This window comes from Capricornis sumatraensis, chromosome 6, assembly GCF_032405125.1.
Source record: "Capricornis sumatraensis isolate serow.1 chromosome 6, serow.2, whole genome shotgun sequence".
NCBI classification, from domain to species: Eukaryota; Metazoa; Chordata; class Mammalia; order Artiodactyla; family Bovidae; genus Capricornis; species Capricornis sumatraensis.
The window spans coordinates 102796330-102940508 of record NC_091074.1 but is presented as its reverse complement, the minus strand read 5'-3'; the positions used below and the strand labels follow the sequence as shown (position 1 = coordinate 102940508).

Sequence of the window (144179 nt, the reverse complement as noted above, 5' to 3'; positions counted from 1 at the left end):
AGGGGTCCTATGCCGATGCCCCAGCTCCCTTATATCTCCTGAGATCCTGCAAGACGCGGCTTCCTCTTGGAAGAGTGAGCTGGCGGAGGCAGCAGTTAAGGCCTGATTCTGCAATTCTCAGAGCCTCCCAGGCGCCTAGCACAGCCCAGCTGGTCCTCTCCCTGCCCGTCCAACAGGGCCCCTGCTCATTCCTTGCACCATCCCCGTCCCCCCGCCCGCCCCCCACTGAGCCACAAGAGAGAGTGTTAAGGCTCCAGTTTGTCTTCCTGGGAAGCCCCACACTCCACACCCCCATCAGGCCCTAGGCCTGGTCCTCCGGTGCCACTTGGGCTACTCAAAAGAGGGGAACATTTCCTGACAGAGGGGCGTGGACGAAGGAGCCAGCGCCCCATCACAGGGTGTGGGCAGCAGGGCTGAGTCAAAAGAAAGAGCGGGGCTCTGAGGCTGTTCCGGGGAAGGCTCCGGCAGCAGGTGGCCTCCTGGGAGAATTCCTGACACCTCGCAGCTGCTGGGAGGAAAGATTGCCCTGAGGATACTGTAACCCTGTGCTGAGCTGTTGGACTGCTCCGGCGTTTGACCTGCTAGAGCTAAGCCTGTAATGCAATCGCCGGTATCCTGGGGCTTGCCTAGGACTCCCAGCCAGTGCTGGTCTTTGCCGTGACCAGGTCGCAGATGTGCTTGCCTTTGATCTACACTGGGAGGAAGCCTTGTCCTTCTCTCTGCGGGGGGCCCACAGGACAGCTGCTCTCTCAGCGTGACGTGACTCTGGCCTTTGGGTCAGGGGAAGGGTGTGGGGAAACAGCTTTGCATGGTTTCCTGAGATGGGGCAGGCAAGCGTCGGAGGGAGAAGCCCCAGGTAATTGTAGTGGACTACGGCTATGTGCTACCTGTGTAACAACCGACTTGTATCTTGATAGAGCATTTTTATCTTAAAAAGGATTGTTGCAGGGCCCACCTGACTTTAGGACTTAGAAAATCTGAGAACGGAGCCGATAATGCACCACTGAGGCTGTGTGGGCACTTGGTACCCCGTGGTTAGATAGTTCATTTCTACAAAGGCACACGGGGGAATGGTTTTTCAGAAGCTATTAAAGCCTCTGCAGATGGTATGACCTTGCTCCGTGATTCCGTATTGTGAATGTCCCATTGGTGGTTGTCATACACTCCAAATGCTATCCTTACCCACAGCTGATAAGGCCACAGGGTATGACTGGTTTGTTTCAAATAGCAAGGCTATTTCCATCATAGCCTGGTCTCCCTACAGAGCTTTTCCTATTTGTGTCTCACTCAGAGCTTCCATGTCACTTGGTGTACACGTCCATACAGTGTTCCCAGTTGTTGATTCCTTTAGAATCTGAAGAAGCCTATGTGTCATTCTACCTCTTTCTTTGTACTGGGATGTGCAAGAGGCAATAATTTATCTTTTACTTGGCATGGAATGCCATAGAATGCCCGTGACCACTACAGTTTTACCAATGTGACCTATCCCTGAGTCCTTAGGGTTAATCTCTCATCCTCTGGAGCACAGGGTCTTAACAAGGCCTCTGACATGTTAGCCACTTCTCACTCTCACTAGCATGCACTCACTGATACAGATAGTGATTCAACATGGTATTTTGCAAGAAGTTAGACTAAACTCTAAATATATAAACTCTATATATATACTGCCTTACCGTTGTCTGAATTCAAACTATTTCTGATCCCCTATTCTGATAGTTATGGGAAAGAATACGTTTGATGAATCAATGGCTGTATTCTGTGTACCTGGGGCTGTTTTAATACACTCAAGATAAGATGTCACACATGGCATGGTGGCTGTAATTAGGACTATTCCTTGGTTGAGTTTGCCATAGTCTAATGCCATTTTCTAGAATCCATCTGGTTATCACAAGGGGCCGGGCTACTGAAGAAGGTGTAGAACTGACTGGAAATATTGACCCTGCCTTCTGTACATTGTTGAGTGGCATGAATTTCCATCAGTCCCAGGCATGTGGGCTTCCCTGGTGGCTCAGAGGTTAAAGCATCTGCTTGGAATGCTGGAGACCTGGGTTCGATCCCTGGGTTGGGAAGATCCCCTGGAGAAGGAAATGGCAACCCACTCCAGTACTCTTGCCTGGAGAATCCCATGGAGGAAGGAGCCTGGTAGGCTCCATGGGGTCGCAAAGAGTCAGACACGACTGAGCGACTTCACTCCCAGGCATGTGGTAGTATTTTTGATTTGCTGTGTTGGAAGGGAGTTTTACAGTATCAGAAACTTCGTACTTAGAATTCACACCAAAACACCTTTTTACCCTACACACCAAGCATCCTTTGTAGGTGTTGTAACGTTACCAAGGAAGTCTATCCTGACTACATTTGGGACAAGGAAAATGACCACTAGGTGGATCCATGTACCCAGTGAATCCTTTGAGTCAGTTTTCCTTTTTTTCCATTATTACCTGGCTTCCATATGCCCCCATGGTAACAGATCATGTTGACACTTTAGACTTCTAGGTACCAATTTAGTTCACACTCTTTACCCATCATTCCATAAAATATTTAACTATTTACCTTCCCCTAGGGTGAGTGAGTGAGTGAAGTCGCTCAGTTATGTCCGACTCTTTGCGACTCCATGGACTGTAGCCTACCAGGCTCCTTCCTCCATGGGATTCTCCAGGCAAGAGTACTGGAGTGGGTTGCCATTTCCTTCTCCAGGGGATCTTCTCGACCCCGGGATTGAACCCAGGTGTCCAGCATTCCAGGCAGATGCTTTATTTAACCTCTGAGCCACCAGGGAAGCCCTTTGACCCTAACATATAGTTTGGTCTTCTTTGTTAATCTGAAAATCTTTGTCTTTTGGTGTGGTTATACCAATTTTATTTAATGTAATTATTGATACATTTCCATTTTGGCTCATAATTTTATTGTTCTTTTCATCTTTCTGTTTCTTACCTGATTAATTGTGGATTATTTGAATATGTTTGAGTATTTTATTTTATCTATGTGAATGTTTAATTGTATGCCTTTATTTAAATTTTGTTAGTGACTACTGCAGGGATTACAATATATGCACCAAATTTTTCAGCTCTACTTAAAGTTAATATTTTAACCTCTTCAAGTGAAATGTAGAATCATTATGGCTACGTAGGTCTCTATCCTACTCCTTTATTTTGTAGTTGTCATATGCATTATACATGACAGGAAGTGTAGGGGGAGGAAATAGGACATGAACAAGAAAGTAATAAAATAAAGAAGAAAGACTAGGTAAAAAGGAACAATGAAAAAGTATCTAGCTTCTTAATATTGATTAGTTCTACTAACAGAAGTACTGATAAGTTCTACAATTCTTGGGGAGGGGGGAGATTCGAAACATACTGAGGTTTTAAATGAAATTAAAGCTCTTATTTTCATTCCACCTACCAAATGTACAATATCCACACTAAACATGCTCCTATTTCATTCATCAATATGCAGATTTTGTATTTTGGCCTGGGTTAAGAAAGGCTTGGAGGTTGACAAGTTGGGGTGGAGTGGGGTGCTCTAGAGAAGATAGGTACATTTAAAATCAGGAAAATCAATTGAAAACCCCATCAGACAATTTTATAGGCTTTGCTTTCCATAGTCATATATATTTTAAAGAACTAGAGAAGATATGTTTATTTTGTATATCTTATTTATTTACTGTTCTGTGTCTCTTTCTGAAGTTCCAAATTTCCTTCTGATACCATTCTTCTGCCTGTACAACTTCTTTCTTTTAGAAAAGGTCTTCTGGAGGCAAATTCTCTTTATTTCATCTTGTGTTCTAAGTCACTTCAGTTGTGTAGCTCACCAGGCTCCTCTGTCCATGGGCTTCTCCAGGCAAAGATACTGGAGTGGATTACCATGCCCTCCTCCAGGGGTCTTCCAGACCAGGGGATCAAACCTGTGTTTCCTGTGGCTTCTGCACTGCAGGTGGATTCTTTACCCCTGAGCCACTGGGGAAGCCCAAAGTGAAAGTGAAAGTTGCTCAGTCCTATCTGACTCATTGCGACACCGTGGACTATACAGTCCATGGAATTCTCCAGGCCAGCATACTGGAATGGTTGCCCTTCCCTTCTCCAGGGGATCCTCCCAACCCAGAGATTGAACCCATGTCTCCCACATTGCAGGCAGATTCTTTACCAGCTGAGCCACCAGGGGAGATGGCCTTATTTCTCATTTATTTCTGAAGGCTATTTTACTGGATAAAAATTCTGGGCAGATAACTTTCTCTTTGGAATTCCAAGTAATTTCCCCAATGTTTTACACCCCTCATGGTTTCTGGTGAGAAATCTAAGGTCATTTGAGTTGGCTTTTCCCTTTATGTAATATGTTGCTTTCCTCTGGCTGATTTTAAGATTTTTCTCCTCATTTTTATTTTTTAGTTGTTTGATTATGATGTATTGAGATGTAATTTTCTTTGCATTTATTCTAATTAGATGTCACCACATTTTTTTGTATCTGTTTAATTATATCTTTAACCACATTTTGGAAAGTTTAAGCCATTGTTTCTCTAAATTTTTTAATTGAAGGATAATTGCTTTACATAATTTTGTAGTTTTCTGTCATACATCAATGAGATTCAGCCATGGGTACACACATGTCCCTTCCCTCCCAGCCCTGCCTCCCAACTCCCTCCACTTCCCACCCTTCAGCCTGTCACAGCACCCATGTTTGAGTTTCCTGAGTCATACAGCAAATTCCCATTAGCTATCTGTTTTACATATGATATTGTAAATTTCTATGTTTCTCTCCCCAAACATCTCCCCTTCTCCCTCGTATCCTCCCTCTACGTCCATAGGTCTGTTCTCTATGTCTGTTTCTCCATTGTTGCCCTAAAAATAAATTTAAGCCATTGTTTCTTAAAATGTATTTTCTACATTGATTTCTTCCTTCTATTTTTCTGGCACTTCAATGACATATATATTAATTATCCAATTTGGAAAAAAGTTTCAGATTGGAAATTTTCAATTGTTCTATCTTCAGGTTAATTGATTTTTTTCCTTTGTCATATCCATTTTGAAAGTGAGTTACATTTGCTTTTTGTTAATTCCATTATGTATTATTCAGTTCTAAAATTGTCATTTATTTCCTTCTTTATAATTTCTACTTCTTTCTTGAGAACATCTATCTTCCCATTCAAGAACATTTTCCATTACTTCATGAGGCATGGTTATAATCTCTGCTTTATATTATTCGATAATTCCAATATCTGAGTCATCTCAGGGTTAGCATCTGTGAATTTTCTAGCATCTGTGATTTTTATTAAGATTTTACAGGTACTTGTATATCAATTATATACAGAACTTTTTGAATATTATGAGATTGTTAAATTCTTCAGAGAATGTTGTTGGCATTTTCTTTTAGCAGCAGTTGACCTCATTCGTTTCTGATGCAAGTCTTAACTTGTTTTTTGTGGGCTATAGTTTACAGGCCAATGTAGTTTTCAAAGTTTATACAGTGCTCTTTGTGCCAGTTTGGGAATTTATCAGTGGTTTAAGCCAGCAGTCCCCAATGTTTCTGGCACAGGGACTAGTTTCATTGAAGATGATTTTTCCATGGACAGGGAGTGTGGATGATGGTTTGGGAATAATTCAAGTGCATTATATTTATCGTGCATTTTATTTCTATTATTATTACATCAGCTTCACCTCAGATCCTTAGGCATTAGATCTTGGAGGTTGGGGACCCTGATTTAAACTATAGTGTGACAGCAAAAAAAGGAGGAAGTCAAGAGCTACCTGGAGTAACAGGCAAATTTGGCCTTGAAGTACAAACAAAGCAGGGCAAAGGATAATAGAGTTTTGTAAGAGAACACACTGGTCATAGCAAACACCCTCTTCCAATAACACAAGAGAAGCCTCTACACATGGACATCCCAGATGGTCAATACCAAAATCAGATTGATTATATTCTTTGTAGCCAAAGATGGAAAAGCTCTACACAATCAGCAAAAATAAGACTAGGAGCTGACTGGGGCTCAGATCATGAACTCTTTATTGCCAAATTCACACTTAGAGTGAAGAAAGTGGGGAAAACCACTAGACCATTCAGGTATGACCTAAATCAAATCCCTTATGATTATACAGTGGAAGCGACAAGTAGATTCAAGGGATTAGATCTGATAGAGTATCTGAAGAACTATGGATGGAGGTTTGTGACATTGTACAGGAAGCAGTATTCAAGACCATCCCCCCCCCCAAAAAAAAAATGCAAAAAGGCAAAATGGTTGTCTGAGGAGGCCTTACAAATAGCAAGAAAAGAAGAGAAGCGAAAGGCAAAGGAGAAAAGGAAAGATATATCCATTTGAATGCAGAGTTCCAAAGTACAGCAAGGAGAGATAAGAAAGCCTTCCTCAATGATCAATGCAAAGATAGAGGAAAACAACAGAATGGGAAAGACTAGAGATTTCTTCAAGAAAATCAGATATACCAAGGGAACATTTCATGCAAAGATGAGCACAATAAAGGAAAGAAATGGTGTGGACCTAACAGAAGCAGAAGATAATAAGAAGAGGTGGCAAGAAAACACAGAGGAACTATACAAGAAAGATCTTCATGACCCATGTAACTATGATAGTGTGATCACTCACCTAGAGCCAGACATCCTGGAATGTGAACTCAAGTGGGCCTTAGGAAGCATACTATGAAGCTAGTGGAGGTAATGGAATTCCAGTTGAACTATTTCAAATCCAAAAAGATGATGCTGTTAAAGTGCTCCATTCATTATGCCAGCTTATTTGGAAAACTCAGCAGTGGCCACAGGACTGGAAAAGGTCAGTTTTCATTCCAATCCCAAAGAAAGGCAATGCCAAAGAATGTTCAAATTACCACACTATTGCACTCATCTCACACAGTAGCAAATTAATGCTCAAAATTCTCCAAGCTAGGCTTCAACAGTATGTGAACCATGAACTTTCAGATGTTGAAGCTGCATTTAGAAAAGGCAGAAGAAGCAGAAATCAAATTGCCAACATCTGTTGGATCATCAAAACAGCAAGAGAATTCCCCCAAAACATCTACTTTTGCTTTATTGACTATGCCAAAGCCTTTGACTGTGTGGATCACAATAAACTGTGGAAAATTCTTCAAGAGTTGGGAATACCAGACCACCTAACCTGCCTCCTGAGAAATCTGTATGCAGGTCAAGAAGCAACAGTTAGAACTAAACATGGAACAGCCTGGTTTTAAATTGGGAAAGGAGTACATCAAGGCTGTATATTGTCACCCTGCTTATTTAACTTATATGCAGAGTACATCATGTAAAATGTCAGGCTGGATGAAGCACAAGCTGGAATCAAGATTGCTGAGAGAAATATCAATAACCTCAGATATGCAGATGACATCACCCTTACGACAGAAAGGGAAAAAGAACTAAAGAGCCTCTCGATGAAAGTGAAAGAGAAGAGTGAAAACGTTGGCTCAACATTCAGAAAACAAAGATCATGGCGTCTGGTCCCATTACTTCCTGGCAAATAGAAGGGGAAACAAAGGAAAGAGTGACAGACTTTATTCTTGGGCTCCAAAATCACTTCAGTTGGTGACTGCAGCCATGAAATTAAAATATGCTTGCTCCTTGGAAGAAAATCTATGAGCAACCTAGACAGCATATTAAAAAGCAAAGACATTACTTTACCATCAACGGTCCGTCTAGTCAAAGCTATGGTTTCTCCAGTAGTCATGTATGGATTAAGAACTGGACTTTAAAGAAAGATGAGCACTGAAGATTTGATGCTTTTGAACTATGGTGTTGGAGAAGACTCTTGAGAGTCCTTTGGACTGCAAGGAGATCCAAGCAGTCAATCTTAAAGGTAATCAGTCCTGAATATTCGTTGGAAGGACTGATGCTGAAGCTGAAACTCCAGCACTTAGGCTACCTGATGCAAAGAAGTGACTCATTTGAAAAGACCCTGATGCTGGGAAAGATTGAAGGCAGGAGAAGGGTATGACAGAGGATGAGATGGTTGGATGGCATCACCAACGCAATGGACATGAGTTTGAGTAGGCTCCAGGAGTTGGTGATGGACAAGGAGGCCCAGGGTGCTGCAGTCCATGGGGTTGCAAAGAGTCAGGCACAACTGAGTAACTGAACTGAACTGAACTGTGACAGCAAATCTCAGGTTAATACCATGCTTATGCAGTTCAGAGGATAAGCCTGTGGCTTTATACACAGGTTTAGGGATCTCTTGCAACAGATCCTTCCTCTCTGTGATTTCCCCCATACTCTTTGACTTCAAGAGGTCCTATTTGCTGACTCTCTGGCTATTGGGCTGAAGTTTTAGTGTCTTGTTTTCTCATAAACTCCTGGAGAAGGAAATGGCACCCCACTCCAATATCCTTGCCTGGAAAATCTCGTGGACACAGGAGCCTGGTGGGCTGCAGTCCATCGGGTTGCAAATAGTCAGGCACGACTGAGCAACTAACACTTACACTTTGTTATAAACTTCCTATTATTGAATATACCTCAGCATTAAAGTAGTGAGAGAAAAAAAAGAGAGCAATAGCCTGAATTTCCCCTGAAATCTTTGGACCAAAGGGACTTCAGAAAAAACAACACAGGTGACTCATGGCTGTATTAGTTATTCTTCATGTTTTGATTTCCTTCCTAAATCTACTTGCTATTATTATATACATTTGAAAGTTCTCAGTTAGTGCCTTGTTTACATATAAAAAGTTTGGGGGAAATGGGGTAGCTTGAGTTTGTGTGTGCGTGTGTGTGTGTGTGTGTGTGTGTGTGTGTATGCACATGTGTGCTCAGTCGTGTCTGACTGTGAATGCATGGACTGTAGCCAGCCAGTCTCCTCTGTCCATGGAATTTTCCAGGCAAGAATACTGGAGTGGGTTGCCATTTCCTTTTCCAGGGGATCTTTTCAACCCAGGGATCGAACCTGCATCTCTTACGTCTCCTGTGTTGTAGGCAGATTCTTTACCACTGGGCTACTTGGGGGTTTAGGCTATACTTACTCCATCTTAATTAAAATTCAAACCTCAAAAAATTGAAGCTTGAGATTTAGAAATAAATTAATGGGAACCTCACAAAAGAGCGACTAAGTCATTACTATTCTGATAAATTAGGGTCATGACATTTAAGAAACCCATAAACTCACTGTAAGGAAGATTCAATAGTTTTTTCTTATTAAATGCTTTTTACTTAGTTGGTTGGATTTTGAATTATCCTGTAGTTTCAGTTCTTCTCATGCATTAAATTATTTCACTACTCCTTGACATAATAAGGACTGGGTGTTTTGTTTGACAAATTATTCATTTGACCTAATTATGAATAAATGGAATTGTTTGACATTTCTACTACAAAGAGTAAAGATATTTTAATTTTTCTATATTATTTTTCTTCCTCAGTGAAATGACTTCTTAAATGTTAAGAATTTTAGTCACTTTTGAGAATAAATTGCTTTACAGCAAAAATGGTTTTAACATCTATATATTGTAATAAATTACATAATAGCATCTACTTGCACTAGGCACAACTTTAAAAATTTTAGATGCATTATAACAAGAAAGAACATTGACTGTAATACTATCCCTTTATGATGCACTAAATTCTAAATTGAATACTTTTCATAATAAAAAGGAACAGTTTAAAGTTTAACAATTGCCACACCTTCTATAATTCCTACCTTTTCAAATTCTCATAAATATTTTAATGTTGATAATGAAATTTATTATTATTTTTAAAAAGTTATCTGTATTCTACCTCTTACTAACAATCATTCAAAGCAAGTTACTCCATCTGTTGGTGCTGCAGCTTCTCTTCTATGCAATTGTAATAGCACCCATCATTTTACATGATTGTTACTAGGATTCCATGAGGGTACAATATCTGTGAAAAGGACAGGCATAGTAATTTCTAGTTACTAATGGTTATAATGTATTATTGCTTCTCCATACTACCACCATGGCTTCTCATTATCAAACTCATCCACTGTCAATAGATGACATTTGTGCTACTCTTGATGTTCCCAGCTATGCCAAACGTAAAGCCTCTGACCCCATCATGTAGGTGCTCTTAATAGAATCCTCATGCATTGTCCATTTAGAAGAATGTATTGGGTACACAACATTACTGTCAGTTTCTAGGTACCAGTTGTTTTTAGGAAATCTATGATGACAAGATTTATATTGATGACATTACAAAGCTAAAATGAGTCAAAGGGACAAGTGAGCTACTTTCAGGGGTACAAAGGAAATCATGCACTCAACATATATTTCCTGAGCTCCAGCTCTATAACAAGAACTGGGCTAAGATCTGGAAATTAAAATGTAAACAAAATGTGTCTACACACAGATTTGTGGAGAAATCAGAACTCTCTAAACTATAAATTCATTCAGATAAGGATCATCTTTCATTCATCTTAATGCTCTCAGCATTTAGCAGAACTTCTGACATATGATAAAGTAGTAAATTAAATTTTTGAGTTATATTTCATGGCTAATTTTTATTGCTAAATAGCATCATTTTTAAGACCTGGACTGGACATGACTGAGCAAATAAGCACAGTGATAAGGAGCACACAAGCCAATGCAGGAGACAATAAGAGACGTGAGTTTGATCCCTGGGTCAGGAAGATCCCCTAGAAGAGGGAATTGCAACCTGCTCCAGTATTCTTGCCTGGAGAATCCCATAGACAGAGGAGCCTGGCAGGCTACAGTCCATGGGGTCGCAAAGAGTTGGACATGACTGAAGCAACTTAGCATGCATGCAGGGTCACACCCTTTCTACAAAATATAACCCCAGTAGTAAAATCTGAAACTGTTTTGATAGACTCGGAACAAGATATCAAAGCCACTGGCTTCTCTCAACCTTGTGGCAGTATACCTAAGGGACCTAACTTGAAGACCATCCTTCTAAAGAAGTACCACCACTTATTACATCAGATGTGAAGGATGTCCTGTTGAATGGCATTTGTGTTTCTAGCTTTTCTTCAGTACCTCCCATTTTCTCTTACATAAAAATCTTGTCAGAACAATATATGATCATTACACTGAGCAAAAATCACAAATTCTATTCTTTGTTACTTTTTCATTAAAATAGTGAGAGTCAGAGGCCTGCCATACAACAAAGGAATTCATGATCCTGTGTGTCCTGAAAGCAAACCTATTCCTGGCAGCTCCCACCGAGTCTCATGGACTCCAGGGAAGGCACAGATCTGTGGGGGATTTGCTTAAGCCTCCCTCTTGATTATGGTTTCCCTCTGTATGTTTCAGTGAGATAGGGAAATCCCAGTCACATATTCTCTCTCCACATCTTCATTCTAATCCATATAGCTGGGATTTCTCATCTCAAAGTGTTCTATAGAAATAAATACAGAGAGAGGGAGCAGATTAAGCCCATTGTCTGAGAGAGTAGTGAGAAATAATTGAGTTTGAAATAAGAATGTGGATTAAAATATATTTCATATTCAAAGAATTTTAAACTGCCGAGTCGTGCTTCTACTCTGCCTAGGAAGGAAGCCTGGTCAGAGAGTCCAGGCAGTGAAGAGTCCATCTTGCAGTCATGCTCCCGCCCCACCATGGAACATGAACCCCGGCTCTACCCGACCCAGGAACTGGAACAGGCAGCCTTAGAGCCCAGTCTGTGGTGCTACTTCAAGTGAGTATTTTTTTCCAGTTCAGTTCAGTTCAGTTCAGTCGCTCAGTCGTGTCCGACTCTTTGCGACCCCGTGCATCGCAGCACGCCAGGCCTCCCTGTCCATCACCAACTCCCGGAGTTCACTCAGACTCACGTCCATCGAGTCAGTGATGCCATCCAGCCATCTAATCCTCGGTCGTCCCCTTCTCCTCCTGCCCCCAATCCCTCCCAGCATCAGAGTCTTTCCCAATGAGTCAACTCTTCGCATGAGGTGGCCAAAGTACTGGAGTTTCACCTTTAGCATCATTCAACTCATTTCTCTGTAGACACTTACCCAATGTCCCACAAATTTAACTTAATTCTGACGCTGTCTCCCTGCAGATAGCATGAGATTCCACAGGTTATGGAATCTTAGTCACAAGACTGACCACACTTCAGAGGCCAATTACAGGGTCAAGTCATTCATTACCAGTGCTTCTGATTGATTTGTTATAAATCAGAGGTTCCCAAACCCCTCCATGGGTTTGATTAATTTTCCAGAGCAGCTCACAGAACTCAGGAAACCAGTTTACTTACTAGATAACTGATTTATTACAAAAGATATTAAAAGATACAAATGAATAGCCAGATGAAGAGCTATATAAGGCCAGGTGTGGGGAAAAGGGGCACAGAGCTTATATTCATACTCATTCTGAGCTTGCCCAGCACCTTCACCTGCTCAACAGCCTGGATGGTCTTCCACATCCATCTGTCTGGGTTTCTATGGAGGCTTTGTTACATAGACATGACTGGTGACTGAACTCAGTCTTTAGCCTTTCTCCCTCCCCCAGAGAGGCTGTTCCAACACTCTCATCACAAGTTTGGTTCCCTTGGAACCAGTTCCCCATCCTTTGGTTGGTGTTCTTTCAGTCAGTTAAGTCTTGTCCAACTCTTTGCAGCCCCATGGGGTATAGCTCTTCTGTCCATGGGACTTTCAGGCAAGGATACTGGAGTCATTGCGATTTCATTCTCCAGGGGATCTTCCTGATACAGGGATGGAACCCAAGTCTCCTGCATTGGAAGGCAGATTCTTTACCCCTGAGCCACCTGGAAGCCCTTATCCTTAGGTTACCTCCTGCTGCTGCTGCTAAGTCACTTCAGTCGTGTCCGACTCTGTGTGACCCCATAGACAGCAGCCCACCAGGCTCCCATCCCTGGGATCCTCCAGGCAAGAACACTGGAGTGGGTTGTCATTTCCTTCTCCAATGAATGAAAGTGAAAAGTGAAAGTGAGGTCGCTCAGTCGTGTCCGGCTCCTAGCGACCCCATGGACTGCAGCCTATCAGACTCCTCTGTCCACAGGATTCGCTAGACAAGAGTACTGGAGTGAGTTGCCATTGCCTTCTCCTAGGTTACCTGAGTGAGTGAGTGAAGTCGCTCAGTCGTGTCCGACTCTTTGTGACCCCGTGGAGTGCAGCCCACCAGCTCCTCTGTCCATGGGATTTTCCAGGCAAGAATACTGGAGTGGGTCACCATTTCCTTCTCCAGGGGATCTTTCGGACCCAGGAATCGAACCCAGGTCTCTCACATTGCAGGCAGGCGCAGGCAGACACCTTAACCTCTGAGCCACCAGGGGCTTTCTAAAAGTCACCTCTTTGACATAACAAAAGACACCTTTAGCTTCTCATCACTTAGCTGAAAGGGGTTTAGGAGCTCTGTGCCAGAAATGGGGACAAAGACCAATACATATTTCCTATTATCAGTTCAATTCAGTTGCTCAGTTGTGTTCAACTCTTTGTGACCCCATGGAATGCAGCACACCAGACTTCCCTGTCCATCACCAACTCCCGGAGCTTACTCAAACCCACGTCCACTGAGTTGGTGATGCCATCCAACTATCTCATCCTCTGTCATCCCCTTCTCCTCCTGTCTTCAATCTTTCCCAGCATCAGGTTCTTTTCCAATGAGTCACTTCTTCGCATCAGGTGGCCACAGTAATGGTGCTTCAGCATCAGTTCTTCCAATGAGTATTCAGGACTGATTTCCTGTAGGACTGACTGGTTTGTTCTCCTTGCTGTCCAAGGGACTTTCAAGAGTCTTTTCCAATGTCACAGTTCAAATGCATCAATTCTTTGGTGCTCAGCTTTCTTTATGGTTTAACTCTCACATCCATACATGACAATTGGAAAAGCCATAGCTTTGACTAGACGGACTTTGTCAACAAAGTGATGTCTCTAATTTTTAATATGCTGTCTAGGTTTGTCATAGCTTTTCTTCCAAGAAACAAGATCTTTTAATTTCATGGCTGCAATCACCATCTGCAGTGATTTTGGAGCCCAAGAAAATAAAGTCTAACCCCGTTTCCATTGTTTCTGCTTCTATTTGCCGTGGAGTAATGGGACCAGATGCCCATGATCTTTATTTTTTGAATGTTTAGTTTTAAGCCAGCTTTTCCACTCTCCTCTTTCATTTTCATCAAGAGGCTCTTTAGTTGCAGGCAGATTCTTTACCAGCTGAGCTACCAGGGAAACCCAACATGATGACTAGAGTTAACAATATTGTGTATTTGAAAGCTGCTAAGAGAGCAGATGTTAAGTGTTCTCACTACACACACACACACATACAAACAACACAATTGATAATTATGTGAGATGATGGATGTGTTAACTAACCTTATTGTAATAACCATTTTGCAATATATACATATATCAAATCACCGGGGGAAGCCCAGTAGCTCAGCTGTAAAGAATCTGCCTGCAATGTAGGAGACATGAGTTCAATCCCTGAGTCACGAAAATCCCCTGAAGGAGGAAATGGCAACCTACTCCAGTATTCTAGCTGGGAAAATCCCATGGACAGAGGAGTCTGTGGTCTTAAAAAGACTTGGACACAACTGAGTGACTGAACACAACAATATCAAATCATCACGCATACACGTTAAACATTGTTAAACTGACAATGTTATATCTCAGTTAAAAGGTATTTTACTATTTTTATTATCTCTGTATTAGACTAGCAATTGGACCAGGGGAAACAATGTGAAGGCTTGTTGTTTGATCACTTCTGTAATTCATAATTCATTTCAGTACTTCCCTCCCTCTTTGCTCACCTGGACCCTAAACCCCCACTTTCTATAACCTTCTTCCACCATTGTCCACCCACTCACTCCCCAACCACTACTAGGATTGGTTTTCCCTTAGTTTTAATCCTTTGGCTTCCAAGGAAGCCAGAATACCTGGTTCAATTCAGTTGCTTGGTTGTCTCCGACTCTTTGTGACCCCACGAACAGCAGCACACCAGGCTTCCCTGTCCATTACCAACCCTCGGAGTCTACCCGAACCCATGCCCATCGAGTCAGTGATGCCATCAAACCATGTTACCCTCTCTCATCCCCATCTCCTCCTGCCCTCAATCTTTCCCAGCATCAGGGTCTTTTCAAATGAGTCAGCTCTTCACATCAAGTGGCTAAAGTATTGGAATTTCGGCTTCAACATCAGTCCTTCCAATGAACACTCAGGACTGATCGCCTTTAGGATGGATGGGTTGGATCTCCTTGCAGTCCAAAGGACTCTCAAGAGTCTTCTCCAACACCACAGTTCAAAAGCATCAATTCTTCGGCGTTCAGCCTTCTTCACAGTCCAACTCACATCCATACATGACCACTGGAAAAACCATAGCCTTGACTAGATGGACCTTTGCTGGCAAAGTAATGTCTCTGCTTTTCAATATGCTGTCTAGGTTGGTCATAACTTCCCTTCCAAGGAGTAAATGTCTTTTAATTTCATGGCTGGAGTCACCATCTGCAGTGATTATGGAGCCCCCCAAAATAGTCAACCACTGTTTCCACTGTTTTCCCATCTATTTGCTATGAACTGATGGGACCGGATACCATGATCTTAGTTTTCTGAATGTTGAGCTTTAAGCCAACTTTTTCACTCTCCTCTTTCACTTTCATCAAGAGACTCTTTAGTTCTTCTTCACTTTCTGCCATAAGGGTGGTGTCATCTGCATATCTTATGTTATTAATATTTCTCCCTGCAATCTTGATTCCAGCTTGTGCTTCCTCCAGCCCAGCATTTCTCATGATGCACTCTGAATGGAACTTAAATAAGCAGGGTGACAATATACAGCCTTGACGTACTCCTCTTCCTATTTGGAACCAATCTGTTGTTCCATGTCCAGTTCTAACTGTTGCTTCTTGACCTGCATACAGGTTTCTCAAGGGGCAGGTCAGGTGGTCTGGTATTCCCATATCTTTCAGAATTTTCCACAGTTTATTGTGATCCACACATTCAAAGGCTTAGGTGTAGTCAATAAAGCAGAAATAGATGTTTTTCTGGAACTCTCTTGCTTTTTCCACGATCCAACGATGTTAGCAATTTGATCTCTGGTTCCTCTGCCTTTTCTAAAACCAGCTTGAACCTCTGGAAGTTCATGGTTCACATATTGCTGAAGCCTGCCTTGGAGAATTTTGAGCATTACTTTACTAGCATGTGAGATGAGTGCAATAGTGTGGTAATTTGAACATTCTTTGGCATTGCCTTTCTTTGGGATTGGAATGACAACTGACCTTTTCCAGTCCTGTGGCCACTGGTGAGTTTTCCAAATAAGCTGGCATAATGAATGGAGCACTTTAACAGCATCATCTTTTTGGATTTGAAATAGTTCAACTGGAATTCCTTCACTTCCACTAGCTTTGTTCATAGTGATGCTTCCTAAGGCCTACTTGACTTCACATTCCAGGATGTCTGGCTCTAGATGATTGATCACACCATCGTGATTATCTTGGCCATGAAGATCTTTTTTTACAGTTCTTCTATGCATTCTTGCCACCTCTTCTTAATATCTTCTGCTTCTACAACATGCCTACCATTTCTGTCCTTTATTGAGCCCATCTTTGCATGAAATGTTCCCTTGGTATCTCTAATTTTCTTGAAGAGATCTCTAGTCTTTCCCATTCCATTTTTTCCTCTATTCCTTTGCACTGATCACTGAGGAAGGCTTTCTTATTTCTCCTTGCTATTCTTTGGAACTCTGCATTCAAATGGGTATATCTTTGCTTTTCTCCTTTGCTTTTCACTTCCCTTCTTTTCACAGCCAGTTTGCTTTCTTGCATTTCTTTTTCTTGGGGATGGTCTTGATTGCTGTCTCCTGTACAATGTCATGAACCTCTGTTCATAGTTCATCAGGCATCTGTGTATCAGATCTAGTCCCTTAAATCTATTTCTCATTTCCACTGTATAGTCATATGGGATTTGATTTAGGTCATACCTGAATGGTCTAGTGGTTTTCCCCACTTTCTTCAATTTCAGTCTGAATTTGGCAATAAGAAGTTCATGATCTGAGCCACAGTCAGTTCCCAGTGTTGTTTTTGCTGACTGTATGGAGCTTCTCCATCTTTGGCTGTAAAGAATATAATCCTGGTGATTTTGGTGTCAACCATTGGTGATGCCCATGTGTAGAATCTTCTCTTGTGTTGTTGGAAGAAGGTGTTTGCTATGACCAGTATGTTCTCTTGGCAGAACTCTATTAGCCTTTGCCCTGCTTCATTCTGTACTTCAAGGCCAAATTTGCCTGTTACTCCAGGTGTTTCTTGACTTTCTACTTTTGTATTCCAGTCCCCAAAAAGCCTCTTGATGAAAGTGAAAGTGGAGAGTGAAAAAGTTGGCTTAAAGCTCAACATTCAGAAAATGAAGATCATGGCATCCGGTCCCATCACTTCATGGGAAATAGATGGGGAAACAGTGTCAGACTTTATTTTGGGGGGCTCCAAAATCACTGCAGATGGTGACTGCAGCCATGAAATTAAAAGACGCTTACTCCTTGGAAGAAAAGTTATGACCAACCTAGATAGCATATTCAAAAGCAGAGACATAACTTTGCTGACTAAGGTCCGTCTAGTCAAGGCTACAGTTTTTCCTGGGGTCATGTATGGATGTGAGAGTTGGACTGTGAAGAAGGCTGAGCGCCGAAGAATTGATGCTTTTGAACTGTGGTGTTGGAGAAGACTCTTGAGAGTCCCTTGGACTGCAAGGAGATCCAACCAGTCCATTCTGAAGGAGATCAGCCCTGGGATTTCTTTGGAAGGAATGATGCTAAAGCTGAAACTCCAGTACTTTTGCCACCTCATGCAAAGAGTTGACTCAATGGAAAAGACTCTGATCTGGGAGGATTTGGGGGCAGGAGGAGAAGGGGACGACAGAGGATGAGATAGCTGGATGGCATCACTGACTCGATGGATGTGAATCTGAGTGAATTCCAGGAGTTGGTGATGGACAGGGAGGCCTGGCATGCTGCGATTCATGGGGTCACAAAGAGTCGGACATGACTGAGTGACTGAACTGAACTGATAGTGAAAAGGATATCTTCTTTGGGTGTTAGTTCTAGAAGGTCTTCTATGTCTTCATAGAACTGTTCAATTTCAGCTTCTTCAGCATTACTGGTCAGGGCATAGACTTGGATTACTGTGATATTGCATGGTTTGCCTGGTAAATGAACAGAGATCATTCTGTTGTTTTTGAGATAGCATCCAAGTACTGCATTTCAGACTCTCTTGTTGACTATGATGGCTACTCCATTTCTTCTAAGGGATTCCTGTCCACAGTAGTAGATATAATGGTCATCTGAGAAAATTCACCATTCCAGTCCATCTTAGTTTACTGATTCCTAGAATGTCGATGTTCACTCTTGTTATCTCCTGTTTGACCACTTCCAATTTGCCTTGATTCATGGACATAACATTCCAGGTTCCTATGCAATATTGCTCTTTACAGCATCGAACCTTGCTTCTACCAGTCCCATCCACAACTGGGTGTTGTTTTGCTTTGGCCCCATCCCTTCATTCTTTCTGGAGTTATTTCTCCACTGATTTCCAGTAGCATATTGGGCACCTACTAACCTGGGGAGTTCCTCTTTCAGTGTCCTATCTTTTTGCTTTTTCATACTGTTCATGGGGTTCTCAAGGCAAGAATACTGAAGTGATTTGCCATTCCCTTCTCCAGTGGACCACATTCTGTCAGACCTCTCCACCATGACCCCACAAGGCATGGCTCAGTTTCATTGAGTTAGACAAGCTGTGGTCCATGTGATCAGATTGGCCTATTGTCTATGATTGTGGTTTCAGTCTGTCTGCCCTCTGGTGCCCTCTCTCAGTGCCTACCATCTTATTTGGGTTTCTCTTACCTTGGATGTGGGGTATCTTTTTATGGCTGCTCCAGCAATGCACAGCCGCTGTTCCTTACCTTGGGCGTGGGGTAGCTCCTCTAGGCTGCGCCTGAATACCTAGTAGTTCAGTGATAAAGTCTATCATGCCTTAGACTCTGAGTCATGACCTTCTTTATTCAGTCTTCCCTCAGCCCAGTTCCTGGGACTGAGCTTTCCTTCTTTTTTGCTATTCATTCATGTTCTGCTTTCCTGAGAATGGAGTTCTATAAATGCACCTGCAAGTCGTGTGCCCAGAACTACCTCCCTTTCCAGTAATGTTTCCCCTCCTGAACAGGTTTCCAGAAGCTGACACAGTCCCCAGTGCTAGGTTGATGTGCTTACTCTGATTAAGCTATACTCTCATAACTTGTGTACCCTTCTTTACTATGTTATACTTAACAAGGTGTTTATTAATTTTTTATTAAAAATTTAAATGAAAAACAAGAGGGCTCTGTGCAAAACACCATGAATTTGGAGAATGTATTCCTATACCTTACAGGAAATAACATTTGGGAGGAGAATGTCTACATGGTTGATGGGGACTGATAAGAGATGCTCAGAAAAGTCGGATAAATTGTTCTGTTTATCATTGGAAGTGTGTGTGTGTGTGTGTATGTATGTATGTGTGTGTAGAAAGAAGACAAACAGCTAGAAAAGCCCTCAGAGATGTCTTGACTTTTAGTTAAACCCTGCAATGAATTTTATAAAATGCTACCCAGTACTTTTCTAATGATAAGTTTCCATATCACTCTTGTGACTCCAGAGGTTCTCTCATGTCTGGATTTCCCTTGTGTGCCCATACCCAACTAATTGGCATCTGCAGGTGACAGAATAAGGACTGTGCATGCCATCACCTTCTCAAAAATTAGCCTTTCAGGGTCAGTTTGTCTGGCCCACTTCCTGTGCCCTCCTGAACACCTATCTTGTATTGACCCCAATATGCCGAAACCAGCAGCCTTTTATAGCCATGTCAAGTGTTTTCACACACAATATAAATGTTTCTGCTCTCTGATGTTGAGGCAGGCCATAAAACATAGTTAGTATTGTTATTTAAAGTTCAATTTGACCTGAGTCCCTGGTAGCCTGGGGTGAGAAAATTCTGAGGATAAAAAGGTTACTAGTAGTTTTTATGGATCAGGAAAGCTCATTTAAGGGATAAATCTGGAGGACAAGAGTAAAAGTTGTCTATAGATAAGTTATATCATGACAAGAGGGTGCCCTGAATAACCCTAATCTGCATAAACTATATCACTGTGGAAAAAAATGTAATGGTTTTTCCTTTAAAGACACTTTGAGGTTATTATGAGCCATATTTCCTAAATATTGTGGGATTTCGCTTGTTTGTTTATGGGCTTATGCCCTAGTCACACAAAGAAGAGTACAGAATTTAAGCCAAGAAAAAGTGAAATCATATTATAGAAGCTACATTTTGAATTCATTTTATTTGAAACTAAATACAGGTGAACTACCTAAAATATTCATGGTGTCTTGCTTATCTTTGCCAAAAATGGACTTTGTCAGCACCAAATTCTTGTGACTACCAGTTCTGATCTTTAAAATGCAACACTGTTTGAACATTCTGATAAAAAACTGTTCTAAAACTGGTTAGAAGTTTGTTAAGCATTACAGTTACTCTCTTTAGTCTAAATCCATACTGAAGAAAATGGATTATTCACAAATTGTGTTAAGGTTCTAGGAAAGTATAGATAAACATATTCTTGAATTCAAGGAGTTAGTGATCTAATTTTGGAATTTAGACATATAAATACAGTTCAGACTCATAAGGGTTACACTAGAAGAATGTTCGTAATCCTGCTGCTGCTGCTAAGTCACTTCAGTCGTGTCCAACTCTGTGTGACCCCATAGACGGCAGCCCACCAGGCTCCCCTGTCCCTGGGATTCTCCAGGCAGGAGTACTGGAGTGGGTTGCCATTTCCTTCTCCAATGCATGAAAGTGAAAAGTGAAAGTGAAGTTGCTCAGTCTTGTCCGACCCTCAGCGACCCCATGGACTGCAGCCCGTCAGGCTCCTCCATCCATGGGATTTTCCAGGCAAGAGTACTAGAAGCATGAAAAAACCATGACAATGCAAGTAATGCCTATGTTGGGCTTTGAAGAATGAGAGCTGATCAGGAAGTAGGGATAGGTCATGAATGAATGTGTGTATCATGTTATAGCTGCAGAAAAGCACCTGGGAGTGAGACAGTCGGGTGGTGGAGATCAAACCTGCAGCAGAGAACACAGTTACAGTATCACATTGCAAGGCTATAGCAAAAATCTGTGTGTGTTCAGTCACTCAGTCATGTCTGACTCTTTGCAACCCCCTGGACTTGTAGCCCGCCAGGCTCCTCTGTCCATGGGATTCTCTAAGCAAGAATACTGGAGTGGGTTACCATTTCCTTCTCCAGGGGATCTTCCAATCCAGGGATCAACCATAAATCTAAGTAGTAAAATTTACTATCACGTTTAACATATTTTCAGTATTGGAAAGTTCCTTTTTTTAAAAAAAAATAAATGTATTTATTTTAATTGGAGGCTAATTACTTTACAATATTGCATTGTTTTTGCCATACATCAACATGAATCCACCACGGGTGTACATGTGTTCCCCATCCTGAATCCCCCTCCCTGAACCCTCCCCGTACCATCCCTCTGGGTCATCCCAGTTCACCAGCCCCAAGCATCCTGTATCATGCATCAAACCTGGACTGGTGATTCATTTCTTATATGATATTATACATGTTTCAATGCCATTCTCCCAAATCATCCCACCCTTTCCCTCTCCCACAGAGTCCAAAAGACTGTTCTATACATCTGTGTCTCTTTTGCTGTCTTGCATACAGGGTTATCGTTACCATCTTTCTAAATTCCACATATATGCGTTAGTAGACTGTATTGGTGTTTTTCTTTCTGGCTTACTTCATTCTGCATAATAGGCTCCAGTTTCATCCACCTCATTAGAACTGATTCAAATGTATTCTTTTTAATGGCTGAGTAATACTTCATTGTGTATATGTACCACAGCTTTCTTATCCATTCACCTGCTGATGGACATCTAGGTTGCTTCCATGTCCTGGCTATTATAAACAGTGTTGTGATGAACACTGGGGGTACACGTGTCTCTTTCTATTCTGGTTTCCTTGGTGTGTATGCCCAGTAGTGGGATTGCTGGGTCATAAGGCAGTTCTATTTCTAGTTTTTAAAGGAATCTCCACAAAGGAAGAATTAGAATGTTTGTAATTCGATTTATAAATGCTTTGAAAATTGTTCATTTAATAAACACTTATTAGATATGTGTCATGTAACAGCTTCTGGAGAAGGGAATGACAACCCTCTCCAGTATTCTTGTCTGGAGAATCCCATGGGCAGAGCAGCCTGGCAGGCTACAGTCCATGGGGTCGCAAAGAGTTGGACATGACTGAAGTGGTTTAGCACGTGTAACAGGTATTGAAAAACCAGAAATATATAAGGATGTGTGCAAAGATTTAGCTATAATGATATTCATCACAAGGGTACTTACAACAAAACTTGGAAACAATCAAAGACCCACAATTATTAGACTGGTTAAAAATAGCAGTTTTCCTGTTTTATACACACACAAATATTTACACACAACCTGTATGAAGAGCCAACTCATTGGAAAAGAACCTGATGCTGAGAAAGACTGAGGGCAGGAGAAGCGGGCAACAGAGGTTGAGATGGTTGGATGGCATAATCGAATCAACAGACATGAGTTTGAGCAAACTCCAGGATATAGTGGTGGACACAGCAGCCTGGCATGCTGCAGTCCATGGGGTTGCAAAGAGTTGGACACGACTGAGTGACTGAACGACAACAAGTATGTATATATACAACTTCTCTTTTAAAAGGCACATGTGTTTTGTACATTTTCTTCCATTTTACAAAATATTATGAACAATTTCCATAACTATTTGCTACTGAATATAAATGCATTCCATCATAGTTATAGCATGTATGTATACATATACATGTAATATAGATGTAAGTATTGCGAGGTCATATAAAAACATAGGTACTGTAATTATGATGAATGTATTAATATATGCTGTGCTGTGCTTAGTCCCTCAGTTGTGTCCAACTCTTTGCGACCCCATGGACTGCAGCCTGCCAGGCTCCTCTGTCCATGAGGATTCTCCAGGCAAGAACACTGGAGCGGGTTGCCATGCGCTTCTCCAGGGGATCTTCCCAATCCAGGGATTGAACCTAGGTCTCCCACATTGCAGGTGGATTCTTTACAGTCTGAGCCACCAGGGAAGCCCATTAAGTAATATACACAATTTATTTTATAGTAAAAGTACATGAAAACTTCTGCAAATTGTTCATATGTTTTTAAAGACAATGTAAAAATATGTACCTTTCTAAGAAAGAAAGGATATATTCCTTACTTACAGAAAGAAATACCAAAGGTGTATACATGACAGTGTGGATTGGTTACAACTGGGTAATACCACTGTGATTTTTATTGTCTTATATGTGTGTTCAATAGTGAACTACATATTTTCATAAAGAGAAAATTTTTGTTATACCAGATATAGTCAAAACTTTTCCACCTCTATATGAAGTTGCAAAGGCCAATAGAACTCACACAAACTCTTGTATGACCTGTGAATGCAAGGTGAAATCTGAATATATTTGCTTGTGTTTGAATGGGTGACTGTACCTGATGGTTATTTACAAACCTTTTGAACCTGAGAAACTGCTGACTATCGATATCTGAATTATACCTCTGTCCACATTATTTCTGCATTTCTGAATATTACCTTAGCAATAGACCAGAGTGGTTTATGTCAGGCTAGATCAATTCGTCTCCAAATTCTTGGCATAGAAATTTGATCCAAAATTCAGACTGCACTCTAAAGAGTATGCACTTAATGTTTAAATGCACACATAGAGTTAATCTGGCCTGTGGAGCTGACTTTTTCTTTACCAGTATGTCAGTAAATTGGGAGCTAAATGGTTTCTAATTTCATTTTAATAGTTCTAATAAAATTTAGAGCCACAATAAATTTAGAGTACCATAATTATAATAAACTATGATTATAAAGAAATTTTATTTTGCATGAAATACAGATTTGTGACCACTTAATAATGAGAATGTACACTTCTAGTGGAAATGTAGTAAGCATTATTGTGCTGTATACCTTCTTTATTTTATGGAACACAGCTGTGCTTTGTAAGCCTAACCTAATTGAATTCTTTTCAGGTAGTTTGTCAAACAATTTAAAAAAATCAGAAAGAAGGAAAACCATTTAAGTTAGGCACCACTGGAATACAAAATATGGTATCCAATATATATAATACTATATGAAATTTTAATTGCTTTCTCAAATGATTATCAATTTGACTGAACATAGAGTTCATCTATTACAACTTTTCCCCATGTAGATTCTATTCAAATATCTTTTCATATATAATATTGTGAAGAGATATCAAGGCTAGTCAGAGATTTTTCCTTCACCAATGAAATTCTTTATAAATAAAGTACATATGTTTATATATTACTTACATTTAAATTATATATTTGTGTATTACTTATAGACATAGTGTTTTACCTAGATGTTTTTCTCTTCATTAAGCATTAAACACTCAAGCTGTGGTACATGTACACAATGGAGTATTACTCAGCCGTTAAAAAGAATTCATTTGAATCAGTTCTGATGAGATGGGTGAAACTGGAGCCGATTATACAGAGTGAAGTAAGCCAGAAAGAAAAACACCAATACAGTATACTAACACATATATATGGAATTTAGAAAGATGGCAATGACGACCCTGTATGCAAGACAGGAAAAAAGACACAGCTGTGTATAACGGACTTTTGGACACAGAGGGAGAGGGAGAGGGTGGGATGATTTTGGAGAATGGCATTCTATCATGTATACTATCATGTAAGAATTGAATCGCCAGTCTATGTCTGACGCAGGATACAGCATGCTTGGGGCTGGTGCATGGGGATGACCCACAGAGATGTTATGGGAAGGGAGGTGGGAGGGGGGTTCATGTTTGGGAACACATGTAAGAATTAAAGATTTTAAAATTAAAAAAAAAAACACTCAGACCTTTTAAGCTCAAGCCTTTTTGTACTTCAGGAAAATATTCTTCCCTTACATCTATATTTTCTAGAAAACTTGTTTATAATTTCTTTAGGAAGAGTATTAGGTCCCTTTGGCTAAACTCTGTTAAGTTACTTTTCTCTTTATGCCCCTTTTTCCCCCCCAGTAACTAAAAGAGTATACTTGTTTTCTATAATATTGATCTGGCTTTTCAGAGTGACCTTAACAACTTTTAATATAAATTTTAATTTTGTTTTTTAGTATCATTAGATTTTTTAATCTCATACTTTCTTTTTATTTGTCTGCTTCTCATTACAATTTTATTCTAGTATATTTTAAAGTATATTTTCTCTACATTGTAAGTACTTTATTTATAGTTTATGTTGCAGAGTCATGCTATACACAATATACTGTTAAGTGATTTTTTTTGGGGGGGGTAGTTAATTTATTTAACTACTAGAAGTGTCTGACAGCTTAGTGCATAGACATATCTTTTGCCTAGTCACTCAGTTGTGTCTGACTCTTTGTGACCCATTGGACTGTAGCCCATGAAGCTCCTCAGTCCATGGGATTCTCCAGGCAAGAATACTGGAGTGGGGCTTAGACATACATACATATATGTATGTATGTATGTATTGGACTGTGAAGAAGGCTGAGTGCCAAAAAATGGATGCTTTTGAACTGTGGTGGTGGAGAAGACTCTTGAGAGTCCCTTCGACTGCAAGGAGATCCAACCAGTCCATTCTGAAGGAGATCAGCCCTGGGATTTCTTTGGAAGGAATGATGCTAAAGCTGAAATTCCAGTACTTTGGCCACCTCATGCGAAGAGTTGACTCATTGGAAAAGACTCTGATGTTGGGAGGGATTGGGGGCAGTGGGAGAAGGGGATGACAGAGGATGAGATGGCTGGATGGACTGATGGACTCGATGGACGTGAGTCTGAGTGAACTCCAGGAGTTGGTGATGGACAGGGAGGCCTGGCGTGCTGTGATTCATGGGGTCGAAAAGGGTCAGACACGACTGAGCAACTGAACTGAACTGAACTGAATATGCACTTTCACTGCTCTTAGAGTCTCATTTGCAGATGGATGGTTAATAAATTCATACAAATGTGTATGATCATCTCGGATCATTTCATGGCTGATTGTGAGATTGAGTCATGGATAGTTCAAGCAGGGAAATGACATATTGTTCACTAGTCTTCTTCTCAGCTGAATCAATTTTCTTTACATAATTTCCTTTGTGTTCCAGCATCCAGGTCAGATACAAACTATGGTTGTTTCTAGTCTTAACAATGTTATCCTCATTCTTTCTAAAACATGAAATATACTATAATCTATATACCTATCAATAATATGGATGAGTTAATTGAATATAAAAAACTCCTAAATACCACTATCCTCTGTGATTTTGTGTTTTGCACAATACCTTCCAAACCTTTTATGTATCTTTCAGAATTTTACACAGTAAGAAAAAAAGTACACATATGTAGTATTCTCCTAGACGCAATCACAAATAAGGAAAAATGCAAGCTTGTGTTTTGACCAAGAAAGCTTTTCCAAGAAGCTGGGACCTAGAGAGTGAGCTCCTCCCTCATGACATAATTTTCTTTCTTTCTACCCAGAGGGGAGGGAGGCAGGTTAGTGGACCATGGAAAAATTAATTCAGTATTGTCTAAACAGAGTTGAAAGTATACAGAAGCTATGCCATTTAGTATGCAAAGCAGCAGACAACTTGACACAAAACACTATCTTGAATTCTTTTGTAAGAATAATTGAGACACACTAATGTTCTATGTTTACAATAAGAATGACATAAAAGTATATCACCAATGAGAGAAGAATAAGTGTGAACGGATTAATATTATATCATTCAGTTTCTAGTCTTGTCTTAGAATAAAGTTGATTTGCCTTGTCTACTTGTGAGAAGTCCACTATACAACACGGATAGGGAGATTACAATATTTTATTGAGGATGCGAATACAAAGTAGAATGTATGACAGAATTTCTTCTCAAACCAATTAAATGGAAAGGTCACTTCCATATCACCTAAATAAAAAAGAAACCTGCTCTAATAAAACCTTGAAACTTTATGATACTGACACAAAGGAAAGGGAACTGCTAATATTCTTTAGGAAAGAAAGACTGAAACAGAAGTGGTCTAAAGGCATTATTCTAGAAATAGGAATGTGGGTGGAGAGGCAGAGGGCTAATTTTCTGTTTAATGTTTACACATAAAATATAAATGGAGTTCCTTCTCCCCTGCACATCCACTTTTATTATAATATAGAATAAATAAAAATAGTTACAATAAGTTTAATGATGTAATTTACAGTTTGAGGATGAGGGAATATCCAAATATAGTTCTAGAAGTCCAGCATTACTGTTAGTACTTTCTAATTCTGTTTCATATGCATGTACAATGGAAAAGATATAGGTGGTTTGGGGCATTTTTGCTTTCTTAGAAAATGGCAGAGAGCAGAAGTTGTTGTTTTTCAGTCACTAAGTCTGATTCTTTTTGACCCCATGGAATGAAGCATGACAGGCTTCCCTGTCCTTCATTATCTCCCAGAGTTTGCTCAAACTCATGTTCATCGAGTCAGTGATGCATCCAAACATCTCATCCTCTCCTGCTCTCTTCTCCTCTTGCCCTCAATATTTCCCAGCATCAGGGTCTTTTCCAGTGAGTCAGTTTTTCACATCAGGTGGCCAAAATATTGGAGCTTCAGCATCAGTCCTTCCAGTGAATATTCAGGGTTGGTTTCCATTAGGATTGACTGGTTTGATCTCCTTGCTGTCCAAGGAATTCTCGAGTCTTCTTCAGCACCACAGTTTGAAAGCATCAATTCTTCAGGGCTCAGCCTTCTTTATGGTCCATCTCTCACATCTGTACATGACAACTGGAGAAACCATAGCTTTAACTAGATGGACTTTTGTCAGCAAAGTGATGTCTCTGCTTTTTAATATGCTGTCTAGGTGTGTCATAGCTTTTCTTACAAGGAAAAAATGTCTTTTAATTTCATGGCTGTTGTCACTGTCTGCAATGATTTTAGAGCCAAGGAATATAAAACCTGTCATTGTTTCCACTTTTCACCCACATATTTCCCATGAAGTGATAGGACTGGATGCTATGATCTTAGTTTTCTGAATGTTGAATTTTAAGCCAGTTTTTTCACTGTCCTTTTTCACCTTCATCAAGAGACTCTTTAGTTCTTCTTTACTTTCTGCCTTAAGGGTGGTGTCATCTGCATATCTGAGGTTATTGATATTACTTCTGGCTATCTTGATTCCAGCTTCTGTTTCATCCAGTTCAGCATTTTGCATGATGGACTCTACATGTAGAGCCCACCAGGGCTCCCCTGGTGGCTCAGACGGTAAAGAATCTGTCTGCAATGCGAGAGACCTGGGTTCAGTCCTAGGTTGGGAAGATCCCTGGAGGAGGACATGGCAACCCACTCCAGTATTCTTGCCTGGAGAATCTCCATGGACAGAGGAGCCTGGTGGGCTACAGTCCATAGAGTCGCGATGAGTCAGACACGACTGAGTGACTAAGCACAGCACTCTACATATAATTTAAATAACCAGAGTGACAATATATAGCCTTCTTATACTCCTTTCCCAATTTGGAACCAGTTCCATGTCTGGTTCTGTTACTTCTTGACCTGCATACAGGTTTCTCAGGAGACAGGGAAGTTGGTCTGGTATTCCCATCTCTTGAGGAATTTTCCAGTTTGTTGTGATCCACAGTCATAGGCTTTAGAGTAGTCAATAAAACAGATGTAGATTTTTTTTTAACTCCCTTGTTTTTTCTGTGATCCAGTGGATAAACATTATATTCAACAGATAAGTTCTCCTGCCATATTTTCTAACAGAAGTGATCTATGAACTGATGCCACATTCTCTCCAAATTGCTGCCGATTCATTATTTTCTGAGTCATATCAACCAAAAAGAAGGTGTGGGTTTTAATAAGCTCATTTTGAAACCTTGTAACATTAAATAATACATACTTGCTATAAGAAAATACCAGGTGAAATTGAGTGTTTTCAGGTGCAAACAGGAGTTTGTATTAAGAGTGATAATTTGGGTGAGAAGCTAAAAACTAGAACTGAAAATCTCTGAGCGTGTGTTCTCAGGAAAGAAAATGTTAAAAACATGAAGATTGCTAATGGCAATTTTAGTGGAATCTGTCACAACCTGCACCAACCCGTTAATTTGTTATCACCTTGAAAGAGTCAGTGCTGAGAAATTCTTCCATTGTGGCCGTTGCTACATTTATAAACTTAATGTGCAACAAGCCTTTTTATCTGGATTATTTGATAATTTTCCCTGTGACATGTTGGAGAGCATCAATGATGTAAGGGATTCTGCAATTACTAGATTAGTTGGCATTATTCTCAAAAACTTTTGATGTTCTTTTAGAGAAAGAAAGCATGCATGAGTCAATTGCTTGTTAGCTTATTTGTACTTAAAAATATTCTAAAGGTCCAGATTTCCTTCCCAGACAAGCAGATGCAGATGATGCAAGGCTTGATGAAAGGCTTAGTGTGGGCTGCAGTTCTAGACACTGAGACTGAACCCGGGAGGGAAGTAGGAAAACGGCTTTGGGGGAAAAACTGTCCTGTAGAAATTCTGGCAAAGACCTACCTGCAAAAGCATGCCATTAAACATTAAAAGAAGGCCAGGCAAAAATGGAAGAATTAGTCAGCAAGACTTGAGCAGGTAGGGTCAGGAGGGAAAAAAGAGGAGAGTGCCTGAGGCAGGGAGAAAAGAAAAAAAGTGACTTGTCGATTTTGATGCCCTGTTACCCAGACTCTAAGGCCGAAGCACCTAATGTACGCCAAACCTTATTTCTGTCCCAGGTTACTGAGTTAAGCTTGTCATCATGTCTGTGGTTTAGACAGCAGAGGGGACCAAAAGTTACAGTGAGTTTTCATTAATGTGCCTGGAGTTAAAAAGGTAGTGAATTGACAGTTTTCACACCATGAATTTGAGTTTGAGTGTATCAAACTATAAACTATTTAGCTATAGATGGTGAATTTGTAATAAAAAGCAAATCAGAAAGCCCAGATGGCATTAGGTGTGGTTCCTTTTCCAACAATTTTGCCTAAAATGCAGGAACATTTTAATTATATCTCTGGTCATTGCTCTTGTTAGAATTGTGCTAAATTTCCTAATTTCTAAATGGGGCTGCAACACATTTGAATAATTTTTGTCTGTTTTCCTTATATATTTTAGGAGGAAGTTTCAGTTTTATTCTCTTGATATCTGATTAGATTTTCTAGCATCAGTTTTCCCTTCAATCCATTCAAATCAATTTGTTGAGGACAGCTGAAAGTCAGAATTTCCTCATTCCAGTCCTAGACCACCTTTCCAGCTTGTTTTTTAAAAATGAGGCAAAAGTTTCATCTTATACAACATATAACATCAGGTTCAGTTGTACAACATAATATTTGTACACATCGTAAAATGACCACCACAGTAAGCCTATTATAACATCATCATACAGTTACACAATTTTCTCTTATGTAACTTTTAAGATCTCTTATCAAATTTCAAATATATCAATATAATATGGTATTAACTATAATCACCATGCTGTATGTTACATCCCCATGATTTATTTTGTAACTGAAAGTTTGCACTTGTCAACCCTCTTCAGCCATTTTACCCATCCCCTACCTCTGGAAACCACCAATTTGTTCTCTTTGAGCATAGGTTTTCTGTTTTGTTTTAGATTCTACGTATAAGTGAGATCATATGGTATTTGTCTCTCTCTGACTTATTTCACTTAGTGTAAGGTCCTCAAAGTCCATCCGTATTGTTGGAAATGGCAAGATTTCCTTCTTTCTATGGCTGGATAATATTCCAGTGTATGTGTGTGATAGTTTCTTTATCCATTCATCCATCAACAGACACTTGTTTCCGTATCTTGTCTCCACATGCTAATGGGGATACAGTTTAACACTTTTCTTTTTTTCTGTACCTTGTATATTTTAAGAAAGGTCAAGCATGTACCATGTTCTAACTTTTCTATCCTAACAGTCTGGTATTATTAATTTCACATTATGAAAAAGGTGTAATAAATAGGTTATATTTGACATTTTTATAGGACTTTGAGAAATTAATTAGACCCCAAATAGCAAAGGTATTCTGGCTCACTTTCCTTAGTCCCAAAATAATGGGCAGGAAGGGTGTTCTGAAACTGTTACCATTCAAGTGGAAAAGCTTTATCCTACATAAAGTACGGTGGAACACAGGTGTGGATAGTAAAAAATGCTACTGTGAGAAGATCCTTGCCTTTGTCGGAGAATAATGATCATCTGTACAAATTATGCAGGTATATCTTTGATATACTAGATTGCAGTCTTTTTCAAACTGCAACTGCAAGATCTCTAGGGATACATTCTCAGGTCTGTAATGCTTTCTTGGTTAAGTGTTTGTGCTTTTATTTTGGTAAGTTTAAAAATAAGAACATATTTGGGGCTCATCTCAGCAACTTGCATCTTAAGCATTGCATGGTGATCTCACTTATATTGGGTGGCCCAGAAATTTCATTTGAATTTTTCCTTAACGGGTTTTCCTGTAACACGTTAGGGAAAAGCCCGAATGAACTTTTTGGCAACCCAATACTTCTATAATTCTCTTTAGCATGAACTGGAGGTATTTTAATAGGATATGAAATTAAAGTATTCTTAATATGGACACCTAGTAGGTGATGAGAAAATGACACTATAGCATGCTCTGTAATGTTTTATAGTGGTGAAGAGAGAGGAAAATGGTGAGAAAATGATTCATTACAAGATTTGTGTTAACATGCTGCTCTTCAGATAATATCAAAGTCTCACCCTAAGCAGTAACTATTTCACCTTTATCTGCATCAGTTCAGTTCAGTCGCTCAGTCGTGTCTGACTCTTTGCAACCCCATGAATAGTAGCATGCCGGGCCTCCCTGTCCATCACCAACTCCTGGAGTTCATTCAAACTCACGTCCATCGAGTCGGATATGCCACCCAGCCTCTCATCCTCTGTCAACTTCTCCTGCCCCCAATCCCTCCCAGCATCAGAGTCTTTTCCAATGAGTCAACTCTTCGCATGAGGTGGCCAAAGTACTGGAGTTTCAGCTTTAGCATTTTTCCTTCCAAAGAACACCCAGGGCTGATCTTTTTTTTCTATTGCAATTTTTAAATTTAATTGGAGGTTAATTACTTTACAATATTGTATTGGTTTTGCAGGATATAAAATCAACACACAGAAATCCCTTGCATTCCTGATCTCCTTTAGAATGGACTGCTTGGATCTCCTTGCAGTCCAAGGGACTCTCAAGAGTCTTCTCCAACACCACAGTTCAAAAGCATCAATTCTTTGGCACTCGGCTTTCTTCACAGTCCAACTCTCACATCCATACATGACCACTGGAAAAACCACAGCCTTGACTAGACGGACCTTTGTTGGCAAAGTAATGTCTCTGCTTTTCAATATGCTACCTAGGTTGGTCGTAACTATCCTTCCAAGGAGTAAGCGTCTTTTAATTTCATGGCTGGAGTCACCATCTGCAGTGATTTTGGAGCACCCAAAAATAAAGTCTGACACTGTTTCTACTGTTTCCCCATCTATTTCCCATGAAGTGATGGGACCAGATGCAATGATCTTTGTTTTCTGAATGTTGAGCTTTAAGCCAACTTTTTATTAGATGTTATTGAGCTAAACTTTGTTTCATGGTGTTTGTGCTTATTTTGTATTTTTTGTTATTTTACTGTTTTATGAAAATGGAGGGCAAACGGGGTTCATCTCAAAGTTATATTCATATTTAAGTCTTGTGTGGAAAGGGTTTTCTTTCAAATAATTTTATATTTTAAAATAATATTTTAGAAACAGTTGTGCAGTTGAAAGATCATGAACCTTGCAAGTAAAGACATTCTCAAATTCTGATTTTGTGGCACCATAATTGAGGTAAGTTAACTTCTGGAAATGGCAACCCACCTCCAGTGTACTTGCCTGGAGAATCCCAGGGATGGGGGAGCCTCATGGGCTGCCGTCTATGGGGTCGCACAGAGTCGGACATGACTGAGGCGACTTAGCAGCAGCAGCAGCCTCTCTTTGTGCCTGTTTTTATCATCTGAGAATGATCACAGGAACTTTCTTGTTAAAACAGGTAAGAGATGAAACCATGTGCAGTCAATATGCTTGTTTTCCTCCTTCCTTTTCTCTCTTTATTCTGAATCTACATTTCACCTTCTAACCTTTTCAATAGCAACCCACCAGGAAAGAGCATGGCCCATCGATTGGCAGCACAGTGCATTTTTGGTCCATTTAGCCCTAGTGGAAATTACTTGAGAGAGGGAGTGGAAGATATGGCTAATGCACTGGAATTATTTATAAAAGTAAATTACTCATGCTGTTTCTAGTCCCCAAAAGCACAGGTAATCAGGATGTACTTAACACCTGCCTCCTTAGGCTGAGCTGGAAGCAATCTAAGGATAAAAGTCTCTTTTAGACTTTTTTCTCAAATTACCATCTGCCTTGAATTTTTAATACTAAGTAATTACCAATAAAGCAAACTTCTATACCTGTTACTAACAGATTTGAAATTATCTTTTTGATTAAAGTTGGTATGAAATAAAAACCTTTCAACTTTGGAATACAATGGCTTAAACAATTTATATACTTTTCACACCTATAGAAACAGAATAGCAAGTAACAGATAATAAAAGGGCTGACACTATCAATTTTCTTTCCTTTCTTTGAAGGAAAAATCTCTAGCATGAAATTTTCAATTATAAAATTTTGCTGTGAGACTTCATTGTTACATGACAAAATCCTGCATGGTTACATGTAACATGACAAAAAGACTGCATGGTTACATGACAAAATGTAACAGTAACATTTCAGAGTGAATATGAGTTAATCTATCTCATTCTAGTTAGTTTGATAATCCATAAAGCATGGTAATGATTAATACCATGGTCTGGTCCATCTTTAACTTTTATGATTCCTTCAGTTCAGTTCAGTTCGGTTCAGTTCAGTCGCTCAGTCGTGTCCGACTCTTTGCAACCCCATGAACTGCAGCATGCCAGGCCTCCCTGTCCATCACCAACTCCCAGAGTTCACTCAAACTCACGTCCATTGAGTCAGTGATGCCATCCAGCCATCTCATCCTGTCGTCCCCTTCTCTTCCTGCTCCCAATCCCTCCCAGCATCAGAGTCTTTTCCAATGAGTCAACTCTTTGCATGAGGTGGCCAAAGTACTGGTTTCAGCTTTAGCATCATTCCGTCCAAAGAACACCAGGGTTGATCTCCTTTAGAATGGACTGGTTGGATCTCCTTGCAGTTGAAGGGACTCTCAAGAGTCTTCTCCAACACCACAGTTCAAAAGCATCAATTTTTCGGCGCTCAGCCTTCTTCACAGTCACTCATTTATTTGGAAGGAAAGTTATGACCAACCTAGATAGCATATTCAAAAGCAGGGACATTACTTTGTCAACAAAGGTCCGTCTAGTCAAGGCTATGGTTTTTCCAGTGGTCATGTATGGATGTGAGAGTTGGACTGTGAAGAAAGCTGAGTGCTGAAGAATTGATGCTTCTGAACTGTGGTGTTGGAGAAGACTCTTGAGAGTCCCTTGGACTGCAAGGAGATCCAACCAGTCAATTCTAAAGATCAGCCCTGGGTGTTCTTTGGAAGGAATGATGCTAAAGCTGAAACTCTAGTACTTTGGCCACCTCATGTGAAGAGTTGACTCATTGGAAAAGACTCTGATGCTGGGAGGGATTGGGGGCAGGAGGAGAAATTAACAACAGAGGATGAGATGGCTGAATGGCATCACTGACTCGATGGACGTTGAGTTTGAGTGAACTCTGGGAGTTGGTGATAGACAGGAGGCCTGGTGTGCTGCGATTCATGGGGTCTCAAAGAGTTGGACACGACTGAGTGACTGAACTTAACTGATACTATTTAGCAAATAATCTTTGTGATCAATGCATTAATAGGTTATGAGCTCTAAAGAGATGCACTTAGCTGTTTATAATCTACTAGAACTAAGACTTGTGTTCAATTACTACACTTTTGGATTTTTTTTTTTGGATGCCATTTGAGGGGAATGGGAATAGAGAATAACCCAGAGGTGGTGACTTTTGAGCAGAATCTTGAGGAATGGGTACACTGTTGGTAGGATGGTGTAGTGACTATTCCACACAGACGAGCATGAGCAAAACATGAAGAGGGCTGTGTTCAGGAGTGGCAACTGTTGCAGATTGGGTGGAGTAGAGATCCTTCATAAAAGTAGTTAGCTTAAGATAGGCTGTAACTCCTCTAAGTGGGTGATTAGAGAGCTTAGAATGCCAAAATGTTTACATAGGGTAGCAATGTGCACTAGAACCAATATGCAGAATGGAACAAGAGTGAACCTTGAAGTTTAAAAGAACTTTAGATGCTTAATGACCATCAACAAACTGAGCTCATCCTATAATCTGCATAAGAAAAGTTGTAAAGAATTGTGTTTTCTCTCAGGCCACTGAAGAAAATTCTGATCCTTAATTAACAAGAAAAGGGACAGCTTCTGCCTACCATTCTGTCATAGGTTTAGGGATTAGTAACCATAGTATTTCACTAGATCCTTAGACCTAATCGGCAATCTGTTCTCTACAATGGATTTAAATATATCACTCCTTGTTCTGACCCATGCATGACAAGTTTAAGAATCTTGGCAATGCAAAATAGTATGTTTTCTCAGCTCCAGGTACAAAGCATTAAGTATACCCAACTCATAGTTTGTTACATCATAATGGGATATGGCTCTTCAGCCACACAGTGTGAGTCTAAATTCTGCCTCCACCCCTTTTTAGTTGTATGACTTTGAACAAATTATTCAAATTTCCTGTCTAGAGTTGAGAATAAACAAGGAGTTGGGAACAGGAGGAATATTTGATAATGTGGATATTCTTTCTTGATACAAACAACAAAAAGTGACAGCTTCTTAAGCCAGTTGCAATGTGGAATCTGAAACCAAAAGTTCTACCTTGTAATATTAAAATCATCAGTCTTTCCTGTAATTAGAATGGCTATTTTACCCATCCATGATTTTTTAACGTGGACATATTGGTTACTGAAAAATACCATTCATTGAGTTACAAAGATCTTCAAAATGCTAATATATTTCATACTACAATATTTTTAAAAAAACCCATGTTAACTTTGCCACCAGTGTTATCAGAAAAGTCTTTAGAAATTGAACTGATATCAGGCTCACAATGAGGAATACAAGGTTGCCAATATTCTAATTTTCATTTCAAAGCTACAATTATTTGCAACATGTATGTTAGGTTCTTGTGACAGGCTCACTTTGTTCATTTTGAGAAATGTCTAACAAATACCAACAGTTAAAGTTATCTTTTCAAGTAAAAGTGGAATTCTATGAAAAAAGTGTCTTCACCCAACTGAAATAATTGAATTTCTGCAAAATAACCATCATGTTTTGATATGCAACATAGGTGCTTTATACATAATTCACATTTAATCACTGAGATTATTAGACATGTACTCAGGAAGCTGAGATATAAAATAACTCTTACAGCTTTATTAAATACACTCAAAATGTCATTTTAAAAAGTTCAAATGCATGGTAGTGAATGCAGTTGGTACTACTTATACCACGTGGCCTTGATTTAAACTAAAGTGACAGGAGTTTCACCTATCATTTTGCACCATTCATGCAAATACTGAACATGTGAATAACAAGTTTTCTTCATTTTGCATGTGATTCTGTTAACTGTACATTGCAAGGGCTTCCCTGGTAGCTCAGCTGGTAAAGAATCTGCCTGAAATGCAGGGAACACGGGTTTGATCCCTGGGTTGAAAAGATCCCTTGGAGGAAGGCATGGCAACCGACTCCAGTGATCTTGCCTGGAGAATCCCCATGGACAGAGGAGCCCAGCGGGCTATACAGTCCATGGGGTTGCAGAGTTGAACACCACTGAGCAACTAAGCACAGCACACTGCAAATTATTTCTCGGAATCTGTGGTTTTTGTTTTCCTGTCTTTTGAAGAGATTTTCAATGTAATGTTTCTTTTTTTTAATGCCTTGTTTTTTGTTCTAGGAAATCTTTGCCTAATCTGCGACCACTAAAAGTGTCTTCTAGAAGTGTTGTGACTATTACTTTTAGGTCCATGACTCATTTTTAGTTATTTTTCATGTATGTTGTAAAGGGTGAGTGCTTGTTTTCCATATATGTCAGCTCCATCTGTTGAAAAAATCTGAAAATGACTTATTTTATAGATGTTAGATTGTTTGCTAATATTTTCAGGATTTTTGTTCATGAGGACCATTGTCCTGTAATTTACTTGTTTTGTAATGTCTTGGTCTAGTTCTAATATCAGAACAAGGCTGACCTTATGAAATAAGTTGGAACTATTTCTTCCCCCTCCATTTTCTGAAAAATTTTGTGTAATGATGACTGGAAGAAATAACAAGAGAAACTATATGGGATTGGAGTTTTCTTTGTGGGAAGATAGTAACTTCAACTGTATTCATAGTATTTGAGGCTATTCAGATTTTGTCTCTTCTTGTGGCAGTTCCAGTGATTTTTATTTTCCTAATTTTCCCATTTTGTCCTAAGTTGTCAAACTTACTGATATAAAAATAGTCATAATTTGTATCCTTAATTAAGATCCATAGTGGCAACTCTTCTTTCATTCCTGGTATTAGTGATTGGTAGTTTCTCTGGTTTATTTGATTGGTCTAATTAGAGATCTACTGATTCTGTTGCTCTTTTGAGAAACAAATGTTGATTTCATCAATTTTTGTCGTATTTTTCTCTTATAAATTGAGTTTTTACCCTCTATTATTTCCATCTTTCTGTTTAATTTGGGTTTGCTTTATTCTTATTTATCTAGAATAAATATTAAGGTAGGTGATAAAGAATATCTACCAAAAGCCTGTAACTAACATTATATTCAGTGGTGAAAGACTGAAAAGCTTTCCTCCTAATTCTGAGAAAAAGGCAAATATGCCAGCTCGCATCACTCTTACATACAATGTGGAGCTGAAAGTTCAAGCCAGTGAAATAAGGCAGGAGAATAAAAAAGGTAACAGATTAAAAAAGAAGCAACTTCCTTAATTTGCAAATGACATGACTGTGTGTTAGCCTGTTAAATTACTCCACCATATAGTGTGGAAGAGGGATTCTCTCATCTTTGTTTTGGAATTTGCTGTTAGCATACCTGAAACCCCAATAACAAAAAAGCAAGGAATCCTTTCTTTGAATGTTTGAGGTTTTTCCCTAAGTTTCACATGGTATATATTAGTCATCCAGACATCTTGTAAATTTACTATGTATAACAAATGCAGATGTTCAAGCTATCAGAGAGGTAGAGTATAAATAGGTTCTGGAGACTAACAGTAAGATCTGTATTTTGGCTCTGCTAGTCACTAACTGTATTTACACAGTGGGCAAGTTTCTTAACCTCACGGCTCAATTGAGTTTTCTCAGTTATATAGTGCTAATGATAACAGTATATACCTCACTGGACTATTATGAGAATTAAGTGTGAAAACATGAATGAATACAGTGTCTGATGTATAGAAAAAGCTCAAATACTAGTTACTCATACTACTGTGAAAAAAATGTTCCCATTCCCCTTAATGTGTTCCCTCTAATTAAAGAATAATGACAACATTACTCACAAAAGTTTAATACATTAGAGGATTTCCATCAAAAAGCAAGATTATATACATAGACAAAAATTGGAAAAGCAAACAAATAGAAAATTTGTTGGCAGAGGAAAGAAAATTAGCACATATGGTAAAACAGTCAATCCTACAAATTACTTACAAAATTATAATTAATATAGAAATTAAATACCATTTTATAGCTAGTAAATTAGAATCATTATAATTAACAGCCACTGCTGACCAAGATGGAGTCAACAGGTATACTATATTGACAACAGTGTGAATTAATTCTTTTTGGCAAACAATTTTCAATACATTTGGAAAGAAATCTCAGTTGGACATGACTTAGTGACTAAACCACCACCACCATACTTACATCTACCGTATACAATACTGGGCCTTCCTGTAACTCAGCATTTATAGCTTTGTCTCCTCCAACAAAGGACAGAACTAATTCCATATTCAATCTTTCCAATGTGCCCCACAGTTACCTGGGTGTTACCTGACATCCTCAGCTATGTATGAGGATGAAGGATGAGAAATATTAAACCCAAGACCAGGAAGTATGAGCATATACTAGGAAAAGGATACCAAAAAGGAACAAAAACTCAAGTAGTAAGAAGAAATGTGGGGCCAAAATAACACACCTGAGGTCAAGTTAAATCACGTCAGAACTTTCAAGATTTGGAGTTTGGAAGACATGGTTCTAGGGATAAATTAGGAGATACTAAGATTCTTACCAATAGTATTCCTATGCTGTTTGTTAGCGCCATCTTTTGAAATCTTAAAAGGAAATTCATGGTTTTGAATTGTAAAACAGAGGACACTAAGAAATAGTCATGAAATTTTGAGTCCTTTTGGTAGAACAGATGAATCTATTTATTTACATATGTATCTGACTAAAAGAAAAAGATTAATTTGGTTTAGTCTGCTGGCTCCTATATTCTTACTCACCAACAGACTGTTATTGATTGGATTATGAAAAGGCTAACAACATCTCTGACCATATTAGGAGACTTCAGATAAACCTGCAGCAGAGAGCAGCATGCAGAGGATACCTTTCTCCCAAGCTCTTATTAAAATACTCATAAAGACCGAAAAAAAAAGACTGCACAGACCAATTACTAAGCATAATATGATATTCAAACACCATTAAAATAACAGGAATCTTAAAAATCTGCTTTCTATTTGAGTCTAAATCAGAGACCTGGCACTGTCCTCAAGGAACTAAGCAAAACAGCTCGGTGCATGGCTAACAGCTTTCTTTGTGTTCCCTCTGTTGGTCCAGCTACTTGCTATATGATTCTTCCTTACCTGAGTGACATTATTAGCAACAGAAAACACTAATATTAATTTAGGAATTAGCTATTAAAAGCTAATTATCAGCTATATTTATTTTGTAATATAATTTCATCTGCTTCTTGGTAATTTTGCTCTTACATACAAAATTTACCACCAACTATGTATCTCAGGCTCCCTAATATAGAAAAGACTTGTGTAAGAAAAAACACTTGGTGACATACATAAAATCACAATTACAGTAATTGGACCATAGTTAACACTGATTCAGAAAAGAGGAATTTATGCTCAGTTATAACTGATTATATAAGGAAGAGAAAATGGGTTAGGTAACAATATTAAATTTTTATATAAACAACATGAATCCCAAGTTCTTATAAAGTGTATATTTAAAAAACAGGTCAAGGTGAAGGAGTGAATCTTTACTTTTAACTTCACGTGTGATCATTTGGGTCTTTTTGACTTGGATTCGTTTTCCTTTGGAACTTTTCCATTTTGACACTGAGTAAATCTGGCTACTGTAGAAACACCATCCACAAACTTGGTTTTGAAAAGGACGTTTGCATTGTTGAACATACCTTCTTTTAGGGACACCACAATGAACTTAAGGGAAAAAGGAAAACATAAAAGAAAAATCTGTAGCATCCGTGAAGTTCACTCTCTTTATACTGTGGTTAAGAATCATTTGGAAAAAATTTGATTTGGCTATCTCTTTAAATGCTGGGCTCTAAGCAAATGCACATAATAAATAGTTATCATTAGGCACCTAAATGAATTCTTTCCATATGCAGTTTTAGGAGTCTCTTAATTCTACTGTGAGTGCTTCATTACCCAAGTTACTATTTCCTGCTGGTTGACTGCTTGTTGCTATCTTCTCCAGTTAGTATCAACTGTCTTATTGCTAGCTCTAAATGCCTGCCATAATAAATACACAATCTATGATAACTGTAAGAGAAGCCCCCCAGAGCTGTTCAATGCTTTATCTATTTGGTAGCCCTAGTTACTGCAGCAACAGTTCAATAAAAAACTGTTCTTAGCTTCAAGGGTTTTTCTCTGCATTTTAGGAGGAATGAAGAGTATATCCATCAAACGACACATGACTTTCTGATATATTTTCCAGACACATCTTTGAAACAAGTCTTGTTTTGATTGTGCATCTTCTGGCAGCTAGCTAGAGAAAATAATTAACCTAAATAATTCCAAGTGACAAAAAAAATAGACTCCTCTTCAGGCTATAACCTGCAATTATAATTCCAGGCTCTTTCTTTAATAAGAGATGAAAGCCTCTTTCCTTCTGGAACCATTTGAATAGAATTATATATTTAAAGAGATATACAACACCTTGGTATTCCTCAATCCTAAATTCCTTAGATATATTGACCACTACTAAAGAATAGTTTTAGAAAAACAAATCCTAGAACTATTCTGAGGCTCTCTTTGGTTCTTACCTGAGAATGTGTGAAATGAGTACGCAGCATATGGCCAATATTCTGAGTATGAGAAAGATCCAGGGCTGCATCGACCTCATCCAGGATGTAGATTGGGGCAGGTTTGAAAAGGAGCATGGACAGGATTAATGACAGAGCCACTAAAGACCTGAGGAAAGAAGGCCGACAGAAATACCATCAAAACTCGAGTTTACCACTTTTTACCAAAGCGCTGAAGCAAATCTGCTATCCTGTTATTATGAATAGTGCTGATTTAGCCGGAAGATAGTTAATACAAAAAAGAATCTTAAGTTTCAAACTTGAAAACTTTTGTTGTATTAAAGTGTTTCTTTTAGTTTAGCTTTCCATTCTTCCCTCTCTTCAATGAGTGTTATTTTGAATAGAACAGTTATATGTTCTTCTTTCTTGTCAGATAATTAGAATGTTAAATTTAGCATCTAATCTTAAGAGACATCATATTAGTGTTAATAGTTTTTCCTTTCCTTCCTCAAAACTCTTTTTCAGTTCTTTTATATCCCTTTTAATTGTAATGGATTTTGTTCTAATCTGGCATGAAGAAATACAATACTTCTCATAGTATTTTTTTCCTAAGCATTTCATTAAAAATCTTTATTTACTGTAATATAAAACATTTATAATTATTTAAAGAGAATTAAAGTTACAGTAACAGCTGTAACCCACTTAACTCTATAACTTCAAATATCTTCTAGCATGTGGCACTAAACAGTCTAATGCTTACTGTATTCCAATAGGGTACTTATTAAGAAACAAAAAAGACACAGATGTGTATAGCGGACTTTTGGACTCAGAGGGAGAGGGAGAGGGTGGGATGATTTGGAAGAATGGCATTGAAACATGTATACTATCATGTAAGAATCGAATCGCCAGTCTATGTCCGATGCAGGATACAGCATGCTTGGGGCTGGTGCATGGGGATGATCCAGAGAGATGTTATGGGGAGGGAGGTGGGAGGGAGGTTCATGTTTGGGAACACATGTACACCCGTGGTGGATTCATGTCAATGTATGGCAAAACCAATAGAGTATTGTAAAGTAAAATAAAGTAAGAATAAAAATAAAAATAAAAAAAAGAAACATGTAAGTGGGGGGAAAATGTGTGTAGAAGAAGAGGGGGTCTAGGAAAGTGAAACCAAATTTTCTAGCAAAGGAAAGGAATGAAACAGTACAATAAAAAGCAAACAAGCTGAACAGAGTAGCTGAGGTTAAAGTAAAACTACTTTTCAATGGCTTTCTCTGTGTCGAATATTTAAGGCATTGAGCTTTCAACTTATTCATTCAGGAGGAAAAAAAAAAGGCTCACCAAGAGTTAAACTACTATGCTAGACTGTGGTATATCTGAAAATAAGTTTATATTGTCTTAATTATGGAAATAATTTTTAGGTTCCAGTAAGAAAATAAGCAAATATTCTCTATTTTCCTCAGAAAGTTTTTCGAGGACTTTGGCAAAAACAATTAAAGATGTTGTGATCTATACTGTGGAATTCAATTTTGATTGACCAGGAAGCAGAAGCTGTCTTTTTTGACTCTTAGAACATTTAGGAATTTTATCAACAGTGAAAAATGAAGAGTGGACTGCTATTCTATTCATAAAAATGACAAAAGATCTCATAAGAGAAATGAACAGATCTTAGTATTTTCTATATCCAAAGGAGAAGAGTTCCATGACAGCAAAGAGCACATGAGAACAATCAAGGAGTACGGACTGTACATCCCGCAGGGGGAAAATACAAAATTAATACACATCTTCAATTATATGAATATTCACAATTTTCTCTCAGAGGTTTTTAATCATTTGGCTCTCTGCAGGTAAAGAGTGAGGCCTAATGATCTTTTAAAGTTTCTCTCAGTATGCTGTCTGAATCACTGTGTAAGGCTGCAGAAACTTTCCTGAAGTCTAGAACATATTTCCAGTACACTTCATTGTCATGTAGACCCAAGTTTCCATTTGTATTTTCCTTTCACCAGAGAACGTCCTTTAACTTATACAGCTCTTCCACCTTTTGTTTTTCTGAAAACAAATATTGCCTTCAATATGAAGACTATTTCTACATACAGAATTCTAGGTTATCACGTTTTTCTTTTAGCACTTTATAGATGTTGTTCCAGACTTCTGGCTTCCATAGTTTTTGACAAGAAGTCTAAAGTCATTCTTATCTTTGTTCCTTGGCATTTAATGTGCCTTTTTACCTCTGGCTGCTTTCAGGATTTTTTTTCTCCTAATCCTGGTTTTCAGCAACTATGTATGACATGCTTTGCTGTGTTATTGTTATGTGTAGGAAGAGAGTGCATACATTTATCCTACATGTGAAAGCGAAGTGTTAATTCCTCAGTGGTATCTGATTCTTTGCCACCCCCACAGACTGCAACCCACCAGGCTCCTCTGTCCATGGAATTCTCCAAGCAAGAATACTGGAGTGGGTAGCCATTCCTTTTCCAAGGGATTTTCCTGACCCAGTGATCCCAGCTCTCCTGCATTACAGGCAGATTCTTTAACATCTGGCCACCCCTTATCCTACCTGGGGTTCACAGAAATCAAGTATGTGGATTTACAGAACTCATCAAATCTGGAAAATCTGGGCTGTTATTTCTTCAAGTATCTTGTTTTACCTCTTCCTCTCTTTGAAATTCCAATAATATATATGTCAGAGTACTCAATATTGCCCCACAGGTCACTGAAGCTCTCTCTAAGTTTAACTTGAGTAGTTTATTGCTATGTTTTCAAATTCACTCAAGTTCCTTTTAATGTTGAATTTCTTATCAATCTCAGGCAGAGAACTTTTCCTTTCAGGTTTGTTTTTTAAAAAATCTCTAGAAGTTTCACTGGCATCTTCTTTAACAGTTTCCATTTCTCTTGCCTTGTAATCTTTGGACATGCTTAATGTAACTCTCTTTAACTTCCTGTCTGCTAGTTTTATCATCTGTCACTTCTGGGTCTGTTTCTCCTCTAAGTTTTAAATCACATTTTCTTGATTTCTGCCTAGTAGTGTTTATTAGATGCTGAACACTGTGATTATGTTGTTTACAGTCTCAACTTTGTGGTCTGTCTTTAAATAGCATTAGGCCTGCAATTAACCTTTGCTAAGGTGTGTCTAGAATAGCCTTCACTTTAGGGACGGTGCAAATGTAATGCCATGATGTATTTCCCTGGGACTTCCCCAAATTCGAATGTTTCCTTCATTTAGTAAGACTACTGGGCTTTGTGTGGGTTTCCCTCCCTGCATCTGTAGTCAAGAGTTACTCCTAGGGAGAAAGCTAGGGTAAACACTGGACTAAGCATTTTGTTTCTTTTCTCTCAGGATCGTACTCCTGGGTCATTCACTTTCCAGTATCTGAAAATGATTGTTTCTCATGTATTTGGTCTAGTTTCCTAGATGCTAATCCTTATTTCTACTTTGTTACCTATCATTTTAGTCAAGTGTTCTAATCAGAATTCATAGTCTCACAGATTAGGCTCCTTAAATTCCACATGCAAATACAGAAAAGCAAATCTGAAATAAAATTGGGAGGCAAAGAGTTGATGGATTATAATAAGAGGAATTATTTCAAAGGGAACACTCACTCACCTCTGACCACCACTAAGTTCAGTTAGGTTTTCTTTCCAAGTATTTCCTAAGGCAACCTTAAACTCCAGACCATCCAACACAGTCTGCCCTTCTGGTGGTGCAAGCATAGCATTAGCACCAGGCAAAAGAGTAGAAAAAATAGATCCAAAGTCCTTGTTTACCTGGATGAAAAAAAGATTTATATCATAGAAGGTTCTCCAAGAAAAATCAAATGACATGTGTATTTGCAAACCAGCAGGTGAATTTTGTTATCTGTTACTCTTGTTTTGAGGTTGGCAAATTATGGTCCATATGACAAATCTGGTCATGCCCATTCATTCATGCATTATCTGTAGCTGCTAGCAATACAACATCGCAACATTAGAGTCCAGTGGTTGCGACAAGAGTATATAAGGCTGTGATATATTTATGTGTCTCTTCACAGAAATCATTTACTGAGCTTTGCTCAAACTTTGAGGGGAAACTACAGGCTGTACCTCTAACACTAAGATGAAGTTTGATACAACAGGTGGCCATGGTTGCAGGAATCCTCAGAGACACACAATTGGATAATATAGGAGGTTGAATTTTCAGCTAGAGGAGAAAAACAAAAACTTTTTTTGGTATGATTTGTTTTCTGTTGACTGATATGGTAAGACAGGCCTATCATTATCAGCTACCTTTAAAAAGCTTAAGATCAGAGTGAAGTCTAGGAGAAAAAGAGGCATGAAATCAAAACACATCTGGTAAAGGTGTTTAATGGTTCTTTTCTATACTTTTCACAGATCGTCAAGGGACAGGAGCAGGACTGAGCCCCAAAAGAAAAGAGCCGAAGAAGCTATTTGGCCTATCCCCATAAAGCTTCAGCAGGAGATTACACAGAGATTTAGGACCAATATTCTAGGCTGTAACTGAGTAATTTCTGTGCATACACATTTGAGAATTCAGCCATCTGTCTTCAGACATGACTAATAATCTTAGAGGTTCACCAGACAAAATTGAGTGTATACATGCATGCACACCGCCCCCCACCAACAAAGATATATGACAGCCAAGTTCTCCAATCAAGTATAAAATTCAAATGCAAGTACATATTTTATGAATATCTGTAGTAATAAGGAAATCTCCTAGACTTAAACAGTCTCCTAAATATAAATTTGCTAAGGAACACATATTTTAAGAACAACTGCACACATGCTAATAGCCTACACAGAGAAAGTAGATTCTAGTTTTATCTAGGATAGACTTCCAGAGCTACACAAGGTTCATTACAATGGGGAGAGGTCTACTCTTTTTATGGGGGAAAGATGGAAGATAACATAGTGTCTATAAACACTTGAAATTTTTTGACCAGACAGACAGGAGAAAGACAGCTCAAAATTAAGACAGTGGAATGGTAATAAATCCAAAAGATGACCATGGGATCCCATGTGGATTATTCAAAAGGGAAAAAAGAATCTTATCAGTTAATAGGTAGAGAAGAATACAGCCCTATCATAGACAGGAAATAAGTCGAATATTGAAAATCCAATGAGGTTAAGAAGGAAACAAAAATACAACCAGTTTCTAAAATACTCTGGTGTTGTGAAGGAAGTACACTTAAAGCCATAAGGAAGTATGGAATGCTGATAATAATACCTATCTCATTAGGTTACTGTTGAGAATTAAATAGGAAAATTAATATAAGAATAGTGTCTGACATATATAATAAGCACTCAGTAGATTTACTTGGTTTGGGAGAACTTTGGAGACTGATGAAAAATCAGTTTAAAATATAAATTTGTACTCAAATTAAATCCAGGAATCATGGGGAAACCAAGAGACAGAATCTCAGATCTAGTGTTAAATCCAAATGTTGTACTGTGGCCAACTTTCTGCAAGCATTTTTTAAATGACAGAAATACTACAGGGAGATGGAACACTGCAAATAAGTTGTAGAGCAGGAAAAATAATCCAAATGAAAAAGATAACTATTCTGCCATTACAAAAAATAAAGTTCCTGTAAAATTAAAAAGAGAAAAAGTGGTAACGTGCCCAGTTAAATCCTAGAGGCCCAGGCTTGCTAACATGCCAAACAACACAGTGTCTATGAAAGCTTTTGACTAGCAGTCTTTTGTTATGGTAGGAAAACTTTACAGAAGAAGCTAAGGATTATGCTAAAGGAGACAAATCTATGCAGCCAGAGAACTAGAAATAACAGTAAGGAACCTTGAAATCTGCTGAAGTTGTCATAAAACAAAACCAAAATGGTTAATTGGGATTTTGTTGAATATGAATCCTGGAAATACTGACTTTCCAATTAACCAGTTCTAATTCCTAAAGAGTAACAAAGGTAATTTTAACTTAAGTTCTAATTTAGGAAAAGAGAATTTTCTAGTTTTCCTATCTTTTGACTATTACGATCTTAAGCTAATTTCAACTTTCTAAGCTTTAGTTTCTTCATTTATAAAATAGAGATAATAATTATCAAAACTATGGAATTATTTTAAGATAATTCATGTAAAATAAGAGCAAATGGTCTGTTAATAAGTTATAGTTACATAAAAATAATATTTTATAATTATAAATTTAATATTATAAAATGATTTGCTAAAAAACCTAAGAATATATAATACTTATGAATTCTGAAACAATTAATAATTTGTAAGTGGAATACAATTTTGCTATAGAAATATTCTTAGCACTAATATTTGACCTCTGTGGGTTATGGCAAGAGAAACTGAAGAGGTTACAACTGAAGGGGTCCTTTGGAGAGGTAGTCCAACAATTAGCACTTCTGCAACGGGAAACAAATAATGCTTCCAGTTTTAGGCAGAGGATGAGTAAGGATATGGCAGATATTTGGAAGAAACCTTAGAATACTGTCCAATATTAGAACCTATGATCTCATGAGAAAGAGGGCAAATACTGTCCCCTTTAAAGGTAACCCAGAATTAGCAAGTGATGGAGAGAAATCTACAGAGTTAACTTAATGTAGCTTAAAAACCAGACAAGCAGACGATGAGACCATAATGGCAGCAGCAGCAGTTAAGTCCAAAAGGACAAAATGCTTTAAAACGTCTGCAAGGTTTTAAGGTATGAGCATGTGCCCCATTCAAACACAAAGCTGTTGCTTCAAATTTATCTTAGAGTACAACGCTATTAACATGATGTCATCTTCCATCTTTGCCTCATACAGAATAAACGATAATATTTTGGGGTTCAAATACCTTTTGCCAAGCAATATTTATGGCTTGGTTTTTCTTCTGGTCAAGGTCTTCTATAGTTGCCAGGATTTTGGATTTGTCATTTTCTACAATTCTCTTCTTCTTCATCAAGTCATTATACTAGTAAGATAAAAAGCAGACTTAATCAAGAAAACCAAAAAATTTCTATTTTAGGCTTCGGTCAAGAATAAAGAGATTTTACTATTTTTATATGCAATACATACAACTCCTTACCAAAAAGATAACACTACATTGAGTTACAATGTAAGCCAAACTGAGGGAAGTAAACACATCTATATGTAAAATTCAATTACTATAGCTGAGAATTGATAGCACAAACTCTTGAAACACTCCACTTATATTCCCTTATCTACCCAGTAGCCAAGGCAAAAAAAGGAGTATTTGTCATGTAAACTCAAAAGTAGCCTTGCATGCAAGGTTAGTCTTAACAGTGACATAAAGGTTTAACTTTTTTAACTATTCACCGTGATGTATAAAGTCCCACATAATTTGGCTCCTATTTATCTCTGAACTTTTGGCGACACACTCCTCCCCAGGCTCCAGCCATATGGTCTCATTTTCAGTTTCCTGAGCATAAGCTCACTGTAGCCTTATGGCCCCTGCACTGTTCTTCCTCTTCTTCAGACATTAACTGGCGCCTCAGGTTTCCACTCCCACATCTCATTTTCAGAGTGGCCTTCTCTGGTTAATGAAGAAATTTACTGAAAAAAAAATTTGAGGGAGACTACAGAGGGATAATCAAATCATGAGGAGCAGCAGAACTTTCTAAAAACCCTTTTAACTTATTTCTCCTCACAGCCTCACATTTCAAGGTGGCTTCATCTTCTCCCTGCAAAACTACAGCCAGTCTTGCTAGTTCCCTTGCTGCCCCTTTCCTTTGTGAAGAAAAGGTTTTAGGAGCTTGGCCACATTTTTATCCTATTCCTTGCATAATCCCATATATTTTCTTACATGAGGTGACCCAAAATACAATAACAAAAAAACAAAAGGTGAACCACTGATCAACAATATAGGCCCTTCCTCTCTGATATGGAGATGGGAGTTGTAAAATTAAAAAACAAAACAAAACAAAACAAAAACAAAAAACCCCCAAAAACTAGCTCAAGTTATTATTATATAATAAAAGCAAACAAGTATAAGGAAACAAATTTCACAATGTTAAGCAGCTCAAATTCAGACAAAATATTTCCCTTTCCCACGAAGATGCCATATATTGCAAAGACTTAATGGAGAAATGAAAACCAGCAGGAATAACAGAAAGGTCACAGTATGTGCATTATTAATCTGTTTAGTTTCTGACATAATATAGATTCTTTGTAGATACTAATGTCAGTAACAGCTTTAAGAAACCCATTACCAAAAAATTTGTTTAAAGTGACTGAGCTCCTAGGTACTCACTTTTATAGCACTCTCATTAGCTGTTATACAAATTCAGTTTTACAGAATTAAAGAAGATACAGGGCAAAATATAAAATTACTCAGATTGCTATTTCCTATGGGGCCATAAAGAATAGGAACTGCTTTCCCCTTTGGGTTTTTCTAGTGACATGCAGACTGTAAAAGGTAAGGGAGATGAATAACACCATCAAGTAACTGAGAGCATTAAAACAGAGAAGATGCTGCTGGATTTACAGATTAGTAAAACAGTGTTAATGTATATTAACTGTTTTAGTCATTTACTTATGTAATGGTTCTTGCAATACACTGGAATCAAAGGAAGACACTGGTTAGAACAGACAGGTATTCTCTCACTTTTTCAAAGTTCACTTTATATCACTGCTTTTACAAGAAACGGTAAAAAGCACAAATAACGTTCAGCATGTGTGCTGCAGTGAGCCATTTCTTACAGAAGCAGCACACACCCTAAGCAGTGAGAGTGGCACCATCAAGCTCCTCATGGGAACAACACTGAGCATCTCAGCATCAAGCCTCATCCCAGAGCTTTGAACTGTGTCTGTGAGCATCTGTGCTTTATTTCAGTTTGCTCTGTGCATCTGTTAGCAAGACGGGCCCTACGGTAATTGCTTCTTTGCTTTATACCATTTCGGCATAGGAAGGGTTTCAAAGGAATGCCCTACTTTTTGGATAGTGGGGAAAATCTGTAGAGTCTTCTTCAAAGCCTTTCAAAAAGACAAGTGAAAGAAATGATAAAAATGTGAGGAGTTAACAAGATCAAAAGTGTTTTTATTTAAACCAAAAATAAGAGAGGGGTTGAACATGTTCACAGCAAAAGCAAAAGCCAGTGGAAAAGTCATTTAAGCACAACAGAACAGGTAACTGATGAAACAAAAAGAATGAAATAAGAAAAGAAATAACCGAAAAGGAAGAAAAGGAAAACACAAAACAAATTTTCAAAAGCATAAAGCAAAGATTTTAAATCTAAAATTTAAGCCTAAATTATTAGACTGACTCTTAATAATTGTCTCAAGGGTCATATCTGCTGGAGACACAAATGGCAACCCACTCCAGTATTCTTTCCTGGAGAATCCCGAGGACAGAGGAGCCTGGCGGGCTACAGTCCATGGGCCGCAGACTGAGCGCACACATGCCAGGGGTCATAAAATCCACCAAGGCTACTCATGTTTTGCAGCGGCCACAGGCAGAGCAAAGTGACTTACACGCTCTTCAGCTTCAGTCAGCACATTCATGGCTCTCATGTTGACATTTCTTCCCAGTTTCTCCTTCATTTCTTGCAACTTCTGAAGTCTCTCACCAGCTTCTTTTGGGTTGTTAGCTTTGAAATCATAGGTGCTATTGGGTTGCCCAAAGAGGTGTTTTTCTACAGTAATCCAGTCATAGTCTTTCAACATTTTGGATACCTAGCCAAAAGATGATAATAGAATGATATCATTGCTCATAAACCTATATTTAAAAATTAGTTTCTTAAATATTTACTAATTTTTACAAACATTTTTTAGAAAAATCCCACAATGACTCATTTGAAAAAAAAAATGAGACTCATTGTTGATTGTGAACCTATAATAAGTATGAATATTTTTATCTAGAGGATAGGCTAAAAAAAAATAGAAAAAGATATTACTTAAGCATCAAAATAAATGTGAACTCAGAGAAACAGTTAAGTGTATGTGGGTGTGTGTGTGTGTGTAAACATTGCCATTATAATGAGATGAGGCTCCAGATTTTACCAAATTCAATGTATTACTTCAAAAAAACAACTTGTGAAAGTTTAGTCTTATATGAATATTTAAGTCATAGTTACTGTAAAATCATGAAAGCCTAATCGTGATTGGTACCTAATAATTCTTGAAATTATAATCTAAGTAAAACATTATCTTAAATATTGACTCCATCCCCTTGCTACCCTCATTGCCAAGGCACAGTAAAATACTCATGTAATATAACCATTAAGGATTTTTAATTATAGTGCTTAAGAAGACTTTCTTCTACTATAACTGTTCAAAGATTGGTACTGACTGCTGAAAGCTAATCCTTGTCAATCATCCTTATTAATCCCATGAGTACAGTCACACCACCAGACTCCAAAGTAATATGGTCATTTGTAGTCTATCTTTTTTTCCTGCCCATCTGTGAGCGCCATGAACACATTCTGTGGCATGTTGCTCATTCTTGTATCTTTAGTGCCTGGTAAAGTGAAAGTGAAGTCGCTCAGTCATGTCTGACTCTTTGCGACCCCATGGACTGTAGCCTACCAGGCTCCTCTGTCCATGGGATTTTCCAGGCAAGAGTACTGGAGTGGGTTGCCATTTCCTTCTCCAGGGGATCTTCCCGACCCAGGGATCGAACCCAGGTCTCCTGCATTGTAGGCAGATACTTTACCATCTGCACCACCAGGGAAGTCAGTGCCTGGTACAAGTATACAATAAATATTTGATAAACCATGTATTTTAAAGAATACTTGACTTTTTAGCAGTTCTGCTTGCAAGTCGCTCTTTGTACCCTCTTCACTTAACTGTAAATAGAATCCCTTAGCAACCACCAATACTAGTATTGTCAATTATATTTTTAAAAAAACCTAATAACAGTAATATTAGCATTGGTACTAGTTCAGTGAATCCACTAATACTAGGCTACTAGGCAAATGGGAAATCAATACTAATAAAATATTAGGATATTATCATGTGGTCATTAAAAAAATGCTTTTTAAACAAAGTAATGAACCTGAACAGGCACTCATGGCTCTTGCAGAAAAGGGTGGAAGACTGTTTTGTATGTTCTCATCTTTTTGAAATTAAATCTCTTGTACTTTTATGATGCTAAAAAAGATTTAAAAGGCACCAAACTGTTACACACCAGTAAGAAAACATGATGAGTGAATTATTAAAACCACATAAATGAAGCCTCCTAACTAAGCAATGAATTCCTGCAAAACTATGTATTTTCTTTAAAGTACTTAGGTTACTGTGATACATGAAAGAAATTTTAATTAAGAGTGACCAAAAAACTGTGGGATAACTTCAAAGACACTGCCTGGCAAAATGTCAGATTTCAAATGAGACTTCGAACACTGACTATACTAATCCTCATAAGGATATCCTAAACCAACTAAGTCCTTACTTCAGAAGTTCCTTGTGTATACTTCTCTGTGAGTTCCCTAAATTCAATTTGCAATTAGGTAAAGAATATATATTACTACTATTAATACATTAGTAATTAGTTCTATGAACAACTGGGGATTAAAAAAACAGTCATTTCCATGGGAGGCCATTCAATATTTGGCTAAAAACATCTTGGAGATGGGAATAAAGCCCCTGAGATTAAATTTAAAAGTAAAACATTTTTGCCATTTGGTGACTGCTGAGAAGCAGTCATAGTTGTATGCCTCAAAATTGTTACACAGTAGTTCTGCCATTTACAGTTAAGTTCTTCACTGAGCACTTTACCAGAACATTTCAAAAACCCAGAGGCAAAAATGTGATTAAAAATAAAAGTGAACAATACAAACATGCCTTTGCAGCAGCATCTTCAGCTTCCCGTTTATGTTTGCTGATGTTATGGTCCAGTTCCTTAATTTTAAGCTGAGATTCATTGTTTTGCTCCTTGTGTTTTGCTACTTCCGCATATTTAGCTTTAATTATGTTGTCTTGGGCTGTTATCACTTCTTTTTGCTTGGTCACCTCTTCCTGAGCTTTGTTTACTAACTCCTGAAATGAATAATTACAAGATAACATACAGCAAGGTAAGATGGAGACATTTTTTGGTTTACTGAAAGATCATCTAACAGACTTCTAGACAAGATGGCAATGTGTCATCTAACCTTCTACATTTTATATCCCCATGAAAATGACTAACACATTTACAAATAAAACTGGTATTACCACTACGGAAAAAGGGATGTGATGCATTGTTCATGCTGGAAGCAACAAAGTTCCTGTGACACAGTGTAACTGGGATCACCTAGGTGGAGGAGGGGTTACTGGGATTTGCCCTGTACGGTCTCTCAAAAGAGTGGGATTCTGGTGGTGGTTACAAAATAATATGACAGACCCCCAAATGCCATTTATTATGAAGGCAAAGAATGGACGTGGAAGTAAGGTAAGCTGGCATTGGTTCCTTTCCCTTCTATAGCAGTAAGCCATAAGGCCTCTGACAGTGGCAACAAAAGGTCAGGGTGTTTGGTTCTAGCACAGGGGTTAAAACAGAGATATGGAAGAGGAAGAGAAACTTTTTTGAAGAAACATATCTGTGGCACAAAGAAAAACTTCTCACTCTTTTAGTATCATCAGTTTGTCTCTGAAGTGAAAATTACAACTGGGATTTAGTCTACCAACTCTCACCTCCTCCCCATGAAAGTTCTTTGCTAGATCTTAAAGGTCTTTCTGGTAAAGATATGGTCACAAACTCACACAAACATCTGAAAAAAAAGAACCTAGCTCAACTCAGATTTAGGTAGGGAAAAACAAAGAGTAGAACAACTTGCTAAAAGACTGAGGAAGAATAGATATCTTGAAGTGATGATAAGCGTCAGTAAAAATTTAGGAATTTTTTAAGGCATGCTCATTAGAAAACAAGATAATTTTGAGCGATAAACAATACCTGACATTATGGTTAAGTTATTGAACATGACATAAGTAATTTCTTTATAATGTTTATATCATAAAAGGTCCTTTGCAGGAGGAAGTTAAATCTCAGCATTCATCTAAAAAATCCAAAACAAAAGCGCATGACAAAAACATGTTTATGAAGAAGATTCTCTCACACCTAAAGACTGAAGATGGTGTCATAGGTATAACTGTTTCAATCTACAATGGTTAAGAGAAAAACAAGGATCTCTATCACTTCAGATTGAGCCAAAGTTTTTAGTTTTGTTTGAACATAATTAATTTGAAGGCAATTTATCTTCTTAGCTCCCTAAGAGGGCAAACAGAAACAATTTAGAATATAGAGACTAAAAGAACAACATTTACAAACTTAGAGATACATTTTATAGTTTTCCATAGAGAAATAGATATTCTCTTTATCGAAATATGTATATGCTTTTGATTTTATCATTATTTAGATCAAGGAAGAAGTGACTTATTTTACTTCCACATTTCTGTTTAAAAATATGACATCTAATTTAAAAAAAAATTCCACAACGTGATGTCCATGAAAGATGGTAAAAGATATGGAGGAATGAGACAAAAAGGCAAGTCAGAAGGCAGAAAAGAAACTGTAGAAAAGGTAATCAGCAAGACAAAACACAAAGCTGAAAAGCATTTTGAACCCTGATTCAAAAAGATAGTTAAAAAATTGTTCTGCTATTGATTTGATAATGTGTTAAAAAAAAAAAAAACCCTTGAGTTTAACCACAAACAGAAGAGAAAAGAACTACTTTCTAAAACAATGCATACTACAGCAATTAAAACAATCATCTCAAGGAAAAAATGTAACAGGAAATGTAAAAGTAGAGGACAAAAGACAAAAAAACCCACACTTTACTATATCCTAGGTAAATGGATGGAATGCCCCTGTTAGAAGCTGTTACATTTTAGTTAACATGACCTACAAAAAGTACATAACTGCAACAGAACAGAAAACTTAAAAAAAAAAAAAAAAAAGGTGTATCAAAAAACCAAAGGTGGTTATACTTTGTAGGGCATGGTGACAGTAGTTAATAATAACTACTACTATGTATTTCAAAGTTGCTAAGACAGCACATCTTAAAAAGTTCTCATCACAAGAAAAAAACCTGCTATGGTTACCAGACTTATTGGGGTGATCATTTCACAATATATTAAAATGTTGAACCATTATATTGTACACCTGAAACCAATATAAATGTTATGCCAATTATATCTGAGTTTTAAAAAGTATGAGTAGAAATAATGAAACAACAGAATTCAAGGTCAAAATCAAAGAAAGGGTCAAGAGGGTATCCAATATTCATGAGGGAACATTTCTAATATTTGCAGGAAATAGAAATATCTTCACAACATGAAACCATCGTACCCCAAATCCACCCTTCACTGCCTGCTTCTGAGATGGGAACTCTCCCTTGCCGAGTGTAACAACATGAAGCCTCATCAGTAAAGGATGCTTTAGGGACACTGGAGAAGGAAGGGGCTTCACTTCTTGGTTCTGATGTGCTTTTCTCAAAGGCAAGGTTGTCACTTACATGGCATACCCAGCAGCAGTCTTTGCAGCCTATTCACAGGCTGGGCACCTCCCTGTGGCCAGTCCCCCTGGTGTCCCAGAAAGCTGTTTTCCCAGCAGATGTCCTGTGCAGCACTTTGCTCAGCATGGTTTCCCTACTACACCAAACCCCACCACCAGAGGGCCACAATAATGTGTTTTCCAACTACATGTAGTTCTCAGCCTTGCAGGTAGAATGGGGCTCTTTTCCAGATTTGTTCCTTCTGGGGGTGCACTGCTTCAGCTTATAGGTAATGACTGCTCCTGTATCTGCTATTCATTCTTTAGAGTTCATTCATTCTTTAGAGTTTTCTCTACCCCTCAGCAATCCAATCGTACATCATTCCAAATTCCTGTTATAGTTAATAATTTTTATTTAAACTCGGCCTGGTCAAATTACTGGGTGTTTTCGTTTTCCAATAGACCTGGACTAAAACAATTAGTGATATTATTTCAGGACTCTTTCTGATTGGTAATCACCATTTTCCCTCTCATCATGACAGGGGTGAAGAGACTGAGACCTCTGAAGTCAAACATCTTTAAGCCACCATTTCAGAAGCAGACTGACATCTGTATTTCTCTAATGTGGTTAAATCACTCTCACCTCATTTTTAGCCACCTCAGAGGCCATTACTGCAATCTGACCCTCGTAGGATATGATAGCTTCCTTTACAGCTTCAAGCTGTTGTTCATAGGATGCATGCTCTCTCCTGAGCTCCTCCAGCTCCAGGGTGATAGCTTCAACTTCCTATAAAAAACACAGCATCTGGGCATTCAACAGTTACTAACTACTGTGGCTCAGACAGTAAAGCGTCTGCCTACAATGCGGGAGACCCGGGTTAGATCCCTGGGTCGGGAAGTTCCCCTGGAGAAAGAAATGGCAACCCACTCCAGTATTCTTGCCTGGAAAATCCCATGGACAGAGGAGCCCGGTAGGCTACAGTCCATTGGGTCACAATGAGTCGGACATGACTGAGCAACTTCACTTCAGCAAAACTAATAAAATACTCAAGCAAGTAAGGACCATAGCTTACTCAACTACTGAAAACATATAAGCTGCTTCCAAAGAAGAAAAAGGGAAAAGGAATTTATTTTTCTATATTAAAAAATGTACATACAATTTTTATGGGTTCAAAGAACTTTGCATAAACTATTTCATCCTTTTATTCCTATAGGGAAAAATAATACAGAATTCTATATAGCAGATAAATTAGGAGAGGTTAAAAACCTTTTTTAAACAATTATTTAATGACGAAAAAAAAATAGCTTCTCTTCTTTTCCATTATAGCCTTTAGTTCTTTACAAAATGCTTTGTGTAAAGCTAAATATTTAATAGTAGAATCATAAGGTGGGTTTAAAAAGAACTGTGAAGCAAAGTTAGATTTAAGTGAAATTGTATTCAATAGTGAAATTGTATAGAATAGTGATCGAGCATGTAGCCTTCTTTGTAAACAGAAAAACATAGGTTCAAATTCCAGCCTTGAAACTATCCAAAATAGTCTACAACTGAATAGCACTGCAAATATAACATGCTTTGTCATCATTATTCCTTCACAGTGTCTGTTCAAACAGATGATCACCAAACAGAAATGTCAACGGTGATTCTCTGCTAAGACACAGCTTGGCTTACATGATACGAGCTTTGGTCCACTCCTGAATGAAACATTATCAAAATCAAACCTTTATCAAGCAACTTTGTCTCTCACTTTTTGATTTGTGACAAATATCGATGAAGAAGGCCATGTCAACCAATGGTGCTCTACCACCCTTCAGTTCTACACTGATGTTAAAAGATTAATTCTATTAAAAAAAAAAATTACCTGTTGTTTTTCTTTCATTTTTTTGCTAGAAGCATCTGCTTTAGTTCTGGCACAATCTAGTTTTTTCTGTGCATCCTTCAGTTCTTTCTCTCTTTCAGCTTCAGCATTTTTCATTTTATTCTCCAACACCTCATATTTTTCTTCGGCTTTTTTCTGAATTTCTTTGGTGTTTTTTAAGGTCTCCTCACTTTCCTCTGCATTATAAAGCAGGCAAATACAACTAAATGAGATCTTCCAACTAGTAACAGTTACAGAAGAGGGCTTACAAATTCAACTTTTAAGAGAAGAAAAGGTATAGAAAGTTGGAGGCAAGAGTTTAAAAAAAATTAACTGTTCTAACTTTATTCTAGAAATAGTATGTTGAAAAAACAGGTCATACCTTAGAGCCATACTTGAATTATCTAAATTCTGTAAAGAAATTATTTCCAATCACATGAAATTGAGTAACATAAACTTTACCTACAATTTAACTTTTAAAAAGATCACAGACCATTTTATATACCATATGCTTTATAAAACCAGAACTGAGCACATAACTATAGTACTTTTATTTTAGTTATAAGAATACTTTTAATTAACCCCATAAAAAAGCTTAAATTAGTGTTCCTTGCTCACTTATTTTTATTCAAGGAAACTCTTATTAAAGTGGAGAAATATTGTGAGACTATACTTAGGATGAAGCATAGGAAACATATTACCTCTGAATTTACACATTAAAAAAATAAAGTAAGATAGAATGAGCATGTTATGGTCACAATCAACATACACTGTTAAGTGTTAGGACTAGGTACAAACATAACCTTGAAAGCCAAGATTATACAATTTCCTATACTAGTTTTCACTGTAGAATATCATTCTAGAAATCAAAAGAGAAATTTAAAAAATACCCAACACAAAGATAAACAGAAATACAACAAACCAAATGTACATTAGATGTAGCAAAATCAATTCTAGGAGTTAAGTTCATAGCAACAAATGCCGACCTAAAGAAATAAAGAAAAATCTCAAACAACTTTACACCAAAAATCTGTTGTGTTTCTATATACTAAACAGTCCCATTTAGAATTGCATCAAAAAGAAGAAAAAACAAAACCCAAAGTTAGTAGAAGGAAGAAAATAATAAAGATCAGTGTGGAAATAAATGAAATTGAGACTAAAAAGAAATAGAAAAAAGAATCCATGAAATTAAAAGCTGGCTCTTTAAAACCAACAACCTTCCAGCTAGACCTGAGGGGAAAAAAAGAGACTCAAAGTCAGAAATAAAAGATACTACAACTGATACCACAGAAATATAAGGAATCACAAAAGGTAACTATGAAAAATTTCACACCAACAAATCAGACAATCCATAAGAAATAAATCCCTAGAAAAAGACAACCTAACAAGATTAAATCATGATGACATAGAAAATGTGAAAAGACAGTAATATGGAAATTTAATAAGGAATCAAAAACCTCCCAACAAACAAAAGTCCAGTTGAATTAAATCAAACATTTAAAGAGTTAATACCAATCTTTCCTTTTCAAATTCTTCCAAAAATCAGACAAAAAGAAAATTCTTTCAAATGCATTTTGTGAAGCCATCATCATCCTGATATCAAAACCAGACAAGGACACCATAAGCAAAAAAAATCACAGGCTGTCATCCCTGATGAACATAAATGCAAAAATCCTCAACAAAACATCAGCAAACTGAATTCAAGAACACACTGAATCATACACCATGACTAGGTGGGATTTACTCCAGGGATACACTGATGTTTTCAGCTCAGTTCAGTCACTCAGTCGTGTCCGACTCTTTGCGACCCCATGAATCGCAGCACACCAGGCTTCCTTGTCCATCACCATCTCACGGGGTTCACTCAAACTCACGTCCATCGAGTCGGTGATGCCATCCAGCCATCTCATCCTCTGTCGTCCCTTCTCCTCCTGCCCCCAATCCCTCCCAGCATCAGAGTCTTTCCCAATGAGTCAACTCTTCACATGAGGTGGCAAAAGTACTGGAGTTTCAGCTTTAGCATCAATCCTTCCAAAAAAATCCCAGGGCTGGTCTCCTTCAGAATGGACTGGTTGGATCTCCTTGCAGTCCAAGGGACTCTCAAGAGTCTTCTCCAACACCACAGTTCAAAACCATCAATTCTTCGGCACTCAGCCTTCTTCACAGTTACACTCTCACATCCATTCATGACTACTGGAAAAACCATAGCCTTGACTAGACAGACCTTAGTCGGCAAAGTAATGTCTCTGCTTTTGAATATACTATCTAGGTTGGTCAAAACTTTTCTTCCAAGGAGTAAGCATCTTTTAATTTCATGGCTGCAGTCACCATCTGCTGGAGCTCAAAAAAATAAAGTCTGACACTTTCCACCCAATTAGTGAATATGATACACTATATTAACAAACTCAGGATAAAAGTCATGGTCATCTAAACAGCAGAAAAGGCACTTGAGAAAATCCAACATTTATGATAAAAACACAGTAAAGTGAGTATAGAGAGAATAAATAAGGCTATACACATGACAAGCTCACAGCTAACATCATGTTGCTTCCTGCTGCTGCTAAGTCGCTTCAGTCGTGTCCGACTCTGTGCGACCCCATAGATGCAGCCCATCAAGCTCCACCATTCCTGGAATTCTCCAGGTAAAAACACTGGAGTGGGTTTCCATTTTCTTCTCCAACGCATGAAAGTGAAAAGTGAAAGTGAAGTTGCTCAATCGTTTCCGACTCTTTGCGACCCCATGGCCTGCAGTCCATAAGGCTGCTCCATCCATGGGACTTTCCAGGCAAGAGTACTGGAGTGGGTTGCCATTGCCTTTTCCAAATAACATCATCAGTTCAGTTCAGTTGCTCAGCTGTGTCTGACTCTGCGACCCCATGAATCGCAGCACGCCAGGCCTCCCTGTCCATCACCAACTCCCGGAGTTCACTCAAACTCATGTCCATTGAGTCGGTGATGCCATCCAGCCATCTCATCCTCTGTCGTCCCCTTCTCCTCCTGCCCCCAGTCCCTCCCAGTATCAGTCTTTTCCAATGAGTCAACTCTTCGCATGAGGTGGCCAAAGTACTAGAGTTCAGCTTTAGCATCATTCCTTCCAAAGAAATCCCAGGGCTGATCTTCTTCAGAATGGACTGGTTGGATCTCCTTGCAGTCGAAGGGACTCTCAAGAGTCTTCTCTAACACCACAGTTCAAAAGCATCAATTCTTCGGCACTCAGCTTTCTTCACAGTCCAACTCTCACATTCATATATGACTACTGGAAAAACCATAGCCTTGACTAGATGGACCTTAGTCAACAAAGTAATGTCTCTGCTTTTCAATATGCTATCTAGGTTGGTCATAACGTTCCTTCCAAGGAGTAAGCGTCTTTTAATTTCATGGCTGCAATCACCATCTGCAGTGATTTTGGAGCCCCCAAAAATAAAGTCTGACACTGTTTCCACTGTTTCCCCATCTATTTCCCATGAAGTGATGGGGCTGGATGCCATGATCTTTGTTTTCTGAATGTTGAGCTTTAAGCCAACTTTTTCACTCTCCTCTTTCACTTTCATCAAGAGGCTCTTTAGTTCCTCTTCACTTTCTGCCATAAGGGTGGTGTCATCTGCATATCTGAGGTTATTGGTATTTCTCCCGGCAATCTTGATTCCAGCTTGTGCTTCTTCCAGCCCAGTGTTTCTGATACTCAATGGTAAAAAGCTGAAAGCATTTCCTCTAAGACTAAAAAAAAAGATAAGAATGCCACACCACTTTTATTTAACAAAGTGTTGGAAGTGCTACAGCAACAGGGAAAGGAAAAGAAGGGCATCCTAACAGGAAAGAATGAAGTAAAACTGTCATTGTTTGTAGATGACAAAACAGAAAACCCTATTATAAATAGAAAACTGTAAAGACTCCATCAAAAAGATGTTAGAAATAATAAGCAAGTCAACAAAGCTGCAGAATACAAAATCAATTACAAGTATCTGTTGTTTCTATACAGAAAACAATCCCATTCATGACTGTATCAAAAAGAAAATACCTAAGAATAAATTTAACCAAGGAGGTGAAAGATATGTACACTGAAAACTATGAAACACTGATGAAAGAAACTGAAGACAGAAATAAATGGTAAAATATTCTCTGTTCACAGATTGGAAGGATATTGTTAAAATGTCCATATTACCCAATGCAAGCTACAGATTCAAGTCAGATCCTATCAAACTTTCAATGTCCTATTTCATAGGAATAGAATGAACAATCTGAAAATCTGTATGGAACGACAAAAGACCCTGAACAGCCAAAGCAATCTTGAAAAAGAACAACAAAACTGGAGGCACTATATTCCCTGACTTCAAACTATATTACCAAGCTAGAGTAATTAAAGCAGTAGAGTAGTGGCATAAAAACAGACACAAGGATCAATGGAACTACTGAATAAAAGAACCCCAAAACAAAGCCCATGCACACATGATCAATTAATTTATGACAAAGGAGTCAAGAATATGTTATGGGAAAAGACAGTCTCTTCAGTAAATGTTGCAAGGAACCTGGACAGTCACTTACAAAAGAATGAAACCAGACCACTTTCTAACACCACATACAAAAGTTAAGTCAAAATGGATTAAAGACTTGAAGGTAAAACCTGAAATCATGAAACTCCTAGAAGAAAACAGGTGGTAAGCTCCATAACATAGGTGTTGATGATCTTTCGAATTTGACACCAAAAGCAGAAGTGAACAAGGGGGACTACATCCAACCAAAAAGCTCCTGCACAGCAAAGCAAATCATCAACAGAGCTAAAAGGCAACCTACTGAATAGGAGAAAACATTTGTAAATCATCTATCTGATAAGGGGTTAATATCAAAACCATATTAAGAACTCATATGATTCAACAGGAAAGAAAACTGATCAAATCAAAAAATAGAGGACCTGAATACACATTTTCCACAGAAGATGTACAAACGGCTGAGAGGTAAATGAAAAGATACTCAATATTAATCATAAGGGAAATTGAAATCAAAACCACAAAGAGCGATCACCTCAACTGTTACACTGGCTATCAAAAGACAGGTGGTGTTCACTGCTTCATTATTTACAACATGGAAACAACCTGAGTCCACTAATGGATGAATAGATAAAGAAACTGTGGCATAAACATACCACAGCATACTATTCAACCATAAAAAAAGAAGGAAATCCTACCATTTGCAATAACATGGATGGACTTTGAGGGCATTACATAAAGTGAAATAAGTCAAAGAAAGATAAATACCATATGATCTCACTTATATGTGGAATCTTAAATATCTTAGGTCACAGAGGGATGGGAGAGTGGGTGGGCTGCCATCTATGGGGTCGCATAGAGTCAGACACGAATGAAGTGACTTAGCAGTTAGCAGCAGCAGCAGCAAAGGCAGGGGGTGGGGAAGGTGAATGAAGTGAATACATTTTTAATTTTATAAAAGAGAAGAAAAGAATAAAAATATTAGTGGGGGAAAATAGGCCTGTGAATAGTCCTAAGGAATAAAAGAAATTTAAAACTGCCAAATACAATTAAATTCTGATTAAAGGTGTTAAGATAGGTTCTTAAAATTAGGGACAGAGATAGTTATACACATATAACAAAAATACTATAAACATAAACAAAACCAAAAGACAAGCATATAACACAAAAGGTATTTATAATGTGGCACATGAGAACAATAAAAACAAGCTATGAGCAATCCAACAAAAAAGCGCAAATTAACAGAAAATTATTACATATAATTAAAACATACAATAAACATGAGAGCTTCAAATACCTAAAGTATGGTTATCATTTGAAACAGATTAGCACAAAATGTTTTAACTTACCAATGATTTTTTTAAGAGCATCTAATTCTTCCTGTTGCTTGTGATACGAGCTTTGCTGAAGCTTGGTTTGTAATAAATCTACCTCCTCAGCTTTCATCTCCCACTGCTGTTTTAGGTGGCGATACCTTAAAGAAGATAAGTTTATAATAAATGACAATTTTTCTGATGTTTGAGACATGCATTTAAACAGCTCTTACCTAAAACAAACTCATACAACATAATGTAAGATGCCACTTTACAAGACTCATTTTGATGACTTCCACACTTCTGAAACATCAATTAAACTCAAGTTTGACTTGGTTACTGAAGGTATTCTAAATGACCAAGACCAACAGTAACTATCCACAGAAATATTCTTAATTTTAGAAAATACTAATAATCTTTGAATAAATAAGTTACCTTAAAAATAACCCTTCTCACTGATCCTTATCTAAAAGAAAAACTCCATAACAGCCTCCATCACAAAAATAGAATATAAAACAATTATATAAAATTTCAAAAGTTTGGTTAGCTTAGTCCCCAGTTTCAAATGTTTTAAAAAATAATAACACTGCCTCCATTTTGTAAGGAGACTGGTGGTTCAAAATGACATAGTACTAAACTTAAACATTCACCAAGCACGTATTTTTTGTAGATCCTTTAATTGTCCCCCAGTTCTGGCAGCTTCAAATTATGGCTTTGGAAGGTATTTTGCTAATTCAGCTGAAGTGAAATTTTAAATTATAGTAAATTCAGAGGTTGCTTGTAACTAGAAAATCACGAGGTTTGAGGGCAAAAAACAAGCAACTTATAAATACTCCGTTGAGTATTCTTGTCTGAGATTGCTTGACAGCAATTAAAAAGCCATAATTTTAACTCAGAGTCATTTTTCAACTCATTTAAAAATGTAAAGAAAGTTTTTAAAAAAGGCAAGCTATTTTCCTGATATGGTCTATGAAAGAATGGCTTTAGGTGACCCTTCCACTTTCATTTTTCAAAATCTTTTCTTCCTGGACCTCAGGGCCACAATTAGTCTACAAAACAACTCTGTAGAATAAACAACCTAGTACTGCTCAACAAACAGTTCCAAGCCAAATGTGACTACAATTGAGTTTGTAATTCATTCCCTTGACAGAGCTTCCACATTTCAGAAACATCTTTTTATCTCTTTCTCACAGAAAGTTCTTTCATTTTATGATTAATGTCATACGTCCATGAAGGTAAAAGGTAGGCTTTACATGTATATGTTTGAAAGTGGGCATTTATGATACAATTTACATCTGGGAATGGCCACTTTGACTTACTGTAAACAATCTTTTCCATATATATATTGTGTCCCAAAAAAGTCTTAGTACTATTCTAAGCTTTGATAATTTCAGAAGATAAATGCCAAAAGTTTACCCCTCAAAAAAAATTTAAGTTTTTATCTTTTATTTTCTCTTACCTTTATTCAGTATTGTGAATTCTAAATAAAATGTTTATCTCATCTCCCACTTGCCATCTTCAGAGGGATTAGAAAAAAATTACGATTAAACTCTCAAATACTGTACTTTGTTAAGTTTGTGGCATTTATACTCCTGAAGTTTTTAAAGACTCTTCTGGATAACCACATAATGAGTTCACTCAACATCATTCAGGTGTTTATTCAAAAGTCATCTTCTCAGTAAGGCTTTCCCTGCCCACTCCATATAAACTTTCAACACTTTCCTATTTTATATTTTTATTCTTAGAATTTAGATTATCTAACATACCTTTTACCAATTTAACTTTTTATATTGGCTGTTGCCCCAACTTCACATATGGAAATAAGATAAAGGAAGAAATTTATCTATTTGATTCACTGCTATATTCCCAGTTCTTTGAAGAGTACTTGGCACATGAGACACTCGATAGTAAATAATGTTAGGAGACAAAAAGGGTTACATTGAATAGCATGACCCCAATTATGAAAAAAAATGTGGCATACATATATTTCATCATACATAAATATGTAACATACACAAACAGAAGTAATGTTGAACAGTACACACACATAACTATATCCACACCCACAAAGAAAGAACACTGGAAGTAAACACTTTAATTTTAGCAGTGACTTTTGACATAAACTTGTTTAACTTCTCCACAGGCAACCTAGCTATTTTCAACATGTATAGGACAGCCATAAGGCTGCAAAACTTAGTGCAGACACCCAATCAATGCTGCAGTATATTACATCATTTCAAATCAAGGACTCAAGTGTCCTCTGGCATCAACCTTCAAAGCATCTGTGTGTTTCCCCACTAATCCCCACAGAATGTTAACAGAGTATATATCTCAGTAGAAAAACAGGAATATTTGGTTGATTTTTCTTTCTTCTTTTTAATTAACTTTCCATAATTTTGTAAAACAAAGACATCACTTATATTAAAAAATATATATAACTGATAAGTTATCAATTCACAACTTATTCAATACTAAGGTTATTATTTATTTTTAAAAAATTTTAATAACAGCTTAATCCAACCAAAGTCTTACTTTTCAGCAGTGTTTTTAAGATTGGCTAATTCCTCTTCTAGAGCCTGTAGCTCATTCTCCTTGGTTCTGAGCTCATCTTGAACATCTTTGAGTTCTTGAAACTTCATTAAAATGGAAGTTGCCTGGGATCGAGCACCTGACAGAGGCAAATTGAAACAGGCCTTGGACACTGAGTTGCTATATATTTAGGAAACAATACAGTTTTGTAAGAGATTTACACTTGAAATAATTCAACAGCCAATCTTTAGTGGTTTATGAAGCTACAGAATCCATTTTATCACTTGAATCTTAGGGCATACATATATGATAACAAATACTCTATATGTGGTGGATTATTTATTCAGAATCATCATTGCCTTTGCTCACTGGGTGGATCCCTCTCAGAACCACTTTTTGCTCTACTAAGATCAGGCTTAGCCATGTGCTTTGCTCTAGCCGATGAGGTGGGAAATCTGCCTCTTCTGAGAGTAAGCTTTAAGAGGGAGCACATCATTTACCATGTGTTTTCCCTTTCCCATGTGTAAAGTATGTTCAAAAAAAGGATTTATTTTCCAGTCAGCCTAAATCCCATAATGAGAATAACATGGAGCAGAGACAAGTAACATGATGTAGCATAATTATAGAATAAACCTGTAAGCCACTGAGATTTGGGAGCTGTTTATTACCATATCGTAATGTGGTCTAAACTTGACACAGCACAGTAAACTGGTTTCACCTTACATGCATTATAACTGTCTGGCAGTAACAGGCTGAGGTTTTAAGCTGTCAAGAAAACTCTAGGTTTGATGGAAGAAAGGAAGGTCAATCAACAATGCTATTATGAACACTTTGCTTATATGACATGGGGTTACATATCTGCCATCACTTAAGGGGGGATTTCAAGAACATATAATTCAGTGAAATCTAAAATGTTCCTTCTAATCTAGATATTTTAAAATACTTGGTCTCTATCTTCCAACTGTAAAATACTAGTTATTGTGTACTCTGAGGAACTTGATCATGAAACTCATTATATTGGCTACTGTTTTCTTGGACTAGAAAGAAATTAAGATACTTCATAACTCAAGAGGCATCCAAGTCTCTTGGTTTGGTTAAAAGCACAAACTGTGAAATCAGGCTACCTCTTTAAACTCTGACCCCTGGCTCTGCCACTTATCAGCAAATTCTTAACTGTTCTATGCTTTAGTTTCTACAAACATATAATGGAAAAGATAGTTATGTCTACTTCAAGGTTGCTATAAAGATTAAATGAACTAATTAAAGTCCTTAGCATAGGGCTTTATAGAATGATAGAAATGTTCCATATCTGCACTATCTAATTACCCACTAACCACTGTGGTTTCTGAGCCCTTGAAATATGCCTAGTGCAATTAAGTAAATTATTCTATTTAATTTTAATTACCTTATTTAAATGGAAAGTCACATGTGGCTAGTAGCTACTGTACTGGACATACAGGCTTACAACACTGCCTAGTACACAGTAAGTACTGTTCAGTATTTGTTAGTTTATCACATGGTCACTTGACATGGATATGGAAACAGTGTCACAAATATTAGGACAGGAAATACATGGTCACTACTTAAGAATTCCTTTCTTAAGGCACCATCTCAGGGCAGATTTAAAGTTTTGCTTTACTTTTGACAGGAGCAGTAGCATATACACATATTAGAAGTGAACATGTTTCCTAAAGGAAAACTGGGTGGTCAAGTTACAATTGCACTGAATAAAAATACTTTGTTTCCCAGTGACTAGAATATCTGGCAAAAAAGAGAAAACAAGAATAGGTGAGCAAGAAAAGCTATAGTACTGATTATTAGACTATGAGTTCCATCTGGATGATGACAGTGTATAATTTCTCAATTAATAATAAGTAAACTGTCACAAATGAAAACTCAATCCTTTAGGAATAAAACACTGAATTATTCCAACCCCAATAATTCCTATTAAAAAAAAAGTCCCCATCCTATTTAGAACAAAGGAATTAGGAGGAAAAAATGATATAAATCCTACCTCCACTCAATGTCCCATGAGGATCAAAGACATCACCTCCTAGAGTTACAGTTCTAGTCATTATCCTTTTATCAAAAGCTACTTTTTTTGCATTATCCATATTGTCACAAACAAATGTCATTCCGAAGACAAATTCCATTGCTTTCTGAAGTTCTGGTTTGTATTCAACCAGGGAAAGAGCCACATGAACATTATTAGGGCCAACCTGTGAAAAAACATATATGTCATATGTCATAATACATATTACTCCTTTCCTTTCAAATACTATTTTATAAAATACTAATAATGCCCACAACTGTTAGTATAAATACTAACAGTAACTTAATACACATACCCAGCACTACAACTCTTTTTGAATTTTCTAAAATGCTATAGAAAACTCACTTTTAGAAAAAAAACAATTCAAGTTTAAGCACTGAAAAATCTAAGTAAAACATTTAGCTAAAATACCAGTCATGAGTTTCAATCAAGTAGAAGCCCCTATCAAGTTTCTAAATTCAAAGTGGATTATTTGTGAACACACTTTCTTAAAGTACAACTTCTAGATCAACACAGTTACACAATTACATGTTTTACTTCAACTATCAACTTGGTTGTCCCAAAGTGAATACTTTTCCACTCAAATAAAACATGCTAGAGCAACTACCTTCCAGTTATAGAAACGAAAACAGTAATTGGGAGTAAAAAAGTAACTTAAAAAATCTCTTAATCTTTTATTTTGATCCAACTGTCTTTTCTCACCCTTTGTTTATAATGTCTACGTCAGCCTATTTTTAAAACAACCTAATATGGCATCACCGACTCGATGGACGTGAGTTTGAGTGAACTCTGGGAGTTGGTGATGGACAGGGAGGCCTGGCGTGCTACAATTCATGGGGTCGCAAAGAGTCAGACATGACTGAGCAACTGAACTGAACTGAACTGAACTGAATATACTTTACAGAGTGCAGCAGTAGCAGAAATCATAATGAAGGCAGCTCTCTGCAACATATGTTCAGCAATGTCCTCTGACACAGCAGTTACCATTCAGTGTGTGTGGCTAAGGGATCTGGGTAAAAGTACTTTTGTTGTTACTTAAAACCCCAACTTACTTCTAACACTGGAACTTGACCCCAGATGAGAATAACTTCCTTCTAGACTCAGGTGATTTTTCAAAGTAAAAGAAGTACTAACCAAAATTACCACCTATTTACTCTATACTCATCTTTCTTCTGACAGTAAACAATTTCCATTGAAGGCTTCTCAATTTCAGAAATTTACTGAATATGCTTCTCAATTTCAGAAATTTACTGAATATCCATTTATTATCTTAATTACACATGCAGTTTCAGGTTTCACATAATTGTTTTTTCAACTTATGAACTTAGAATACCTGCTCAAATACTGATATCACTACTGAAAGTTAAAACTGGTTTCACGTTCTTACCAAATATTATACAACCACAGTAGCCTTTTAAATATATTTCCTTGCACTCATCTATTCACTAGAAACCATACTACTTTAGATCTAGCCCAGCAGCTGACTGCATATCCTTGCTACCTGCTTTGTATGTTCACAGGTTGGTGGGCAATCTAGAAAAACTCTAGTAGAGAAGCATCTCTGCAAGACTGACAGATTATGGTTCCATAACAGTTATCACCATAGCTGGTTTAAGTGTGCCTGGAATGAAAAAACACCCTGCAGAATCCATATATCCCTCTATAAGTTCTATAATTCTCATTAATCAGAAATCAAAAGTTTAATATTTAATGTGAAAATGAGTCACTCAGTCATGTCCAACTCTTTGCAACTCCATGGATACAGTCCATGGAATTCTCCAGGCCAGAAAACTGAAGTGGGTAGCTATTCCCTTCTCCAAGCGATCTTCCCAACCCAGGGATGGAACCCAGGTCTCCTGCATTGCAGGTGATTCTTTACCAGTTGAGCCACAAGCCCTAGTGATGAAAGAGAAAAACCTACAACGAAGAGATTACTCTACACAGAAGGATCTCATTCAGCTTCAACAGAGAAATCAAAAGCTTTACAGACAAGCAAATGCTTATTTATAAAACAGACTCACAGATTTCAAAAATCATATTTATGGCTTCCACAGGGAAAATGTAGGGGAAGTAATAAATTAGGAGATTGGAGTTAACATTTACACACTACTATAAATAAAACAGTGGAGAAGGAAATGGCAACCCACTCCAGTATTCTTGCCTGGAGAATCTCATGGACGGAGGAGCCTGGTGGGCTATAGTCCACGGGGTTGCAAACAGTCAGATATGACTGAGCAAATCCTCAGTATAAATAAAACAGATAACCAACAAGGACCTACTACTGTATAGCACAGGGAACTCTACTGCCCAGATGGCGCTCGTGGTAAAGAATCAACCTGCCAGTGCAGAAGGCATAAGAGAGGAAGCTTCCACTCCTGGGTCAGGAAGATCCTGGAGGAGGCCATGGCAACCCACTCCAGTATTCTTGCCTGGAGAATCCCAGGGACAGAGAAGCCTAGCAGGCTACAGTCCATAGGGTCACAAAGAGTCGGACATGATTAAAGTGACTTAACACACACAACACGCAAAAATAAAACAGAGAACAAGGACCTACTGTACAGCACAAGGAACTCTACTCAATATTCTATAATAATCTATATGGGAAAAAAAGTATGAAAAATAATGGATATACACATGTATGTATAATTGAATCATTTAGCAGTATATCCAAAACACATTTAAACCAACTATAGTCCAATAAAAATCTTTTAAAGAAGACATTCTAAAATATCAAAGGGAATTTTAGTCTTCCAACATTTCTGTTCTCTTTCCATCTAATTTCACAAAAGCTGATTTTATTCTCTTGGTATCTTAACTTTTTAAAGCACAGTAACAATAAAATTGTGTGGTCTGATATATGATTGAAATCCCAATTTACTTCAGAGGACAGTTAAAAAAAAAAACAACAGTAAGATGCAGACAAAGCATATAAAAAAGACTTACCAGATTCTGAGCAATCCTCAGAGTTTCTGGAGCAATACATCTGGATGAAATTTTATTGAGTGGAATTATAGTGTATCGACGCTTCAATTCCCCCTTTTCTAGTAGCTTTTTCCCAGTAACCTAAAACATTGTGCAATTAGAAATGAAAAAAATATTAATGACAACAAAAAACATTTAAATGGAAACAGTACAAGTTTAGGAATTTATAAATATGCTGAGTGCCTACTATCCCGAACAATCAAAATTCTAAGATGGATATGTGCATTCTGGACTCTGGAGTTAGCATACGACTTCCTCTGGAATAATGTTAATAAAATGTAAAAAATCATTAACTCTATCGTTTTACCCTGTAAAGATAAACATTTAGCCTTAAGTGAAAGTCGTTCAGTCATGTCCAACTCTTTGCGACTCCATGGACTATATACAGGCCATGGAATTCTCCAGACCAGGATACTGGAGTGAGTAGCCGTTCCCTTCTCCAGAGAATCTTCCCAACCCAAGGATCAAACCCAGGTCTCCCACATTGCAGGCAGATTCTTTACCAGCTGAGTCATCAGGGAAGCCCAACATTTAGCCTTAGAAAAAGTTTAAAACATCAATAAAGTACCCAATTCTTCTAAGAGCACATGATTTTTCAAGCTAGCAGCTATTATAGTTTTAACAGCAATTATATATTTTTTAAATTAAAATCAGTTTACCTCTGTGTCTACTACAACATTGTAGAGTCGGTCTCCGGCCACTAATTCTAAAGCAGTGGTTGCAGAAGTATCTTTTACACTGATCAGTGAAGCTACAAGTCCTTTCACACAATTTCTATTCCAGTTCTTCTCTGGATCCCTAAAACAGAAAAGTGGACAAAAATTAATCTTAGACAAGAAAATAGAAAAAGTTGTATTTTACCAGTCAAGAGCTCTTTCTGACAATACATTAAATGGAAAGCACAATAATCAGCAGTTTTAACAAAATTAAAAGATTTCAAATGTCTTGTGATTGTCCAGCTACAGACACACCTTTTACTGTGTTTCACAAATATTTATGTTTTCCGTTGTCACTTTGTTTTTTACAAATTGAAGTTCTGTTGCATTGTCAGCTGATAAGTCTTTTTAGTAATGAAGCTTTTATAAATTAACGTACCCTGGTTTTTTAAACTATGTATACAGTATGCTAATTTATCCTTAATAGACTATAGTTTTAAAATCAAAAGATCTTTCAGTAAACATAATGTTTTGAAGGTAACAAAAATAACTTTAATGTTCTAATCTTTGTAATACATATATTAAGTATTTCAAGAAAAAAACCATATAGCATTAATAAAACAAACTGTAAAATGTTAACACAGCTATTTAACATTAATGATAAAAATAAATTAAAGAAACTTTTTGGACTAAGATTAAATTCCCCTTGTTTTGGTTTTGAGATGAGTGGCATTAGTAACCTTAAATTTCACAAGAATTTCCTGTCTACAGATCTGAAACATTCAATAAAGATTTAAGGAAAAAAGAAAAAACAATTAAGGAAAAGCAGCTTACGGTATCTTTTATACAAAAATATATCCTAGTTACTACCATGTTCAATTTCAAGATTCAACTCTTACCTATAGGCAAATCGAAGATTGGGAAATCTGGCCAGGAGAGCTTCTTCTGTTTCTTTTAGTCTACTGATATCACGAGATAGCTGCCTGCGCCTTTCCAGAAGGCTTTCCTCCTTGTTTTCTGAACAGTAAGCCATAAGTAAATTGAAACCATGTTTTAAAAACTCAAATATTCTACTTTTTTAAGGAAAATATTAGTAATCTCTATTTCCAAAGCATTTCTAAAAGCAAAATGCAAATTCCTGATAAATATTAAAGAAAAGCATACTTAACTTTTGAATTTCTATTAAGTGTCAAGTAGACATATTTTCAACACATAAAACCATTTTCATCCTTTCAATTCAAAGGATTGTTTTATGCTTTGATATTTTTCTGATTATAGTATAAATAATTTTTATACTATTCCCATTAACATTAATGAGGTAAAAAAAAATTTCCTACTTGCTATTTCCTTTAAGTTTCTATTAATAATCACTACTTCCTAATGATTTAACATGTCTTTAAAGGCAAACCTTCATAATTTAGCCTTTTCATTTCAGTTTCAAGTTTTTCTTTAAGTTTTTTCACAGCTTCTAATGCTTCTTGATCTTTCCTATAGCCATTATCCATCTTCTTAATTTCTGTCTGTTTAGTCTTTAATTCTTGTTGGGCATGTTTCAACTTCATCTGAGCCTGTAACAGAAAAACATAAAACAGGCTATACGAGGCAGATAGTGCTAGTGATAAAATGGCCACAGATTTAGATTGTTTTAAGAGACATCAGCCTTGAAAATTTAACTGACTACTTGGATCACTATATCAACAGGTCAATCATTTCCCAATGTATTCTCCTCAAAATACTACTCAGAATATAAATGAATATATGCTCAAATATTAAATATCTTATAATTTAAGTCTATATTTTTAACATTTATAAAACTAACATCAATGAGCTCAAAGATTAATATCAAAGAACTGTCATTAGTTGATGACACCACACTTATGGCAGAAAGTGAAGAGGAACTAAAAAGCCTCTTGATGAAAGTGAAAGAGGAGAGTGAAAAAGTTGGCTTAAAGCTCTACATTCAGAAAACGAAAATCATGGCATCTGGTTCCATCACTTCGTGGGAAATAGATGGGGAAACAGTGTCAGACTTTATTTTTGGGGGCTCCAAAATCACTGCAGATGGTGATTACAGCCATGAAATTAAAAGACACTTACTCTTTGGAAGAAAAGTTATGTCCAACATAGATAGCATATTCAAAAGCAGAGACGTTACTTTGCCAACAAAGGTCCATCTAATCAAGGCTATGGTTTTTCCAGTGGTCATGTATGGATGTGAGAGTTGGACTGTGAAGAAAGCTGAGCGCTGAAGAATTGATGCTTTTGAACTGTGGTGTTGGAGAAGACTCTTAAGAGTTCCGTGGACTGCAAGGAGATCCAACCAGTCCATTTTAAAGGAGATCAGTCCTGGGTGTTCTTTGGAGGGAGTAATGCTGAAGCTGAAACTCCAGTACTTTGGCCACCTCATGTGAAGAGGTGACTCACTAGAAAAGACTCTGATGCTGGGAGGGATTGAGGGCAGGAGGAGAAGGGGACAACAGAGGATGAGATGGCTGGATGGCATCACTGACTTGATGGACATGAGTCTGCGTGAACTCCGGGAGTTGGTAATGGACAGGGAGGCCTGGTGTGCTGCAGTTCATGGGGTCACAAAGAGTAGGACACGACTGAGCGACTGAACTGAACTGATCAAATTAAAAACAAAATAGAAAGGTAGAAATCACTTCCTTCTTTTTCACTTAGGTATGCATATTTGCACTTACATATATGCTGTCCAACTGTGCACCTAACTGTATTGATGAGGAATAAAAGTATACAGGAAGAAGATGTTAAATTGACAGAAAAATGTATATGCTGTAAGTCTGACACTGAAATGCTATAGTTTTAAGTGTTGCAGGCATATAAATGAAGATGATGTTTTTATTTTTCTATTAAAGCTTAAAACTTCAACTTTATAATGTCAATAAAATACCAAAAAGATGAAAACAAATATGCTAACCTCAAGTATTCCATACAATGCTGAAAACAGAACATTTATTGCACTTAAAATTTCAATTAATCTATAAAGGTATTTTATGCTTTATGGCATCTTACACCGACATTGCCAATAGGTAGTGATCAGTATATTTGAATTTCATTGTTTTAGGTGCTAAGCAGCAGCAGAATGTAATAGTTGATAGTTATCTGAATATTTTCAACATTTTGTTTAACAACTGCCAAAGCACAGTGTGAAGGAGCTTCACAAAAAATAAAATAATAATAAAGAAATAAAAACTGCATTCACATAGTTCTTATTGTCTATACTTACCTGTTTGGCTTCTGTCTGAGTTTTACTTATGTCATTTTTACAGGCCATCATCTGACCAGCAAGAGTTGCTTCTGCTCCATCTTCATTACTGGACAGACCAGCAGAAACAGCATTAAAGTGCTGCTGTGCAATGGCCAAAGCTTCAGCATCTTTATTACTTGCTTCTTGAAGGGCACTTAGTCCATCTGTTATTTTTTTAACCTCTTTTTCCTTTGCTGCTAAAGTTTTAGAATCCTTTAGGAAGAGTTTGAAATTGGAAAGTATCATATTTTAGAAAAACACTGAAACATATATACCTTTAATGTCATCAAATTTCATACCAATTTGAAGTGAACATGGTAATTTAACCATAATTTTAAATATTTTATTCCCATTTTGAAATTTCTCAATTTTTATGATAAATGTACCTCTTATCCTAAAATACCTTCATTCCATGTTATAGTCAAATCTGAGAGAGAATGAGTTAAAATATTATTGCAAATTTAAACAAACCACTTGAAACAACTAAAAAATCACATTCTAGAACTATAATATTGAAATAATATCCACTCTACCCCAAGCATAAAAGAAATTTCAGGATTAAGAGCATGTATATGAAAATGCTTTTATAAACTATTAAAGGCCATAAAATTTAAGTATTAAATTATTATGGAACAGCTTCCCTGGTGGTTCATACAGTAAGTAAAGAATCTGCCTGCAATGCAGGAGACCCTGGTTTGATCCCTGGGTTGGGAAGATCCCCTGGAGAAGGGAATGATAACCCACTCCAGTCTTCTTGCCTGTAGAATTCCATGGACAGAAGAGCCTAGCAGGCTACAGTCCATCGGATCACAAAGGGTTGGAACGACTGAAAGACTAACACTCGCACTTAAATTCTAATAACCAGATATCTAATCCTATACAAGATACCTGCACCAAAAGAAAAAAAAAAAAAATCTCATATTTACATTAAAGTGATCAGAAATTTGGCTCACTTAATTCATGATTCACTGGGTATTTCTTAGATATTTACCATGTACCAGGCATTATTCTAGACATTAAAGACACAGGGTCCTCAGGGAGCCTACATTTCTAAGGTGGAAGACATAGTAAACAAATAAAGCAAAAAAGGATGGAACTACAATTTTAAGAGTAATGAGAAAAGGCCTTTTTGTGACGACATTTTGAGCAGAAACTTAAATGAAACAAAAGGTGTGACCATGCAAATACTAGGGGGATGGTACACTTGCCAAGCTCTGAGGAATATGCTTGGGTATTGGAGGAACTGCGGCTGGAACACAGTGAGCAAGTAAAAAAAAAGGCAGCTAATGAGGATACTACTGAGTACCTTCCTGGGAGGTGATGGCATGAACCACATGAGGAGTGAAAGAGGTTTGAAAAGTGGCTGTATTCTGGATATACACATATGTCTGGATATTCTGGATATACTTTTAAAATCAACAAAATCTGTTGATGAATTAGATACCACAGGGTTGGGAGACAGAGGAAAATTCAGGACTCCAGGTTCTGGAGTGAACAGCAGCATTACTTACATGAGGAAAATTCAGTAGCTCAGGCAGAGGAAAATTTAAGAGTTCTATTTTGGATATGTTAAGTTTTAAGTTTTTTAAAGTCATCCATATAAAAATGTCAATTAAATAGCTGGACAAATGAGTCCTTCAAAGAAGGAGTCAAGGTTAATTATAGGTTTGAAAGGCATCAACATGTAGATGGTACTGAGGGGTACAGGGCTGGATGGGATCACTGAAGAAATGAGTATATATAAAGAAGTCTGACCATTAGCCCTGGTGCATGCTAAAATATGTATTTTGATTTGCATTTCTAACTTGGATTCAAAGTTCATATTTTCAACTATCAAATCAATATCCTTACTTAGATGTCTAACTATCTCCTCAAGCCTATTATTCGCCATTCAACAAATGGTAACCATATTTCAAACTGTCAACAACGGAACTCCGGAGTTATCCTTCAGTCCTTTTTCATATTCAAACACCAATCTGCTGGGCATTATTTATAGTAGCAAAGACATGGAAGCAACCTAAATGTCCATCGACAGATGAACCAATAAAGATGTTACATACACACACTGGAATATTACTCAGACATTAAAAAGAATGAAAAATTGCTACTGGATTAATGGATACCAAGGACCTAGAGGTTATCAAACTGAGTGAAGTCAGTCAGAAAGAGAAAGTCAAACATCATGATATCACTTATACGTGGAACCTAAAATATGATACAAATGAACTTATCTACAAAATAGAAAGACTCACAGACACAGAGAATAGACTTGTTTTCAAGGGGAAGAGTGGGAAGGGGAGGGAAGGACTGGGAGTTTGGGATTAGCAGGTGCAAACTGTTATGTATGGGATGGATAAACAATAAGGTCTTACTGTATGACAAAGGGAACTACATTCAATATCCTGTGATAAGCCATAATGGAAAAGAAAATAAAAAAAAGAAAATACATGTATAACTGAGTCACTCTGCTGTACAGCAGAAAACAACATTCTAAATCAATGAACTATACTTTAATTAAAAAAAAAATCTGCGTGGTATATCTGTTGGCCTACCCTTAGAGTACACATAAAATCCCACTTCTCTAATATTCCACCTTCTACTGCATCTATCCAAGGACTATCACCTGCACTACCAATTACTACCTAGTTTCTCTACTTCTTCCCTTTAATTTATCCTCAAAACAGCAAGAATAGTACTACCAAAATATTGAAATGTCACCGTTGTGCTCAACCAACTCCAGCAGCTTCCTATGCCACTCAGAATAAAGGGCAAAGTCCTTCATGTATTTTGCAAAATCACATGTGATCCTACACCCCATCTCTACTACTCAGTGGTAACCAGCTTTACATCTCTCTGCTTTCCTAATACCTTAGGCACTTTGGGGCAGCTGCTGCTCTTTTGTCTGGAACATCTCCCCCCAGAGCCTCCCAATCTATCTACATCCTTCTCTGATCACTTTCAGGTATCTAATGAAATACAAGCCTCCCAATGAGACCTTTAATGTTTACCCAGTTTAAAATTCCAGACTGCACCTCTCTGCTCAATACTAACCCTATCCACTGCTTTTTTTCTCCTCATCAGTTACCACTATACAACATACTTCATATTTCACTTATTTTCTTTATCATCATTTTCCTCATTGGAATGAAGACCCACAAGGCATTTTGTTCATTACTGTCATTTTGTCAGTTGCTACATCCTAGTCTAAACAATTACCCTGCGTCCACAGCAGGCACTCAATAAGTATTAACAGAATGGAGGAATGTATATTACTAGAATTAAATTACACTTCTCATTTGCTTACCTCTACCATATTTTTCTCCAGTTCTTTGCGTTTGTTCTCTTCACTTGCCATATTTTTCTTCTTGAAATCAAAGGCACTTTGAGATTTAGTATTAACTCGTTGAGCTTCTGTAAGAGCATCTTCTAAAGATCGAAGTATACCTCCAACTTCCTATAATCAAAGGCACCCAATTCAATCATATACTTAAAAAGTTAGTGTATAATTTATATATATTTATTTTTAATAAACTATGGACTCTACACATGGACATCACCAGACAGTCAATATCGAAGCAGACTGATTATATTCTTTGCAGCCAAAGACGGAGAAGCTCTATACAGACAGCAAAAACAAGACCAGGAGCTGACTGTGGCTCAGATCATGAACTCCTGCTTGTCAAATTCAGACCTAAATTGAAGAAAGTAGGGAAAACCACTAGACCATTCAGGTATGACCTAAATCAAATCCCTTATGATTATACAGTGGAAGTGAGAAACAGAGTCAAAAGATTAGATCCGATGGACAGAGTGCCTGAAGAACTATGGATGGAGGTTCGTGACATTGTACAGGAGGCAGGGATCAAGACCATCCCTAAGAAAAAGAAATGCAAAAAGGCACTAAAGTTGTCTGAGGAGGCCTTACAAATAGCTGTGAAAAGACGAGAAGCGAAAAGCAAAAGTGAAATGAAAGATAACGCTCATTTGAAAACAGAATTCCAAATAGCAAGAAGAGATAAGAAAGCCTTCCTCAGTGATCAATGCAAAGAAATACAGGAAAATAAAAGAATGGGAAAGACTAGAGATCTCTTCAAGAAAATTAGAGATATCAAGGGAACTTTTCATGCAAAGATGGGCACAATAAAGGACAGAAATGGTATGGACCTAACAGAAGCAGAAGATATTCAGAAGAGGTGGCAAGAATATACAGAACTACACAAAAAAGATATTCAAGACCCAGATAATCATGATGGTGTGATCACTCACCTAGAGTGAGTACCTCCTTAGAAATCTGTATGCAGGACACGTAGTCAGGTGGGCCTTAGGAAGCATCACTACTAACAAAGCTAGTGGAAATAATGGAATTCCAGTTGAGCTATTTCAAATCCTGAAAGATGATGCTGTGAAAGTGTTGCACTCAATATGCCAACAAATTTGGAAAACTCAGCAATAGCCACAGGACTGGAAAGGTCAATTTTCATTCCAATCCCCAAAAAGGAAATGCCAAAGAATGCTCAAACTACCGCACAATTGCACTCATCTCACACGCTAGTCAGAGAAGGTGATGGCACCCCACTCTAGTACTCTTGCCTGGAAAATCCCATGGATGGAGGAGCCTAGTAGGCTGTAGTCCATGGGGTTGCAAAGAGTAGGACACGACTGAGCGACTTCACTTTCACTTTTCACTTTCACGCACTGGAGAAGGAGATGGCAACCCACTCCAGTGTTCTTGCCTGGAGAATCCCAGGGATGGGGGAGCCTGGTGGGCTGCCGTCTATAGGGTTGCACAGAGTCAGACATGACTGAAGCGACTTAGCAGCAGCAGCAGCAGCACACGCTAGTAAAGGAATGCTCAAAATTCTCCAAGCCAGGCTTCAACAGTACATGAACTGTGAACTTCCTGATGTTCAAGTTGGATTTAGAAAAGGCAGACGAACAAAGATCACAACATCCGCTGGATCATCAAAAAAGCAAGAGAGTTCCAGAAAAACATCTATTTCTGCTTTATTGACTATGCCGTAGTCTTTGACTTTGTGGATCACAAGAAACTGTGGAAAATTCTGAAAGAGTTTAGAATACCAGACAACCTGACCCACCTCTTGAGAAATCTATGCAGGTCAAGAAGCAACAGTTAGAACAGGTATTGGAACAACAGACTGGTTCCAAACAGGAAAAGTATGTCAAGGGTGTATATTGTCACCCTGCTTATTTAACTTATATGCAGAGTACATTATGAGAAATGCTGGGCTGGATGAAGCACAAGCTGGAATCAAGATTGCCGGGAGAAATACCAATAACCTCGAACATGTAGGTGACACAATCCTTATGGCAGAAAGTGAAGAAGAACTAAAGAGCCTCTTGATGACAGTGAAAGAGGACAGTGAAAAAGTTGGCTTAAAACTCAACATTCAGAAAACAAAGATCATGGCAACTGGTCCCATCACTTCATGGCAAATAGATGGAGAAACAATGGAAACAGTGACAGATTTTATTCTTTTGGGCTCCAAAATCACTGCAGATGGTGACTGCAGCCATGAAACTAAAAGATGCTTGCTCCTTGGAAGAAAAGTTATGACCAACCTAGATAGCATATTAAAAAGCAGAGACATTACTTTCCCAACAAACGTCCATCTAGTCAAAGCAATGGTTTTTCCAGGAGTCATGTATGGATGTGCGTTGGACTAGAAAGAAAGCAGAGCACCAAAGAATTGATGCTTTTGAACTGTGGTGTTGGAGAACTCTTGAGAGTCCCTTGGACTGCAAGGAGATCCAAGTAGTCCACCCTAAAGGAATTCAGTCCTGAATATTCACTGCAAGGACTGATGCTGAAACTCCAATACTTTGGCCACCTGATGTGAAGAACTGACTCATTTGAAAAGACCTTGATGCTGGGAAAGACTGAAGGCAGGAGAAGGGGAGGACAGAGCATGAGATGGTTGGATAGCATCACCAACTCAATGGACATGAATCTGAGTAAACTCCAGGTGTTGGTGATGGATAGGGAAGCCTGGTGTGCTGCAGTCCATGGGGTCGCAAAGAGTCAGACACAACTGAGCAACTGAACTGAACTGAAACTATATCATTATCATACATTAAGATAAATTTTTTTCATTGGAGAACACAATGCCCAGTAAACCCAAAATAGTTACATTATTTAATATTTTTCAGTGTATTATTATTCTTACACGTCTGACCTTATCTTTTCTGTTTTCCAACTCTTCTATTTCATGACTAAGTGCTTTTATTTTTTTATCATTCTCAGACACTTCTTCTTGAAGCTTCTTAATTTTATCCTGCATTTCTTTTAATGCCTCAGCTGAGCGTTCTTTAGTATCTTCAGCCAGCAAAAACTGATAAGCTATATATAAACGACTCAGGTGTTCTATTTCTCTCAATAGCTTTTGGTACTCCAAGTAGGAAGATCTTTCCTAAAAGAGAAATCACCAATAACGTATAACTCTACATTAATATTTTTAAACAAATTTGGAAAGAATTTAAATACAGCAACACATAAAAAATTTCCCATTACACAATAAATATAATAGATTTTGTCTTAAATTTGGGTAATTATGGACTATTAATTTTAGGAAACCTCAAACAACATTAGAACTGTGGCTCTTTAGATAGTAATGTCATCTTAGTGAATTCTGTGGCTACTTCTCAAATATAAACACACAGTTGGGATTAACAAAGAAATATGGACTTAAGATTCATAGACTAGTGGGAATAAGTCTATAAAACTATAAAACCATGAATGATACACTATTAAATGTATTTTGTAGTACTATTACCAAGATGCCCACCCTATATTAATTCATATAACTATTTATAAATATTTGCTCACATATTACTAAACTTCATTCCCACTGGTACCGACTAGGACAAAGTTAACAATGAAAATTCCTAATCTGCAGATGAAGAAACAAATTCAGGGTGATTAAATAAGCTCTTCATATTATCAGATATAGAATTTGGCAAAATCAAATATGACACCTAGGTTTAAACTCGTGAACTAGTGTTTTTCTACTAAATCATACATACAAAAGCAGAACCTTCAAGTTCACAATTTTTCAGTTTTTCCAATTACATCTATGCTACTGTATAGATTCAGAAGAGAGCTTGAGAAGTATCAAATTTTAATGAACATTTAAGAAATTTCTAAATACATGACTTAAAATACTTTCACTGAAACAGTGATATGATGTCAGAAGTGCAAAGATTATAGAGAAAACAGCCATCTGTTTCAATACCTATTGTCTACTAACTGCCTTGACAGCAGTAATTTTAGTGATAGCCCCTCTTACCCTAGATGTTACTCACTCTACCAAGAGGTTCTAAGAGTACCATACCTGTAAGAAATATTTATTCCACTCAATTCTAACTATCCAGGAAAATTTAGATTTACACTTGTCTTCAACAAAGAATGAAAATCTGGCATGTTGTTTTCTGAGATTATGACAGTCAATCTCTAAAACCATTATGACTTAACAGATACGAAATGCACTGTCCCCTATAAGCAGAAAGTTGAGCATGGACTATCAACTCTAACTCCTTATCTCATCTCCAAGAAACACTTTTGAGGAGTGGTACACATGTCACCCCCATGAGTATCATCATGGATGCATCACCAATTTTGAGAGACATTCTAGCTGGCTGTCCTCACATATACAGTACACACCTCTTTTAATTTTTGAATGGTTGGAGTAATTTCTTCTTCAAGTATCTGGAAAATAAAGGAAAAAGTATTTTTGAGTACATGAAGTACCACTAAAGAAAGTTAAAAGGTAACAGAGTAAGGAAAACTGACCAAAGCCTGGGGAGAGGACAGGTGTGGTAAAATTTCCCTCTTTTACAGCAGAGAAACTCTAAAAGAAAAGTACTCTCTTCCCTAAAAATATTTTATATAAATTTAATTACCGTCTTAATTTCTCTCAGCTTAGCCTCCTTTTTTTCTATAGTCCTCTGAGCATTTTGTTTTTTGTATTCATACATCCTGGTTCCAGCTGCTTCTTCTATCATGGACAAAATCTGGAAAGATAATTGCATTAATGTTTTAGGAATCAAAGCCAGTGAGTCTCACTGGAATTTACATTAGGATATTACTTAAGGCCTTAAAGCCATGAAGTAACTTAACAAAACAGTTAAGGACCATAAAAGTTAAGTACATTAAAAAAATGTACATATTATCTATAACCCTAAGATTCAACAAATATTTCTGGCCTTCACTCCAATTCTAAAATCAAACTTTATGCTACACTGAGGTTCCAGAGTACATATCTTTGAAAACTGAAGCCAGTAATTCCTGAGAGGGTAACAGGCAGGAAGGCCAGAGGTCTCCAAAGGGAGGAAATAGCCTGCAAGTGTCAGACATTTTTATCTCTCTTAATTGGCAAGAGGAAACAAACTAGCGATATTTTTTTCCTTCTCTATACAAATTTAAAAAGTTTCTCTTAAAATACTGTGTTGCCATAACGACACCTGGTTTCACCTGAAGTTAACTATTCTCAAACCTTGAGATAACCAACGCACTTTTCTTATGGAAATGTTTGTCTTAAGCTATGCTAATGTACTATGCATTTACCCCAGACAGACTCTGTCTTCAAGTAGGTTTGGCCTCTTGGCTCAGAACCTACTTGACAAACCAGTATGTTATACTCAGATATTGTTTCCCAGAGGTTAAGCGTCTGCCTATGATGCGGGAGACCTGGGTTCGATCCCTGGGTCGGGAAGATCCCATGGAGGAGGAAATGGCAAACCACTCCAGTACTCTTGCCTGGAGAATCCCATGGACGGAGGAGCCTGGTGGGCTACAGTCCACGGGGTCGCAAAGAGTCGGACACGACTGAGAGACTGAACTGAACTGAACTGAATCTATGTAAACGAAACTATTTGTATGGTAATCTGTCCTTCAAGATTCAAGTTAATCATTTTATGGCCCAGGATGAACCATTTGGTGCCAAGGTTATCCCAAAATGCATCTTATGGGTAAGGGGCCTGGTGCCATTCTGAGTTTTAAGACATTCCTTTCTTTCATTAACAGACTGCTGCTGCTGCTAAGTCGCTTCAGTCATGTCCAACTCTGTGAGATCCCATGGATGGAAGCCAACCAGGCTCCCCTGTCCCTGGGATTCTCCAGGCAAGAGAAGAGACTGCTAGTGACTGTATATAACATCCAGCTGAAGATTAGAAGTGGGGTACTCTTTCTGCCCCCTTTTGATGCCTATGTCAGAAGCTTTCTCTATCTCCTTTATACTTTAATAAAACTTTATCACACAAAGCTCTGAGCGATCAACCCTAGTCTCTGGCCCCAGGTTGAATTCTTCTCCTCCGGAGGCCAAGAACCCCGGCCGCTTTTTTTCATTCAGCAACAACCTTTCATTCCTCCTTTCTCTTTTCCTTCAAATATAAGAAGAAAGTAAAAGCTAACTAATACTTCAATTTATAAATTTCTACTTAAAACTGTTCCAAGTGAGACTTTAGCTGTTTTGTTCCTACAAAGATGAAGCATGGCCTAACATTTACATTCCAACTGAGGCAGATACTTTAAGAACTTGGGCAAGTAATTTAGTTTTCCCTGTTCCTCTTTCTTCATCTGCTGAAGACTGAAAGTATCTCAGTGTCATTGAGAAGTAAAGTAATTCACGTGAGTACACTGAAAAAGGCAAACACTAATTATAATTTTATAAGGACAATTTTTTAGCACTCCCTTATCAGAAGCTTCTAATCACTATCAATCCCTACCTCAAGAGGATTATTTCTCTGAAAACTAGTTTGATTTCCATATATTGGGCAGATTTTGAATGAGAAGTTTCCCTTAAGATGTTATCTGCAGAAAGTTAAGTGTGACCTATGGTTAAACCAGACTAGTATCATCAATTATCAGTTGTCTTTTTAGTTCTTCTCCATAGATAAAAATGCCAAAAGAGCCTTTGCTCTTATACAAAACATTTATTCCTTCATATCAACTCTTCTCAAGGGGGCTCCAAAACAAAATTAAGTCTTAATGTCTTAAGCAATCCATTATATCTAATGAATTAATTTCACTCAAATCTCTTCCCATAGGGTTTAACTCTGACATGGAACACGAGCTGAGAAAAGCTACTTTAGAACCAAAATTTCTTTTAATACTGTATGGGCACATAGAACTCCTAGAAAAAAAAGTAAGTGGTAAGCTCCCGACATCTGTATTAGTGATGATTTTTTTTTTTTTTTTTTGGATTTGATACCAAAAGCAAAGGCACTAAACCAAAAATAAACAAGCAGGACTACATCAAACTAAAAGGCTTCTGCAGAGGAAAGGAAACCATCCACAAATACAAGTCAGGCAAACACAAAACCACAAAGAGATATCACCTGTCAGAATGGCTTTTATCAAAAAGACAAAAAATAAAGACTGGTTAGTATGTGGAGAAAAGGGAAAACTTGTATACTGTCTGTGGGACTGTAAACTGATGTATCCATTATGGGAAATAGCATGGAGGTTCCTCAAAAAATTAAAAATAGAACTACCATATGATCCAATAATTCCACTTCGGGACATTTATCTGAGGGAACCAAAGACCCTAATTTGAAAAGATATCTGCACGTCCATGTTCACTGCAACATCATTTGTTACAGTTAAACATGGAAACAACCTAAGAGTCCACTGATGGATGAATGGATAAAGAATACAATATTTATATATATAAATTAAATAGAATGTTATTTAGGCATGCTGCTGCTGCTGCTGCTAAGTCGCTACAGTCATGTCCGATTCTGTGCAACCCCATAAACGGCAGCCCACCAGGCTCCTCCGGCCCTGGGATTCTCCAGGCAGGAACACTGGAGTGGGTTGCCATTTCCTTCTCCAATGCATGAAAGTACAAAAAGGAAATCCTGCCATTTGCAACAGCATGGATAGAACACACGGACATTATGCTAAGTGAAATAAGCCTGACAGAAAGATAATACAGTGTAGTTTCACTTACATGTAGGATCTTAAAAAAGAAAAAAAAAACCAAAACTGAACTCATAGATACAGAAAACAGATTAGTGGCTGACAGAGGTGGGGGACAGGTGGTGAGCAAAAGTTAAAAGTGCCAGTTATAAAGTAAAAGGTCCTGGGGATGTAATGTACGGCGTGGTGACTATAGTTGATAATACTTAACTGCATATTTGAAAACTGTAAAGAGTATAATTTAAAAGTTCTCATCTTCAAAAAAAATTCTGAAAGATGATCATATCAATGTATCACATTGATACAGTGACCAATGTTGACTAAACTGCCGTGATCATTTTGATATACATATATACTGAATATTGTATATGTATCAAACCTTTTTGATACACCTGAAACTACTTTATCAATTATATCTCAATTAAAAAAAAAAACTTACAAAAACTGCTTAACAAGGTCCTAGGACTTTCCTTTTACTTCTTTTAAAGATTCTGATTTAATCCTCAGAACAGATCTTGAGGTAAAGGTTACAGACTCCAGTTTACGGATGAGGAAACTAAGGCTCTGAAAGTTTACATTATATCACTTAAAAAAAACTAGGGCATGGTGTCAAATATTAAAAAACAAAATTATTTTCTCCACTAATCATCTTTTAATAAACGTTCCCAAGAATTTTAATAATGGAAAAATTATGTTTAAAAAGTGATTAGCTAAAAGATTAAGACAGTTATCTACAATCACTATTTTTACTGCGCCTAAAGAGTGCTCTTACCTCTGGAGGTTTCATATTCATCACTTTTGTAATTCGGCCCTGAAAATAAAATGACAAACTTACTGTAATAACAATAAATTCAGAAATAATAACCTAAAGGCATACATGTTTATCTGTACTAAAGCTGTTATATCCTAATATGCAAATCTTTGGGCAGTTATTTCTCCCACCTACACGGAAAGATGTTTCTTTTTTAAGATTTGAGAACAAGGGTAGCTTATAATTCTAGAATTTTACTACTTACTTTCTTACTAGTGATATAAATTGCATAAATAATACAAAGTCAACTCAAGACTGTTTTTCTGAGACAGGGAATGATGTATAAGTCTCCAACTCTAAAATGGGTAAGCGTGTAAATAAATGTTGGCATAATTACTGAACATCTCTTGATTTTTTAGAACAATAGCCCTTCAAGATAAGTCAAAGAAAATTAATTCCATATATTCTTCAAAATTCAAATGTATGCAATATACCAGAACACATAAGTACAAATAACTAACCCACATTTATTAACAGGTGCCCAAACATCAGCCTAACAGCAAATTAAAAATTGAAAAATCCAAACAGAAGTATTTCTCCCGTAAGTTAAAAAAAGATGCCAAAACTATTATGAAAGAGATATAAAGTCCACAAACAAAATACCTGCATGATGAGAAAGTGAGGGTTGTTAACATTAAGACCAACAGAACAGAAGAGATCGTATACTCTGGTATTGTTTGCATTTACTCCATTGATTAAATATTTATTTCTGCCACCAATAACTACCTGCAAAGGAAATAATTTTAAAAGACATAAATGAACACACATATCTTAAGCTAAGATGATAAATTCCCAAATACATTATCTTTTATTTGTTTTTTCCAACTAATGAAAAATAAAATGAATCTAGGGTAAATACTGAAGAAAAAGTATAACATGGTCAAAAACAATGTGAGACTGGCTTCTAATCTAGGGCCTCCTAACCTCCCACGGTCTTTAAGGTGCCTTCCACCTTTATGTTTCCAAGGATGTATAGAATGCAGCTTCTATCCCTGATCACCCTCTTCTACAACTTTCCATACTCAGAGGCTGACCCATCTTCCTCCACTTTTTGATTTCCAAAGGAGTCAAATACCAAAAACAAAAGACACACAGTTTTAGTAACAATCCTTGGCAAGACTCTAAAACTATTGATAAAAGATAAGACTTGGGAATACTTGAAAGAAAAAGAACAATCATGGAACTGCAGCATGGGTTTAATAGGAACAACTTATACTAGATAACAGCTTGTTCAGTCTACTACAGCACGTACATTGTCATTTTGGAGGTATGACTGCCTCATCCATTTGCTGAGGTCCTTAAAGACAAGATCTGTTTCTCATTCTTTCTATCTGTATTTCCCCATGCATTTAAGAATGCCCAGCACACATCAAGCACTTAATATTAAATAAATATGAGTTCACTTCTTTTCCTGACAGTATTAGGGTGGTAGATCATTTCTTAATATTTGAACAACAATCCTAATATATCCTAAAGAAATGTGAGGAAGTCTTTATAACAAAATTCTGGTGAAGAAATAGTCATATGGACCACAAGAGGACAGAAATTTTGGGTAGATTAGTAGCAGATTTTCTTCAAATCCTGAAGAGGTAATTATTTGATAGATGTTTAAAGACAGAGAATAGGATTTTGTCCCAATCTAGTTAATCCTTTTTTTTTTTTTTCAACCAGAGTTTTCATTAACATACAGATGGAAATCTGTAAGCTACATAATGCTAAGATGAAGAGTAAATGAGAATTAACAGAATTTTTAAAGATAAAACTCTGACAAACTGAAAACACGGTCTGAGTATAATAAGATAAAAAGATTTTAAGGGACAAATGTTAAGGTCCTCCACTGGTTTCAAGAACCTGCTTAGATGCTTAAGTAATAACAGGAACAACTTAAGAGTGATTTTAAGTAAATCAGATATGAGTTCATAATATATCATGAACTCAACATCATATTGAGAAAAATAGAAGTAGAGTACTTAAAATGAAAGAAGTGACAATTCTGCTTAATCCTGTCTCAGCCAGACCAATTCTGGCATATGCAATTTGAAGTGCCAACCATTAAAATACATATATATGTGTGTGCATAAATAAAACTGGAGCAAACTTGCATTCCATGTGATGACACAAGTGGAAGACCTAGAAACAACTAAGTATCAATTGAAAGACCTAGAGAATTTAGCTTAGAAAACATACTTACAGAAGACCAGAAAGAAAAACACCAATACAGTATACTAACACATATATATGGAATTTAGAAAGATGGCAATGACGACCCTGTATGCAAGACAGGAAAAAAGACAAAGCTGTGTATAACGGACTTTTGGACTCAGAGAGAGAGGGAGAGGGCGGGATGATTTGGGAGAATGGCATTCTATCATGTATACTATCATGTAAGAATTGAATCGCCAGTCTATGTCTGACGCAGGATACAGCATGCTTGGGGCTGGTGCATGGGGATCACCCACAGAGATGTTATGGGGAGGGAGGTGGGAGGGGGTTTCATGTTTGGGAACACATGTAAGAATTAAAGATTTTAAAATTTAATAAAAAAATTAAAAAAAAAAAAAAGAAAACATACTTACAGAAGAACACTGATATATTGAAATAAAGAGTAAATTACATGTTATCTTGGTGCTCTCAAGATAACTAGGATTTATGTGTAAAATCTGAAAACAACACTACAGTATGGCTCAATTTATAAGAATAACTTTCTAATTTCCAGAAATAGAGTGGGTTACCTCAGAAAACAGTGAGATCCCAAGAACTACAGGTGTTCCAGCACAGAGAGAGACTCAAGTGCATGGTTTATGGTTTAAATAAGCATGGCTGAGTGCTTGTATGGATGGATTTCACATCCCTTTCAATCCACTTGGTAAATGGTGGAATTTGCTTAAGCAAAACAAGATATTCTTAAGGAATCTAGTCAGTATTTGATCCATCAGTTTTGCTCATCAACTTTCCAGTAATCGTATTGCCAAAATGCACATGAGACACGCAAGCGTTTAGGTAACCAAATGTTTAGTAGTCACTCACTCACCTGCCTTGTTACTGTAATTTCATCATGAACCTCAAATCCTAAAGGACTCTGCTTTTTGTCAGAATTATCAAAGGTGATTGACACCAAGGCTTTTGTAATACCAGCTTGCCCATTTTTGTAAACTAAATCTTGTAAGTTAGAAGCCCGAACCTAAAATAAAGGAAAAGTTTATCAGTTACAAAACTCAGTACTGCACAAAATAGCACTAAAAATAGCTTTCTTGCTGTTGGAAAACCACCCATGTAGCATCCATTAAGAAGTCAAGAACAGGCAGCGGTATTCATAGGCAAGGAAAGCAAAGAAAATGGGCATCAACCTGAAATGGGCCTCTCTCTCCATAGGACCTTTTTAATCCTGAACTAAACTGTTTTCTACTCATTTCTTAACAAGAGCTCATTTGAAAAATTTATGGAAAGACAGTGTCTAAAAATTTCATTATTCATTCAATCCCAATAGTAGATCCTGAAAAGACATTATAATGAGGGTGGGTGCAGGTAGAAAGCATACAAACTCTGGAATGAAAATGTGTGAGTTTCAATGCTGCTTCAAACATCTTTAGAGGATTAACCTTAAGCAACTCCTCTAAGTTTCTATGTTCTCACCTAAAATATGGAGTTATAATACTTACCTTTAAAGGACTGCAGTGAGGTAGAAGAAAATTCACGTAAGAAAGCAAATGAAGAGAATATTGGTAATACTGGTCCTCTCCAAGTGCAAAGATTCCCTTGAGGTTTCTCAAACTTAAATTCACATACATCAGAAAGTTTACACTTTACCTGAGACAGGTTGGAGATGCCCAGCAAAAAGCAGATGGAGTCCAATATGTTGGATTTTCCACTACCATTTAAACCAGTGATAGCATTGAACAGAGGGTCAAAACCATTGACTTCAGTCCTCTGAGCATAGGACTTGAATCCCTCAAGAATGACTGACTTAATGTGCATTTTCACTACTGACTTGGACAGGTAAATCTCTGCTAGAAATCAAGCCACAAAGCAGTTCTGTACAAAACAGAAAAACAACACGTAAGTGGAATGTAAAACTGGAATCATAATAAATAGACTACATCATAATGACAGCGCAATAGAAACAAAACAGCCACTTCCTGAGCTGTTTCCTCTGATGTAAAGGTATCTTTCTTTAACTTAAAAATATACAAGAATTAGCCTCTATTTAGAAGTTAACTGGGCTTCCAGATGCCTCAGCGATAAAGGAAATTTCTTGCAATGCAGGAGCCACGGGAGATGTGGGTTCCATCCCTAGGTAGGGAAGATCCCCTGGTGGAGGGCAGGGCAACCCACTCCAGGATTCTTTCCAGGAGAATCCCCATGGACAGAGGAGCCTGGTGAGCAGCCTGGTGAGCTACAGTCCATGGGGTCGCAAAGAGTCAGACACGACAGAAGTGACTCAGCACGCACATACACAGAAGTTAATTGAACCTAGAAGCCAACCATCTACTTCTCCAGGCTTATAATCTTCCACCGTTATCATACTCCCGCTAACACAGACTACTGATCATTTACCATCGCATCCCCTTTGCCCAGAATGCACTTATCCCGCACACTGACATGGCTCACTCTCCTTTACATCACTCACGTCTTTACTCAAACGTCACCTAACTAGGTCCCATTCCCTCTCTCTGCTTTTTCCTTCACGGACTTACAGCTGACACTAATCAGTACTTACTTATTGCTCTACCCAACCTATCATAATGTAATCTTTCGTAGCATCTTCTACATTCACCGTTGTATGCCAGAATACTGCCTGACTCGAAGGCGCGGGATGGGCGGGTGGTCTGTAAATATTTCTTAAATATCAGTAGATATACCCCCCAGATAAATAGCTGAAGGCTTTTGCTTTTACTCAGGCTCTTCCCTCGCCCCACCAGGGCTTTCTGTCAACCCTTGCCCTACTCCAAGGCTGGACAGGAACTAGTCATTCTGCTAGGAATCCCTTTAGGACTAAATTTACTCTGAAGTTCCTTGCTATTCTGCTCCCCAGGCCCCGACGCCCATCTCCCGCCAGGAATGCCCGGCTAGGCCCAACCGGCCGCGCGCACGCACCTGCCTCGCCGCTGCGTCAGGTCGCCTGGGCTTGAGGCGCAAGCTCTTCCTAGTCACTAGGGCAGAGTGCGCTAGTCTTGCCCAGCTTCGGGCGCTAAGAGGCGAACGCCACCAAAGCTGCTCCTACATTTGCCCCGCGCGCGGCACCGGAGCGGAACTATTTTTGCCTTTGAATTTCGGCGCGATCACAGGACCCCACCTCCACTACCTATTCCATCGGCTGGTGCCTCAGAGATGCCTGACTTAAAAGTTCCATTTTTCTCTTCGATCAAGCAGTTAAAGGGACAAAGAGATAGAAAAGAAGGTCGAGAAGAGGACGGCTCAGGAAAAGCGACGGGTCGGACCTGAGGACTAAAGAAGTCGGCGGCAAATGTTGAGCTCGGTATCCGGCACACCTCGAGCAGCCCCACACCTCAGCCTGGGGGCCTCACGCTCGCCGGCCCCGCCCTGCCGCAGGCCGGGTTTGGCCGCCATCGCGCCCGGAAATCCCCGCCTACTCTTAGGCCCGGCGGGCTTCAGTGGGGCGGACCCCCGTGGTCTCCGAGTACCGGAGGCAGGATGGCTTCGTGTCGGTTTCCTCGTTCTGCTTCAGAATCCCGCTGGGCTGGGCCAGGGTCCTCTAAATGGAAGCTGCACTTTGTTGCGGCTGGGGCGGCGCCGAACGAACTTCTGAGGACTGTGGATCGAGTTCTGGCTCCGCCCCTCGCCGGCGAAGGACCCTGGAGGGCTCGGGTTTCCTGTCCTAAAGGGCCGATAAGACTGTCACCAGATGCAGCGCTCGCGGGAGAAGTTGAGTGGGGCTGATAGTAGAGGCTGGACGAATAGGAGTTTCCCTCGTTTCTCTGAAAAGCTGTGGAATGATAAGCAGTGGCAGAACTAACATTTCAGAGAATTTTAGGGGGAACACCTTATAACAGCTGATATTTATTGATTTCGGGTGCCAGGTTGTGTTTCAGGCGCTTGTTAAAATCTTAGCAACCCTATGAAATCCGCGTTATTGTACTGAGTCACAGGTTAAGCAATTTATTCCAAGTAGTAAGTGGGAAAGCTGAGGTTTTTTTCCACGCGGTCTTGCTCCAGAGCTAATGTTTACTTCTCTTCATGTACAGACTCCAGTGCTAGTAATAACAGATGCTGTTGTCAGTGTGTATTTTTCTTAAAAACAAAAAAACGGCCAGTTTACTTACAGTTAAGCATGTTGATACTAATGAGTTAGGAAGGAAATAGCTTCATCGTGCTCTATGGTGCTTTCCCTAGGTGATGTATAAAAGAGATGATGCGGCCAGCATGCTATTTTGGGGTTATATATTTAAAATTCCTTTCTCGGCCTCGACTTTGCAGTATTGGACACCAGTCAAGCTACCAAGAATGGGCCATTGATTTGAAAATCTTTTCTACTTGGGAGAATTAAAAGTTTTGTGGGGGGTTCCTGTTTGTATAAGAAAAATTACTTTATTTACTCTTATCTCACCCACTTAGATAAATCAGTCGTTACAGGCCTAACATCATTCCAGTTATTTTTGTCTTGTTGCTATTTCATAGTGGTTCAGATAGTAAAGAATGTGCCTGCAAGGCAGGAGACCAGGGTTTGATCCTTGGATTGGGAAGATATCCTAGAGAAGGGAATGGCTACCCACTCCAGTATTCTTGCCTGGGAAATCACATGGACAGAGGACCCTGGCGGGCTACAGTCCATGGGGTTGCAAAGAGTGGGACACTGCTGAATAACTAACACTTAGCTTTGTTTGTGGTGATTCTTTCATCCCCTATACTCCACAGCTCTTCCCTTGTATTGATTCTCTTCGGTCTTAAATACATTTCTTTTCAACTATGTCCTCCTCATTTCATCTCTTTGAGAATGAAGAATTTTATTTTGCCAACAGACCCTAATGTGGATTTTATCAAGTTGTGAAATAAATAGTTCTTTGGGGTGAAAATGTGTTAGGACAGACATTGTTACCCTTTGTACTGTTTTAATAAATTAATAACCAGCTGATATTTTTTAAGTCAAGTGGATGAAAAAATACATGCAAATACACTTTTGCTGTATAAGGATTTCTGGGTAGTTATAAAAATAGACATCTAACTACTTCCACTAAAAGTATTTATTATAGTGAAAATTGCCTATAAAAGGAGGGGTCTACAGCAGTTTTAGTCTTAAAGCATATCTGAAGCACTAACGAATTGCAGTTAGTACAGATGAACTTAAGGAAATCTCTGCTGGCTTAGTTAAAACTGGCCCCTGGGATTGCCATAGAGAAGTGGAGAACACCAAGGCATGAAACCACTAAAACCCCTCTAATGTGGAGAGATTAGGAATGGAAGTAAAGATAGACTATAGGGTTGTTGTTCAGTTGCTAAATAGTGTCAAGCTCTGCAGTCCCGTGGACTGCAGCACACCAGGCTTCCTTTTCTTTCCAAACCCAGAGTTTGTTCAAACTCAAGTCCATGTAGTATAGGGTAGATACAGAATAAATAGGGCACTGTTCTTGTTTCATCACCGTGAATCAAAAGCATCTGAATACTTCCCTATGGTCCAGTGATTAAGAATCTGCCTGTCAGTGCAGGGGACACAGGTTTGGTCCCTGGTCCTGGAAGATTCCTCATGCCATGGGGCAACTAATCCCATGCATCACGACTACTGAGCCCATGTGCCACAACTGCTGAAGCCTGCGCACAGTAGACTTTGTGCCCTGCAACAAGAGAAGCAGCCGCAGTGAGAAACCTATGCACCACAACTAGAGAGTAGCCCACACTCGCTGCAACTAGGGAAGGCTGGCATGCAGCAATAAGACCCAGCACAACCAAAACTAATTTTTTTGAAAAAGCTTTTGAAAGCTTGAACACTGGTGGGCAGGTGGAGTCTTCGTCCTTATGTAGAAGGCAGTAGTACCAGGACACATAAATAAAACAGGAGCTAGGAGAAAGATTTGATCTCTTCCAGGGTATTGGGAGGGACCCACTTCCCAAAGCCTCACTTTTCTAATTTTGGAGTCCTACAAAATTATATGTAACTGAGTCAATCCTCTTTTGCTGGAATTTAGGACAGAAGGGGAGGGGGGAGAAAGAATTTTACCTTCATTGCAGAAATAAGGAAAGTTTGGTTCATTTTGTTGAGAGATTAATTTTGGGTTCAGTGGGAAGAACTGAAGTTCATATTGCAAAACTGTATTGAGTAGCAGCACATTTTGAATACACCAAATAAAACCAATCTGGCAACTTGGAAAGAATGCCAGCTAAGCATAATTTAAAATGAGGACTAAAAAAGGATGTGATTATATTCTTTCATGTAGACACATTTATTTTCATTTCACTGACAATGTTTTCAGTGGGCTTCCCAGGTGGTGCTAGTGGTAAAGAATCCACCTGCCGATGCAGGAGATGAGAAATGCGGGTTCAATCCCTGAGTTGGGAAGATCCTCTGGAGTAGGGGGTGGTGACCCACTCTAGTATTTTCACCTGGAAAATGCCATGGACAGAGGAGCCTGGACTGCTGCAGTCCATGGGCCGCAAAGAGGCAGATGCAACTGAGCACACTGTCTTCAGTACTACACGTTCTGTTTGGTTTCTTGTGAAATCTGCTTTTATTTTCCTTTTGATTCCTGTTATTTTGCCTCCTTAGTCAAGTTAAATATCTTTATCTTTTTTTTAGGTAGTTCTACTATTTCAAGCTTTTGAGTTCCTAACTCTGCAACAGTTGCTAACTCTTACTCATAGTGATTTGTTTCCTCCTGTGGTGCTGTTCTTGGATGGGATTGTTTGGTTTATGGGAGTCTCTTATGCCCCGAGTTGTGAAAGGGTCCCTTCAGAACACTTACACATTTGTTTCTGCCAGGGTTCTTTGGCTCTTGAAGATCTGGGAACATTTGTAAAGGATTGTTTCTCAGTTTGTGGTTCCTGAATTATACAGATATCATAAATTCATGTCTGTTGCAGGTCTGTGGTTTTAATTTATCACAAGTAGCTTTTGTTTTATCTCCCTATCCAAAGCTCCAAACAAAAAACAAACCTTCCTACCTCTTCCAGAGGCTAGTATGTGGAGCTTTTCCAATCGCAATGACTGGCAGATCGTTAAGGCTGCAGGTTTCATATAAGGGCCTAGTTCCAGCTCCTCTGGCTCACTGAAGCTCAAGGGCTACTGCTTGTGCCTTAGAACCCAGCCACTGGCTCCTGAGCCCTATTGTTGTTGTTTAATCATTCAGTTGTGTCTGACTTTTGGGACCCCGTGGATTGTACCCACCAGGCTCCTCTGACCATAGGATTTCCCAGGCAAGAATACTGGAGTGGGTTGCCATTCCCTTCTCCAGGGGATCTTCCCAACCCAGGGATTGAACCCACACCTCTTGTGCTTCCTGCATAAGAAGATATTTTTTACCACTGAGCCACAGGGAGAGCCACATGGGAAGCCCCCTGAGCACTATAGCCAAGTATAAAATAAATGTTGGAAGGCTGCCTGTCAGAGCCTGTTCTTTACATTTTCAGGTTGTTTCTGGCATTTTGAATTTTCTGGTTTTTGTTACTGTGCATGGTATATGGTTTATATGACAATAGTTATGTTTTACCCAGTAGTTCTATGACTTTATGAAGAGAATTTCAGTCAACTAGGTTAGAGGAGGCCCTTCCACTTACTTTTCATGAAGCACATTAGTGATCTTTGTTTTGCTCCTGCTTCCAGATTTTCAATTCCACATTCAAATGAGCTTTTCCTAGAAAACAGAGAAAGATGTCTGGTATATCAGCTCTTAAGAAAATATTTTCATGCACTACTCATAAAATCCAGTCTCTTGGTACTTACGTTGTGTTTGTTCTTTCCGTGTTTCCTGTTCTCGGTGGCTCTTATCACTTCCACACTGGTTACCAGCCAAAGCTACTCATTTCATTGCTCTTCTGCTTTGCCGCAGCCCTCCTTTTATGGGGAGGATTATTCACTCCCCTTTCTCAAATACCGTTCTCATTTCGTCGTTCTCCCTTTCACAGTGGTCCCTTACCACTTTTTACTCAAGTCCACACACATCTGCTTGACCGTCTTTCAGTTGGTTTCCTTTTATTACCAGCTCAGTTCTTACCAGATATCACTCTTAGATATTTTCCACAAGATCTGCCCTTCAGTAATCCGCGTTTTCTCTCTCTGTTACATTATTCAAATTCCTACTTAAATTTCTACCTCAGCAATACTTATTAGCCACCAGTCTCTGCTCTCTCTAAATGTCCTACAAAATATATGTTTCTATATCAGAAATATGACATCTCTTTACTCTGTATAAACTCTTGGTGAAAATTGCCTATAGAATTAATTCTAACCTCTTTAAGATGGCGTGCCTGGCCTTTTGTAATTTATTCTCCATCTACTTTCCTAGGACTCATGTCCTGCAACTTCTTCCTTAGATTACCTTGTCATTTGTTGTTCACTACTATAAACCAAGCACCAACCAATGACAAAAAAAAAAGTGACAACTTTTAAAATGAACAGATGAATTCAATAGGCATTTATAGAATGCCTACCTTATTCTAAGAATCTATGCTCTGGAATACAAACACGGATAAGATATCGGCCTGTCCCCAAAGGGTCCATAGATGAATAGAGATGACATGCATAAATTAACCAGAGGAAGAATGAAAGGCATTATAAATGATATATTGCACAAGAAAGGACATGGAAGATAAACACAGTGTAAGAGGCAAGAAGTAGCAAGATTTAGTGTAGGATAAGCCAGATTATGGAACATTTTATGTGCCATCTTGAAAAGTTTGTTATCAATTTTGAAATATTGATGTTCTCTTCTACATCTTTACGTCTTTGCACATGCTGAACTTATCCCCTCTCCATATCTACTCCCTTGTGTATTTCTACTTATATTTTAAACCCTGAATTTGATCCATTTCTGGGAGAATTATTTTCAGATTCTTATGTAATCCCTTAACCTTTTATCTAGACTTTACTTCTAACCTGTATTCCTACTGTGACATACCTTCTGACATTCCTCAGTACCTAGCACAATATTGGTTGAATATGAATAAATTTAGGAGATTCATTTCTGCTTTCTGATTAAGGTAAAGGAAAAGAATAGATTTAAAAAGTCAAAGGACTTGGAAAATATTGAAATATACAGCATAATCAATAAACTCTTCAACAAGCTAATGATGGTGATTATTTCATTGATCTGACATTGAAAATGTTTTTACACCAGCTAGCAGTGTTCTATTTGTGTAATGCCACCAGCAACCACTTATTTCAAATGCTAAAAGAAGATGCTGCTTAGTGCTGCACTCACTATGCCAGCAAATTTGGAAAACTCAGCAGTGGCCACAGGACTGGAAAAAGTCAGTTTTCATTCCAGTCCCTAAGAAAGGTAACACCAAAGAATGTTCAGATCACCCAACAATTGCATTCATTTCACATGCTGGGAAGGTGATTCTCAAAATCCTTCAAGATAGGCCTCAATAGTATGTGAACTGAGAACTTCCAGATGTAGAAGCTGGATTTAGAAATAGCAGAGGAACCAGAGATCAAATTGCCAAAATCCACTGGATCATAGAAAAAGCAAGACAATTCCAGAGGAAAAAAAAAACAAAAAACAAAAAAAACATCTATTTCTGCTAAAGCCTTTGACTGTGTGGATCACAACAAACTGTAGAAAATTCTTAAAAAGATGAGCATACCAGACCACCTTACCTGCTTCCTGAGAAACCTGTATTCAGGTCAAGAAGCAACAGTTAGAACTGGACATGGAACAATGGACTGGTTCAAAATTGGGAAAGATATATGTCAAGGCTGTATATTGTCACTCTTTTTATTTAGCTTATATGCAGAGTACATCATGCAAAATGCCAGGCTGGATGAATCACAATCTGGAATCAAGACTGCTGGGAGAAATATCAATAATCTCAAAGATGGCAGATGATGCCGCCCTAGTGGCAGAAAGTGAAGAACTAAAGAACCTCTTGAGGAAAGTGAAAAAGCTGGCTTAAAACAACATTCAGAAAATGAAGATCATGGCATCTGGTCCCATCATTTCATGGGAAATAGATGGGGAAAAAATGGAAACAGTGGCAGATTTTATTTTCCTGGGCTCCAAAATCATTGCAGATGGTGACTGTAGCCATGAAATTAAAAGACACTTGCTCTTTGGAAGAAAAGGTATGACAAACCTAGACAGAGTATTATAAAGCAGAGATATCACTTTGCCTACAAAGGTCTGTAGTCAAAGCTATAGTTTTTCCAGGAGTCATGTACAGATGTAAGAGTTAGACCATAACAAAGACTGAGCACCAAAGAATTGATGCTTTCAAACTGTGGTACTGGAGAAGACTCTTGAGGTCCCTTGACAGCAAGGAGATCAAACCAGTCAATCCTAAAGGAAAACAACCCTGAATATTCATTGGAAGGACTGATGCTGAACTCCAGTACTTTGGCCACCTGATTCAAAGAGCAGACTCACTGGGGAAGACTCTGATGCTGGGAAAGATTGAGGGCAGGAGGAGAAGGGGATGATAGAGGATGAGATGGTTGGATGGCATCACCGATTCAATGGACATGAGTTTGAGCAACCTCTGGGAGGTAGTGAAGATAGGGAAGCCTGGTGTGCTGCAGTCCATGGGGTCACAAAGAGTTGGATACGACTGAGCAACTGAACAACAACTACAACCAGTGGCCACTGTGACATTCATAAGGAATCTGCCATGGAATGAGCATTAACAGCTGCTGGCTTCTCAGAGCTCTCAGCCATATACTTTTCCCTGTCCTTTCTCTTTTGACCTGTAAAATAAAAACAAGCTTCTACTAATGCTGGAATAGCTGAAGTTTCAGGTTGAAAGAATATAATTCAGGTATAACCACACTTCTAGCTTCAGTCCAGGTATAATCACACCCTTTCTTCCCACTCCTTTATTATATACACAGACTTATGTTACATGGTGTTCTATTTATTCATTTATATAGTTGTCTCTCCCTGCTGTGAGCACCATGATGTCAGTGGTCTTAGCTTATCAGGGTCTGTAAACCTTGCCTCCAGTGCAGTTCTTGACACAGAGTTGTTCTCCATAAATGTTTATCAAATGCAGGAACTATTACACGAACATGTAAAGATTATTAAGGTGGTTGTTTTTTCTAAATCAGAGAACACTCATTCTCTGTTTTTCAGATTTTTCAAATGAATGTTGGTGGTTGCTTTATTGTTATTTTTGCCCTTACTTAAATTCCTACAGATTTGTGTGATACTCAAACACTAACATGCACAGAAACTTAGAAATTACCTTGATTACTATCTCTTTTCTTTTTCTCATTCCCACCTTGTTTCCACACACTGACTTCCATCCCACTTCTGTTGCACATCCAGTACATAGCAGATAGGAAATCCCTGGTTTATTACCTTTCAGTCTCCACCCTTCCTCTACTCCATTTTCCTCAAATCCCACTCATTCTCATAAGGGTGGGATCTTGCCCTTGGGCTCCTAAGGGACTACAGACCAGGGCAGTGTAACATCAATATATTTGTAAGATTTGAGGGCATTTCCCTTCAAAACATCAGCTTTTATGGGACATTCACAGTAGAGTTCAGGGGGTCTTCAGAAATCCAGATCAAGTTCTATTTATGTCCTTTGTCACTGGACAAGGAAGACCATGTCACCAAGTCTCTTTCCTGTCCTTGCTCTTTTGACCTGTAAAATAAAAACAAGCTTCTACTAATGCTGGAACAGCTGAAGCCATTTCAGCTATTTATGGCTTCAGCCACCAAGCCATTTCAATATCTCCTCTCCCAATCTGTGGGTAGTTGCTTGAAAAAAAAAAATCTTAATATACTTTTGTTATGTTACTTTATGTTATTCAACAATTCCATGTTATTATCATCTCTGTTTTATAGACAAAGAAGGTGGATCATAGAACTAAAGATTAGAGTAGCACTGGGACTAAAGTCCATCCAGTTATTCAGCAAATGCTTGAGTGCTCACAATATCAGTGAGCAGTACAGCAAGAATTTCTGCCTTACGGAGCTTATACCGTGGTGGATATCAGTTCTTATTTTATTGATTGTAAAGTGTAACTTTTTACAGCACTCTTATTCTGCCTTAGTAGTAGCTATCAGTCTCAATGCCTCAAATAATTGTTCTTTCCATGTGACTGCTGAAGCCCTCAAGTCATAGAAACCCCAGCTGGCCTATTTCACCAGATGCTTGGGCATTCTCAGTCACGCTTGGACATTCTCAGTCATGCTTGGACATATAGTGGGCACTCAGGCTTAGGTCAAGAACAAAAGCTGAAGCATTTTAAACACTGCTCACAGGGAGTGAATTCTTAGCGAAGTAGCAATGTTCCACTAGGAGTAAATGCTGTAACAGGCTGAAGGGTGGACTTGTAAATATTCCTAAAAAGTAGATTGGATTTAGTATAGGTAGAAGTCTTGAGCAGGTACAACAGGAAGAACTGCTCCTGTTAGGGTTGGTTGGTGGGATCTTCTTTTTGTACAAAAAAGTGTTGCCAGCAATTCTTCTTGGAAGACTAATTTAGAATAATTTTTATTTTGTATATTTTTTATTAGTTAATGAGATCTCGGAGTGTAATAACCTGGTGAGAATTTGTCTGCAAATGGCAATCAAATTAGTCTTATTTATGAAACTCATAAATAAGCTATAATTTAGCATTTTATGTCTAGGGGAATTAAAATGGGGGGTCATGCTGTTTAAGAGGATAAGGGAATTTAACTATACACTGGGGAATTTAGAGCAGATTTATGATGAAGATATATCCTAACTGGAAACTTAATTGTGATTTAAAATTACAGGTCAAGCTGTGCAATGTGTTTTCTTTTTAGGGGAAAATCTTTGGGGAGATAAAGTGTGCTTGTTTAAAGAAGAAGCAGAAAGTAAATGAAAAGGCAGATTGCATTTTCTGTTTTTCCCTTAAAATTTCAAGCTGCTGTAAGTCGAATCACTCCTGAGTTCCTGATGATGGCTGTTGCGAAATTTCTTTGTTTTACTTTCTTTGTGTTATTCTTGCCCTCTATTCCAGAGCAGTTATTTTACTTGACAGTAACAAAAAGATGTAGCCAGCATTTCTGCCAGCAAACTAATATGGAAACCAGAGATAAGGTATTCTCAACTCTTCTAGAATTGTGACATCCTATCATTTTAGGCTGACTCATAAAATCAGCAGCTTCTGCTCATAGAAAGGCCTTTGAAGAATTATAACCACACATTTTTCAAATGGGGAAATTAAGGCTTCTAATGATTTTCTTAAATTTACTCTTTATCTCAAATAAGTCTATTGAGGAAATAAAATATATGTATGAATGATTTCAAAATATAAAGAAATTGCTTTCTGGTGAAATAAAAATTCAAACATTATCAGAGGTTGGCTATGTAGCAGAGATCTTTACTTGGAAAATAACAGTCTCTTACAGCCCAGACCTTTATTCTCTGACATATCCCTCTCCCTCCAAGGAATACTTCAGTAAGAACAACCACCATTCAGGATTCAGTTGTGTATCGGGATGGAGTCTGGGCTGAGCAATGGCGACAGAAAACCTGAAAGGGAATGGGAATGATCTGTTTTCCTTTTAAGGCTCTGAAAGAAGGTAAAGCCAAGAATGGAATATTTAAATAATCCTTGACTAGAATGTTAGGAATAATACTGGAGAAAGGATACAATATGGTGAAAAGAGAGAAGAATATAGCTTACAAGACACAGCATGGGTAAGAAGATCCTCTGAGACTCACAGGTGTAATGTCCTCTGTGCCAGAAAACACACATGCCACCAGAGTGGAGTGTCCCATTGGAATTCTCTTCTTACTCCCCCTGCCCTACCATCTTCCACCTTAGTTTCTCTATGCCTTGTTTGAGAAGCAACCTGAGTTGTTTACTTAAAGGACCTTTTCTCATATAAGGCAAGTATGTAACATAGGATTGGTGCAGGTGCCCAGGGAGTCCACAAAAAGAAAAAAAAATCAAAGCTGGGAACATAATCAAGAGGTATATCCTTGGAGGTTTTCCTAGATAGTATTTGAGCTGAATCTTTAAGGAAAAAATATACCTTTGCCAGGTGGAGATAGGGAATCAGCAGTCCAAGTGTAGTAGATTACCTGGTACAGCCTTCCAATAAGTTTACTAGAAATTTATACTCCTCTAATAATGGCTGCTGAAACACACCACACAGAATACCCCTTTGGGACCAAGGCATGAGATCCACCAGTTGCCAGGAGAGCTGGTTGTAGATGGCTCACAGCTGAGCCTCTTCCCTAGCATGGCTCTCCACGGAAGGAAGCTGCCTGGCTGAAGTTAATCTCCCCTTTGGTGTTGGGCCATATCCAGTGACTGGTTGGTGCAGGGACACAAAAGCCTCTTTGCTTCAACCAGGATAACTACAAAGGGCCATTGCAACAGCTTCTCAGGCCATGAGCCGAAGCCTTGTGACTGCACCATGGTGTGGCTTCTCCCACTGGCCAATTCTGTTTTCTGCACTAGGGCACGGGTGTTCTGGACAGCACTCCCAAATAAACTTTCTGCACACAAATCTCTGTTTCAGTCGACTCTTTGGGGAACCATCTAAGATAATACCAGATAAAATTTGAAATACTATAGGCTATTTTAGGGGAATTCCCTGGTGGCTCAGAAGGTAAAGAATCTGTCTGAAATGTAGGAGACCTGGATTCAATTCCTGGGTCAGGAAGATACTCTGGAGAAGGGAATGGCTATCCAGTCCAGTATTCTTGCCTGGAGAATCCCATGGACAGAGGAGCCTGGTGGGCTACAGTCCATGGGGTTGCAAAGAATTGGACATGAGTGAGTAATTAATATACACACATATACCAGCTATTTTAACAGAATCTAATGTAGAGCTCAGAAAGCTTAAAGTGTACATATGATTTAGTCATTAGAAGTGCTGATTCATGGTCTCTATGGTAACAAGTTGACATCTCAAGTTAAGTGCTGAATTACTAAACCAATTTATACTCCACTGGCAACTAGAAAGGAGAGAACTCATACCTGAGCTATGGTCCTTCTGTTCTCAGATTTTGCCAAACCCATCAATAGGTTCTGGACACCAAGTATTAGGGGCTCTATCAGAAGGGCTATATCAGGAAGTTACGCTGTAGGAAAACAGAAAAAAAAAAAATTACCAACTGCCTCTTGCCTGGCAAATCCCATGGATGGAGGAGCCTGGTAGGCTGCAGTCCATGGGGTCACTAGAAGTCGGACACGACTGAGCGACTTCACTTTCACTTTTCACTTTCATGCATTGGAGAAGGAAATGGCAACCCACTCTAGTGTTCTTGCCTGGAGAATCCCAGGGACGGGGGAGCCTGGTGGGCCACCGTCTCTGGGGTCGCACAGAGTCGGACATGACTGAAGCGACTTAGCAGCAGCAGCAGCAGCCTTAAAAGCAACAATGGTTTATTTCCTGTTCATGCTATATATCCATTGCAGAGGCAGGAGACATTTCTGCTTTTCATAGTCGGTAAGGAAGCAGCCATGACCTAGAATCCTGTGGATCCCTGCTAGAGGGAACAAGAGCTCTGGAAGGGACAAGAACTAGAATTTAAAATACTTCATCAAAACTGACACACACCACCTATACTCACAATTCACTACAACTATTTATTACAATGCATGCAAGCTATGCGTGCCAAGTCACTTGTTATGTCTAACTCTTTGAGACCCTATGGACCATATAGCCCTCCAGGGTCCTCTGACCATGGGATTCTTCAGGTAAGAATACTGGAGTGGGTTTCCACAAGGGGCTCAGGAAATGCAATATCAAAATGTGCCTGGAAAGGCACAGGGTCAGAGGGGAGAACTGGACTCTTTGGCAGGGTTTCCCAGGTGGTGCTAGTGGTAAAGAACCCATCTGCCAATACAGAAGATTTAAGAGACCTGGGTTTGATCCCTGGGTTGGAAAGATCCTTTGAAGAAGGAAAGGACAACCCACTCCAGTATTCTTGCCTGGAGAATCCCATGGACAGAGGAGCCTGGTGGGTTACAGTCCACAGGGTCGCAACGAGTCGAACACAACTGAAGTGACTTCACTAATGACTAACGGAAGATCTTGGAGTCTAGAAACTCAAAAAGAAAAAGAAATAGGTTAAATTGGTAGTTGAATTTTCAATTAAAAAGAATCTTAGTAGTAGGTAATCATTGATCCTTTATTATCTTTCAAATTATATTTGTGCTATTGTTTTTATTTTATCTATTCTGAAAATATGTACTAAGTATCTTCTAATATTTGCAAAGTGCTGTGATGGTTACTCTTAGGGAAAAAAACTCTGGATTTGTTTCTTTAAAGACACATATTTAGTTGGAGATACAGGGCTTCCATGGTAGCTCAGTTGGTAAAGAATCTGCCTGCAATACAAGAGACCCTGGTTTGATTCCTGGGTCAGGAAGATCTGCTGGAGAAGGGACAAGCTATCCACTCCAGTATTCTTGGGCTTCCCTTGTGGCTCAGCTGATAAAGAATCTTCCTTCAATGCCGGAGACCTGGGTTTGATCCCTGAGTTGGGAAGATCCCCTGGATAAGGGAAAAGCTACCCACTCCAGTATTCTGGCCTGGAGAATTCCATGGACTGTATAGCCCATGGGGTCACAAAGAGTGAGACACGACTGAGCGACTTTCACTGTATAGGAATTCAAAGTATACAGAAGAAGAGAATTAAGAGAAGATGGCAGGGATAGGGGGTTGAGGGGACGTGAAAGGGTGGGCAGTGTTTAGTGGGTGTAAAAGAGGGAATTGTTAAATACTGAGTTTCTGTGCTTAAAGCTAGACTGGACCTTCTGCAAGTATATTGGAAAACACCCTGCTGATCTGGGCTATACGAAAGGGACAGATAAGCAAAAGTATATGTTATATTATTGCTTTTAAGTACACTTATTGATTTCTGTTTTCCCCCTCCCAGTTCAGGCCCTTTAATTTACATTTAAAAATTTCCATATTTGTGTGGTTAGGATAAATGATTGTGAACTCAAAGGTGATATCATTGCTCCTTGAAATTAGGAGCCCTGCTTTTTTGGTACTCTGTACATTCCCTTCTAAGTTAATGATGATTTATGTTGATAATTATAATATATTGCTCCTCTAATGCCTCTAAAGCAAGTTTACATACCTATTAAAGTTATTTCCACAATATGCTCAAGAGTTAGGTTCAGGGAATTTTAATAAAATTACTCCCATACCATAGATAGAGGGATTGAGACTGAAAGAATCAAAATAATTTTATCATGAGAGCAATAATTTGTAGCTGTGAACAAACCACCCTAAAACAGTGGCTTAAAATAATAGCGCTCATTTCTTTGCTCACCTGAGGGATAATACTTGGGGTCTCTCAAGCAGTTGCAATCAGGTGATGGCTGGGGCTGAGGTCACCTCTGAGGTTTGTTTGATGCCTGGGCTGGAAAGTCTCTAACATCCAGTGTGAGAGCAGGTAGGGCTTCTTCAGGCATAGCTCTCTCCATGGGCTCCCTACATGGACTCTCCACACTGGGTGTGGGCCACCCTGGGAAGGGGTGTGAAATGGGGACCTGTGGTTCTCTGCAGCCATCTCTGAAGATGATGGCAGCCGTGGACTGCCTGCCAACAGGACTCCCAGCAGCTGAGGCAACACGATATTCACTGAAGGAAGATGATCTCACTTTTGTTCCAGATCCAGTACCCTGACATTCGCATTGTCTCCACTGATTTAACAGCACTAGTCTGTTGACATTAATACATGTTAATTGTGAATTATACAGTGAAAATAAGTAATCACATTGGGACACTGCATTAAACAATTATATAGCATTCTGTGTGTATTTCTATTATGGGAACATGCTATTCCTCACTAATTTGTAAGTTTCAATGAGCTCACATCCACATGAGCACCTGAATCTTACTGGCTTCAAGCTCCCATCCACTCCTCCAACAACTCGAGCTCCTTTACTCTTACAGTAACCATCCTCGAACATACGTGGGAATACCCAAGAGATGGGGACATGTGGATTATGAGCCAGCTGAGGCAGCCACCTGCTGTCAGCCTACATGTAATGTTCCAGGCTGCACTATCAATGCTCCTATACCTAATTCCATGCTTGTTGCAGAGGAAAATTCACGGCTGGACACCAAGCTCCAGACTCCTATGTTCCACCGCTTAATCAACATTTCCATTAATATCAAGGCAGCGTCTCAAAGTTTACTTGTTCAAAAGAAAACACTTGGTTTTTCTCACTAAAAAAAATTTTTAATGACTACATTTCAGTAAGTGGCATAACCATTCTCCAAAACCTAGACGTCATTCTTGATTCCTTTCTTTGTTAGCCATCCTGGATACAAATATCTAAAATAACCTATTTACTAATCTACTTGTTTGTTTCCTATCTCCTCCTTCTAAAATTTCAGTTCTATGAAATCAGAAAATCCATATGTTTTGTCCTCTAGTGTGTGTCCAGCACTTACAAACATTTAGGACTCTGACTTAACATAGAGGGAAGGCACTAGGCAAATATATGATGGATGAATCTGTAAAGAAGTTTAATTAGTCAATTAATTTCTGATAACCGATTCAGGATTCCACCACCATCAGCCTTAAAAATTCTACAGAAATGCTGCTCCAAGATGACACATCTCTGCTCTAAGCAAAGATACCTCTTACTGGCCTTAGAATCAGACCATCTTTTATCACCACTATTTATTGAAAACCAGCTACTCTCAAGATTTGCTGATGTCACAGCCAAGGTTGCTACTATAATAGGGATTTCCTAGCTGCTGCTCCAAATCTGTTCTGCACTTATTTTAACAGCACCATGTCCAGTGATCTATGCTGGCATGAGCCAGTATTACTGCTGCCAATATGCAAGTACCACTGCACTTGTGAAGTATGTTATGTTCAGTTGTAAAAAGAAGTGTTCCACAGGAGAGTTATTTGGGTCCCAAATCATTACTGAGTCTAGTGAAACAGACCTTTCAATTAACACAGAGCCCTTTTTATTCTCTGTGGATGTATATACAATCCTAGCTTGGGTTAGAATGGATACAAATAAAAACTTAACACTGAAAGGGAACCATCTCGTTTCAGACCAATTCCTTTTACTCTTAAAAACAATTCTCTTGCTGAAATGTTATTGTCCCTTACCGTAGTCTGGCTTCAATTTATCAGCATCCATCCTTCTTTCCTTCCTTCTCTCTCTTTCTCCTTCCTTAACAAATAGTCACAGAACACCTAATCTGCTATGTACTGAGGAAAGAAAGATGAATTCATCTATAATTCCAAGGTACAGACATATACTTGGAAAGATGCAAAAAAAAAAAAAAAAGGCTTCAGGTTTATGACAAGTATATATTCAAGCTAAAATAGGTCACAAAGATAGGAGAGGTCAATTATTAGTGAGCAATTAATAAATTCTTAATTCAAGATGAGAACCAAATTGTGTCTGGCAATAGGGTTAGGGTTTTTCCCCTTCAGGGTGATGATGAAGCGTTGGAAGTGAAAGGAGAAAAGCAGGTACAGGCAGTGGGAGCCAAACACAGTTGGGTGGCTTTCCTTGTGACACACTGTAATGTGTTAAGTCAGCCCAAGTTGGACACCCAAAGATTTGGCTTTGTCTTCAGTTAAAAACGTATGACATGTGGATGTCTGCTTGATCGTGTCCACCTCTTCACAAACCCATGGACTGTTGCCCACCAGGCTCCTCTGTCCATGGTTTCAGTTCAGTTCAGTTCAGTCACTCAGTTGTGTCCGACTCTTTGTGACCCCATGAATCGCAGCACGCCAGGCCTCCCTGTCCATCACCAACTCCCGGAGTTCACTCAAACTCATGTCCATCGAGTTGGTGATGCCATCAGCCATCTTATCTTCTGTCATCCCCTTTTCCTCCTGCCCCCAATCCCTCCCAGCATCAGAATCTTTTCCAGTGAGTCAACTCTTCACATGAGGTGGCCAAAGTACTGGAGCTTCAGCTTTAGCATCACTCCCTCCAAAGAAATCCCAGGGCTGATCTCCTTCAGAATGGACTGGTTGGATCTCCTTGCAGTCCAAGGGACTTTCAAGAGTCTTCTCCAACACCACAGTTCAAAAGCATCAATTCTTTGGCGCTCAGCTTTCTTCACAGTCCAACTCTCACAACCATACATGACTAGGTATATGTAATTCATACATGGAGAAGGCACCCCTTTATTTCTCTTTCATAAATTTTTCTGATGAATACTTAGATTGGAGAAACAGATATTGATAGAATTTTATCATTGAATTTTATTTGTCCTTTTCAGTTACAATTAGAAAAGGTATGATAGTGGTTTTGCCACTTGCTAGCAGTGTGACACTGGGAAACCAACCCCTTTATGTTTAATTTTTCACCTTTATCTTATCTGTAAGTCAGAAGTGTTGAACCAACTTTTGAGGATCTCCCCCTGCTATGAAATTCTGTGGCTGTAAGACTCAAAAGGGGATAGAATATAAGATGCAGAGGACCTATATAACATTGAGTCTAAAGCTCATATTTACACAATATTATTTCTAGGAACTCATTACAAAATTCAGTTTTGTCTAGCAAATGCCAGTAAAGTCTGAGAGGAAAACAACATAAATTAAAGGGAGTCATTTTGGAAGAATGATATGAGAGAAGCAATACTTTTCTAAGCAGAAGCACTGTGTTACAGTCCATGGTTTGCCAGTTTCTGGCTGTGCTGAAAAAAATACTTTCCTTTCCTGATTCCCAGTTGTTTCTCCTGGAATAAATGATGCTACTGGGAATTGAAGAGGTTAATATATAATTATATCAGTAAAATGATATATCTTTGAAATATATCATTATAATATCAGACAAACGATGCTACCTGGAAGGTCAAAATCAGAATAGGAGGCAAAACTATCAGTACTCATGTGGATGTGAGCTCTCTACTATCAGTAGTTAAGCATTCTTTCCTCTCCACTCCCAAATTCTCCTAGAAAGCCTCCTTTCTAGGCAATGGAGGGAGGAGGGCAAAATTTGGATGCTCCTGGTGTATAACACAACACATACCAAAGGTGTCTCATTCCAAAGACAAAATAAGCTTCTCAATATATAGAGCCTTCCTAGGAGAATTTGGGAGTGGACAGGTAAGAATGCTTGACTACTGATTCCCAGACTACAAAATACCAAGAACCGTGCCCTGTGAGATCTGTGTGCTTATTTGCAGAGCATTCATCTGGATATAGTTCGCCTTTAACAAATCATACATACCTTTTATATGGGAACAGAGAGAGGTCCCATTCTTAACATTCTTGATTTCTTCCTCTCACAAAATAAACATCTTCCTTGCTTTGATCCATGGTGCAGGAACTGGTAGGTTTAATCAGGATTCATGATCTTAATGAAGAGTCTGGCAGTTACCATAGTTGAGTACTACACTGAGGTCTGAGTCAAGAGACACATTGCAGATGTCATTATATGATAACAAGAAAGCACATAACTTATTACTGAAAGAAAAATTTGGAGAAAGGGAACTCTCAACAATGGCAAATGAATTGTGAACTGGTAATATCTAAGAAGTATATTCCCTACAATTCAGCACCGTTTTGTTTTTGTTTGTTTTTAGCAGAGAAACTCTTCCATGTGTGCAAAAGGAGATATGTCCTAGACTTTCTGGCAGAATTGTTTGAAAGGGGAAAAATAAGAAACAATTGCAGTATCCATCCACAGGAGAATAAATAGTGTCATATAGTCATAAAACAGAATGTTACAAAAATAATGCAGTCAAAATAAACAAACCAGAGCAACACATATATCAATATGGATAAAGATCACAAAGCAATTTGAAAAATAATACCTATAACATGATAGAGAGCTCAAAATTCTGCAAAATTGTAGTATATGGTTTATAGATAAATACAAATAGAAATATTAGAAAACATAACTATAAATAAACACACTGAGTTATTGAGAGTAGATTATCTGTGGGAAGAAATGAAGGTAATGATAAAATGAAAGATTTTAGAGAAAATCCCAAAGCAAATATGAAATACTGGGAGAACATGATAAAGCTAGGTGCTGGGCACATGATTTTTATATTATTCTACATTGTTGTCTGTGTTTTTTGAACCACTTCATAACTGTGAAACAACACTTTTAAAAGCTTAAATATTGTATATGGCACATTCAAACTTAGGCATTTTTCTTATATGTATGAAAATTGCTTTGACACCATAAAAAATAAAAAGTCAATCAAAAACATTAGAAATACTGAAATGCCTACTCAGAGTTCTGTAGAAATATGTGAATCTGTACCAGAAGATTAATTAGAGAAATTTCATTATAGCAAATTACATTTTCTTATTGAATGAGAGAAATTTTATTGATTTTCATATAATTCAAATCCCAATCCTGAATTTTACTACATATATAAATGTAAATATTCAATTTTATCTTGGAAATGCTGTTTTTTTTTTTTTTCAGATTATTGTTTCAAAGCTCTCTGGCAAGATAAGGTGGCTTCTATTTATAAAACTGTAAGTATAATAACATCAGCATATCTGTTTGGCTACTAAACATGATGTGTGCTTTACCTCAGCAAGCAAAACTCAAGAGAATGCATTCTCACCATGTCTATCTAAGACACACTGAGGAAGTGAAGTTCGAAGGTGTCATGTTCCTACAGATTTCTCTTATGGTAAAAATCCTTGAAGCATGAGAAATGTGTAGCCACACTGATTTTCTCCCAGCATGTGATGCAGAATTTATATACTCTATTTTGATCCCATAAAAGAAAATCTATTGCCAAAAATAATAGTCCTGAACAAATTATATATTGAAAATGATCACACACCTCCTTTTAAAATTCCCACTTTTTATATGACGTAAAAATATAAATTAGGAAATAGGAGTTTAAAGGAAAATGGTTAAAGTTGTCATGACTTTTAGCATCAATTTTTATTTTGCTATACATCTTATATAATTTGAGTTAAATATAATTTTGAGGCAATAATGTATTTAATTGCATATTTTATTGAAATATTAAAAAATTATTTTCCAGAAAGTCTTCTAGATTATATGTTTCTATAATCCATTCATTTGGTGTTTCTTGTGGACTTACTTTGTGCAGGATTTGTGAGGCTGAGATGTGTGAAGGAATGTAATTTAACATGTATTGAGTATAAATATATATTTAAAGCATTTGCTAAGGATTTTAATCAAATATTTTATGAGTTCTGAAATGTAGGTATTCCCATTATGCTGATTTTGGCAGTTCCTCCCTTCAAGAGGTGGACTCTCTTTCCCACCACTTGAATCTGAACTTCTATTGTGATTAGTTCTTGGCCAACAGACTATGATAGAAGTGACTGTCATTTCTCAGCTTAGGCTCAAAGATACTCACTTTCTCTCTCTTGGCACTGGCTCTGCCATGTGAGAAAGCTCAGTCTACCTAAATGGAGGATGAGATATTATGTGGAAAGAGTCTAGTTATCCTACCAGACTTCCCTACATCATCTATTGCCTGCCAACTAACAAATACATGTAAGAACCCAGCCAACACCAGGGAAGCTGCCTTCTTGATACAAGTCTCATTAAAGATACATAAGTAAGTGGAGCCAAGACCAGAAGAACCACGTAGCTCACTCATAGACTAAAGAGCAAGAAGAAATCCTTATTAAGACACCGAGTTTTGGGTTTATATGTTACACAGCAATAGGTGGTGCTAGTGGTAAAGAACCCACCTGCCAATGCAGAAGACATAAGACATGCAGGTTCTATCCCTGGGTGGGGAAGATCCCCTGGAGTAGGAAATGGCAACCCACTCCAGTATTCTTGCCTGGAAAATGGACCCCATGGTGGGCTACAGCCCATGGGGTCGCCAAGAGTCTGACACAACTGAAGCACTTAGCTTACAGTAGTTAATTAGCACTCTGATCTTAGAAACGTGATATAATTTAGACTAGAGAAGAGTACTGAATCACATCTGTACAACTTCAAAGCCCATGTTCTTTCTATACTCTGTATGGAATAAAAAAAAAACTGAAGTAGAAGAGAATAGAACAAAGTCATACAGCTATTCCAAAGAGGTAGAAGTTACTTTGACTCAAATAATTAATAAATTTGTCATAAGGAAGATACCCTTTGGATTAGGCTCCTAATAGTTAAAGAAGAAAGTCTGCTGTTGAAGTCTGCTGATGTAGTAGGCTAAGGTGCAGAAGCAAGAAGGTGAAAATCATGGTCAAAAATGGCATATAGCCTGTAACATAACAGAGCTTTGGGAGATAAGGCCCTGTAAGTGTTTTTTATTCATGTGTGTGTTAGTCTCTTAGTTGTGTCCAACTATTTGCAGCCCCATGTCCACCAGGCTCTTCTGTCCATGGAATTGTCCAGGAAAGAACACTCTAGTGAGCAGCCATTCCCTTTTCCAGGGATCTTCCTGACCCAGGGATCAAACCCAGGACTTCTGTATTGCAGGCAGATTCTTTACTGTATGAGTCACTAGGGAAGCCCTTTATAAAATTCATACTGGATTTTTAAAATTCAGGTGAAAATTTATATGGAACGAAATATTTCTTCGTTTTAAGCAGAAATAGTAATTCATTGAGTTTTGATTACACGCGTTATAACTGATTCATGTCTTAAAATATACTAATGTTAAAGTGTACTTTGTAACAGAAAATTAAGGTTTAAAGAAGAAAATATACTTACTCTTTCCCTGGTGGCTCAGATGGAAAGCGTCTGTCTACAATGTGGGAGACCTGGGTTCGATCCCTGGGTCGGGAAGTTCCCTGGAGAAGGAAATGGCAACCCACTCTAGTACTCTTGCCTAGAAAATCCCATGGACGGAGGAGCCTGGTGTCCATGGGGTTGCAAAGAGTTGGACACGACTGAGCGACTTCAGTTTCAAATGACTCAGTATAAGTGAAAGATCATAGCTGTAGAGAGAGACAATATTGGATGTGAAATTCACCTTAGCCATTTACAACACAGATCCAGACAGGATACTTCTCTGATTCCTAGTTTCCTAATCCATAGAATAGAGATAATGGACATTTACTTAATAGGACTGTTGGCAAAATTAGATATAAGTGAAAGTTGATCAGTCATGTCCGACTCTTTGTGATCCCATGAACTACATAGTTCATGGAATTCTCCAGACCAATATACTGGAGTGGGTAGCCTTTCCCTTCTCCAGGGGATCTTCCCAACACAGGGATCAAATCCAGGTCTCTCGCATTCCAGGCAGATTCTTTATTGGCTGAGCCACCAGGGAAGCCCAAGAATACTGGAGAGGTTAGCCTATCCCTTCTCCAGGGATCTTCCCCACCCAGGAATCAAACCGGTGTCTCCTGCATTTGCAGGCAGATTCTTTACCAACTGACCATCAGAGAAGTCCATATATAAATGCCTGGCACATAATAAGCACTTGAAACAAAGTAGCTATTTTTTTTTTTTACAAAGTTAGAATTTAATACATTTAAAAAGTCCCTTTAGAATCAAAGAGTAAATAGTGACCTTATGAATAAACTCAGTGGTACTCTTAAATTCAGGGGTCCTTATATTTATTTATAAATATTTATAAATATAAACATATTTTTAAGTTATTTAACTTATGTTAAATAAATATAAATATAAATAAATGACCTTCTCATCTTAATTAGTATCCCTACTTCTTCTATAAGATGAAATGCAGAATGATACGTACCATGTTTCAACATCAGAAAATATTGAGTTAGTGATTTTGTGCTAAGAATAAAGTATAATACAAATCCCTGTCAGACGTAGTTGAAGAATAAGCCAGGAAATTGGGAAGGGGCTAAAAGAGGGATAGGATCACTTTCTCTTCAGAGGATTATCAGCTCCCCTTAAAACCTTGTCATGCTTTTAATAGTCCTTATTTTAGGGAGCTGCAATCTAGAAGGGGATCATGAGTCTACACACCAATAATCACATAGGGAACAAAGTTGAATGTATTTGTTAAAGAAGTAAAATCAAACGATGTATCTTTTTACAACTAGTAAATTAGCTTATATGTGCAAGTTTGTGTTGAAACTACAGCACTAATGCACGTTGCCCTGAGGATGAATTAATAGTCATTTTTTGAGAAAACCAAATAGCAAAAAGTTTGAAATAGTTCCCTGGTGGCTCAGACGGTAAAGTGTCTGCCTGCAATGCAGGAGACCCAGGTTCGATTCCTGGGTTGGAAGATCCCCTGGAGAAGGAAATGGCAATCCACTCCAGCACTCTTGCCTGGAAAATCCCATGGACAGAGAAGCCTGATAGGCTACAGTCCATGGGGTCGCAAAGAGTCGGACACGACTGAGCGACTTCACTTTCACTTTTGAAAATTTTGAAGCTTTTGAAACTCTTATTACTATTGTTGAGACTCTATGTTATTTGAAAGAAAAATGAAAAATCATATGCAATAGTACTCATTGCTAACTTAATTATAATAGTGAAAAACTGAAAGCAGCTTAATATCTGAAACTGAGAAATGGTTCAGTAAATAGCACAGTATCAATTTGTAGCCTATAAACTACCCATTAAAATGTATTGTTGTGAAGAATAGCAACATATAAGAATGTTTATAACATACTGTCAAGTACACAAAAAATTAAAGTGCACACTGTACTTTCAAATGCATAAAATTTGTTTTCTTATGATCAAGAGCTTATAAAAAGTGAAAACAAAGGATTTGTTAGTGAGGTGGGAGAGATTTTATTTTTATGTATATCTTTCATTATTGGTATAATGCTGCTTGTGCTACAAGCAGAAGACAGAATTAGAAATTAATAAAATGGAACTAATTATTCCCAAGTCATACTTTGGAGGCACCTATAAGTTGATTCTCCACAGTTTATCAATATCAGTGTCATTTCCTATTTCCCCTGAAATGCTTCATCTCCTTTATTCAACAAATTAAATTAAATGTTTTTGAATCAGTAAGCTGACATCAATTTGAAATAAATGCTATGAGGATAACAGACTTGAATTTATGTAGTGTGCATTGGGTAGAGTTTAGATTAAATGATAAAACAATTATTTGCCAGTTCCTTAACACTTCAATACATCTTAGATAGGGTAAAAGAAAAACATGGATTCTGGAAAATGGTGTTTTCAATGTCTTGTGGGTCATTTTTGAAAAAAGAGAACACTTTTTCCCCCAATAATAACACTTGTATGGATTTTAGCTAATTATATTATTCACATTTCCCATGAAGTTATACAATTCTTTATTAAAAATAGAGTTCTTTTTTTCTATCACATCACAGAAAGAACCATAATAATACTGATCATTTTAAGGAATCATTTTTATGCACCAAATGCTGATTTTTAGGATGTTTTGATCCGAATGCCAGCACTAACTTCTGAAAGAGACAGTACTTGATTTGAGTTTATCTATACACTAATACGGTACCCCACTCCAGTACTCTTGCCTGGAAAATCCCATGGACGGAGGAGCCTGATAGGCTGTAGTCCATGGGGTCTCTAAGAGTCGGACACGACTGAGCGACTTCACTTTCACTTTTCACTTTCATGCATTGGACAAGGACATGGCAACCCACTCCAGTGTTCTTGCCTGGATAATCCCAGGGGCGGGGGAACCTGGTGGGCTGCTGTCTATGGGGTCGCACAGAGTCGGACACGACTGAAGTGACTTAGCAGCAGCATATACTAATACTAACTTCTCTCTTTTCTCTGCTTCTCTGGAAAAAAAAAAGTATAAAAAACTATAAATTAATGAAAATAACTGAATTCATTGGAAATGTGTAAAATAATAAAATTGCGATTGCTACCCTTTAGAGAAGTATTAATAAATATTGAAAAATTCTGTTACAAAAAGGAGAGATATGTCTTCCTGTTCCTACATATTAATTCCTTTTGCAATTCAATAAATATTTACTTGGAGTCAACAACCACTATGCTAGATGCATGGAATACAACCATAACAATGGCAAAATTCTTGTTATGAAGCCTAATTAAAAAAAAAGAAAACAGATAAATGAACAGGCAATAACAGTACAGTTTAATAAAGTTTATGGTAGAGTACTAAGGCAATGCTATGGATTGAATGTTTGTCTCCCCACCCCGAATTCATATGGTGAATTCCTAATCCCCAATGTGATGGTATTTAAAGGTGGAGCCTTTAGGGAGTGGTTAATTTTGACTGAGGTTGTGAGTGTGGAGCTCTCATAATGAGAGACAGAGCTAAGACAGAAATTTACATCAAGAAGTACAGTGCCACTCTAACAAATATCTAAAAATGTGCAAGTGGATTTTAGAACTAGATGAAGAGTTTTGAGGTGCATGCCAGAAAAATTCAGCATTGCTGTAAAGGGATTTTTAAAGGCAATCTGGTAAGGGCTCAGAACAAGAAAAAAACTGTAGAGGAAGATCTAATCTTCCTTTCAGTTCAGTTCAGTTCAGTCGCTCAGTCATGTCCGACTCTTTGTGACCCCATGAATTGCAGCACACCAGGCCTTCCCGTCCATCACCATCTCCCACAGTTCACCCAAACTCATGTCCATTGAGTTGGTGATGCCATCCAGCCGTCTCATCCTCTGTTGTCCCCTTCTCCTCCTGCCCCCAATCCCTCCCAGCATCAGGGTCTTTTCCAATGAGCATGAGGTGGCCAAAGTTCAATCTTCTTTTAAAAATGCATTAATAATGATGTACAGAATGTTGGTAGAAATATGAATGGTAGAGGCCATTGTGATGAGGTCTTTGAACTGTGGCATTGGAGACAACTCTTGAGAGTCCCTTGGACTGCAAGGAGATCAAACCAGTCAATCCTAAAGGAAATCAGTCCTGAATATTCACTGAAAGGACTGATCCTGACGCTGAAGCTCCAATACTTTGGCCACCTAGTGCAAAGGGCTGAATTCATTAGAAAAGACTCTGATGCTGGGGAAGATTGAAGCAAGGAGGAGAAGGGAACTACAGAGGATGACATGGTTGGATGGCATCACTGACTTGATGGACATGAGTTTGAGAAAGCTCTGGGAGACGGTGAAGGACAGGGAAACCTGGCATGCTGCAGTCCATGGCGTTGCAAAGAGTCAGACACGACTGAGTGACTGAACTGAACTGGATCCAGATGAGGAATATATTTCTGGACAGTGGAGAAAAGGCAATCCCTGCTAAGGCAGTGAAGCACTTGGCTGAATTATATTTGTGTTTTAATGTTTTCTGGAGGATATCATTTACAAGCAATGAAGTTGGACTGTTAGCCTAGGAGATTCCTAAGCAAAATATTGAAGGAAAGGCTTGGTTCTTCCTCACTACTTATAGTAAAATATGACAGAAGAATGATAATGGAAAATGAAATCATTTAGCAAAAAAGAACAGAACTTGGAGACTTCGAAAATTCTTGGCCTGCTCATATTACAAGAAATAAGAACATCTAGGGTGTGTCTGAATGACCTTTTAATATGGGGATTAAGTGTGGGTATGAACCATGAATGGACTTCCCAGTGGCTCAATGGTAAAGAATCTGCCTGCCAATGCAGAAGATGCAGGATTCATGGGTTCAGTACTTGGATGGGGAAGATCCCCTGCAGAAGGAAATGGCAACCCACTCTAGTGTTCTTACCTGGGAAATCCCATAGACAGAGGAGCCTGGCAGGCTCTAGTCCCTGGGGTCGCAAAAGTGTCAGACATAACTCAGCAACTAAACAACAACAAGACCATGGATACTATCAACCGTCTCAACAGAGGGCAAGAATCAAGATGGAATTATACCAGCAGACACTGCTAGTTTGTACTAAAGAAGACAGAGAATGTAGAATGAAATGAAGCAAAATTGATGGCTTTCTTAAACCCTGCTCCACTGGACCATAGAGTTATTTGTCTGTGAACTTGTGCTGTCTTTCAAGAAAAGGGAAGGCCCTAAGATTGATTCAGATATTGTCAAGGCCAAACCATTTGATTTTAGTTTTATTTAAAAAAAATTAGGGAAAGATATTAAATTAAAAAAAATTTTTTTTGTGAGTCCAGTAATGCTTTAAAAAACATATATTACATAAATACAATATCTAGTTGTGTGGCATTTAGAAGCATCTTCAAAATATCTTGACTCTATAGGATCATAAAGGGAATTGAGCTCATCATCTGAATCAGAAGTACACCCCCGTATCAAACTTTAAAAAGAAGAAAGCCAACAATAAAGATGATATATAATCTGCCCACATTTTATAGCTAGAAATTTTCATACGTAGGATGGGAGTCCAGACTTGTCTGCACCAAAGTCTGTGCTGCTGCTGCTGCTGCTGCTGCTAAGTCGCTTCAGTCGTGTCCGACTCTGTGCGACCCCATAGACGGCAGCCCATCAGGCTCCCCCATCCCTGGGATTCTCCAGGCAAGAATACTGGAGTGGGTTGCCATTTCCTTCTCCAATGCATGAAAGTGAAAAGTGAAAGTGAAGTCACTCAGTCGTGTCCAACTCTTAGCAACCCCATGGACTGCAGCCCACCAGGCTCCTCCGTCCATTGGATTTTCCAGACAAGAGTACTGGGGTGGGGTGCCATTGCCTTCCCTGAAAGTCTGTGCTGTTTCTTTTTTTTTTTTCTTTTTTTTAAATTTTATTTTTACTTTATTTTACTTTACAACACTGTATTGGTTTTGCCATACATTGGCATGAATCCGCCACGGGTGTATACGAGCTCCCAATTCCCACACTCTGTAGGTACATATAGTGGGAAATATAAGGTATCATATTAATAAAATTCCTGTATATTTGCCTTCACATTATCTTATTTGCAGGAAATCAATTGTTGATTTTATTAGGATATCAGAATATGTTATTTTCAGAGTACCAACCATAGCTTTTCCTTGTACCTTTGAGTACTCTTCCTTCTATACCAACTACATTGAGATTTGCAAAAGCAGGAGTTTCTGCTGCTTTGTCATGATTCCGTGGCTCCCTGTATCCCATTTGTAGTCATTTCTGTGGTCTATCACATTTCAGTAATTAGAGAATCTAGATTCTCTAGTAGTTTCATCAAACCAGTCCCCAAAATCACAGCTACTGCTTTCCTGTAATTGGAGTACATTAACATTAAATTCATTAATGTGAAGATTTGGATGAAAGATTTTTATCCAAAGTTTTTTTTCTCCTCATACCCATTTTGTGATTTAAACATTTTTAGCATGTTGCATTACTGTTTAATTTTTATTTTTTTTAACATAATAAAAATCCACACCTAATTTGATGTGATTTCTTTGGCAGTTAATAAGAACACATTATACAGTTAAATGAATCTGCAAACTAAATAATGGTTGTAGTGGGTGTGAAAATAGGGATATTTAAATGCATAAGGAAATTTAGCACACATCCCAGTGGCCATGTAAATAGGCTTCTGATTCTTTTATAAATTGCAAACACTTTCTTGTGCAGAAACACTGTGAAAAATATAATCCTGAAACCATACATAGAGCTTATTATCATACCTCACTGCATGCCTATTATCCACTTAAGAGCTCCATTAAAACACCCACTCTTGTTTTAGCAGCAGCTACACAAATCAAAAACTAAGCCTCATTTGTCACTATTTATCCTCAGAGACTAAAGACAGCTGTATTTATGAAGTGTATTTAAGATTACATCTCCTGTTATTTTGATAAAAAATTTTCAAATATGACCCTGTGTCATATAAAATTAGTGCTCAAAAACTCATTATCAGCATGAATTCTAGAATAGACTCCAAAGGAATGTCTATAAAGAAAAATGTGGGTAATGGACATTTGGTGGGTTGTACTGTAAACTTACTATAAGTAACTTAAGCTTTTTGATGTCCTAGCTATTTATTGCCATTTACAGTTTACATGCAAGGGTATCTATGTTCAATAATTTACCTGAAAGTAAAATAATTTAAAAGATAACACATCACTGAGAAACTGATATTGATATCTAGCTTCAGTTCAGTTCAGTTCAGTCGCTTAGTTGTGCCCAACTCTTTGCAACCCCATGAATTGCAGCAAACCAGGCCTCCCTGTCCATCACCAATTCCCGGAGTTCACTCAAACTCATGTCCATTGAGTCAGTGATGCCATCCAGCCATCTCACCCTCTGTCGTCCCTTTTTCCCCTTGCCCGCAATCCCTCCCAGCATCAGAATCTTTTCCAGTGAGTCAACTCTTCGCATGAGGTGGCCAAAGTACTGGAGTTTTAGCTTTAGCATCATTCCTTCCAAAGAACAGCCACGGCTGATTTCCTTTAGAATGGACTGGTTGGATCTCCTCGCAGTCCATGGGAATCTCAAGAGTCTTCTCCAACACCACAGTTCAAAATCATCAATTCTTTGGTGCTCAGCTTTCTTCACAGTCCAACTTTCACATCCATACATGACCACAGGAAAAACCAAAGCTTTGATGAGATGGACCTTTGTTGGCAAAGTAATGTTTCTGCTTTTGAATATGCTATCTAGGTTGGTCATAACTTTCCTTCCAAGGAGTAAGCATCTTTTAATTTCATGGCTGCCGTCACCATCTGCAGTGATTTTGGAGCCCCCAAAAATAAAGTCTGTCACTATTTCCACTGTTTTCCCATCTAGTTCCCATGAAGTGATGGGACCAGATGCCATGATCTTCATTTTCTGAATGTTGAGCTTTAAGCCAACCTTTTCACTCTCCTCTTTCACTTTCATCAAGAGGCTTTTTAGTTACTCTTCTTAGGGCCAAGTAAAGAAACCATAATACAGACTGTTGACATTCAGATGTGCCATGGAGATGATGCATTTTTAAACCTGCATTTTAAAAGGCTGTGATATTCTCTTCCCTTTTCATTTGGCCCCAACTGTCTATTATTTTGGATACCACTGACTATTTAAAAAAAAATAATTGTATTGCCATTAAATGGGCAGATGTAGCTGTATATGAAAACATAGTCAGAACGTGTTAGATTATGCTTTTGAAATGAACACAAAAGGAATGACCAATCAGGTGCATGCTAAGTCCGTTCAGCTGTGTCCAACTCTGTGTGACCCTATAGACTATAGCCCACCAAGCTCCTCTGTCCATGGGATTCTTTAGGCAAGAATACTGGAATGGGTTGCCATTTCCTTCTCATAGAGATCAAATAATTATTTGTGTGCATCATGACTGACTTTAAGATGGATGCCATTAGATGAATTGTGACTCTGATGCTGGGAGGGATTGGGGGCAGGAGGAGAAGGGGATGATAGAGGATGAGATGGCTGGATGGGATCACTGACTCGATGGACATGAGTTTGGGTGAACTCCAGGAGTTGGTGATGGACAGGGAGGCCTGGCGTGCTGCAATTCATGGGGTTGCAAAGAGTCAGACATGACTGGGGGACTGAAATGAACTGAACTGAACTGATCTGATGTCAATTTAAGTGAGCTAAGATCAAACCCCTACATGTACACATGTGCTTTCCCACATTTAAACATAAGAATGCATTACTATATCAATCTATGCCTCTACATTTTTTGCAAACAAAATTATTGGGTTTTTAATACATATATTTTTTTAGCATCTAAACCTAGATACTTCAGAATGCTCACTACATAGAGGCACTTTACTGCCTTGAGTATTCTGTGGGCACCCGATGCTAAAGCCATATTGGAACCATGATATTATCATGTCTCTTCTAGGCCAGTGCAAATAGATGGACTGAAGGTTATTATATGAGTCTGAACAAGGAATTAGCAGTGAGGATAGAATGGGTAGAATAGGTTCCAGAAATATTTACTTGATTAATATTGAAAGGAACTGAGAATTGATTTGATACAATGAGTGAGAGAACAGGAGTTGTTGAAACGAAATGAGGTTTCTGCCTTGGAAACTAAGGAGTGATCAATCTATTAACCAGGATAAATAAAAGATAAGGCTTAGTATGTCTTTAGATGTCAAGGTACTATTGCCTAGAAAACACTGAGCAGGGATTCAGCTCAGGTGGATTATAAGGATTAGAGCCAAAGTTATGTATTCAGAACCATTAGTTTATAAATATTATGTAAAGTCATAGGTATAAATGAGATTAAAAGATGTGGGAACTTTTTCTAAATTATTCTTTATATAATTTTTTCCTTTTTATCATTTATTTGGGTGTTGAAAAGCCCAACCTATTTACCATGTATCCAACTGCTACTGAATATCTTTTTACTTGTAAGACTTGTGGGTACCTCAGAGACAGAGTATCTAAAATCCACCCCCTATCTTTACCAAACCCCATCCTGTGTTTCCATTCTTTATTTTCAAACAAATAAAAATGAAGTCATCCTCCTTATCACAGAATTAGTGAGTCATTTAGAACCCTGCTTTTTATTTAGTATTTCCTATATAATCTGACATTCTAGTATATCTTCAGTTTATTACCTTTTCTCCATTCCTCTGATGATTTTAGCTAGTGAATATAGCATTCATTGACTGGATTACAGAGATAGTTTCCAACTTGACTTATGTGCTTCTGGTTTTGACCCCTCCAATTTACTCTCCATCCAAATTGTGGTTGCAGTGGAAAACTTACAGTGTAAAATTAATTGTGAAACCCTCGTGCTTAAAATCTCTTAATGATCATATTATTCAGGATAAAACAGATTTCTTAGCTTGTTATACTGACTCCTCACTGTTTTCCACCTGACTACATACTCACCTTTCCTCCCTCTATTTTTCCTATACATGTAGAGAAACACACACACATGGAGTCAGACATTCTGGAGTGTGAAGTCAAGTGGGCCTTAGGAAGCCCTGCTGTCATCAAAGCTAGCGGAGGTGATGGAATTCTAGCAGAGCTATTGGAAATCCTGAGATGATGCTATCAGAGTGCTGCATTCAATATGCCAGCAAAGTTGGAAGACTCAGTAGTGGCAAAAGGACTAGAAAAGTTCAATCCTCATCCTAATTCCCAAGAAGGACAATACTAAATGAAATTAAAAGATGCTTTCTTCTTAGAAGAAAAGCTGTGCAAACCTAGACAGCATATTAAAAAGCAGAGACATTACTTTGCCAACAAAGGTCCATCTTATCAAGGCTATGGTTTTTCCAGTAGTCATGTATGGATGGAAGAGTTGGACCATAAGGAAAGCTGAGCACTGAAGAACTGATGCTTTTGAACTGTGGTGTTGGAGAAGACTCTTGAGAGTCCCTTGAACTGCAAGGAGATCCAACCAATCCATCTTAAAGGAAATCAGTCCTGAATATTCTTTGGAAGGAGTGATGCTGAAGCTGAAGCTCCAATACATTGGCCACCTGATGTGAAGAACTGACTCACTTGAAAAGACCCTGATGCTGGAAAAGATTGAAGGCGGGAGGAGAAGGGGATGACAGAGGATGAGATGGTTGGATGGCATCACCACCTTGATGGACATGAGTTTGAGCAAGCTCTGGGTGTTGGTGGTGGACAGGGAAGGCTGGTGTGCTGTAGTCCATGGGGTTGCAGAGTCAGACATGAATGAGTGACCAAACTGAACTGATGAAGACCAGTTACTACTCTAGGGTGTCAACCTGACCCTGGTGTTTCAGGTACCTAACCTTCTTCTACATTCCCTGTTTGACTGTTTGTGACCCCATGGATTGTAGCCCAACAGGCTCCTCCATCCATGGGATTCTCTAGGCTAGAAAACTGGAGTGGGTTGCCATGCCCTTCTACAGGCGATCTTCTCTACCCAGGGCTCAAACCCACATCTCTTATATCTCCTGCATTGGCAGGTGGGATCTTTGCTATTAGTGCCACTTGGGAAGCCTCCACATTCTGCAGGAAATAAGAAGTTGTTTCCTAGAGTAACAGAACCAGAGAGTCTCTGAGCCAGTCAGTGTAGGGGGTCTTAATGGTGGGTGTAACATAGAAGAGAGTTTAAACCAAGCATCATCAAATGAATTGCCTTCCTCAGTTGTTTAGTAGATACTGGAGCTAATTTTGGCATATACATGGCTGTTCAGCCCTGTGTAAGCCTGACCCATTCTCTTTCCTCTAATTTCACCCTAGTGTGCCAATCAGTGATTGCCCCCAGATGCCTTTCTATTTCCCATCTGTCTTTGGCTTGCAACTATTTTCCTTGTAGAATAAAAAAAAAAATGTGAGCAAAGAAAGATTAGTATGAATAACCATTTTTAGTAGAAAAATTCATTCGGTGAATCTACACACCAATGAGTAATGTCATATACAATTACACTGTAGAGTTAAAACACAAAAACTAAAGGCATCACACTAATTACTAGGACAAAAACTAAAGACATGTTTTTTCAAGCTCTTTCTTCAAACAATCTCATACAAAGTAGATAAATATGGAGAATTTCTGACTGAAATAGAATCATATTTGGAGAGAGGAACATAGCCACACAATATTCAGAAAGAGATGCCTTTCAGCACCAGTAATTATCAAGACAAAAATACATTAGTGTTTGCAGTATGAAATAAGAAATGGAAATACCAATGGTCAGACAATGAGACACTTCGAGAAAGTCTTTCTTCTGTTTGCTCCTTTATCTCTAAAGGCACAAGATTCCTTCAAAGGCTTGCTTTACATGCCTATGGCTCCCCTCACTGTGCTACGGCCCATGAGGAAGCTCTTAGCCTCTGGCTTAAATATTCACTCAGTGCTTATCTGTTCTTTTCAAACAAGTCTATAAAACTTCATGTAGGTGAAGAAATTTCTTCATGTCGAAGCTTACAGCATTGGGCTTTTGACATTTTAATTTGGGGATGTTGCTTCTTGGCTGGTGAATTCACTTTTGGCAAACCTCATTGATTGGATGGGGGCAGATTTAGGGAAGAATCTAAAGTATTGTAATTTTTAAAAACCTCTTGTTTTACTATCAAAGAAGCTAGATGATAGAATATGAGAGCATAGTTTAAGAGAATGCTTTGGGAAATAGGCTCAGTGAATAAATAAAAACAACTGTAATTAGCCTATTACATATAGGTATTACTTGTAAATGTAAATGATGCTTTTAAAGCACTCAACGTTGCTTGAAAGTAATTCCATCTTTGAATTAGTTATAAACTTTAAGCATTCTGTTCACGATGGTTTTCCTCTATTAATTTGCTTAACAAACCATTTTTTCATCATTAGAGCAAAGGTAAACTTCAACACAATTAAGAATATTTTCAAATTATGGTAATTTGATACAAGCAAATTTCACTGTCAGGGCACAGTAGGTGTAAACTTAAATGTCAGAAACAGACATTGGCTATCACTTGAACCTTTATTATTTATATCTGATCAGCCAAGAACTAGAATACGTGTCAGTACTGGAATAATCTTGATTGTAAGACTGACTAACACACAGAGTCAGAGAACAGAGTTCACCTCGGAAGATTTTGCATCCCCAAGTTCCACCCAGCATGTAGGGTCAGAGGAGAATCCTGTGATATATTAGAGCAGAGGAGTGAGTCCAAGGGAAAGCAGATCCCTGAGTTTAACAGTGATGGTGAGAGGACTACTGAGTAACTGGGAGCTGTCAAGCAGAATCAGCTCCTGTGATAGATGCTCTCAGTTTAAAGAAGTAAAGGCAAAATCATAGGAGAAATAACTTTTTAGCATGAAATCCTAGAGGCCCTTGAGGATAGATGATGCCAGAAAAATGTGAGATTATTGTGCCTGCCAGAGTATATTAATGCTGTAAATATAGATAATTTCCTAAGGAAAAAGATCCTTGAAGATGTATCAAATGTATGGTGTTGAATATCAAGCTTAATAGCAAAGACACAGAGTGCCAACTGAGCATCGATTCCTGCCCTTCCTCCTCCACTGCTGCTGCTGCTAAGTCGCTTCAGTCGTGTCCGACTCTGTGGGACCCCATAGACGGCAGCCCAACAGGGTCCCCAGTCCCTGGGATTCTCCAGGCAAAAACACTGGAGTGGGTTGCCATTTCCTTCTCCATCCTCCTCCACAGGGTACTGAAATAAGGCTGGGATGTCTCCGAGGTACCTTCAATTCAATGGGGTTCCTATCTGAATTCATTAATTCTTTTCTCATATTTTTTTCTCTTTTCAGATTCTCCATCTTCAGTAAATTTAGGGATCAGTTCAGTTCAGTTCAGTCACTCAGTCATGTCCTACTCTTTGCCACCCCATGAATTGCAGCACGCCAGGCCTCCCTGTTCATCACCATCTCCTGGAGTTCACTCAGACTCACGTCCATCGAGTCCGTGATGCCATCAAGCCATCTCATCCTCGGTCGTCCCCTTCTCCTCCTGCCCCCAATCCCTCCCAGCATCAGAGTCTTTTCCAATGAGTCAACTCTTCACATGAGCTGGCCAAAGTACTGGAGTTTCAGCTTTAGCATCATTCCTTCCAAAGAAATCCCAGGGTTGATCTCCTTCAGAATGGACTGGTTGGATCTCCTTGCAGTCCAAGGGACTCTCAAGAGTCTTCTCAAACACCATAGTTCAAAAGCATCAATTCTTCAGCGTTCAGCCTTCTTCACAGTCCAACTCTCACATCCATACATGACCATAGGAAAAACCATAACCTTGACTAGATGGACCTTAGTTGGCAAAGTAATGTCTCTGCTTTTGAATATACTGTCTAGATTGGTCATAACTTTTCTTCCAAGGAGTAAGTGTCTTTTAATTTCATGGCTGCAGTCCCCATCTGCAGTGATTTTGGAGCCCAAAAAAATAAAGTCTGACACTGTTTCCACTGTTTCCCCATCTATTTCCCATGAAGTGATGGGACCGGGTGCCTTGATCTTCGTTTTCTGAATGTTGAGCTTTAAGCCAACTTTTTTGCTCTCCTCTTTCACTTTCATCAAGAGGCTTTTTAGCTCCTCTTCGCTTTCTGCCATAAGGGTGGTGTCATCTGCATATCTGAGGTGATTGACATTTCTCCCAGCAACCTTGATTCCAGCTTGTGTTTCTTCCAGTCCAGCGTTTCTCATGATGTACTCTGCATAGAAGTTAAATAAGCAGGGTGAGAATATACAGCCTTGATGTACTCCTTTTCCTATTTGGAACCAGTCTGTTGTTCCATGTCCAGTTCTAACTGTTGCTTCCTGACCTGCATACAGATTTCTCAAGAGGCAGGTTAGGTGGTCTGGTATTCCCATCTCCTTCAGAATTTTCCACAGTTTATTGTGATCCACACAGTCAAAGGCTTTGGCATAATCAATAAAGCAGAAATACGTTTTTCTGGAACTCTCTTGCTTTTTCCATGATCCAGTGGATGTTGGCCATTTGATCTCTGGTTCCTCTGCCTTTTCTAAAACTAGCTTGAACATCTGGGAGTTCATGGTTCCGTATTGCTGAAGCCTGGCTTGGACAATTTTGAGCATTTCTTTACTAGCATGTGAGATGAGTGCAATTGTGCGGTAGTTCGAGCATTTTTTGCATTTCCTTTCTTTGGAATTGGAATGAAAACTGACCTTTTCCAGTCCTGCAGCCACTGCTGAGTTTTCCAAATTTTCTGGCATATTGAGTGCAGCACTTTTACAGCATCATCTTTCAGGATTTGAAAAAGCTCAACTGGAATTCCATCACTTCTACTAGCTTTGTTTGTAGTGATGCTTTCATAAGGCCTAGAGGAGCTATCCCACGTTGAAGGTCAGGAACAGCGGCGGTAAGGAGATACCTCTCATCCAAGGTAAGGAGCAGTGGCTGTGCTTTGCTGAAGCAGCCGTGAAGAGATACCCCATGCCCCAGGTAAGAGAAACCCAAGATGGTAGGTGTTGCAAGAGGGCATCAGAGGGCAGACACACTGAAACCATACTCACAGAAAACTAATCAATCTAATCACACTAGGACCACAGCCTTGTCTAACTCAATGAAATCAAGCCATGCCTGTGGGGCAACCCAAGAAGGGCGAGTCATGGTGGAGAGGTCTGACAGAGCGTGGTACATTGGAGAAGGGAATGGCAAGCCACTTCAGTATTCTTGCCTTGAGAATCACATGAACAGTAGGAAAAGGCAAAATGATAGGATACCAAAAGAGGAACTCTCCAGGTCATTAGGTGCCCAATATGCTACTGGAGATCAGTGGAGAAATAAGTACAGAAAGAATGAAGGGATGGAGCCAAAGCAAAAACAATACCCAGTTGTGGATGTGACTGGTGATAGAAGCAAGGTCCGATGCTGTAAAGAGCAATATTGCATAGGAACCTGGAATGTCAGGTCCATGAATCAAGGCAAGTTGGAAGTGGTCAAACAAGAGATGGCAAGAGTGAACGTCGACATTCTAGGAATCAGCGAACTAAAATGGACTGGAATGGGTGAATTTAACTCAGATGACCATCATATCTACTACTGCGGGCAGGAATCCCTCAGAAGAAATGGAGTAGCCATCATGGTCAAGAAAAGAGTTCGAAATGCAGTACTTGGATGCAATCTCAAAAACGACAGAATGATCTCTGTTCGTCTCCAAGGCAAACCATTCAATATCACAGTAATCCAAGTCTATGCCCCAACCAGTAACACTGAAGAAGCTGAAGTTGAACGGTTCTATGAAGACCTACAAGACCTTTTAGAACTAACACCCAAAAAAGATATCCTTTTCATTATAGGGGATTGGAATGCAAAAGTGAGAAGTCAAGAAACACCTGGAGTAACAGGCAAATTTGGCCTTAGAATGCAGAATGAAGCAGGGCAAAGACTAATAGAGTTTTGCCAAGAAAATGCACTGGTCATAGCAAACACCCTCTTCCACAACACAAGAGAAGACTCTACATATGGACATCACCAGATGGTCAACACCGAAATCAGATTGATTATATCCTATGCAGCCAAAGATGTAGAAGCTCTATACAGTCAACGAAAACAAGACCAGGAGCTGACTGTGTCTCAGATCATGAACTCCTTATTACCAAATTCAGACTTAAATTGAAGAAAGTAGGGAAAACCACTAGACCATTCAGGTATGACCTAAATCAAATCCCTTATGATTATACAGTGGAAGTGAGAAATAGATTGAAGGGCCTAAATCTGATAGAGTGCCTGATGAACTATGGACTGAGGTTCATGACATTGTACAGGAGACAGGGATCAAGACTATCCCCATGGAAAAGAAATGCAAAAAGGCAAAATGGCTGTCTGGGGAGAACTTACAAATAGCTGTGAAAAGAAGAGAGGTGAAAAGCAAAGGAGAAAAGGAAAGATAAAAGCATCTGAATGCAGAGTTCCAAAGAATAGCAAGAAGAGATAAGAAAGCCTTCTTCAGCGATCAATGCAAAGAAATAGAGGAAAACAACAGAATGGGAAAGACTAGAGATCTCTTTAAGAAAATTAGAGATACGAAGGGAACATTTCATGCAAGAATGGGCTCGATAAATGACAGAAATGGTTATGGACCTAACAGAAGCAGAAGGTATTAAGAAGAGGTGGCAAGAATACACGGAAGAACTGTACAAAAAAGATCTTCATGACCCAGATAATCATGATGATTTGATCACTAGTCTAGAGCGAGACATCTTGGAAAGTGAAGTCAAGTGGGCCTTAGAAAGCATCACTACGAACAATTTAGGGATAGCCATCCTTTAACTCAAGAGCTGAACGATCAGGTTCATTCTTTCATTTAACAAATCAAAACTACTCTGAAGTTCTGAGCACTGTTCGAAGTACTTAGGATACATTTGTGAACAAGACAAACAAATATTCCTGCCTTCCTTGAACTTGTATTCTAAATAGTATGGACATGCATGCATGCATGCTAAGTAGCTTCAGTTGTGTTCGACTCTGCAATCCTACTGACTGTAGCCTGCCAGGCTCCCCTGTCCTTGGGATTCTCTAGGCAAGAATACTGAAGTGGATTGCCATGCCCTTCTCCAGATAGTATGGACAGTAAAGAATAAATATCAGAAAAAATTGAACTATGTACTGTTTTAATAAATACAATGGAAAGTCAAATAAGGGGGATCAGAATTGTGGGAAGGAATGGTGGGAAGGATGGGTTGCAACTTTAAACTGAGTGGGCAGGATAGACTGAAACTGAAGAAAACTCAACTCTACCTCCTGCTCTTCTTCCTTACCTCTTGCCAGACCTAGCTGAGTTAGAATCTAACTATTCTTCAATGTCCTGTTCAAATGACATCTCCTTTGTGAAGCCTGCCCTGATTTCCTTAGCATGTCTTCAACATTTCTCCTTTGTATCCCCTATGTGGCTCCTCTGAGTTGTAGACACATCCTGTGCCTGTGAATGTGCATCTGACAGGTTCCCATCTCAAGTGCTTGCATCTCTGCTTCTCTGCCTTAGGACTTAGGCACTTTCTTAACACAGTGCGAGTGCTTGGAGAGCAAGGAAGCCCTAAAGTCCTGGGGATTTACCACCTCCCAGGGATAATATAAAAACTTTAAGAGATGAGAATGGGTAGATAATAACTACTGAAACTCCCCCATTTGCTAGCAGAGCAATTCCTCAGAACCTACCAATGGGATTAAGCATCAGTTGCCCATAATATCTGTTAATAATGCATTATTTCCTGGTGTTTTGCCCAACCTTTCCTCCCTCTCAGTACTTTCTCACTGTGCTCACAATACTAATTTTGTAAATAACTGTTCACATCCAATTCCTTTCAGTTCAGTTCAGTCACTCAGTTGTGTCCGACTCTTTGTGACCCCATGAATTGCAGCACGCCAGGCCTCCCTGTCCAGCACCAACTCCCGGAGTTCACTCAAACTCATGTCCATCGAGTCGGTGATGCCATCTCATCCTCTGTCGTCCCTTCTCCTCCTGCCCCCAATCCCTCCCAGCATCAGAGTCTTTTTCAGTGAGTCAACTCTTCGCATGAGGTGGCCAAAGTACTGGAGTTTCAGCTTTAGCATCATTCCTTCCAAAGAAACCCCAGGGCTGATTTCCTTTAGAATGGACTGGTTGGATTTCCTTGCAGCCCAAGGGACTCTCAAGAGTCTTCTCCAACACCACAGTTCAAAAGCATCAATTCTTTGGCGCTCAGCTCTCTTCACAGTCCAACTCTCACATCCATACATGACCACAGGAAAAACCATAGCCTTGACTAGATGGACCTTTGTTGGCAAAGTAATGTCTCTGCTTTTGAATATGCTATCTAGGTTGGTCATAACTTTCCTTCCAAGGAGTAAGCGTCTTTTAATTTCATGGCTGCAATCACCATCTGCAGTGATTTTGGAGCCCCCCAAAATAAAGTCTGACACTGTTTCCACTGTTTCCCCATCTATTTCCCATGAAGTGATGGGACCAGATGCCATGATCTTAGTTTTCTGAATGTTGAGCTTTAAGCCAACCTTTTCACTCTCCACTTTCACTTTCATCAAGAGGCTTTTTAGTTCCTCTTCACTTTCTGCCATAAGGGTGGTGTCATCTGCATATCTGAGGTTATTGATATTTTTCCCAGCAATCTTGATTCCAGCTTGTGCTTCTTCCAGTCCAGCGTTTCTCATGATGTACTCTGCATAGAAGTTAAATAAGCAGGGTGAGAATATACAGCCTTGATGTACTCCTTTTCCTATTTGGAACCAGTCTGTTGTTCCATGTCCACTTCTAACTGTTGCTTCCTGACCTGCATATAGGTTTCTGAAGAGGCAGGTCAGGTGGTCTGGTATTCCCATCTCTTTCAGAATTTTCCACAGTTTATTGTGATCCACACAGTCAAAGGCTTTGGCATAGTCAATAAAGCAGAAATAGATGTTTTTCTAGAACTCTCTTGCTTTTTTGATGATCCAGCGGATGTTGGCCATTTGATCTCTGGTTCTTCTGCCTTTTCTAAAACCAGCTTGAACATCTGGAAGTTCACGGTTCATGTACTGCTGAAGCCTCTCTTGGAGAATTTTGAGCATTACTTTACTAGAGTGTGAGATGAGTGCAATTGTGCGGTAGTTTGAGCATTCTTTGGCATTGCCTTTCTTTGGGATTTGAATGAAAACTGACCTCTCGTCCACTGGAGAAGGGAATCGCAAACCACTTTAGTATTCTTGCCTTGAGAACCCCATGAACAGTATGAAAAGGCAAAATGATAGGATACTTAAAGAGGAACTCCCCAGGTCTGTAGGTGCCCAATATGCTTTAGGGAGTTCCTTTAGGGAAATCTAAATTCAGAGAGTTCAGCATTTCAGTTCTGAATTCTTTATGGTCTTATTGGATTTTTCTTTATATTATATTATTTATGGGCATTTGTCTCATCTATTAATCCTAACTTGTTAGTTCCTCAATTTAAATCTTAAAATTCTATATTATTAAATGTAGCTTTTGACTTTTAGTTCAAAATACTATTAAGTTACCAATATATCTAGTTTATCAATTACCTGGGTTCTAAATCCTCATTCTGTCATGTAATAACTGTATTCATGGGCAGAATTCTGTGCTTCCAGTTTCTCTTCAGTAAACTGGAGATTAAAATCATCTTCCTTAGATGATTTTTCTGGGGCTAAAATAAAAGAATGTACCCAAAGTTCTTAACATAGTATGTGGCATACATTAGGCACTCAAGTCCTTTCCTGCTTCTCCCTGCCTTTCACTCTCTTGCTAAGTTCAATTTTTTGAAACAAAAAAACATAGCAGGAACAGAATTTCAAGTCTGTTTGAAATATACTAAACCAGAGGCATTTAATCTGAATAAGAAGTTTAACTATAAACTGATACATTTTTCTATATTTTTCTCTATTCCTTTTAATTCAGTGAAGAATTTGACATCATGTATGGCAAGCTTCCCTATATCTCTTTAAAGCATCTGCTATATATTGCAGAAATACACTGCCAATAAAACAGTTACTTTGGCCAACTGGTTAGCTAGGGCAAATGTGTGAAAAATAAGTATTGCATTATCTGTAGCATGTATTTGCCAATCAAAAAAGAAAAAACAAAACAAAACATGTTGATCATTAAATACCCATTTTTTTTCTATTCTTTATTTTAAAATAGTGATTTGAGCACAAGATAATGATTTAAGTGTGGTGCCTTTCAAATTATAAGAATACATTATTTAACTTATTATAACTGGAGATAAAGAAATATTTTCAGAACTTCAATTTAAGAAATATCTCCTGCATATGCAAAATTCTGTGTCATGGGCAACAGAAAAAAAATAGAACATGAGAGCTGTAAGTTGAGAAGCAAGAATCTGGGTTCATAAAAATTTCTCCTGAAGTATGTCTAACTATCTGAGGGCCTTATTTTGTATTGTAGGTCAGTGACTACAGTGGTTAATAACTTAATCTTTGTAGAACCAGATGGCAAGTCATATTCCTTTTGACTAAGGCAGTCAGGTGCTTAATGCATACAGAGAAGAGTAAGTGTAGGGGTAAGATTTAGAATTGTGTATAATACTATAGAATGGGATCAAATCTATGTCATGAGAGAAGTAGGACCTCATTATGACAACATGGATTCAAAACAGTGAAGGATAAGGTTTATTTCAGAAATCAGAAAATCTTTCAGAAGAGATACATTCTGAAATGAGTGGGCCCTGAGGATTTTCATATGCACAAATGAACAGAGAGTGTTTCTGGAATGAGGGACAGCCTATACAAAGATATGGTCATGGGGAATCGAAGAATGTATCCTAAAAGAGATTGCAGCCTTCCAGTTTGGCTCAAAAGTGAAGTACTGAAACAGGATATAGATGGGGGAGGACACATACATAAGGTGAAGAATCTTGAAAGCCAGAAAGAAAGATTTGTATTTAGCTGGCATCAACTGGGAATGCTTTCAACAGCAAGTAACTGAAAACTCTGCCTTATTTCATTTAAACAATAAGGAAAATTTGTTATCTCACATAAGCAGAAAAATACTCTGCTTTTGTATTCAGGGTATCCTGGGTTTGGTTAACTAAGTATATCACCAATATTATCAAAGAGCCAAGTTCTTTTCATTTTTCTCTCTGCTAAAGCTAGGATATCAGCTTTGTCCTCTGCCAGCTATCTTGTGATCACAAGTCACCTACTGTAGTTTCAGGCATCAAATGCAGGTAAGACATGACCCATCAGAGGAAGAAGAACTGTCTTTATATGTGTATAGGAACATCTTTCAGAAATCTCCTTCCCTGAACAGGCTACCTCTTACATTTCACAGGCTAAAATTAGATCACATGCTTCTTTCAAATCAATTACTGACAAATCATGTTGGCTAAGACAACTTAATTTGTATCATCTAAAACATGTTGAGGAGGAGTGAATGCCAGGAAAAAAAAGTTTTTCTTTCAGAAAGAAGAAGGGAGGCATGATTATTGAGTAGGCAACCAAAAGTCGCTCTGAAAGTTACAGTGACCACAGTCTTCTGAACTGTTCTGGACCATTCCTGCTGTTCCAGTGGATAGAACGATGAGTTCATTTTTGACATGTTGAGTTTGGTTCTGTTGGAAAAATTGGATAAGACTATCAAGGGGTTTATCAATAGCTTCTGAGAATTTATTAGGTATATAATCTTTTGGCAGTCTTTCATGGAGCTGAAGCTTATATCCCAACAAAAGTAAACAACTACACAAAAAGCATTCTAGTCATCATTGACGCAGTAAGTATTGCTAAGTGCAAGGCACGGTTCTAAAAGCTGAGGAATGAGCAGTAAGCAAAGTAGTCCAAGTCTCTTCCTTCTTGGAGCTTAAATTCCAAAGGAGGGAATCACACTAAACACATAAATGTAATATTAAGGCACACTATGATAAAGACTATAAAAGGAAAATAAAAGTATTTGGGGGTGATCATGGCAGTCTTTTCTGATAAGGTGATGTCTGAGTAAAGAACTTAAAGAAATGAACCCTGCAGACATCCAAGCAATGAATATTATAGCCTAATAGAAAAGCAAAGACTCTTAAAGATTCTTAGAACATAGAGGAATAGTAAAGAGATGAATGTGTCTGGATTCTAGGGAAAGAGAGGCCAGTGACTGGTTAACAAGGTTAGACAGATAGCCAGAGTTCACACTGGATATGATTGGGATCACTTTGGATTTTGCACTGAATGAAATAGAAGGCCATGGGAATTAATGCTGAAGAGTGGAGAATAGATTGCTGGCTGGCAAGGTTGCAATAGGGATACTAGTTAGGAGGTTATTGAATTTTTTTTTTATAAGAAATTATAGTACTTTAAACTAGGGAAACAGCAGTAGAGATGGTGAGAAGTAGATTCAGAGTATATCTTGAAAGTAGAAAGAGTTGCTGATGGATTAGGTGTGGGGTGTAAGATCAGAAAAGAGTCAAGACCATGCCAAGATTTTGGCCAGGGACATGGGAAGGACTCATGGAGAGGCATATTTGAGGGAGAGTTTGGCTTCCCTAGTAACTCTGCTGGTAAAGAATCTGCCTGCAATGCAGGAGATCCTGGTTTGATTCCTGGGTTGGGACGATCCCTTGGAGAAGGGTAGGGTACCCAATCCAGTATTCTTGGACTTCCCTTGTGGCTCAGGGGTAAAGAATCTGCCTGCAATGTAGGAGACCTGGGTTCAATCCCTGGGTTGGGAAAATTCCCTGGAGAAGGGAAAGGCTACCCACTCCAGTATTCTAGCCTAGAGAATTCTGCGGACTGTATACTCCATGGGGTCACAAAGAGTTGGACATGACTGAACAACTTTCACTTTCACTTTGGCATACTTTGCTTCTGGAATATTAAGTTTGAAATGCTTGGTTAGACACTGGTGTGAAGATGCCAACAAGGCCAGTGGATAGATGGAATTTGAGATTCTGCAGAACAGTCAAAGCTAGAGATGAACATTCTGTAGTCAACAAAAAGTAGACATAAGTTTTGTAGTCATTAACAACTATGAACCTGGGTGAGATCCACTGGAGAGTGAGTAAAGCTAAAAAAAAAAGAGAGAGAGAACAGGTCCAAGAACTGTTAGCCCTGGGTCACTGGTTGAAAGATCAGGACAATGTTGCAAGGTAGGCGAAGAACTAAAAGTGTAATGTTGTGGAGTCAGTGGTGTGATGGTAAACATTTAACAAATGTACTTTCACCTTGGCCAAATTTAAGCTACGAACTATTTAATAATAGGCTTGCAAAATTCCAAAAAAATTAACAGTTGTCTTTTGCAAGGAGGGTTCCAGTGTACCACTGCTTGAAGATGTTATATGGAAGAGGAAGTGATAAACTGTGCCAAATGCTACTGACAGAATGAGCAAGAAGAATATTAAGAAATGATCATTGGATTGACCACATGAAAGGTAACTGATGAACTTGACCAAAGAAAATGACAAATGTTTAGTCTTTGGACATTTCTCGTAAAGATAAACATTTCTGCAACTTCTCTCTCTCAAAAAAATTCTACTGTACTCTTCATCCTCATCAAAAATGAACTTATACTGCATTCTGCTTTAGAATTTCTGAAGGTGGACATCATGTATTAATCTTCCATTTATTAACTTTATTTTTATCATTTAATTTATTATAAAACTTCCTGGCTTAGGGACTGGCGCGTGAGTTAGGGTTCAAAACTGCTTGTTTGTCTGAACTAAAAATTATACTGCAGTGGGAGTTTAAGTGGTCATGGCTCTGGGCTTAGAGCAGAATTAAATCTGGAAGCTTTGACCTAAAGCCTCAATAATCCCTGATGATTTGTGGAGAGGGATGCTGTGGGCAACACTGTCTCCCAGGTTGTTCTAATGACAGTGGGTGCTAGGAAAATGGGATTTTCTTTGACTAACACTTGAGGACAGGTCTTTCTGAGCAGCACAGGCCAATAAAAGTGAGACAGTGATTCTTCTGTGCTTCTGTAGCATGGTGGCTGCACCACCACTGTGGCTATTATCTCTCATCATAGGGAGAGAAGGAGACAAGAGACGATTCACATCCTAAATCTACCTGTCACTTCCTAGGTCTAGTATAATCTTTAATAAGGAGCTCTGTGGATTTCACATTATTTACAATGTGTTTTCCTTCCAGGGTTGATATGAGATTTCAATGGAAAAATAGTTATGTACCTTGTAAAAAAACCCTGAAATTCTGTTTATTACTCTGGTTGACTAACTGGTAGTTGTTGATATTGTCACATTTTTAGACTGACTTCTTTAAGTCAGGAGTTATACCTTGTCTACCTCCATGTCCCAGATAACAAACCTGAGCCCAACTTAGAGTAGTGAATCAATAAGGAGTTAATAAAAGTGATAACACTGACTTTTTGGAAGCTGAAGCTATGCATCAGCAGCTTTTTCTAATCAACTGTTAAAGTCATTAAGAAAACTGCAAGAAATATGTAATTGAATGAAGACAGATATTTATATTTTAATTATTAATAAGATATCTTTAATCAAACTGACTCTTTTTGTTTGCCACTGTCAGTAAACATAGTAATTCTCATTATAAACTAGTTTAAAAAGTTAATTTTCCAATTAATACTTATATACTAATATAAACTGTGTTTTTATGATAAGACAATTATAATAGCTGCTGGCAACTTTGGAAAGAAAACAAAGGCATTTGTTAGTGGCAAGAACTAATGAGAAATCTGATGGACTAAACTAGAAAAATTGACAAGCACAATCCCCGCCCCCACCACACAAGAACAATTTGTTACTGATGATGAAATTGAGAAATAACCAGAATGAAAGTTGTGAGATTCATAGTGAAAGCCCTCAGGGTAAAACTGATTTCTTTATAACACAGTTTAAAGGCACGCAAAAGGAAATTGCTTGTGCCAGATGGGATAGGAAAGGCATTGTGAATAAAAATTAGCATATCTTTTCTGCTTACAAATATTTGAATTAAGATGATACCAGTGTGTCTAGTTAATGGGATAACGGTATTGTTGGTTGCACAACTTTCAAAGATTTTCTCATTCTTCTTAAATGGACTTTGTCAACACAACCATGCACTTTAAGCAATATATTAAGCCTGACACCATCATAACACATTTATTTTCTTTGAATTATTGTTGCAGGCTAAACAGGAAGAACACGATGGCTAAGGTGTTGGATTTAGAGTCAGAAGGACCACCGTGTAGCTCTGGCCCTACCACTGAGTGGAAGGAGGGTACACAAGTCATAGGCTCTCTTATGAACAGTTTCTTCATTAGCAGAATGAAGACAGGAATATCTGTTCTTCTATTTACTAAGTTCCATGAAGATCAAATGAGAAAGAGAATGAATGTAAATATTTCTTGAAAACCATAAAGCATATGCATGTAAACTTTGATTCTGTAGCTTCTTTTTCTGGAAATGGTCTGAAAATTATCTCCAGTGCTGTCCTGTATCTTATCTGAACTGTAGGTTTGCAGCTGCTAGGTTTCTTCTTATAATCTCATGTATATTTATGCATAACATTTCATATCTAAGAAAAAGGAGGAGGAGGCATCTGATGGTGATCACTCTGTTCTATGCAGCTATAATTATTATTTAGTATTTATCATTCATCACCATTTATCTTCAAATTCATGTCTTTTCCACTTGGGTGTAACATAAACTCTTGAATGTTAACACTGCTAATAATAGCTAACATTTATTATTTACTGTATGACAGTCACTGTGCTAAGCATTTTAAATAGATTACCAAATTTAACAAAAAATTGATAATGAATCTTATTTTTCAGTGGGGTCACATTATGCATCTGTTATGTAATGTGAATTAACAGCTCACACTCAGTAGCTCCCACACTTAAAAATATGAGTTTAAATAGCTATAGAAATTAACATCTATATAGTATAAACGTTTGTCCTGTCATTTCATTCTATGAGCTTATGCTCCAGAGTAAGAGTCAGCTGAGGTCATTTCCCATATAACTTTCATTGAGTGGGTATCTAGCTACAGAAAGGATGATTATAATATCTAAAGAGATATCTTTTGGTACAGTATGGACTGTGAATATAGGCTATATAATTTATCTGATACCGAACTAAGGAAAGTTTCAATGCCAGAGAGAAAAACTGGTTTTATTACACTTCTTATGAGAGGATGTCTTAGTCTCCAGTGAGGAACCTTCCAAGATATTTCAACTCTATGTAGTTTCTGCTGTACATGCTGTGTTATCAATGAAGTGAGAAGTAAGGGCATCTGTTGAAAGGAAGGAGAAATCTTGAGCAAAGAGGGAAGGAAGCATGGGAAAGAGAAGTATGGTAGAGTGGGAGAGTAAACGAATTAGGGAAATGTAGGTTTGTCCAGCAATGGTAAAAATCCCCATGGGCTTTTTATTTTGAATGTAAAGTATAACAATTAACATGATTGTGCCTTTTTTTCTCATTACATGTAGCTGCTCAAAAACAGAGGAAGAAGCAAGTAAATTGTGATTAACAGGAGTAGGGGTTTTACATTGTAAGTTCTTCAGAGGGAAAGAAGGAGAAAAAAATGCAGATACTTGAAAGAGGATTATTTTATGCTGGGTCATGGCATCTAAACTGAGTAAGAAACAAGTGAGGACAGGGGTTGGGAGAGTGAATAATGAAAAAATGATAGTCAATATGTTGAAAGACTTGGGGTAGTCAAATAATGTTGGAGTGGAAGTACAGAAGGAATATGCTAAGAAGACATGATATGTTTGTCCTAGACTAGGATGCTAGAAAATAAAAATTTCAGCGCTGATGATATAATTGATAATAGCAACTTTGAGAGTATGATGATGGGAATGTCTGGTTGAGTTGTGGTAGATAAGAAAAGCCTACGCTTATGACTATTACTTTATTATTCTAATCTTTTCCCTCCAGAGATAAACTCTGGTGAGTCATAAAATTAAAAAGAAAAAAAGAAAACTTTCTCACCAACTGTTTATTTGAAATCTGGAGCAAAGATCTTGAATTTTGGATCAAAAGACCAACACTGTCCACTAATGGGGTTTGGTGCCTCTTTGCCCACTGGCATAAAAAAACAGGTAAAAACCAAAGTATGCAGCCTGACTGTCTTTGTTACCCCTAGCCAACACCAAAGACTGATACTGAATCAGTTTGTACAGCTGGTCCTCTGCCCACAGAGGCAGAACCTGTGGATATGGAGAGCTGCCTGTACTACATCATTTTATATAAGAGACCTGAACATCTGAGAATTTTAGTATTTATTGGAAGTCCTGGAATTAATACCCTTCAGATATGAAGGGACCACTGTACAGTTGTGAAAGTGAAAGTGAGTTACTCACTGGTGTCCGACTCTTTGCAACCCCATGGACTACACAGTCCATGGAATTCTCCAGGCCAGAATACTGGAGTGGGTAGCTGTCCCTTTCACCACGGGATTTTCCCAACCCAGGGATCAAATCCAGGTCTCCCGCATTTCAGGTAGATTCTTTACAAGCTGAGCCATGAGGGAAGCCCAAGAATACTGGAGTGGGTAGCCTATCCCTTTTCCAGTGGATCTTCCTGACCCAGGACTTGAACTGGGGTCTCTGGCATTGCAGGCAGATTCTTTACCAGTTGAGCTACCATGGAAGCTATGACCATACCAATAGTCAAACTGATGAAATAAATGCAAATAATCTGAAAAATAACTATTTCAAGGCTCCCCCATGCCTACTGGCTTAACTAACCAAGCTAGTAACTGTGGGACCACTTTGGACCTCCTCAAGATACAAGGAGAGGGTAAAATTCAGCCCAGAGAGTTTCTAGGACCCAATTCCAACATCTCAGTTGAGGGCTGTCTGCTCTAATTGACAGGATCCATGCTCTATCTGGTATTTTTAACATCAACTCAGCCAACATTCAAAATTGAAGAACCTCATCTTCTCTACCTCCTTATTCTACCTACTCTATACAGCTCTGTGCTTCTTTTCCAACAATTCATTTCCTTCTTGTTTTACTTACTGCTAAATCCTTTCTGTTGTACCTTCAATTTTACTGAAAACTTTGAGAGCACCAGGCAGGAATTTCCTCTGCCATCTCCAACAGATTTATAACATTGAGTACTACATTCAATGACTTTCCTTGAATTTCAGAGCCTTCCTCAGTTCAGTTCAGTTCAGTTCAGTTCAGTTGCTCAGTCCTGTCCGACTCTTTGTGACCCCATGAATCGCAGCACGCCAGGCCTCCCTGTTCATCACCATCTCCCGGAGTTCACTCAGACTCATGTCCATCGAGTCCGTGATGCCATCCAGCCATCTCATCCTCGGTTGTCCCCTTCTCCTCCTGCCCCCAATCCCTCCCAGCATCAGAGTCTTTTCCAATGAGTCAACTCTTCGCATGAGGTGGCCAAAGTACTGGAGTTTCAGCTTCAGCATCATTCCCTCCAAAGAACACCCAGGGTTGATCTTCAGAATGGACTGGTTGGATCTCCTTGCAGTCCAAGGGACTCTCAAGAGTCTTCTCCAACACCACAGTTTCTACACCAAACAAATATCTCTATCTGTAATTTGGATTGTATCCATTCCAAATTCTTTAAGAATCTTGTTAATTCAATGGTTTTCTTTCTTCTAGTTAGTTCCTCCCCCCAGCTCACCACTATCTCTGCTGCAAATACACACACTCTGTTCTGGCATATTAAAATAAAAGACCCCTGCATTTGCCACACAGTCCTCAATAGCTTACTTCTCACCTCGCCTTTACAGTCAAACTTTTTGAAAATTAACCTCTTTTCACGGAAGAACTGGCTTTCTCACTGCCAATTCCATATCAACCCACTGAAATCTACCTGCTGTATCTGTCACTCAATTGTAACTGCTTTAAAAGTGGTTACCAATAATTTCCTAATTGTCAAATTCAACCTCTTTATTTTCCATTCTGATGTTATTTGAACTTACAGCAGCATCTGACACTGTTAACTATTTCCTCTTTCACACACTCTGTCCTCCCTTAGTTTGGGTGTCATTAGTCTCATCAGCTTTTCTTCACATATTTGAGCCAATTCTTCTCAGTCTCTTCTAGTTCTGTTCAAACCATAACTCTTGGTAGTTTTCAGTTCTGTTCTCATCTTTCTGATCTTCTCAAACTACATACTGATCCTGTATGACACTCTAAAGTTTCCATTGAATGAATACCTTCCATGTGTTGATGATGTTCAAATTTTATTTTCACTCTTCTTGCTCTACTTTGTATCAATCCTTTTGCTCATATGGTTTATTTATATTTTTTTCTATTTTATTTTATGTTTTAAATTGAAAGAGACACGTGTACCCCAATGTTCATCTCAGCACCATTTATAATAGCCAGGACATGGAAGCAACCTAGATGTCCAGATGAATGGATAAGAAGCTGTGGTACATATACACAACGGAGTATTACTCAGCCATTAAAAAGAATACATTTGAATCAGTGCTAATGAGGTGGATGAAACTGGAGCCTACTATACAGAGTGAAGTAAGCCAGAAAGAAAAACACCAATACAGTATACCAATGCATATACATGGAATTTAAAAAGATGTTAATGACAACCCTGTATGCAAGACAGCAAAAGAGACCAAAAAAAAAAAAAAAGAGAGAGAAAAAAAGTTCAGTGCCACAAGGATATCTACCATTGCATTTTCACTACTACCTTGTTTCATATATATATATATATATAAACTGAATGGTTTATCCACTCCTATAAATGTACATGTCTTACAGTTATTTTTTATTTTCAAATAAATGGAACCATCTCTTTCCAACCTCTCAAACAAGAATTCTAGGACTTATACTTTATTTCTACAACATACTCAACTCCTTCCACCTCATGGATTCACTCAAATCACTCAATTTGCAAGAACTGTAACTTCTATATTCTGACGTCTCATAGCTATATTATCTAGAATACTCATAGCTTATTTCCTATAAGTCATTGCTACCCTAATCTATCCCATTTTAGCATCTACATTATTTCCAAGATGACTTACTAATGAGAGAATTATGCCATGGCTTCCAATGGGTTTCAAGATTATGAGAACATAAGGGTCTTCATGATCTGTTCATTGCCTACCTCTCTATCACTGTCACCTAATTCCCACTCCAAGCTGCACTGCCATCCACCCATTAGTTGCCTCAGACATATGTGAGGTTTCCACAATTAATTCATGATTTATTCTGCTTCTGTTTGGCCTTTCTCATGAAAATGCATCTAAAAATTTCAGTCTTTAATGGATGCCTAGCAGGACTAATTCCCTGCACATTGCTTTTGGAAACTAATCATTTCTTATCATCTTCCATTTTAAAAAGTGACATGTTTTTCTAGTCTCTTAAAATTGATTATGAGGACCCTGAGATAGGGACTGAATATTATGCTTAATTTTATATTTTCTGTAGCACTTAATATGGTTTTAAATACATAGGAGATACAAAAAGTATTTGTTGGAAAATAAATATATAAATAATTGAATAAATGAAAAAATTTATTAGAAATAAACCTTTACTTTTATTATTTGTTAGTGATTATCTGTTTCTTTTGGATGACTGAGTTTAAAATTTTGAATTCTGGCTCAGTGGGAGAGCATTTTAAAAGTCTGATGAGACTGCATGATTTTTCCGATCATGTATAGACCTGAGATAAAGTCCTTTAAAACGTGGGAAGAGTTACAGATTTGGAAGTCCATATTCACTTTAAAATGTTGGTGCTTTTTTGATGTTATTTCATCAGTAATGGAGAGTATCACTTCATTCATTTATTCATAAGCTATCATTGAATCCTTATACTAAACTAGACTGTGAGACGTGCTAGAGGTTACAATGGTGAGCAAAAGAAATACAGTTCATGCTCCAGTGAAATGCACAACCTTGTGGCGAAAACAAATTTAATATCTAACTAATCACATAAATGAATGAAAATTGTAAATGTTATAAGCACTATGGAGGAGAGGAACATGATATCATAAACACTCAGAAAGATTCGATTTAGTCAGGGTGGTTGCAGAGGAAGTGGGGCTTGAATAGAGATATGCTTGGCTTCTCTGAACCTCTTGTTCATCTCTAGTGTAGAAATAGAGAACTACTGTGGAGTCTGAATACAATTATACCTATGAAAGTGC

General features: G+C 38.2%; 1 protein-coding gene across 1 annotated transcript; it reads right to left on the bottom strand.

Annotated features, from left to right (window-relative positions):
• Positions 1-38613: 38613 nt before the first annotated feature.
• SMC2 (structural maintenance of chromosomes 2) lies at positions 38614-90453 on the bottom strand. The gene is made up of 24 exons (XM_068973900.1): positions 90286-90453; positions 89510-89659; positions 87082-87204; positions 86440-86478; positions 82649-82759; positions 82410-82454; positions 80926-81159; positions 78036-78185; positions 74711-74944; positions 72872-73031; positions 72363-72480; positions 71467-71605; positions 70769-70888; positions 67787-67991; positions 65776-65911; positions 63280-63404; positions 57450-57643; positions 56234-56377; positions 52965-53159; positions 50655-50855; positions 48019-48135; positions 44831-44991; positions 41248-41395; positions 38614-40402 (listed from the first exon to the last, which is right to left on the bottom strand). Exons 1-24 carry the CDS (start codon positions 90451-90453, stop codon positions 40244-40246), a joined length of 3576 nt encoding a protein of 1191 aa, XP_068830001.1. The 3' UTR covers positions 38614-40243.
• Positions 90454-144179: the final 53726 nt, after the last annotated feature.

Bases quoted from the DNA above. Each gene is read 5' to 3' on its own strand.
- SMC2 (XM_068973900.1), bottom strand. From the start codon at position 90,453: ATGCACATTAAGTCAGTCATTCTTGAGGGATTCAAGTCCTATGCTCAG. The intron at 74,945-78,035 runs GTAAGCAAATGA...CTCTTCCTAAAG, and splicing joins TGGAGAAAAATATGGTAGAG to GATTCTAAAACTTTAGCAGC. The intron at 67,992-70,768 runs GTAAGTCTTTTT...GTTTTTTCACAG, and splicing joins TGAGGATTGCTCAGAATCTG to GTTGGCCCTAATAATGTTCA.